General features: G+C 41.0%; 1 protein-coding gene across 1 annotated transcript; it reads right to left on the bottom strand.

Annotated features, from left to right (window-relative positions):
- Window positions 1-28,252: 28,252 nt before the first annotated feature.
- Window positions 28,253-128,041, bottom strand: LOC114489059 (transmembrane protein 237-like). The gene is made up of 6 exons (XM_036015232.1): window positions 127,982-128,041; window positions 127,685-127,844; window positions 125,455-125,583; window positions 109,071-109,189; window positions 28,943-29,194; window positions 28,253-28,889 (listed from the first exon to the last, which is right to left on the bottom strand). The coding sequence occupies exons 1-6, from the start codon at window positions 128,039-128,041 to the stop codon at window positions 28,464-28,466; spliced, it is 1,146 nt and encodes a 381-aa protein (XP_035871125.1). The 3' UTR covers window positions 28,253-28,463.
- Between the last annotated feature and the right edge of the window lie 16,138 nt (window positions 128,042-144,179).

The following is a 144,179-nucleotide window of genomic DNA, read 5'->3' as shown; positions in this document are numbered from 1 at the left end:
TAAATGGGATGATGATTCATTAGCAGCAAGAGTTAGGAATGTCAGTAATCCTTTTCTGATATCTGTGGAACAGTAGCCTGGATTATCCAAAGAGATACTTACTTTTGGTTTTGAAAAAAATGTCATAACTACATAACACTGAGGAAAGAAATCAAGGAAGACACAAATGGAAACATATACCGTGTTCATGGATTGGAAGAATTAATATCATCAAAATTTCCATACTACCAGAAGCAATTTACACATTCAATGCAATACCTATTAAAGTACCAATAGCTTATTTCACAGACATAGAACAAACACTTCAAAAATTTATATGGAATCATAAACAACCCTGAATAGCTGCTGTAATTTTGAGAAAGAAGAGTAAAATAAGAAGGATCACAATACCTGACACTAAACTATACTACAAGGCCACTGTAATCAAAACAGCCTGGTACTGGCATAAACACAGGCACATAGACCAATGGAACAGAACAGAGAGCCCAGAAATAAACCAAAGTCTCTACGGTCTTTAATATTTGACAAAGGAGTCAGCAACATAAAATGGGATAAAAATAGCCTCTTCAACAAATGGTGTTGGGAGAACTAGACAGCCACGTGCAAAAAAATGAAACTCGAGCAGCACCTTACGCTGTATACAAAAATAAATTCAAGGTGGATAAAAGACTTAAATATAAACCGTGACACTATTAAAGTCCTAGAAGAGAACGTAGGTAGGAAAATCTCAAATATTTCACGCAGAAACTTTTTTACTGACTTGTCCCCTAGAACAAGGGACATAAAGGAAAGAATAAACAAATGGGACCTCATCAAAATTAAAAGCTTTTGCACAGCTAAAGAAAACAGTATCAAAATAAAAAGAGAACCAACTGTATGGGAAAACATATTTGCCAATGATACCTCAGACAAGGGTTTAATCTCCAAAATATATAAAGAACTTACACGACTCCACTCTAAGAAGACAAGTAACCCAATTAAAACATGGGCAAAGGACTTGAACAGACACTTCTCCAAGGAGGACATACAGAAAATCCAAAGACACATGAAACGATGTTGAATATCGCCAGCTATCAGAGAGATGCAGATTAAAACCACAATGAAATACCACTTCACACCAGTCAGAATGGCCATCATAAACAAAGCAACAAACAACAAGTGTTGGAGAGGTTGTGGAGAAAAGGGGTCCCTAGTGCACTGTTGGTGGGACTGCAGACTGGTACAACCACTATGGAAAGCAGTATGGAACTTCCTCAGAAAACTAAAAATGGATCTGCCTTTTGACCCTGCAATTCCACTGCTGGGACTCTATCCTAAGAACACTAAACCACCAATACAAAAGAACCTTTGCACCCTGATGTTCATAGCAGCACTATTTACAATAGCTAGGTGCTGGAAGCAACCTAGATGCCCATCAGTAAATGAATGGATCAAAAAACTATGGTACATTTACACAATGGAATTCTATGCAGCAGAAAGAAAGAAGGAGCTCCTACCCTTTGCAACAGCATGGATGGAGCTGGAAAGCATTATGCTAAGCGAAACAAGCCAGGCAGTGAAAGACTAATGCCATATGATCTCACCTTTAACAGGAACCTAAACAACAAAACAAAGAAATAAACAAAATATAACCAAAGACACTGAAACAGGGGACAGACTGACAGTGACCAGAGGGGAGAGAAGAGGGAATTTCAGGGGAGAATGGGAAGGGTTTACAGGAACAAATTTAAAGGACACATGGACAAAAACTAGGGGGAGGGTGGTAATGGGAGGGAAGTGGGGAGGGAAGAGGGGCTGGAACGGGAGTAAAAGGGAGAAAACTGTATTTGAACAACGATTAAAATAAAATTAAAAAAAAGAAAAAAAGAAAAAATGTCATGATATTTATTTTCGTAGTAGATAAATTTTTCAACTGAACTTGTTAGTTTGATTAAAAATATTTTATTAGTGAGGAACATATGACTGTTATAACTTTTTTTTATTCAACAAATATTGAGTATCCACTTTGTGCCAGGCACTGGGCTAGGAGCTGGAAATACAACACTACACTAGTTAGACATGGTCCCTGTCCTGGACAAAGACATCAAACAAACTCATAAGGAATCATTTAATTAATTTACCTCAATGAAGGACACATGTAGAGTGGTAAATATGTGTATAATTTAGTTGGCCTTCCCAGAGTGTGAGAATTATGAAAGACCTTTGAAAACTGTGTAGTGCTAACTAAAAGATGAAGTAATTTCCTACTCCATACTTAGTCTGGATTCATGGTTAGTCTCTCGATAGGCACAGGTTGCTCCTGCCTGAAGTCTGGGCCACTGTTTCTGCTGGAGCTTTCTCTCTCTCTCTCTTTTTTTCCTTGTCCTTAGGGACTTCTTTTTTTTTTTAATTTTATTTTAATCATTGTTCAAGTACAGTTTTCTCCCCCCTACTCCCATTCCAGCTCACCCACCCAACCCTCCCCCCTTCCCCCCCATTACCCCCCACCCCTAGTTTTTGTCCATGTGTCCTCCAAATTTGTTCCTGTAAACCCTACCCATTCTCCCCTGAAATTCCCTCTTCTCTCCCCTCTCGTCACTGTCAGACTATCCCCTATTTCAGTGTCTTTGGTTATATTTTGCTAGTTTTTTTGTTTTGTTGTTTAGATTCCTGTTAAAGGTGATATCATGTGGTATTTGTCTTTCACTGCCTGGCTTGTTTCACTTAGCATAATGCTTTCCAGCTCCATCCATGCTGTTGCAAAGGGTAGGAGCTCCTTCTTTCTTTCTGCTGCATAGAATTCCATTGTGTAAATGTACCATAGTTTTTTGATCCATTCATTTACTGATGGGCATCTAGGTTGCTTCCAGCACCTAGCTATTGTAAATAGTGCTGCTATGAACATCAGGGTGCAAAGGTTCTTTTGTATTGGTGTTTTAGTGTTCTTAGGATAGAGTCCCAGCAGTGGAATTGCAGGGTCAAAAGGCAGATCCATTTTTAGTTTTCTGAGGAAGTTCCATACTGCTTTCCATAGTGGTTGTACCAGTCTGCAGTCCCACCAACAGTGCACTAGGGTCCCCTTTTCTCCACAACCTCTCCAACACTTGTTGTTTGTTGCTTTGTTTATGATGGCCATTCTGACTGGTGTGAAGTGGTATTTCATTGTGGTTTTAATCTGCATCTCTCTGATAGCTGGCGATATTCAACATCGTTTCATGTGTCTTTGGATTTTCTGTATGTCCTCCTTGGAGAAGTGTCTGTTCAAGTCCTTTGCCCATGTTTTAATTGGGTTACTTGTCTTCTTAGAGTGGAGTCGTGTAAGTTCTTTATATATTTTGGAGATTAAACCCTTGTCTGAGGTATCATTGGCAAATATGTTTTCCCATACAGTTGGTTCTCTTTTTATTTTGATACTGTTTTCTTTAGCTGTGCAAAAGCTTTTAATTTTGATGAGGTCCCATTTGTTTATTCTTTCCTTTATGTCCCTTGTTCTAGGGGACAAGTCAGTAAAAAAGTTTCTGCGTGAAATATTTGAGATTTTCCTACCTACGTTCTCTTCTAGGACTTTAATAGTGTCTCGGTTTATATTTAAGTCTTTTATCCACCTTGAATCTATTTTTGTATAGGGTGTAAGTTGGTGCTTGAGTTTCATTTTTTTGCACGTGGCTGTCCAGTTCTCCCAACACCATTTGTTGAAGAGGCTATTTTTATTCCACTTTATGTTGCTGCTTCCTTTGTCAAATATTAGTTGACCATAGAGGCTTGGGTTTATTTGGAACTTTCTCTCTTGAAGGAGGCTGTGTTGCAGACTCTCAAGGCCTGGCAGGTCCACTTTAGATTCAGGGAGATGGAAGAAAATGTGCAGAACCATAGGGATGCTTGACATGCCTTTATTCATGGGTGGGTGAGCCACTCATGCTGCAAGCTGCATGTTTTCCTGCATGTGTCTGCATGACACACTGCATGCCACCTATCTCTTTGTGTGGCACATGTTGTGGCACCCAGTAGGGAGTATCTACCTGCTTAAGTACTAGAGGCAAACAAAGCCAGAAGGGTACCAACAGATCTTATGCAACAGAGCTTCATACTATGCATGTGAGCCCCCTCAATGCTATGGGAACATTTTATCAGACCTTGTCTCAAGGTTATGAGAGCACTATTTAACAGGCCCATCCAAGGTTATGGGAACACTGCTTCCCTTAGTTACCCAGACACCAGGGTGAAGAAGCCAACCTGCCTCCATTTACCACACAATCCACCTCTCCTGAGTTCCTCATTGCACAATCTACATGATGATATATTCTGCAAGTTTTCCTTGGTGAGGAAGGAAGGGCTCTGCACTCATAAACCACAACACTGTATAGGCTAGAGCAACAAGCAAGCAAAACACAAGTGTGGCCACAGCAGCAGTACAAACTGCAACAACACATAGTCAAAACACAGGCAATCAGGCTACCTCTAGGTACAGTGGCCAGTCCAATATCCCATAAGGTAAGGCCACACACCCAGAGGACCCCTGTGGGAACAGCAGCCCATGTACTATTCCGTGCCTCTCAGAAATACCCAAGAATATGGGTCTGACACAGACATGTCAAGAGTCCAGCCCATGCAGGCTTGTCCTTGAGGCTTTTAACACAGAGGGAGGGATGGTCCAGCCAATCCTATAGTCCCAGCTGTGAGTCAACCCTGAGCCATCCCATACACAGTAGCCATTTAATGGCTAGGGTAGGTATACTGCTGCTTTGCTCCAGCATAGATGTCACTCCAGGTAGCATTCCACAAGGTATGTTCACTGTTCCACTGGTTCTGAAGCCAAGTCCAATTTGAGATAGGAGCAGGAGTGATGGGCCATAGGAGGCTGGCCAATGTGCTCAAGGGGAGTTCAGTGCAGACCCAGCATGCTGATTGGTTAGCCAATGAGGCATAAGTTTTAGTGTAAGTCTTAGTTTAAGTCTTAGTGGACTAGGTTGAGGTATGAACCTAGTCCACTAAGGTGTTACCTTGCATGCTAAGGCTGAAAAGACAGAGTAGTTATAGGCACCAGTAAAGGCAAGTCACGACTTTCAGGCAATATAGAAGCAAGTTTCTGGTCAGGCAATAAGACAGTGGCTGCCAGAGGGGGTCTTCCAGGGCATGACTACCAGACCTTTCATGCCTCAACTGCGGGTTCAGCATCTTCTTGCAATAATAGGGGAGAAGTCATAATGGGTCATAAGGAAATCACAAAGGTGCCATGAAGAAGCATTTAGTGGTCTGCTGGCACTGGATATGTCACCTTTAAGACTGGGGGCCATGTCCCAATCACCCAGGGCACTATTTATAAGTTTCTCTCTACTCCTTGGCCCCAAGGGGCAACAAGAGCCACTTAACACATGTGAGGGGCCTTTATTTCCCAAGGCCACATCCAAGTGTCTGTTTGCCCTCTACCCAGGCCCTTTGGAGCCATCAGAGAATATTCCTCTGATTTCCCTATGCCTGGTTTCAGCAAAGCATCCTAGTCTGTATCTTCAACTGAATTGGAGCTGTAGTTCAGTGGAGTAGTGCTTCCACCAGAGCTGGGAGTCCAGACTCCCCTCTGACTCCAGAGGACAGTTCATAATGGTTTCATCCAACCCTTCAGCATAGTGGTGGCAGCTGCAGCTTTTAGGCCCTGCTTTAAGAGACCATTGTACTGTTCTATCATTCTAGCAGCTTGGGGATGATAGGCCACATGGAATTTCCAGTCAATCTGCAAGTCTTGAGCCCATTGTTGTACCAAGGCCCCAGTAAAATGTGTCACCTGATCACTTTCAATGATTAAGGGTCACCCATAAGCAGCACATAACTACTCTAGTACAGCAATCATTGCTTTCTGATCTGGGTGCCATACAGGATAAGCAGCTGAAAGTCTTGTGGCCATGTTCACGCCTGTAATAGCATTCTTACATCCCTCTGAACCAGGTAGGGGCCTGATTATATCCACCTGCCACTGGGTGAGTGGTACCGGCCCCCACACCACTGATTAGGTAACACAGGTCTCACAAGCTTCTTGTGCCTCTGCTAAAGTAACAGGTAACCCCCAAGTTTTGATGGTAGACCACATGGTCTTTTGCCCAGTATGTAAGAGGTGACATTGCAGCCACTGTGGCACTTCCTGTCCTGAGGGACTGGCAGGTACAGTTTCTAGCCACTGCACCTTGGCTAGAGTATCAGCCTCATCATTCCCAGGGGAAGCAAGAGCAGCATGTCCAGTAACATGATACACAGTGATTTGTTTCTGGTGGTCTAACTCACATAAGTCTTGTCATAAAGCCTGTCCCCACAGTGGTCTATGCATAATCATCCATTTATTTGTATGCCATGTAGAGATCCACAATGTTAGCCCCTGGTACACTGCCCAATTATCTGTGCAAAGAGTCAGGGGTGGGGCTTCATTGGCTGCTGAGAGCCATATGGTTCAGAGTTTTTCCCACTGGCTGCTCTGCCCCACACCAGTGTCAAAGCAGGTTGTGTCTGTCTCTGGTTGAATTGCTAAGGCAGTTCAGATGGCAGGCTGGCCCCTGATGGGACCCATCAGTATACCATGCATATGAGGGAATAGGTGTTTGCCCTTTGTGGGAGGGGCTAGCTTCCATTTCTTCTATAGAGACAGAAGCAATAGATTTCTCATCCACATACATAAATAACAGGACCTAACACTTCCTGTAGCTCAGCCCACAAAAGGCTAGTGGACAGAGTACTCCTTTATTGCAAAAAAGCTCCCCACTTAGCCAATGTGAGCATCTGGGCTGTCCCATCAGAAGGCTTGGCCTTTTAGTCCTGGACCCACTCTGCAATGGGATACATGGTCTTAACTGTCATGGGGACAGATCCTGTTATAGTCTCTGTGACCAACAGGGGAGCATATACTGCAGCTGATTGCTTTTCAATTAAGGAGTACCATGCCTCTGCTCCCTTCCATAGTTGGGGCCAGAAACCCAAGAATTGGTATAGCCATTGTGATCAATGCCACAAACCCCATCCAAAGCCTTCTGGTGTTACATGCACATCTAGGTCACAGGGTCTAGCAGGATCCAGAGCATGCAAGGCCTGGGCGTGCTTAATGATGCACTTAACTCTTTGGAATGCTTGATTTGAGGTTAAGGTCCAGTCTCAGTTCTCTCCCTTTTTTACAAAAAAATACAAGGTGTGAATGACCTGGGCTAGATGGAGCACAAATGCTCTTTAGTACCCCAATATCTGGAGTTGTTTAATTTCCGTCACCCTCTATGGGGATGGTGACTGAACAGGGGAGATGCTCAGCATATCCCTGCAAAGAGCCTTAACAGGTCCCTACAAGGGGCACAGAATGCACTCAGTAATGGGGGACACCTAAACAGTCACCCTACATTTCTGCAACTCTGGTGACTCCAGCTGCCTGAGTCTCCCGGGCTCCAGCCACTGCCGTCACTGCTGTCTCTGGGTACTGTCATCTGCTCTGGCCATTGCCTCCTTCTTCTGGGGCCATGCTGACAGGTGCAGTGCTTGTCTGTGCTCTGTGGAGCCCACCACAGCCACTGCTGCTGCTCTTTGGCCGCCTCCCTATCAGCATGCTTTCCTTTCTGGGTACCAGTGCCTGCTTCCCCATCTCGTGCCAGGTCCTGCCTGCTTTCTCATAGCCTCCCTGGTTGGCATAGCCAGCTTTAACAGTTCCCATGGCAGCCCCACCTTCTGGAAGGCCACTGCAAAGCTCTGCTTCATGTGTAGGGCCTTGGTGCACAGGCACAGCAGGGCATGATACTTGCCTGCAGGGGTTTCTGCCTCTTCCGATCAGCATGCTCTGAGCAAAGTTTTCCTAGCAGGGGCCACAGTCCTAAGGCAACTGTGTTCCACGTCTGTGTGGGGTAGTGGAGGAAATCCCAGGCTGCCTAAATTCTAACTCCCCCTAGGCACCATCGGCTACTGCCTTCAGGGAAATCAGTTCCTTTCACTCCCACCCTTTTCCTCTGAATTGTTCACTATGAGTTTGGACAGGAAGTGCCAGCAGCTCTACTGCTTGGAGGCTTTTCACTAGGGCTCAGATTCAAGGCATCAAGGATGTTTTTTTTTTTTTTGCCTTGGTGCTCAAGTAACTTCACTGCATCATGAAGTGCAGTCTTCGCTTCAGCTCCCAAAGCTGAAACACCCAGCCCATGGCCCCCCATGGCAGTATAGGGCACTGGGTTTTTCTAGGGTCTTCCCCACTACCCATAGGGCTTTCTCTACTGTATCGGGTGTACCGCTAACATTGGGCCAGTCCTGGGGTGGGAGGCCAAGCTGCCAGGATCCTGGGCCATCAAATACTACCTGCCTGTGATTGGCCACTCCAAGCCTCCCTTAAGGGGTGATCAGTGACAAATCCTGACACCTATGCCAATTGTGTTGCAGCCTGTCAAGGTGTGGCAGCTCCACTCTAGATTCAGGGAGATGAAAGAAAATGAGTGGAGCTATAGGGATGCTTCACATGTCTTTATTCATGGGTGTGTGAGCCACTCATGCTGCAAGCTGCATGTTTTCCTGCATGTCTCTGCATTACACACTGCATGTCACCTGTCCCCTTGCATGGCACATCATGGCACCCAGCAGGGAGTCCCTACCTGCTTAAGTACTAGAGGCAAACAAAGCCAGAAGGGCACCAACAGATCTTATGCAACAGAGCTTCATACTATGCATGTGAGTCCCCTCAATGCTATGGGAACATTTTATCAGACCTAGTCTCAAGGTTATGAGAACACTACTTAACAGGCCCATCTAAGGTTATGGGAACACTGCTTCCCTTAGTTACCCAGACATCTGGGTGAGGAAGCCAGACTGCCTCCATTTATCCCAGAGGTGAACTTCCTTTTTCAAACTACATGGTGAGTGGAAAGGTCCCCACAGTAAGAAATAGGTTGAGAAAAGGTTCTGTCAATTACTGGACAGAGAGGTTGATTTAGCTCTATTAATTCATTATCCATTTTTGTTGGAAATCTGACAAAAAATAAGAAGGCACAACAATTTCTTTTTTTTTAGATTTTATTTATTTATTTTTAGAGAGGGAAGGGAGGGAGACAGAGAGAGAGAAACATCAATGTACGGTTGCTGGGGGTCACGGCCTGCAACCCAGGCATGTACCCTGACTGGGAATCGAACCTGCGACACTTTGGTTCGCAGCCCGTGCTCAATCCACTAAGCTACGCTAGTCAGGGCCTAATTTCTTAATTAAAACTATGAGTAGAAAGTTCTGCTACTGTCCATCACTCATGCTATTAGGAATTGACACAAGGTAGTTCTTATTAACCAATTATATTCTAAGAGTTAAACACATGTGGATGTGTTATTATGAGAAATGAAATTTTTTTCCTAAAAGTCTTTTTTCCTTAATAGTTAACACTTATTAAATACATATTATATGACTTATACCTTTATATATATAATTTCATTTATTCATCACATAAGTCTGGTAAAGTAGCTTTTTTATTTCCATTTTAAAGATGGAGAAATAAAGTTAATCATGTTAATTCACTTGTAAAATGTCAAAGTACTAAGAACAGACAGAATCAGGATTTATATTCAGGCTTGCTGAACTTGAGAGCTTGTGTTTTATCCCATTATTGTATCAAACAGGTATTGGTCTTTTGAGGAATGTAGAGATAGAGATAGCAGGTGGAATTCAAGACTCTGATAATATTAGCTTTTTTTCCTCATGACAAAGGAACAAGGAAGGGAAAGGAGGAAAGAGTCTACAACTGAGCTTTAACCTGGGATTAGTGGAAATGGGTCTTGCATCATTTTAAGTTCAGTATGTTTTATTGGGTGGGAGTGAACAGTTAAGAAATAAGATGTGTGCTTTGAGATGTGGATGGAAGATCCTGTACTTTCAAGCACCCATAATCAGTCAGGAAAGGGCATGGATAAAAGAAATTGAGACACATAACTGGCAAATATAAAAGAGCATAAAAGGGGCCAAGACCCAGAGGATCACAGAAAAGGGGACACATAGCTCATCACCAAGCTGGAGTTATTTTTGTTTTAGAGACACCACAGTTCTTCCCTAGCTCTTCTTCCTTAGTCTCGGTAATGTGAAGCTCTGGAAGTCATTCATGCTAACTTCATTCCCTTTATGGCTCCCTGTGTTATTCAATTCAACCTTTTAAGAAAGAAGGCCCTGGCAGAAATGTCTCATGGTTTATGCATAACCCACTTCCTTTCATGTTTCCTGCCATAAATTTTTGCTTGTAAGTTGCATTTTTGAAACCCTATTGTAACTATTCCTGGGGATGGAAAATTCTTTTATAATGAGACCAGTTGACTTTGGCTAACTGCTAAAATAAGTTGGAAGAAGAGGCAGTAGAAGAATTGTGCAGAGGGAGCAAGGTAAGAACATTGAGAAGATTAGTGTTCCAAGATTTTTGGTCTCCAGCCCTCCTTCATCTCATACTATCTATCCATAAGCAATCAATCTTGGACAGCTTTTTCTGAGTGTTCCTCAGCTGCCTTATAAAATGTTTAAACTTCCAATTGTATGACTTGCCTGTTCTCTTTTCTTTGATCCTTGGAAATAAAAAAGCTATGGTCCAAAGGGATCTTTTTTCTCTGTCATGTTAGTTTTAAGTTTAATGATTTTCATAACTTTTTAAACTGGTCTTTTCTTTCCACTAGCACAGTCAAATAAAGTAGTATTTATATCTGCTTAGGAGTTAATTAGCTTAGTTTAAGAATGGACATAACATAGCTAACTTTAAGAACAACTGAAATAGTGACCACAATAATGATAACACTGAATATAACCAATGAAAGTAAATTGTATTGCAGTGTGGGATGGTGGTTGATCCATTTGCAGTATTTATTTCAATACACTCATCTGCTGGTCTGACATTGATCTAAAACACATCATTCTTGACAACCTGTTCAAAGTTTCAAAATGTTTACAATGAAGATCATCACAGTAGTCCCTTGAAAAACAAGAAGAAAGAGACACAGCTAATTGTCCTCTATCATGGAGTTTATTAAATTGTATAATAATTAGCCATGACTGGTATAGCTCAGTGGATTAAGTGTCATCCTGCAAACTGAAAGGCCTCTGGTTCAATTCTGAATTGTGACACATGCCTGTATTGTGGGCCAGGTCCCTGGTTGGGGGAACACAGGAGGCAACTGATGTGTTTTTCTCTTGCACATCTATGTTCCTCTCTCTCCCTTTCTCCCTCCCTTACCCTCTCTCTAAAAATAAGTAAATAAAATCTTAAAAAATAAATTGTAATAATTGTTGATTAACTTGGATGGCTCCTCCCATAAAGTATAAGTTTTTTGAAGGACTATTAATTAAAATTAATATTAATAAAAGTTTCCTGATCCTTGATTAACTAGTGTCCAAGAATTACTACTAGTGAATGAGGGGTCAAACTCATTAGGAGTTCTCATTCACATTTACCACCACATGACTGTTTTGGTAACCCCTGGTAGAAGTTATTTGTTCTAGCTTAAATATTGATGGTGACACTTCTGGATCTTATTGAAATTTCCAGGATAAGAGCAGTGATTCTACATTAGAATCTCCTGGTTAGTGGTACCCATATGTTGGCCCAATTCAAGTAGCTAGGTTCAGGAGATACTGCAGATGCTGGATTTGACCTTCCCCTCTCTTCTCCCAAGGGCAAATTTGTCTATTATTTCCCTAATTTCCTACAATCCTACCTTCTCCTCCCTGTCACATTCTCTTTCTTTCCTTCAAATAATAAGACATTTATAATGCTCCTTTGGAGAATGACTGTTGGATAGATGACAGGAACTAATATCCAATTGTTTTAATTCTAATTCATTGCTATTGCAGGAGTTTTACTATATTAGATACTCAAAAAGTGTTTGTTGAATTAATAAATATGATTTTTATCAAGGAGGCAAGAATATACAATGGGGTAAAGATAGTCTATTTAATAAATGGTGTTGGGGAAATTGGACAGATATGAGGTCAGTCCAGAAAAAGTCCAGCCATTGTTAATATAAGAATGGTTTTTGTGGTATTGATGTAACCTGGCAGCCAAGAAGAGTAGACTGGAATGTGCCTGTGTGAACAATGATGACTTCACTGTACTAGTCAGTGGGGGTGGTAGATGTCATTGAGTGATTGTGTGTACTGTGTGGCTATCACATTCAAAATGACTGAGCAAGTAGAACAATGGATCTGTATCAAATTTTGTATTAAGCTTGAACATTCTTCTATAGAAATTATTCTGATGATTCTGAAGGCCGCAGCTATGGGCAAGTAGTGATTGGTAGCTTCATCATGGCAATGCACCCATTCATGCATCACATCTCGTGCAGAAATTTTTTGTGAAACATCAAATCACCCAGGTGACTCAGCCACTCTACAGCCCAGATTTGGCACCCTGCAACTTCTGGCTTTTCCCAAAACTAAAATCACCTTTTAAATAGAAGAGAATTGAGACTATTGATGAGATTGGGAAAATACGAAGATGTAGCTGATGGCAACATGAGAAAATTGTGGGGTCCCAAGGTGTCTACTTTGAAGGGGACTGAGGTGTCTGATTATAAGAGACATTGTCTTGTGTACAATGTTTCTTGTATCTTCTTTAGTAAAAATCTATTTTTCATATTACATGGCTGGATACTGTCTAGAGAGACCTTATGTGCAAAAAAAAAAAAAAAAAAAGGAAGAAAAAGAAAGAAAGTAGACCACTTCCTTAAACTGTATAGAAATGAATTGAAAATGGATTAAAGACTTAAATGTAAAACCTGACACCATAAAACATCTAAAAAAATAGGCGGTAAAATCTCTGATATTGCTCATAGTAATATTTTCCTGAAATATATACTGAAACAGGTAAACAAAAGAAAATTAAACAAGTGGAAGAAGGCAGCAAGATAGGTGGGAGCAGAGTCCACTTCAACCTGAGCAGAGGTGAAACACCTAGCTGATCTTCTGAGGAACAGAGTGAACAGCCAATGGTATCTCAGCATATATGAAAATTGGAGACAAAAACTGTAGAAAACATTGAAAGATCAGATGGTAAGGAGAGTACTTCAGGAAAACAAGGTCCCTGGGACCAGCACAGGGAACAGGGCAGCTGCAGCCCTGGGCTCAGCACTCACAGGGTCTGCCGCAGGATTCTTGGGAGAGAGCCAGGTCAATAGCTCCCTCCCCTGACAAACAAAGTTTGAGCAGCACCAGGAGGGACCTGAATGGTTGAAGTCATGGCTGCGGGGGGGAGTGGTAAGGATGAGGTGGCAAACACACAGGGGTGGTGTGAACTCACCGAGACTGTGGATGCCAGCTGGGAAGAGTTGGGCAGTGACAGATCCTGACCTGGGTAGTACCTAGTCTGGTTGGAACGTTGAGCTGTGTGAGAGGCCAGGCACTTCTCTGGAGTGGCAGACTTGTCTTGGAGTGGAAGAGTCTCACAGACAACAGGAAGACAAAGAAACAATCCCCAAATGAAAGGAAAGGAGGAAGCATCAGAAAGAATGCTAAATGAAATAGAGTCAAGTCACTATCAGATACTGAGTTTGAAGCAATGGTTATCAGGAAGTTCAATGAACTCACATAAAATTACCAAAAACTATAGGAAAACTACAAGGAACTCACTGCAAACTACATCAACAAGAAAAAGGAAATAGGAACTATCAACAAGGGCAAAGAAGAAATGAAGAATATAATTTCTGAATTGAAGGTCACAATAGAATGAATCAAAAGCAGACTAGAGGAAGCAGAGGATCGGAACAGTGAGCTGGAGGACAAGGTAGAAAGAAACACCCAGAATGAGCAAGACAAGGAAAAGAGAGTCAGAAAGAAGAAAGAGAAGTTAAGGGAAATGCAGGACAACATGAAATGTAATAATATCCGTATAATAAGGATACCAGAAGGAGAAGAAAAAGAGCAAGGGATAGAAAATCTGTTTGAAAAAGTAGAAATGGAAAACTTCCCTAATTTGATGAGAGGAAAAGTCACACAAATCCAGGAAACACAGAGAGTCCCAATCAAGAGGAACCCAAAGAGGCCCACTTCAAGACACATCATAATTAAAATGGCAACATTCCAAGACAAATAGAGAATCGTGAAAGCAGCAAGGGAGAAACAGAGTAACATTCAAGGGAGCCCTGATAAGACTAACAGCTGACTTCTCAATGGAAATCCTCCAGGCCACAAGAAAATGGCAAGAAATATTCCAAGTAATGAAAACCAGAGGCCTGCAACCAAGGCTACTTTACCCTGCAAGGCTTTCAGTTAAGATGGAAGGCCAAATAAAGAGCTTCCCAGACAAAAGAAGTCTAAAAGAATACACCACCGCCAAACCAGCTCTGCAAGAGATGCTGAAGGCACTGCTTTAAGAAAACAAGGAAAAGAGTGAGAGAGAAAGGAACACAGGTATAAAAAAATGGCAATGAATACATACCTATCAATAATGACCTTAAACATAAATGGATTAAATGCTCCAATCAAAAGACACAGAATAGCTGACTGGATAAGAAAGCATGATCCACATATATGTTGCCTACAAGAGACCCACCTCAGGACAAAAAACCTACACAGACTGAAAGTAAAGGGCTGGAAACAAATTTTCCAAGCAAATGAACAGGAAAATAAAAAAGCTGGGGTAGCAACACTCATATCAGACAAAATAGACTTAAAAAAGAACCATAAAAAGAGACCCAGTAAGTCATTCATAATACTCAAGGGAAGAATCCATCAAGAAGACATAAACATAGTAAATATATATGCACCCAACATAGGAGCACACAAATACATAAAGAAAATATTGGGGGACTTCAAGAAAGGTATTGACAGCAACACAATTAGAGTAGGAGATTTTAACACCCCACTGTCAAAAATGGACAGATCTTCCAAACAAAATATCAACAAAGATATTTTGGCATCAAACAGTGTCTTAGATCAAATGGAGTTAACTGATATATATATAGGGCCCTTTATCCCAAAGAAGCAAAATACACATTCTTTTCCAATGCACATGGAACATTTTTGAAGATAGACCACATAATGGGACACAAAACAAGCCTCAATAAATTCAAGAAAATTGAAATCATATCAAGCATTTTCTCTGACCACAAGGGACTGAAGCTAGAGACCAACTTGAAGGAACCCCCCCCCCCCCACAAAAAACACAAAAACTCATGGAGATTGAATAACATGTTATTAAACAATGAATGGATCAAGAATGAGATACAGGAAGAAATAAAAAAAATTCCTGAAGCAAACTAAAATCAACTCACAACAATCCAAAACTTATGGGACACAGCAAAGACAGTCCTGTGAGGGAAGTTTGTAGTGATACAGGCCTATGTAAAAAAGATACAAACATTTGAAATAAACAACCTACCCCTATACCTACAAGAACTTGAGGAACAACAACAAGGACAACCCAGAGCAAGTAGAAGGAAGGAAATAACCAAGGTCAGAGCAGAATTAAATGACATAGAGACTAAAAGCACAATTCTAAGGATCAATGAATCTAGGAGCTCATTCTTTGAAAAGATAAGCAAAATCCACAAGCCTTTAAGCAGACAAATCAAGCAAAAAAGAGAGAGGACCCAAATAAAAACAAATGAAAGAGGAGAGATTACAACTGATACCACAGAAATACAAAGGATTGTAAGAAATTACTATAAAGAACTATATGCCGAGAAGTTTGATATCCTAGGTGAAATGGACAAATTTCCAGAAAAATATACTCTTCCAAAACGCAATAAAGAATCAGAAAGCCTGAACAGACCAATAACACCTGATGAAATTGAAGCAGTAATTAAAAAGCTTCTGACACACAAAACCCCTGGACCAGATGCTTTCACAGGAGAAATTTACAAAGCATTTAAGAGAGAGCTAACCCCCATCCTCCACAGATTATTTCAAAAAATCCAAGAAGATGGAAAACTCCCAAACTCTTTTTATGAAGCCAGCATCATCCTAATCCCAAAACCAGATGAAGACACAACAAAGAAAGAAAACTTCAGGCCAATATCATTGATGAACATAGATGCTAAATCCTCAACAAAATATTGGCAAACTGCATCCAGCAATACGTTAAGAAGATCATACACCATGATCAAGTGGGATTCATCTTAGGGATGCAAGGATGGTACAACATTCGCAAATCAAGAAACACAATACACCACATAAACAAAATGAAAGACAAAAATCACATGATCATATCAATAATTGTGGAAAAAGCATTTGATAAGGTACAGCACCCATTTGTGATAAAAACACTCAGCAAAGTGGGAGTAGAGGGTACATTCCTCAACATAATAAAGTTCATGTATGAGAGACCTACAGCCAACATCAAACTCAATGGACAAAAGCTTAGAGCTTTCCCACTAAGATCAGGAAAAAGACAAGAATGCCCACTTTCACCACTCCTATTCGATATAGTACTGGAAGTCCTAGTCACAGCAATCAGACAAGAAAAAAAATAAAAGGCATCCAAATTGGAAAGGAGTAAACAAAACTGTCACTGTTTGCAGGTAACACCATAGTGTACACAGAAAATCCTATAGACTCCACCAAAAAACTATTCAACCTAATAAATGAATTTGGCAAAAGAGCCAGATACAAAGTCAATACTCAGAAATCAAAGGCATTTTTGTACACTAACAATGAAACATCAGAAACAGAAATCAGGAAAAAAGTCCCATTTGATATAGCAACAAGAAAAGTAAAATACCTAGGAATAAGCCTAATCAAGGAGGTAAAAGACCTGTATTCAGTGTACACAACACTGAAGAAAGAAATTAAGAAGACACAAACAAATGGAAGCATGTACCATGCTCATGAAATAATTATCATCATCAAAATGGCCATACTACCCAAAGTAATTTATAGATTCAATGTAATCTCTATTAAAGTACCCATGACATATTTCACAGATATAGTACAAACATTTCAGAAATTTATATGGAACCATAAACGACCTTTAATAGCTGCAGCAATTTTGAAAAAGTAGAACAAAGCAAGAGGGATCACAATACCTGATATCAAACTGTATTACAAGGTCACTGTAATTAAAATGCCTGGTACTAGCATAAAGACAGACACATAGACCAATGGGACAGAACAGAGAGCCCAGAAATAAACCCAAATCTCTATGGTCAATTAATACTTGACAAAGCGGGAAGAAGCATAAAATGTAGCAAAAATAACCTCTTCAACAAATGGTGTTGGGAGATCTGGACAGCTACATACAAAAAATTGAAACTCGATCACCAACTTATACCATACACAAAAATAAATTCAACATAGATAAAAGATTTAAATATAAGTCACAACACCATAAAAGCCCTAGAGGAAAACAGCTGCAGGAAAATCTCAGACATTCCATGCAGCAAAATCTTCACGGGTATGTCCCCTAAAGTAAGGGACATAAAGGAAAGAATTAACTAATGAGATCTCATCAAATTAAAAAGCTTCTGCATGGCTAAGGAAAACAGCATTAAAATGAAAAGAGAACCAATATATGGGAAAACATATTTGCCAATGACACCTCAGACAAGGGTTTAATCTCCAAAATATATAAAGAACTCACACGACTCCATTCCAGGAAAACAAAAAACCCAATTATAAATGGGCAAAAGACTTGAATAGACACCTGTCCAAGGAGGATATACAAAGGGCCCAGAGACACATGAAAAGATGTTCAGCATCATTAGCCATCAGAGAGATGCAAATTAAAACCACAATATGATACCACCTCACACCACTGAGAATGGCCATCATAAACAAAGCGATGAACAAGTGTTGGAGAGGTTGTGGAGAAAAGGGAACCTTAGTGTACTGTTGGTGGGATTGCAGACTAGTGCCGCCTCTGTGGAAAAGAATATGGAATTTCCTCAAAAAACTAAAAGTGGAACTGCTTTTGACCCAGCAATTCTGCTGCTGGGATTATACCCTAAGATCCCTGAAACACCAATCCAAAAGAACCTATGCACCCCAATGTTCATAGTAGCACAATTTACAATGGCTAAGTGCTGGACGCAACCTAAGTGCCCATCAATAAATGATGGATCAAAAAACCATGGTGCATTTACAGAATTGAATTCTATGCAGCAGAGAGAAAGAAGGAGCTTATACCCTTTACTACAGCATGGATGGAACTTGAGAGCATTATGCTAAGTGAAATAAGCCAGATGGTGAGGTATACATACCATATGATCTCTCCTTTAACTGGAACATAATTAACAAAAGAAAAAAGCAAACAAAATATAATCAGAGTCACTGAAATTAAGAACACTCTAACAATAGCCAGAGTGGAGAGGGGTGAGGACAGTGCGAAGAAGGGTTTTCAGGAAATACTATAAAAGTCACATGGACAAAACTTAGGGGAAGGGTGGAAGCAAGGGAGGGAGGTGGGTTTGGAGGGTGTCCATCTCTACAATCTAAAAGTGCATTCAATTTTCTCCTTATTAAAAAGAAAAAGAAAAAAATTGTGACATATCCATTGTAATTCTATTTAGTGATAAGAATGAACAGATACGACACAAATGAATTTCAAAAACACTATCCTAAGCTAAAGAAGCCAGACATAAAGAACCATGATTGTATGATTTCATATACATGAAAAACCAGAAAAGGCGAAATTATAGTGAAGGAAATAAGATCCATGGTTTCCAAGGGACAGAGAGTGGGGAGGTGAAGGGTATTGACTGTAAAGAGGGTGAAGGGACCTTTAGGAGTGAGAGAAATGTTCTATATCTCGATTGCAGTAGTGATTACATGACTGAATACCCTTGTGGTAACAGTGAACTGTGTACCTTTAAAGGATGAACTTTATTGTAAATAAATTATACCTCATTAAAGATTATTTAATAATACAACCTTATGAAGGAAGGCATTATTGTCTACACTACAGATGGGAAAATTGAGATCAGAGAGGTAATATTAGCTTGCGTAATCATACAGCAGGTAAGTGGCAGAGTCAAAGTTTGAACCACTATATGTTTTTGATGCAAAAAAAAACATGTTTTTTTCTGTTACACAAAGAACTTAAAAATGATGTGTGTGGCCCTGGCTGGTGTAGCTCAATGGATTGAGTGCAGGCTGTGAACCAAAGGGTCACTATTTTGACTTCCCAGTCAGGGCACATTACTGGGTTGCTGGCCAGGTCCTCAGTGGGGGCCACACAAGAGGCAACCACACATTGATATTTCTCTTCCTCTCTTTCTTTCTCTCTTCCCCTCTCTCTAAAGAAATAATAAAACCTTTTAAAAAAGCAATGTGTGTGTGTTTATTTATACATGCAAGCATGTTCTGTTTTTTTTTCAACTAGCTCTTCAAAGGCAAGTGTTTTCATATATACCTTTTATCTAGTTCTCACTTACAGTGTGCTCTGTAACAGGGTCAGGCAGTCTATAGACCTAAGGTTGTCTGCCATTCCTGTGTGCAGTGACTTTGAATGGATTACAGGCATGTCTGAGGTATTGAACTGCTCTCCCCACCCCAATCCAATTCTACGAGTATCCGGAGTTCCTGGGCTAGTTGCCCTGGTTGAGATCAGTTCCATGTGTTTATCTCAGGGATCTGTACAAATATAATTTTTAATTCCACAAATAAGATTAGGAAGCATTGACTTAGACAGGAAGCACTGTTGGAATTTAAATGTGAGAGAGAAATTCTGGTTGAGATGTTCTGAGTCAAGGACCCATGAGAAAGGACTTATTAATAAGAGAGAAAGGGAAGGCAGTATGTATTTAGAAGTGGAAGTATGTAGAAAGGATTGGAGTGAGACTGGGATTGACACATGTATGGGACCCTAAGCTGGAGGTGGGCTTATGGAGATATGTTTGAGAGGGATATGGATGCTTTTCTGGTGAGGGCCTCACATTGGGGTTAAGTAGAGTTGGAGTGATCTCTGCAGGACAAAGGTGCCTGTTCAGGATTTAATGTATGTTTGTAGGAGAGGGTAGGGAAAGAAAAGAGAAGTGTGTGTTTAAGAATAACATGCAGTTCCTTGATTTTGAAGCTGAGGGTCTCACTGGACACTGGGAAGGGCCAGCCTCTCAAAGTGGAGCCTCTGGTGAAGTCTGGCTCTCTTTTTTACACAGAATTTGTTCCTAGCCCCTGGTTATCTCCCCCTGTGTGTGTGTGTGTGTGTGTGTGTTTGTGTGTGTGTACTGGGTGGGCAGGGGGTGGGAAACATCTGTGGGGACAATTCCTGTTTCCCTGCCTTTGCAGACCCTGGCCTTCCTGAACATGATATGATTGTTTCTCTGGGCACTGTGTAAAGATGCCAGTGGAGAACGGAAGTATCTCATACCTCAACAATTTTTTTAAGGCAAAAAAGAAAAGGCTATTGAACTTGGGAACCCTAGACCTGGAGTCCTCTCTTCCTGGTGTGGTAGTGGAGATATTGTACAGGCCTATGAATCAGCCCATGGGCCAAATATCCAACATGGGAAAAATTTACTCCCATCGATCAGCTAAGAAGTGACAATAACACTAAATTCCTTCTAGCCCTCAAACTGCCATGTTTATGCTGTTCTCCTTGGTGATTTTGGGACTTGGAAGTAGAGGGCTTTTATCCTCTGCTGCCTCTTCCTCTTTTTCCACATCCTCATTTCCTTTTAGTATTTTTTCATTCATTCACTTATTTACTCACTTGTTCAACAAATATTCATGCAGTGTCTGTTATGTGTACATTGTAATAAATATTGAAAATACAGCATGGTTGAGGAGAGACCCCATTGTTGGCCTCATTTACTTATAGACTAATGAAAAAGATGTTCCATTGTGTGTAGGTATTGTTGTATGAGGCATGGAAAAACAGAAAATACAGGAAAAGAGAAATGACAACACAAAGGAGTATGTTAAACACCACTATCCTGACAGGGTCTTTTCTGACCAGATCTAGAGTAGATGTACTTTGGAGTCCTAGGAATCCCCGAGCAGGAGCAGGAGCAGGAGCAGGGGCGGGGGCAGGGGCAGGTACAGGGGCATATCTCTTCTACCTCTCCCCACCATGCCCCTGCTGGTATCAATTCTGCGGTTTGCAAACTAGCAGGCTGAGTTCTTTGAGGGTAGAATTATGTCTTAGTGAAGTTTTTAATTTCTTTTGGCCCTAGTAGTTTACGAAACACAGTAAGTCATCAAACATTTGTTGAATTGCAAACAATTGCGAAGCCTGAGAGCTCAGGTTCTGTGCAGACTGAATGCTGTTAAGGGGAGTGACAGGGGAAAGAACCCCTGTGGTTCTCAAATAGCCCTGTGTGACTGATTTATAGAGAAACAGCTGCCTTGCTATGACTCCAGGGATTAGTTGGGAACTGAGAGGGTCTGCAGGACTGTGAGCTGCAAGGGAGCAGAAGCCAGTGATATCTGGTATCTGTCCAGGAACTTAAGAAGACCAGAGTCAGGGTGTCTCATTCTGATTATTCCATTTAAAGAAATTCATGATGACCTCAGTAGCTAGACATCAAAGGGGAAGGAAACATATTTATTTTACCTATGAACTTTGCTAGTATTTACTACTAAGAAAATGCCCTATAAAGTGGTTATTAAAGATTAAAGAATTCATAGGGGAAACATAAAAAAATTCATAGGGGAAAAGTCACTAGGTGGAATTTAGTAAATAGCAATTCAAATTCAAGTGCAAAGCCTGCTCTCCATTATAGCCACTCAATCCTGCCATTATTTATTGAGCACCTAATATGTACAAATCTCTATGCTAGAGTATTAAAAATTTAAAAAAGTATAGGGCATAGATCTTATATTTCAAGAGGCTATCACCTAGAGTTGAGTTTGTGGTCAGTGAGTTGATTGGTGCAGGATAACAGAATTAATTTCAAGACAGTGAACAGTCCTATACAGACATACACACATGTATACATACACACATTTGTTTGTATATGAAAATATCATGAACATATGATTAGTTGCAGTGGGAAAGACAGGGGAAAGTTTCCTAGAGGAGACAGACATTAAAGAGAAAGTAAAATTCTGAGTTTAAGAAGGAAATAGTATATTTCTTCTTATCCCTACCCATGTCTCATTGTTTAATTCTGGGCAAAGTACACACCATTGACGTTCTTAGGTATGACAAGAATTAGAATATAGCTATATTTGGCAATATACATGAATTCAGATTTAATTAAATGTACATCAGGATATATTGAGTCCGTAACCAAAAGGACAATTGATAGCAAATTTTTATCTAGCACATTAGACTCGCTAAAGCTAACTTCCTAAGTGATTAAATGGGACACATTGCTCTGTGAACAGCAAAAGACTGTTCATATGTAAAATACCAAAAGAAGAGTCAAGCAATACTCCTGTATTATCATTTTTGCTGCTGTACAATTAATTTTGTGAATGTAAATATAGGACTTTGCATTTATCTTGACTTTATTTCATCTCATTCACCCAGGAAATCTTTTAATGTTTTTTTTCCTGTCAATCTTCTTATTTTCTTATGTTTCTTATTCTTAGCTTCATTTGTACTGAACATTGATAAATATGTTCCTGTGTTTCCATCCAATTTATTGTTAAAAATGTTGCATAGAACAGGGTTGAGGCCAGAGGGCAGAGGCAGGCAGTAGTGGATTTGTAATATTTGGGCACAGCCATCTTCTACAGCACCTAGTAGTGTTTCACAAGGACATGTCCAGTCAGCTCAGTGACAGTATTAGTAACAAACTCAGCTCTTTCCACTCAGAGTGGTCAGGGCAAACCTAAACAACCACTTTGAAACATTGTATAAAGATTCTGAAACAATAAAAACCATGTCTCTGAGTATTCTAATTGTTTTCACATTGATTATTTGAATTGGGCTTCACAAGAATCTCATGAAAAAGGGTGTGCAGATGTTGCCATACTGATTTTCAGAGGATGCTGATGAAATGAAGGCTGTCAGAAGTTAAGTAACTTCTTGAGGCTCATATAGCAGTAAGTAGGAGAGCTGGGTCTCAGGTATTTTGACCCCCAGACCTGTGACTTTGGTACTTGTCTAAAAAAATAGCCATTTTCGTTGAAAGTTAAAACAGTTATTTTTCTTATTGTCACTGTCCACACTTATGAGGACTGGCTAGTTGTATCTCCCCACTAGACACCATGATCCTTGAGGTCAGGGACCATGTTGTCCTATTTACTGCTTCATCCTCTGTGTCTGTATGATGGCCAGCACAGTGTATGTGCTCAATGAATGTATGTTGAATAAATAAATGATTAAACGAAGTTATTATCTATAGTGTAATTGTCAATAATAACAATTATTTTTATTTAGCAGGGCTAAGGTTTAAAATTTCCCTTCCACCAAGCACTGCATAAATATAGCAATATGGCTATCCACTTTCTCCTAATAATGAACTCAAGGCATTGCCTCAGTATACTCTGTTTATTCTCATATGCTTTTGACAATAGGTAGGGGTTAGAGGTGCCATCATCATATCATCCACAAGAGTAGAGAGATTCTTTATCTCACTCAAGACTGCACAAACGTTTTCAGGAGCAACTGTCAATAGATTTTATGTTTCTTTATATTCAGTCCATTGCTGAAGCTGCTAAATCCTACTAAAGCATCAGAGCCATTTACTGCTTTTCAAGGGTCTACAGTGTCCCCAGAGTTAATTCATGGAAAGAGCTGTAGGATTGTGGAAAAACAGCTTGTTACCTTCCAACAGAATTTGTTATAAACAGTTTAGTCACTTGCTAAGAGAAGTCAGGAAATCTCATGCAAAAGTCAGCAACATTCCTCATATTATAATGGCAAGTAAATCTATTTCTGAGGAGACTTAGGTCAGACCTGGTAGGTTTAGGAAGATTCGGAGGTGGACAGAGACCTGTAGTCTAAAGAATGTGAGAGATTTAGAGGCAGGCCTGGCTTTGAATTTCTGACTCTGTTACAGATGGAGTACATATTTTGAGAATGGTGAGAATGATTCACCAGTGAAGTTAAGGCAGAAATGTGGACAGACAGAAAACCTTGAGCCCCACTCAGGCACCTGCTGTTCTGCTAACAGCAGCTCTTTTCCATATCCTGACATTGGCTACAAACTATTGCTTTCCATTCCCACAGGTGGGAGGTGGCCTGCAAGGCAGAGGTGGGGGAATATCCTGTCCAAGGGGAGTCAGACCATAGTCTATATTTTAAGATAGTATGCTTTTTTGAATTATTATTTTTGTATTGTGTTCATATAGTATAATTTTTAATTAAATATTTTTGAAAAGAATTACAAAGCTCCACAGAATGCTACAAGTACTATAGAAGTATCTCTCCTTAACTATTTAAGAATAGGTTGTCAACCCAATTCTCTATTACCCTGAAAACTTTGGTGTGTATTCTTACAAATTTCTTATATTTTTCTATATTTCAATAATACAAGCAACAAAATCTGAAAATTAATCTCAATACATTACTGCCATAAGGCTCCATTTGAAGTTTGCTAAGTGTTGCAATAATATTCTTCATAGCAAAAGAATCCATTTCAAATTCACACATGTCAAGCCTCTGGTAACTTCAATTTTAAACTTTCTTTGACTTCATGTCATTGTCACTTTTGAAGATTACTGGCCTGTTTTTTTTTGTAGCATCTCTTCATTTAGGCTTTGTCTGGTGTTTCCTCAGATTAGATTCAGGTTATTCATCTTTCAAAGAAATAACACAAAAATGATATATTCTTCTCAGTGCAACATACCTGGTGGTACAAAATTTCAATTTTTCCTATTACTGGCGATAACATTGGCTACTTTATTAAGATGATATCTTTAGGCTTCTCTAGTCTCCAGTTACTTCTTTTCTCTTTGTAATTAATACATATTTTGCATGAAAAATAGAAACCATGTAACTCTCCCATTCCTCAACAAACTTTCAATTATTAATATATTGTTTTATATCTATAAGGATATATGTTCTGTCCTATTTTATTCAATGAATTATAATCTTTTACTATCATTATTTCTTTTGATACTCAAAGTATCCCCAATTCAGCCACTGGAAACGTCTTCAGGCTGGTGTTCTGTGCTTTTGATATATCCTTATTATTCTTTCAGTATTTCCTTGCCTTTGGCAAGAAACATTATTGTAGAACCATCTTATACTTTCCTTGCCCAGCCTTGAACTGGAATATTTTTTAAAGGAGCCCTAGTTCCTTTAAGTGGTGAATGGTATTTAGAAGCCAGGAGCTGGGCAATAGCTGTGCTTATTGCTATTGGGGTGTTACTGCTCCCAAGATGTCTCATTGGACCAAACTTACATCTATATTTGTTTCTTTTTGCTATTTATTTATTTATTTATTTATTTATCTTGTTTATTCTATTACAATTGTCTCCAATTTTTCCCCTTTTCCCTCCTCTGCCCATCCCTAGCTCTCACAGTCCATCCCCACACCATTGTCCATGCCCATGGGTAATTCATATATGTTCTTTGAATAATCCCTTCCCCTTCTTTCCACCACTCACCCTTATCACTTTTCTCTAGCAGTTGTCAGTCTGTTCTGTTTCCACGTCTCTGGTTCTGTTTTGCCTGTTAGTTTATTTTGTTCATTAGATCACTTTTATAAGTGAGATCATATGGTATTTTTCTTCTACCAATTGGCTTATTTCACTTAGCATAATAGTCTCCAGTTCCATCCATGCTGTTGTGAAGGGTAGGAGTTCCCTCTTCTTTCTTTTTGCTGTATAGTATTCCATTGTGTAAATGTACCAAGTTTTTTAATCCATTCATCTGCTGATGGGCACTTAGGCTATTTCCAACACTTGGCTATTGTAAATAGTGATGCTGTGAACATTGGGATGCATAAGTTCTTTTGCATTGGTGTTTTGGGGTTCTTAGTATATAGTCCCAGCAGTAGTATCACTAGGTCAAAAGGCAGTTTCATTGAGAATTTTTTGAGGAAATTCCATAGTTTTTTTACAGTGGCTGTGCCAGTCAACATGCCCACCAACAGCACACCAAGATTCCCTTTACTCCACATCCTCACCAGCACTTAATGTCTGTTGGTTTACTAATGATAGCTATTCTGTCAGGTGTGAGGTGGTATCTCACTGTAGTTTTAATTTGCATCTCTCTGATGGCTAGTGATGTTGAACATCTTTTCATATACCTATTGGGCCTCTGTATGTCTTCCTTGGAGAAGTGTCTATTCAGGTCCTTAGCCCATTTTTTAATTAGGTTGTCTGTCTTCCTGGCATTGAGTCATATGAGTTTTTAATATATTTTGGAGATTGAACTCTTGTCCAATGTATCATTGGCAACATGTTCTCACATACAGTCAATTCCCTTTTCATTTTGATGCTGGTTTGTCTAGCCATGCAGAAGTTTTTACATTTGAAATAATCCCATTTGTATATTTTTTTCTTTATTTGTCTTGTCTTAGGAGATATATCAGCAAAAATATTGCTGTGTGGAATATATGTTTTACTGCCTATTTTTTCCACTAAGATTTTTATGGTATCATGACTTATATTTAAGTCTTTTATCCCTTTTGAGTTTACTCTAGTGAATGGTGTAATTGGTGGTTTAGTTTCATTTTTTGCATGTACCGGTATAGTTCTCCCAACACATTTTTTTGCATGTACCAGTACAGTAGCTATTGAAGAAGCTATTTTTACTCCATTGTGTGCTTGTTCCCCCTTTATCAAATATTAATTGACCAAAAAGACATGAGTTTATTTCTGGGCTCTCTATTCTGTTCCATTGGTCTCTGTGTCTGTTCTTATGTCAGTACCAGTCTGTTTTGATTTCAGTGACCTTGTAGTAGTATAGTTTGATATCAGGTATTGTGATCCCTCCTACTTTGTTTTTCTTTCTCAGAATTGCTGCAGCTATTCAAGGTTGTTCATGGTTCCATATACATTTTTGAAATGTTTGTTCTATGTCTGTGAAATATGTCATTGGTATTTTAATAGGGATTGCATTGAATCTATAAATCGCTTTGGGTAGTATGGCCATTTTGATGATGTTAATTCTTCCAATCCATGAACAGGGTATATGCTTCCGTTTATTTGTATAAATAAATAAATTCTTCAGTTTCTCTCTCCAGTGTTCTATAGTTTTCCAAGTACAGGTCTTTTATCTCCTTGGTTAAATTTATTCCCAGGTACTTTATGTTTTTGCTACTGTGGTAAATGGGATGGTTTTCTTAGTTTCTCTTTATGATAATTCATTGTTGATCTACGAAAATACCATTGATTTCTGAATATTGACTTTGTATCCTGCTACTTTGCTGAATTCACTTATTAGGTCAATTAGGTTTTTTTGGACAGCCTATAGGGTTTTCTAAATACGTGTTGTCTACAAAAGATGACAGTTTTACTTCCTCCTTTCCAATTTGGATGCCTTTTATTTTTTTCTTCTTGTCTGATTGCTGTGGCTAGGACCTTCAGTACTATATTGAATAAGGGTGGTGAAAGCAGACACCTTTGTCTTGTTCCTGATCTTACGGGAAACATTTTTAGTTTTTTTTTCCATTGAATATGATGTTGGCAGTAAGTTTATTGTATATGACTTTTATTATGTTTAGGTATGCACCCACCATTCCCACTTTGCTGGGAGTTTTTATCATAAAGAGGTGATGAATTGTATCAAATGTTTTTTTCTGCATCTATTGATATGATCATATGAGTTTTGTCTTTCATTTTGTTTATGTGATGTATCACATTTATTGATTTGCAAATATTGTACCATCCTTACATCCCCAGAATAAATCCCACTTGATCTTGGTGTATGATCTTTTTTTTAATTGTTGTTCATGTAATGATCTTTTTAATGTATTGTTGGATTCATTTTGCTAATGTTTTGTTGAGGATTTTAGCAATTATGTTCATCAGAGATATTGGCCTATAATTCTCTTTCTTTTTGTGTCTTTACCTGGTTTTGGGATTAGGATAACATTGGCCTCATAGAAAGTGTTTGAGAGTCTTCTTGAATTTTTTGAAATAGTTTGAGAAGTATAGGTGTTAGTTCTTGTTTGAAGATTTGTTAAAATTCTCCTGTGAAACCATCTTACCTGGGCTTTTGTGTGTCAGTAGTTGCGCGCCCGCCCACACACACACCTTTTTATTACTGCTTCAGTTTTTCTAGATGTTATTGGTCTATTCAGGTTTTCTGCTTCTTCCTGATTCAGTTTTGGAAGATTGCATGTTTCTGGAAATTTATCCACTTCACCCAGGTTGTCCAATTTCTTGGTATATAGCTGTTTATAGTAATTTCTTACAATCCTTTGTATTCCTGCGGTATCAATTTTTACTTCTCTTGTTTCATTTCTGACTTTACTTATTTGGGTCCTCTCTCTTTTTTCTTGATGAGTCTGGTTAAAGGTTTGTCAATTTTTTTTTTTCTGAATGGAAAAGGGTTTTATTATTATACATGAATTACTGAAGTAAAAAGCTAAAATATTTTAAGATTTTACTCCTATGAGTAAAATTCACCATTTCACAAAAACCAAAAACATGCTTTCTACTGTCTTCTTTTTACTACACGGAAGGTAGATTATTAACCAGTGTTGAACAATCAACACTTTAAATTAAAAAAAAATATGGAATATTTGTTTTAAGAAAAGTCCAGCAAAAGCAGCCACCTGAAAGCCCGGTGCACTGAGAGTGCAACGTCTCTGGTCGTCCAGGAAGGCTTCGCGTCCAGGGTCACGTCTATGTTTTCTGTGGTCTTGATCAACTCTGAACGGTCGGTGGCCTGGAATCGCCGGCTTTTTTCCATGAACACTTTGCCTACAGGCTGGCTAATGCCAGTGGGTGCAGTGAACGCAGACTGCTGTTCTGGACTACTCTGTTCATCAGTAATTATGTCTTCATCTTCCACTCCCAGCTCATTGGCATACTGCAATTCTGCTGGCTGTGTTTTCTTCGTCTTCCTGCGAGGTTTTTGAATGACTGGCTCCTCAGCTGGCTCCCCATCGATACCATTTTCATTTCGTAATAAAGGTGGACTAGATGTCTTTTGGGTGAAGGCAGTCTCCAATTCTGGTTCGCAGCCCGCACTCAATCCACTGAGCTACGCCAGCCAGGGCTGGTTTCAAGAGGTAGCCTCGTCTTCTTCTGTCTTCTTGGAACAGGAGCTTCTACATGCTCTTTGGGTTCTTTACGTGGTGGCTCACTGCTCTCAGACGGCCTATGAACAGCAGTCTGAACAAGGCCTTCCAAAGAAGCACTTGCTAGCGGGGTTTTTGTTCTTGGCTTCTTTTTCTTAGGACGACCAAGTGGAATATCATCTTGGCACAGGTGGAAGGGCTCATGGAGGACGCACCTGCTTCTTTCCCATTCTTTCTAAACTCCCCCAATTTTTTAATATTTTTTCAAAGAAACAGCTCCTGGATTTATTGAACCTTAGAATTGCTGTTGTTGTGTGTGTTTTGTTTTCTTTTGTTTTAGTCTCTATATCATTTAATTCAGCTGTGATCTTGATTATGCTCTTCTTTTTGCTTGCTCTGGGCTTTGTTTGTTTTTGTTTTTCTAGTTCTTTTAGATGTATGGCTAGGTAGTTTATTTGAGATTTTTTTATCTTCTTTAGGAAGTCCTGGTTGCTACAGACTTCCCTCTCAGGACTACTTTTACACTGTCCCATAGATTTTGGGTTGGTGTGTATTCATTTCTTTTGTTTCCATATGCTTGTTGATTTCTTTCTTGTTCTCATTGTTAACCCACTCATTATTTAATAACATGTTAATCAGCCTCCATGTATTTGAATGTTGTTGACTTTGTTTCTTGAGGTTGGTCTCTAGTTTCAAGCCACTGTGATCCAAGAAGATGCTTGGTATGATTTAAATTTTCTTGAATTTGTTAAGGATTGTTTTGTGTCCTATGTGATCTATCTTTGAGGATGATCCATGTGCATTTGAGAAGAATGTGCATTTTTCTTCTTTGGTGTGAAATGTTCTGTAGATATCAATTAAGTCCATTTGATATAGAGTGTCATTCAATTCTTCAATATTTATGTTGATTTTTGTTTGGAAGATCTATCTATTGTTTACAGTGTGGTGTTAAAATCCTCTACAATGACTGTATTGCTGTCTCTTTCTTAAAGTCCTCCAATATTTTCTTTACACATTTAGGTGCACCTTTATTGGGTGTGTATATATTTACAGAGTTATATATTCTTGTTCAACCACTCCTTTATGTATTATGTAAAGATCTTCTTTGTATCTTGTTATGGCCTTTGTTTTGAAGATTACTTTTTCTGATATAAGTATCACTACCTCTGCTTTTTTTCATGTCTGTTTGCATGAAATATTTTTTTTCCATTTCTTCACTTTCAGCCTGTACATATCGCTTGTTCTGAAGTGGGTCTCTTGTAGACAGCATATACGCAGGTTTTGTTTTCTTACCCATTCAGCAACCCAATGTCTTTTGATTGGAGCATTTAATCCATTTACATTTAGGGTCATTATTGATAGGCACTTATTTATTGTCATTTTCCCCTTTGTACCTGTATTCCCCCCCCTTCTTTGTCTTAAAACAGCCCCTTTAGCACCTCTTGCAATGCTGGCTTGGTGGAGATGTACTCTTTTAGCATTTTGTCTGGGAAGCTCTTCATTTAACCTTCCATTTTATTTTTAATATACTTTATTGATTATGCTATTACAGTTGTCCCAATTTTCCCTCTTTGCCCCCATCCACCTGTTATTCCCATTCCCTCCAGCAATCCTCCCCTTAGTTCATGTCCATGGGTCATGCATATGGTTCCTTTACTATTTCCTATACTGATGAGGACATCAGCCCGCAGTGTCCTTGGTGTTATGGATGAGATGAAATAAATTCACATGGACTACCAAGTCCTGTGGAGGAAAAGGGATGGCACGACTTCTCTCTCAAGGGGAGAGCAAGCCTCAGAGTGTCTCAGCCACTCTCTCAAGAGGAGAGCACCCTGACTCTTGCCTTGAGAGGCTTTTATTGGATTCAATTTGCATAGGAATACAGGGTGTATGTGTAAAACTCATTAATCATTATCAGGCAGTAAGGATCAAACAATAGATAACATACCAAGAACTCTGAGAGCCTATTTTGAGTCAGGGTCAGATAGTTAAATGGCCATAAAACTTTGGGGAACAAACTCACTTCCCACTTGGACTCTTATCATTTAATTGAGAGCATCCTAAACAAAACAGGTTTCACAGGATTTTACAGATTCTTTCTTGGGCCTAATAGCCCTAGGGAACCCGCCCTTTCCAGCTCAAGGCTGCGCCCGCCACCAGCATTGTTTCAGTCTTAAGGCATTGTTTCAGGCTTCAGTCAGGCAGGGGAAGTAAGGCAGCCAAGGGATTAGGAGACTTCTGGCAGACAGAATGAGGACTCAGGCTATGTCAAAGCCAAGGGGCGAGGACCCATAACCCCTTTTCTGTAGCCCCCAAGTCCTTCCCTGGGGGACCCCATGATCATGCCTGCCTTAGGTCATCCCTCCCTTGAGGAATCTCACCTGTCATTGGCTAACTGATCAAGCATTGGGGGCCAGGCAGGGTGAAGTAAAAGGAGCAGAGGTGGAGCCCCTGCCAGGGAGATAAGCTTTGTCTCCTTAGTGGCTTCTGCTCTGAAGGTCACTCACTCAGTCTTAGCCATGAGGGGGTTACAGCTCCTGAAACCAGGCAGGGCAGTTCCCAACACTATACTGTCCTTAACATTGCTCTATATTGTACCTACCAATTTTGCTTTTTAATCCCTGACCTGCCCCCCTATTCCCTCCTTCCCTCTTCCAGGTGGTAACCCTACAAATGATCACCCTATTTATGATTCTGTTCCTGTTCTGGTTGTTTACTTAGTTTGTTTTTTTCAGATTCAGTTGTTGATAGTTGTGAATTTGTTGCCATTTTAATATTCATAGTTTTGATCTTTTTCTTAAATAAATCCCTTCAACATTTCATGCAATAATGGCTTGATGATGATGAACTTTAGCTTTACCTCATCTGGGAAACACTTTATCTGCCCTTCCATTCTAAATGATAGCTTGAGGAGAGAGTAATCTAGGCAGGGGCCTAGGTTGTAGGTCATTGCTTTTCATCACTTCAAATACTTCTTTTTATTAGAGTATATTTATTGATTATGCTATTACAGTTGTCCCAATTTTATTGGGTCCCTCTGCTTAATACCCCCCTTCTCTTCAGCAATACACTTTTCCCTTTGTTCATGTTCACGGGACATGCATGTAAGTTCTTTGGCTTCTCCCTTTCCTATACTATTCTTAACATCCCCTGGTCTATTTTGTACCTATTAATTATGCTTCTTAATCCCTGGACATTTTCCCCCATTCTCCCCCTTCCCCCTCCCTACTGATAACCCTCTACGTGATCTCCATTTCTATGATTGTGTTCCTATTCTAGTTGTTTGCTTAGTTTTTTTTTTTGATTCAATTTTGATAGTTGTGTTTGTTGTCATTATACTGTTCATAGTTTTGATTTCCTACTTATTCTTTAACATTTCATATAATAGGGCTTGGTGATGATGAACTCCTTTAGCTTTACCTTATCTGGGAAGCACTTTATCTGCCCTTCCATTCTAAATGATAGCTTTGCTGGACAGAGTAATCTAGGTTGTCACCCTTGCTTTTCATCACTTTGAATACTTCTTGCCTACAAAGTTTCTTTTGAGAAATCAGCTGACAGTCTTAGGGGAACTCCTTTGTGGGTAACTCTCTCCTTTCCTCTTGCTGCTTTTAAGATTTTCTCTTTATCTTTAACCTTTGGCATTTTAATTATGATGTGTCTTGGTGTGATCCAACTTGTTGGGGACTCTCTATGCTTCCTGGACTTATGTCTATTTCCTTCACCATAGGGAAGTTTATGTCATTATTTTTTCAAATAAGTTTTCAATTTCTTGCTCTTCCTCTTCTCCTTCTGGCATCCCTTTGATTTGGAAGTTGACACATATGGAGATATCCCAGAGGTATCTTATACTATACTCATTTTTTAAAATTCTATTTTTTTCCTGTTGTTCCGGTTAAATTCTTATGTTTTTCCCTCTGTTTCAAATCATTGATTTGAATCCCATCTTCATCCTGTCATCTGCTGGTTCCCTGTAATTTTTCTCTATTTCACTTAATGTAACCTTCATTTAACTTGAGTCTTTTATATTTTGTTGCCATGTTCAATGAGTTCTTTGAGCATCCTGATTACCTGTGTTTTGAACTCTGCATCTGATAGGTTGGTTATCCCCATTTCGTTTAGTTCTTTCTCTATGGTTTTTTTTCTGTTCTTTCATTTGGACCATATTTCTTTGTCTCCTCAATTTGGCAACTTTCCTGTGTTTGTTTCTGTGTGTTAGGTAGAAGTGCTTTGACTCCCTTTGTTAGTAGTGTGACCTGTTGTAGAAGAGCAGACCTGTAAATTGTGTGGGGCAGAGCCATAGGTATTTGCCAGCATGGGGCAACCTGTCCCACCACTTTGTGACTCTGTGTGGGGGAGGGTTCAAAGCAGGGACAGTGCTGCTGCCTTGTTTCTGGAGGTTTGCCTGGCACTTGCCCTGTGTGATTGATGCCCTTCCAGCTGTTAACCTGGTGCTGAATACCAAAAGGTGTGGGTGTGTGTATGTGTTAAGTCTATAAGGGCCCTTTAAGCAGATTCTCCTGAAAATCTGGCAGATTCTTCTGCTGCCCCAACCCCCACTTCTTTTTACAGCTAGAGGTTATGGGGATTTATCTCCTGGCACTGGAACCCTGGGCTATGCAGTCTGGCCTGATACTGGGATTGGTCATTCCCAAGGTATCCCTCCCAATTTTTATTTGTCACATGTGAATGTGGGAACACCCATTTCTCTGCTGCTCCCTCTCTGTGCCACACTGCATCTTTGTGTCTCTCTGCCCATCTCTGCATCTCCACCCCTCCTATATTTCTGGATGAATGTGGCTTTTTAAAAATCCTTGGTTGCTGGATTTCCATACAGCTAGATTTTCTAATGGTTCTGGGTGTTATTTGTTTTGAGTTCTAATTGTAATTCTTTCTGTGGTTACGTGAGGAAGTGAAGCATGTTTACCTATGCCACCATCTTGACCAGAAGTCCTCACCTTCTATTTTAAATGAGAGCCTTGCTGGATAGTGTAGTTGTGGTTGTAGTTTCTTGTTTTTCATTATTTGAAATGTTTCATGCCAGACCCTTCTGGCTTGTAGTGTTTCTGTTGAGAAATCATCTGACAGCCTTATCAGAATGCCTTTTTATGTTACTAGCTGTCTTTCCCTTGCTGCCTTTAGGATTCTCTCTTTGTCTTTTAATTTTACTATTTTGATTGCATTGTGTCTTGGAGTGGACCTTTTGGTTCATCTTAATTGGGATCCTCTGTGCCTCCTGGCCTTGGGTGACATTTTCCCTCACCAAGTTAGGGAAGTTTTGTCACTATTTTTTCAAACAAGTTTTTAATCCCTTGCTCCTTTTCTTCCCCTTCTGGTATGACTATAATGCAAATATTGGTAAGCTTTACACTTTTCAAAGCTCCCTGAAACTATCCTCATTCTTTTTGAGTCTTTTTTCATTTTGTTGCTCTGCCTGGGTATTTTTTTCTACCTTGTCTTTCAGCTCACTGCTTCGATCCTCTGCTTTGTTTAGCCTGCTTATAACTCATTCTGTTGTGTTCTTCATTTCAGATATTACATTCTTCATTTCCATCTGCTTGTTTTTCAAGGTTTCTATGTCCTTTTTCATGTTGATATAGGTCCCACTAAGTTCCTTATAGTTCTCACTATAAGTTCCTCATAAGGATACTTGAGTATTCTTATAAACATTACTTTGAACTCTATGTGTGATAAATTGCTTGCCTCAATTTCACTTAGCTCTTTTTCTGGAGATTCTTGCTTTTCTTTCATTTGGGGGTTCTTTGCCTCCCCATTTTAGTTGTCTCTTTGTGTTTGTTTTTATGTATTAGGTTAATCTGTTTTGACCCTCTCTCTTGTTGAGTGGTCTTGTGTGTTAGGAATCCTGTGGGCTCCAGTGGTGCAGATTCCTTAATCTGTGCATTCTAGGAATGTTTTCTGTGTGGGTTATGTGGACTACCCTGTTGTATTTGGGTCTTGATTGCTATTGGCTTGTTTGTTGGTGGTAACTCCCCTCTGTCTGTCTGGCTAAGAGGCTCAATCTCTACTATGTGTTGTATCCTATTGTAGAGGTACTGGCAGAACAAAGCAAAGTAACACCAAAACAACCCACTCCTCCCTCATCACCACAGCAATATTAACAAGAAGAGAGCAAGAAATATTAAAAGTAGAAAGAGAAATAGAGTAGTAGAGAAAGGAGGATGGGAAAGGGAATATGAGAAGAACAAAGAAAAGAAAAGTGATTATGAGATGAGAAAGGGAAAGGGAACTACTACTTGTAATGGATTGAAAGAAGAAAATAGGAAAAAAGAACACAGGAAATTTAACAAAAATAACAAAAGGAGAGAAGAAAGGAGTAGTGGAGTAATCAAAGATAAAAATAGAATAGGAAAAACGAAAGAAAAATTAGAATACCAAAAATAAAAGAAAAAAATATATTAAAAAGGTAAATAAAAAGGCCATGAAAAAGAAAATTAGCTAAGACAAAGAAAAAAGAGCAAAGTGTATTTGTCTCAACGTAGTTTAGATCTTGCCTTCTGGATTCTCCCTTTGGATACTGCTCTGATGTCTGAGTCTGGTATAAGCCAATGACAGGTGCTGTTCAAGTCTGGCCCTCTTGCCACCTTTTAGAAGCTACTGGCAATCCATAGTTTGTGTCTAATTCTTCTGGGCATGGCTACTCCCAGGGTGGGCTAAACTACTCTGCAAAGCTGTCTTTTATCAGCACTGGGTCCAGGGGTGTGCCAGCAAATGTCCCAGATCACCACAGGAACTGCCTATGCCTGTCTCTGCCTGCTGGCTTGCTGCTAATCTTATACTAATCACAGACCTGACTATTTCTGAAAGGGCTTCTGGCAGCAACAGGGGGCTGTGATCCCTGGATCTCCTGTGGCAGGTACATTTCAGATTGGGGAAGATGGTGGGGTTTCCTCCTTCTCTGAGCCACTAGTCTGAGTCTGTGTAAGATTATTTTTCTGTGCTTGGCAGTGTGGGGTCCCCAGTATGCTTCCAGGGCCCAGATTTTACATCTGTTGGACACTGGAATGGTGTTTCTGTGCCTCTTCTGTGAGGGGAAAGTACTAGTCTGTTTCCCAGGATAGTGTATGGATTGGCTGAATCCTGCCATTAGTCTCTGATGGCTCGTGAGTCTGTTTACATTACTGTCTCCTCAGCAAGGGTTAAGATGCAGGGCCGAAGAAAAGAAAACAAACAGAACAGAACACCACAACAGAATAAAACTGAAAAAAGAACAAAAAAATTGCTAAGTGGAGCAAACAGGATTTTAGAAGTTTTGGGGAGGGGATTTTCAGAGGGTGTGGGGAGTGGTATCCCACAGGGTAAGGTCATTGATTTTCCCTTGAGAAGGGCTAGCTTTTCTCAAGAAAGATGGCTGCTTGTAGCCCAGGTATATCCAGGCACCAAAAATCCCACAGCAGCTCCCTTAAGACCCCCCTTTGTGCTTCCCACACAAGTCCTCTCACATGACTCCAGTCTATACCATTGTCCCTTCTCTGGGGTCTGAGGTGGGTAGCCACAAACGTACAACCTATGCTTTGCTTCTCTAAAGAAAAAAAAATGATGATGAGTTTATCTCCAGTGGTTTTTGTCTCTCCCCAGAGCAGAGAGCCCCCACAGTGCAGACTCCTTGAACTGCTGATCTGGGTGCTCTAGGAATGTCCTTTGTGTGGGTTATGTGGACTCTCCTGTTTTATTTGGGGCCTGATTTTTCATTGGTCTGTTCATTGGTGGGAACTTCCCACCATATGGCTGATTAAGGGGCTCAATCCCTACCACATCCACCTCTGCCTTCGAGGGCTTCTAGGTGAGGGTTGGATACCCAGCTGGGGCACGTACAGGAGGCCACCTATCAACTCCTCTCTCATACGGATGGATGTCTCTCCTCCCTCCTAAATCAAAAGAATGTATCCTATGTGCATCATCTTCTTTTAAGTCTCATATCACCCTGATGGGGTGGGGGAGGGAAAAAAAGAGTCCAGCAGCAAAACTGTAACACAGTATGGTGGTGGGGGTGCTCACTCCCTCCCTCCAGTGAGTCTCAGACTTGGACTCCTGTCACTGCATTCCTGCTGCTGCACTCCTGCCACAGTCTCTGCCACAAGCACTGCCCCAGATGCCTCTCTCCACGTCCAGTATTCCAGGCTCCTCTTCTGATCCACAGCCTCCTCTGTTAGACTCTGTCCCATTCACAATTACAGTGGTGCCCAGGTCCAGTGAGGCTATAGCTCCCTCTGCGGCAAGTTCCGCATTATCCTGGATCCTTGCTCCCAGCAACAGTATGTTGTGTGGCCCAGCCTGGTAGGCTAGGAGATCACAGAGGCAAATCCAAGCACCAAGTTTAACTGCTCTGGTGGCTTCTTCAGGAGGAAGACATTGCAAATTCTACAAAATGGTTCCCACTTCAAATCTGCACAGCCAGAAGTGCCGTGCTGGCTAGTGACTGTGGTGGCAGTGGCAGCAGCTCCACCAGGATCCTCATAAACACCTGATTTTAGATGATGAGACCACTTGCTCCCAAGTGCTCTCACAGGTGGACAGGCACTAGCACACTCACTTGCACACCTGCACACTCATCCATGTACATGCTCACTCACATATGCTGTCACTCACACTCAGCTGGATTTGCAAGTTGATTGCTCTGTGGTTTAACTGCAAGACTGGTTTGGGTCAGGAAGCAAGTGGATGGAGTTTCCAGCTACTCTGCAGCCATCTTGGAACTGTAAATTGGGGATATTTTATATTTATTTGTATTTATCTAGCTATATGTACATTGCATACTTACACCTCCAGTTCCCATCTAACATCACAGAGCTCATTCTAATTTTCTGTTTTTCCACATTTGTAATTCCATTTTCTGATGTTGAGAAACCTGACTCCTGCTATCTAGATTATATTTAATTCCTTGATCAATAACCCTATGTGAAACCAATCTCTCCTCAACGTGGTCATCCCAACCCCCATCCCCTCACTTTACTCTAGCTCTAGCTCCCATATCAGGATTAAAAGAGGATCCTGAGGTCCTGGTAAGAGTCTGGAAAAACTGCTCAGCTGAAAACATGGGTTACCTTTTGTGAAGAAGGAAAAAGGACTCAGAAGGCAGAACACAGAGTCCTGAAGCTGAAGAGGTATTAGAGCATTTATTCCATGCCTTGAAATCTAATCAAGGGAGTCTAATATTTGTCTGGCTGAATGTCAGAAATTTGACACCCCATTTCCCCCATTTTTGAAGCAGAATGTCTAAGCTATTACCCTAAGGGTATTCCATTATTATATGTTGGATATGTTATCTCTTTAGTTTCACAGGTCCTTAAAAGGAAAGGAATTGTTCCTTAGGAGCTGTACTTAATAGATTACACTCAGGATCCTCATAAACACCTGATTTTAGATGATGAGATTTTGGACTTTGAAATGATGAGATTTATATAGAGATGATATTTGCTGATGATGTAATGGAGTGAGAGTCATGAGATGGTCTATTAGTAAACCAGAGCTGCCAGAGCAAATTGTCACAGACTGGGTGGCTTAAACGATATAAATGAATTTTCTCACAATTGTGGAACTTAGAAGTCCAAAATCATGATTCAGTAGGGTTGGTTTCTCCTGAAGGCCTTTCTCCTTGACTTGTAGATGGCTGTTTTCTCTGTGTCTTCACATGGTATTCCCTCTGTATATTAGAAGCCCAGCAGGGGATTCCCTGCTGGGCTCAAGTTTCATCTTCTTAGAAGAGTAGTAATCATATTGGATTAGAACCTATTCTAATGACCTCATTTAACTTTTTAAAAAAGTGCTATTTATTTATTTTTAGAGGGGATGGGAGGGAGAGAGACAGGGAGAAAAACTTCGATGTGCAAGAGATTCATTAATTGGTTGCCTCTCACATACCCCCAAATGGGTACCTGGCCCACAACCCAGGCATGTGCCCTGAGTGGGAATTGAACTGGCAACCTCTTGGTTCATAGGCCAGCACACAGTCCACTGAACCACACCAGCCAGGGCAACATAGTTACCTCTTTAAATACCTTATTTCCAAATACAGTTAGGATTTCAACATAAGAGTTTTTGGAGAGACAGTTTAGCTCATAACAGGTGGGTGTGAGTGTATTTTGCATGTGGGAGGGACGTGAATCATTGGGGGCCAGAGTTTGTCTGTGGTAAGCAGAATTCTAGGATGGTTTCTAAGATTCCTGTCCCCAGTATATATACCCTGTAAAATCCCCTTGAGTGTGAGTGGGACCTGTATCTATGATGAGATATTTACTCTTGTGATCACCTTCTATTTTATAAGACTCCATTTAATCAGACTGGAGAGAGTGAGCTTCTCCTGCTGGCCTTGAAGAAGTAAGTGGCCAAGTTGTGAGAGGGTCACATGGCAGGGAACTGTGGGGGTCCTCAGTGGAGAGAAGCTCTACTGAATGCCAGAAAGAAAGCACGGAACTGAGGCACATGGAACTAAGTGCTGCCAACAACCATGTGAACTTGAAAGAAAAGCACAAACTCCAGAAAAGAGTGCAGCCCAACTGATACTTTAATTGCAGCTTTATGAAACCTGAGCAGAGGACCCAGCTAATCCATGCTTGAACTCCTGGTTCACAGTAACTAATGATAAAGATACGTTGTTTTGAGCTAAGTTTGTGGTAATGTGTTACACATCAATGTAAAACTAATACCATTCAAAGTTGCTAGCTCTTGTCTGCTCTAGGCTGCCATTCCCTGCACCTGCTCCCCACCCCTCACTTCAAAATCTAACCAATTTTGGGCTTTCTGCCAACCAACACACAAACACCTTTTTTTTTCAATATGTATTTGGATTCATTAAACTCACTTTTGCACTTGGGAATTTCCAGGGTTAGTTTTCACAGAAGCACCCAGCTCACTGTCCCCTGCTACCAGATGCTGGTCATCAAGTTTCTCATAGTGTAACTACTTACTGGGTGCTTAAAGTGATCTTGAGTGGATAAGAGTAAATTTCAAATGGCTTTTTAGAAGGGAAGCAAGAACAAATTAGATATTAGGAGAGTAGCTGGCTGTTAATTTTTTTTTTAAAAACAAGTCCATCAAAATGAGAGATCAGCCATCCTTTGATTTCTAACTCATCCTTGAGTTCCATTTAAGCAACACAAACTTTTCTGAAATCCTCTTCTCAAACTCTTCTGCTTCCCAGAACCCTTTACATAGATCACACACATACATACATATCACCCTCAGCCCTCCCACTATCTGTTCTCCCATGAGTGCAGGATAAGTAGAGCAAGTGGTCAAGTTAGCAGAGATTTATCTCTGGTGTTTTCTAACAATTCTCTCCCTCCCACTTTGCATTCCCCAAATCTATCTTCAGTCTTCACCTTCCCCCACCAGGAACAAGGTAGGGACTCCTTCCCACACACACTTGGAAAGTTGTCAAAAAATTTAAGTCCAGGTGTTTGCTGATAACAAAGGTACTGTGGCTGATAAGGGAAGCATTAGCAAATAGGCTTAACACCCCAGAAGTATTTGCATTTTCATAGGGGCCTTCTATAGAAGGAGGCCTCAATGAAAGAAGTAACTAGTTGAAATGGCTTTGGGGGATTGAAATTTGATCTCAGACCATGCTAATCTTTAGTAGAAGTTTCCTACTTATCTGCTTTTTTTCTCTTTTTTTTCTTTTAGTTATCTAACTGCTACTAGATGGGTAGACTCAGCCCCAACAAGTCCAGCTAGATAGACACCTGTCCTGCCCTTTCATCCTACTTTCTGGTCTCTCTGGGAGCTGTGAGAAGAATGGCAAGGGTGGAAGATGGGAAGTGCTTGTTTCATTCCAAATTGGGAGAGGTAGTATTGGAATATATATATGTATTTTTTCTGCGTATATATGTTAGAAACATTTTCTGTAAAGACTATGATTGGAAATGAGCTACTTAAACAATTTGGACTATCAAACTCTACTTTTTATTGAACCATTGAATATAATCAGCCATCCTTTGATTTCTAGCTCATCCTTGAGTTCCATTTAAGCAACACAAACTGTCTTGAAATCCTCTTCTCAAACTCTTCTGCTTCCCAGGACCCTTTACATAGATCACACACATACATACATACCACCCTCAGCCCTCCCTGGCCTTGAAGGCATTGAATATAATCTGCACACCGGCAAACAATGACATACAATTTAGTATCATACAATAAAAATTGATCTTGTATTATCTTTCTGTATTTTGTTGCTAGAGGTTTTAAATAAACTTTCATGGGCAGAACTTATTTTTATTCTGAGATTCTTTCTTATCTTTCTTTTTTTTCCTTTTTTATTTTAATCATTGTTCAAGTACAGTCTTCTCCTTTTACTCCCTCTTTCTTGTCTTTCAAAACATCCTTCTTTCCTGTGTTTGGTATATTTCCCAGGTTTGATATTATCACTTCTAATCATTTTTCTTATGTTTTATATTATTATTATTATTTTAAATATATTTTATTGATTATGCTATTACAGTTGTCCCATTATCCCCTCTTGATTCCCCTCCACCCTGCACACCCTCTCCCACCCACATTCCACCCCCTTAAGTTCATGTCCATGGGTCGTAAGTTCTTTAGCTTCTACATTTCCCATACTATTTTTGCCCTCCCCCTATTTTCTACCTACCATCTATGGTACTTATTCTCTGTACCTTTTCCCCCCTCTCTCCTTCTCCCACTCCCCTGTTGATAACCCTCCATGTGATCTCCATTTCTGTGGTTCTTTTCCCATTCTAGTTGTTTGCTTAGTTTCTTTTCATTTTTGTTTTAGGTATGGTTGTTAATAATTGTGAGTTTGCTGTCATTTTACTATACATGGTTTTTATCTTCTTTTTTCTTAGATAAGTCCCTTTAATATCTCATAAAATAAGGGCTTGGTGATGATGAACTCCTTTAACTTGACCTTATCTGAGAAGCACTTTATCTGTCCTTCCATTCTAATGAAAGCTTTGCCAAATAGAACAATCTTGGATGTAGGTCCTTTCCTTTCATGACTTGGAATACTTCTTTCCAGGTTGGCTATCTCTTAGTCGCTTAGTTGTATTTGCTGTGCAGCTTTGATCTGTACTTCTGTTTGGGCCATTTTTTTTTTCTTGTTGCGCCTGTTATGTATGAGGGGTGGAACCTTAGGTGTTCACCTGGGTGGGGCCACCCAGTCGCTGTGTTGTGATGCTATATGTGGGGGCGGGGTCCAAGAGGGAACAATGGCACTTGCTCCACTCTCTGCTGGCTTTCAGTCACTTCCCCTGCTTCCCACAAGAAAATTGGGCCCTTCTGGTGCTGATTCTCATGTGGGTTGATTTGTGCACGTTCTAGGACCCTGTGGGTCTCTCCAACGAACTCTCTCGTGAGGCTGGGAGTATCTCTCTGCACCTCAACCTCTACAGGTGTTTTCAATCAGTGCCCCGAGGCTCTATTTCCTGGCTCTGGGACCCTGGATTGTGCACAGTGCCTTGCTTCACAATCACCCTGCACCCGAGGTCTGGCAGCCACCACCTGGCACCCAGGGTCTGCCTGCTGTGGTCTTACATGCCTGGCATGCCTTATGCACCTGGTCCCACTGCTCTTTGTTCCGCCACCCCTCTCTGCCTGGTTGCCTGACTTCACCCCTCCTACCAGTCTGGATGAACATGTCTATTTTAACTCCTTGGTTGTCCGACTTCCATACAGTTAAATTTTCTGTCAGTTCTGGTTGTTATTCTGTTTCTAAATTGTTGTTGTCGTCCCCATCTTGGTTGTGCGAGGAGGCACAGTGTGTCTACCTACACCTCTATCTTGGCTGGAAGTTCCAGATCTTTGTTTGATATGCTGGCCCCAGAAGGTGGTTAAGGCATGGTTCATGAGATTAGGAGTTCACTCCCTTATGCTTTGAACTTAAAAATCTGGTTTATATCAACAGGGCTATACAAAGCAAAACAAGCTTCAAAGGATACAATGTATTCTTTAGGCCTGATTTCCCATGGGAACCCTCAGTGTTAGTATCCAGTGTGCGACCTGCATTCCTGGTGTTCTGGTCAAGACCTACAGGCAAGGCCTTGCTCTCGTGGCACTGCAGTTTCCGATACCACACAAAGTGGTCCCCAACACTGTATTCTGTTCCTTTGATCTACATGGACATTTTTATGTCAGTACCATGCTGTTTGGATTACTATGGCATTATAGTACATTTTGATATTATGTAGCATGATTCCTCCAGCTTTGTTCTTCTCTCTCTCTCTCTCAAGATTGCTGTTGCTATTCAGGGCCTTTTGTGGTTCCATATAAATTTCTGAAATATGTGTTTTACTTTATTAGTATCTAGATAGAAATTGTGTTGAATATATTGTTTTGGGTACTGTAGACATTTTAATGATGTTAAGTCTTATCCATGAACACCATATAGGCTTCCAACTTATTTGTGCCTTCTTCAATTTCTTTCTTCATTGTTGTATATTTTCTAAGTTTAAATCTTTTATTTCTAGGTTAAATTTATTCCTAGGCATTTTGTTCTTTTTGAAGCAATTGTGAATGAGGTTGTTTTCTTAATTTCCCTTTCTGATAGTTCATTATTGGTATATCAAAATACAACTGATTTCTGAATATTAATTTTGTATCTGGCTACGTACTGAGTCCATTTATCTGTTCTAGGAGTTTCTTGGTGAAATCTTTAGGGTTCTCTACATACAGTATCATGTCATATTCAAATATAGACAGTTTTACTTCTTCTTTTCCAATTTTAATGCCTTTTAGTTTTTCTTTTTGTCTGATTGTTATGGCTAGGACTTCCAGTACTATGTTGAATGAGAAGTGAAAGCACACATTCCTGTCCTGTTTCCAATCATAAGGGAAACATTTGTAGTTTTTGCTTGTTGAGTATGATGCTGGCAGTGGGTTTGTCAAATATGGCCTTTATTATGTTTAGGTATGTTCACTTTATCCCCACTTTGCTGAGAGTTTTTATCATAAATGGGTGCTGATTTTATCACATGCTTTTTCTGTATCTATTAGATGATCATGTGGTTTTATCCTTCATTTTCTTTATGTGGTGTATGACATTTACTGATTTGTGAATACTGTGCCAACATTGAATCCTCAGAATAAACCTCACTGGATCATTGTGTATGATCTTTTTGATGTACTGCTGTATTCAGTTTGTAATATGTTGAGGGTTTTAGCATCTGTGTTCATCAGGGACATTGGTCTATAATTTTCTTTCTTTGTAGTGTCTTTTGGAATTAGGATAAGTCTGGCTTTATAAAATGAGTTTAGGAGTCTTCCCTTCTCTTAAACTTTTTGGAATAGTTTGAGAACAAATTTGTTAGTTCTTCTCAGAATGTTTAGTAAAATTCAACTGTGAAGCCATCTGGTCCAGGGCTTTTGTTTGTTGGGAGTGTTTTGATTACTACTTCAGTTTTACTAGGCATAATGTGTCTATTCAGATTCTCTGATTCTTCTTGATTTAGTTTTGGAAAATTGTGTGTTCCTAGGAATTTACCCACTTTTCCCAGGTTCTTCAATTTGTTGGCATATAGTTGTTCATAATATTTTCTTACAATCCTTTGTACATTTTTGGTCAGTTATTATTTCTCCTCTTTCATTTCTGATTTTATTTATATGGATTCTCTCTCCCTTTTTCTTGATGAGTCTGGTTAAAGATTTGTCAATCTTGTTTATTATTTCAGAGAACAAGCTCTTGGATTCATTGACATTTGTATCATTTTTTTTTCTCCCAATGACATTTGTATCATTTTTATACTGTTTTTTATTTTTGCTCTGATCTTTATTATTTCCTTCCTTCTACTCGCTTGGGGCTCTGTTTGTTCTTTTTCAAGTTCATTAAGTGTAAAGTTAGATTGTTTATTTGAGCTTTTTCTTGTTTCTTGAGAAAGACATATACTCCTATGAATTTTCCCTTAAGGACTGCTTTCCCTGTGCCCCATAGATTTTGAGTTGCTGTGTTCTCATTTTCATTTTTTAAAAGTATCTTTCAATTTTTCCCCTTGATTTCTTGTTGACTCATTCATTGTTTAATAACATGTTATTAGTTTTTGTGTCTTTGTGTACTTTTCAGTTTTCTTGTGATTGATTTCTATTTTTATAGCATTATGATCAAAGGTGATGCTTGATATGATCTCAGCCTTCTTAAATTTACTGAAATTTATTTTGTATCCTCCTAACATGTGGTCTGTCCTAGAAAATGTTTCATGTGCCCTTGAAAAGAATGTATATTCTGCTGCTTTGGGATGAAATGCTCTGTAGATATCACTGAAACCCATTTGATCTAGTGCCATATGATATTTAAGGCCACTGTCTCCTTGTTGACTATTTTGCCTGGAGTTCTATCCACTGAAGTGAATGGAGTGTTAAAATCCCCTACTATGACTGTATTTCTGTCAGCTTCTTCCTTTATGTCCACCAAGGTATGCTTTACATATTTAGGTGATCCTATGTTGTGTGCATAAATGTTTATTAGCATTATATCCTCTTTTTGGATTGTTTGCTTTATCATTACATTGTGTCCTTCTTTGTCTCTTACTATAGCCTTGGTTTTAAAGTCTATTTTCTCAGATATAAGTATTGTTACCCCAGCTTTTTTTCCTTTCCATTTACATGAAATGTATTTTTCATCCATTTACTTTTAGTCAGTGTTCTTCTTTCATTCTGAGGTGGGTCTCTTGGAAACTGCACATGTATGGACCTTGTTTTATGATCTGTTTAGCTACCCTATGTCTTTTGATTGGAGCATTTAAGACATTCATATTTGAAGTGATGGATAGATACATATTTATTGCCATTTTATTTTTTAGCTATTTTCCATTGTGTTTTTTCCTTTCTGTCTTCTTCTTAAAGCAAGACTTTTAACATTTGTTGCAATACCAGTTTGGTAGTAACAAACTCCGTTAGATTTTTCTGTCTAGGAAGCTCTTATTTCTCCTTAAATTTTAAAGATAGCCTTGCTGGGTAAATTAGCCTTGGTTGTAGGTCCTTACTTTTCATCACTCTGATTATTTCATGCCAACCTCTTCTGGTCTAAAATATTTCTGTTGAGAAATCAGATGACAGTCTAATGGGAACTTCCATGTAGGTAACTAACTGTTTTTATATTGCAGTTTTTAAGCTTTCCCCCTTGTCTTTAAGACTTGCCATTTTAATTATGATGTGTCTTGTACTGGGCTTCTTTGGTTTCATCTTGTTTGAGCCTCTTTGATTCCATCTCTGTGCTTCCTGCTGGTATGTCTCTTTCCTTCAACTGTTAGGAAAGTTTTTAGTCATTATTTCTCCAAATAGTTTCTCGATCCATTGTTCATTCTCTTCTTTTTCTCCTAGTCCCACTATTGGATGTTGTCATACTTTATATTGTTCCAAATGTTTCTTAAACTCTCCTCGTTTTTAAAAAATTCTTTTTTTTTCTGCTCTGCTTGGGTGATTTTTTCTACATTGTCTTCCAAATTCCTGTTTTGATCCTCTGCTTTATCTAACCTACTGTTTATTCCTTCCATTGTATTATTTATTTCAGATACTGCATTCTTTATTTCTTACTTGTCCTTTTTTTGGTGGTTTCTATGTCTTTTATCAGGCTGTTGAGTATTCTTATAATCATTACTCTAATCTCTATATCTGATAAATTGCCTCCATTTAATTTAGTTCTTCTTTTTTTTTTTGTCCTTTCATTTGGGGTCTATTACTTGTCTGCCCATTTTGGCTACCTCTTTGTGTTTGTTTTTATGTATTAGGTAGATCCACAAAGACTCTGTTGCAGACCTAAGTGAGATGCTGCCTGTGACTGGCCCTGGGCAACCTGTTTGGAGCTATCAGCAATCCACAGTTTGTGGTTCCCGCTGTTGGGCTAAGGTTAACTCAATAGACCTGTTCACCTCCCCAAACTGTTCTTGTCTACATTGTGCTGCTACATAGTAGGGAGAACACATCTATTTGTCTGTTTTAGCAGGACATTTGGAGATAGAACACTCTTTATCACTTCCCTTGGTGAAATGAAGGTAAGTAATTCATTCAGTCTATGACCTAAGTCTTTTCATACTTGGAGTGCTAGAGAACAGGCTCAACCACTTACTAGCTATATGACTTTGGGTAAATTATGTACCTTCTTTGAACTTCAGCTTCCCCCCTGTACATTGGGAATAGTTACTCCTGCTTCTCTGTCTAGGTTGTTGTATGTGAAGGTGCCTTGTAAACTGCTATATACATTTGAAGTATTATTGCTGTTAGTGGGCCTTTCATTGATCAGTTTTATTAATTAAAGTGTTCTTTGTAAGTCTTCTATGAATACACACACACACACACACACTCCCCAAAAGATATGTTTATTGATTTTAGAGAAAGGAAGGGAGAAAGAAAGAGGGAGAAACACTGATGTGAGAAAGAAACATTGATTGGTTGCTTCTTATACACATTCTGACTGGGAATAGTACCCACAACCTAGGTATGTGCTCTGACTGGGAATTGAACCCACAACATTTTGGTGTATGGGATGTTTTGGTGCTGGCCCCTGCAAACTGAGCCAACCCATCCAGAGCTCTTCCTTTTATATTTTTAATTGCCTGGTTTCCACTTTACTCCTAATCATCAACTTTTTCAACTTTCCCTTTCTTTTCCCCTTTTGGGCTGTCTTTCTAATAGACTCTGCTGATCAGTCAGGGAACAGGAGTTTTTCAACTGCCTGGTATTTTGGTCTGTTTCAGGCTCCCATCCATCCATGGGCTTTCAGTCAGGTGTGCTTAAGCATTTTAAAACTCTGCCTTCTAGTTTTTCCTTCTTAATACTCTCTGTTTTGCTACAGTTATTTTTTCTGTCAGGACAAATGATTGAACTACACTAATTTTGGGAAACAGTGACTCATGACCTTGAAAGGTGCTGTGTTGGAATAGGTGGTGTCGATAGTGTCAGACATGTCTCAATATTAGGTGTGCTTCAGTCCAGCTTTTAAATAGGTTTCAGTGTTGTAAATCTGCACTTGGAATAAAAAAACATGGAAACATGCTCTCCTCAAAATGATCAACCTTATTCTAAGTATTAAAGAAGTTCTTGAGCCTCCCCTCTTCAGTGGGGAGTAGCTATATGCCAGTTCGTAGGTTAGGCACTGAGTGGATGTCAACAAGAATGAGACAGTCACTGACTAGAGGGCTGTGGGGATAACAGACTCCTAGAAAACAGCAGTAAGGAGAGGGGTTAATCCTCACTACGGCTTCTTCTCACCCCCTAAAAAGAGTCAGTGGCAACCTGTGTGTTCTCAGTCTGTACAAACCCCAGGCTTCTAGAGACCTCATGAAAATAAAAATGAGTTCCTCCTTTTCCTCCTCAAAAAAAGTCACAAAACAACACTTCAAGGGTTTTATCTGTAACCTACAACATACATTGAGAATAGAGTGAGCCTGGCATTCTGGAGCCCCAATCACAGATGGACATTTGCCCCAGAGAGACCCATTGCATGCATACATTTACATATGCTTGCCTCAGCTATGTTAGCTCAGGAACTGTGCTTGCCTCACATTCCTGAACCCTGTCCCCAGTGTGTCCTGGGGAGTCAAACTTGATGAGGAAAGCAGTTGCTCCATGAATTCCTGAATTCCTGAAAGGAAGGAAGATTTTTCCCATTTGATTTCTTCTAAGTTCCAGCCCAAGTATTGTCCTGACTATATTGTCTCCACCAGCCAGCACCTGGCTTGAGTCAGAAGCCTTTCTCTGCAGAGGCTGCATGGTCTGAGACACACATCTTTTATTTCATGAGAAGGTCAAGGCCCCTGTATTAGTTTTCTATGGGATCCATAACAAAGTACCACAAACTGGGTAGCTAAAACAACAAAAATTTATTCTCTCACATTTCAGGAAGCCAGAAGTCCAAGATGAAGATATTGGCAGAGTTGGTTCCTTCTGAGGGTATGAGGAAGAATTTATTCCATGCCTCTCTCCTAGCTTCTGGTCATTCTCTGGCATGGTATTCCTTGGTTTGTAGACATATCACCCCAATCTCTGGTGTATGTTCACATGGTGTTCTCTCTGTATCGGTCTCTGTGTTCAATTTTCCCTCTTAAGAGGATAGCTATATTGGATTAGGGCCCATCCTACTGCTCATCTTAACTTGATCATCTACAAAGATTCTATTTTCAAATAAGGTCACATTCACTGGTGTTGAGAGTTAGGGCTTCAATACCTTTGTGGGAGGACACAATTCAACCCATAATGACCACTTATACTGGTTCCCTCAGCTTCTCCTCAAATTCTTTGGTATTTGCACTTTCTTATTCTCCCTTGGTTCCTGAGAAGTCTCTCTTCCTTGCTCAGGCTAACTCCTTCCCAAGGCCTCCTAATTCCATTCCTTCCAATTTCCACCTGTGCCTTCCTATATTAGTTAGTCTGTCCTGGGCTCCTCTTCAGGATCTCTGAAGCTTATAAATTTGTTTAGGTTTTATTCTCTTGGCCCTGCCATTACTGTGTTCAGTTCCTTTTTTTTTCTTTCACATGTTGTTATATTTACTTCCCCATCATGCACTTCCCTCCCAAAACTTGCTCTGTCAAACAGTCCTTGCAGGTGTAATAGAGCCTGATGGCAGAGTTCAGGCTTTAGGTTTAGACTACCTGGGTTCAAGTCCTTGCTCACTTATCTCTTTAACCCTCAGTTTTGTTCATCTGTAAATGTGGATAATGACACCCACCATATGGGTATTGTGAAGATTAAATGAGATAGTGCCTGTATTACTTTAGCACAGCTCCTGGCACACAGTGAGGTCTCAACTATGTGTGAGCATTTTAATTTTTGGTGATTTCAATTACTCCTCTTGCTAAATATATATCTCTATATATTTAGTTACAATTTATTTACTTTCCAACTTTCAACTACCTGCTAAAGAGTTTATTTAGATAAGTTATTAACATTTACAAAATTTTATTGATTGATTTGAGAGAGAGAGAAAGAGAGAGACAGAGACAGAGAGAGGAAGAAAGTGCTCATGAGAGTCTGATTTGTTGTTCCACTTATTTATGCATTCATTGGTTGATTCTTGTATATGCTCTGATCAGGGATCAAACCTGTGACCTTGGTATATTGGGATGATGCTCTAACCAACTGAGCTACCTGGCTAGGGTCAGCTATTAACATTTTAATACATCCCTAAACTAAGCCTTCTCCTTTGCTTCCTGCTCCTCTCCCTACCCTCTCAAGCTTCCGATTTTTCTATTTCTGTTAATGGCATCATTATGCTTCTATTAGATCTGGGCACAAACCTTAGAGTCACTACTTCCTTTCTTGTGCCAACTATATTCGATCAATAGCTAAGTTCTCTAAGTTTTATTGATGAAACATTAAAAAATATATGTATCTATATCTATCCCCTCCTTCCATTTCCATTGCCCCTAGCCTAGTTCAGGCTATTACTCATCCCTGAATGCCCCACAGACTATTTCAGTAGCCATCTAACTGGACTCCTATCTCCAGTCCCTTACCATCATGATTATTTATACATTGCTGCCAGATTACTATTCTTGAAATGCAACTTGATCATGGAACTCTCCTGTAGGAAAATAGTTACTGGCTCCCCATTGCTTACCAAATAAAGCTCAAACTCTGGCATCTGAGTGCCTTTATAATATGGTTATTCTTCCTTCTAGCATCATCTCCTTGCAGCCAGTCCCCCAAGGTTTGACTACACAGAACCAATTGCTTCAAAAGTCCTCAGTGCTTTTCCACTTGTAGGTGTTGGTTTAAGATGATTCTTTCTAAGTAGAATACTTAGTCCCACTCCCTATCTTTTAGTGCTCTTCTTAATTATGCTTTCCTTTTGGTAGGCTTCCCTGATCACTTTAACTGCGATTTCTCCTACCTTTGCTGGCCCTCAATATCTTATTTAATATCTAAACCTCCCATGGCCCTTAACAGAATCTATCCTTTATTTCTTGGTAGGTGAGATGACAGAGACATTCTTTTCATTTTTCTGTGGGGGAGCTTTGTCCGCAGGGCACCCCCTCCTCGGCCACCATGGATGAGAATATGTCTACCAAGACATGATCTGCTTGGGGAGGAAAGGTGGCTGATCTCTCAAAGGAGAAGGGCCAAGAGTCTTTTCCTCAATGACCTTTTATTGGGTTCATTTACACAAGAATTCAGGTGAAGCTCATTAATCATTGCCAGGCAGTAAGGATCAAACAATGGATAACAAAGAACTCTGAGGGCCTATTTTGAGTCAGGATAAGATAGCTAAAGAGCTATAAAACTTTGAGGAACAAACTTACTTCTTGCTTGGACCCTTATCATTTAACTGAGAGCATTCTAAACAAAGCAGGTTTCACAGGATTTTACATATTCTTTCTTAGGCTTGATTACCCGGGGAACCTGCCCTTCCCAGCTCAGGTCTGCACCACCCTCTGTCATTGTTTCAGGCTTAGGTGGAGCAAGGGAAGTAAGGCAGCCAGGAGATTAGGAGGTTTTCTCGAAGACAATGAGGACTCAGGCTATGTCAAAGCCGAGGGGCGAGGGTCCATCACCCCCTTTTGCTGTAGCCCCCAAAGTTGTTCCTTGGGGGCCTCCCACGTGATCATGCCTGTCTTAGATTTCCCCCCCTTGGGGAATCTTACCTGTCATTAGCTAACCGACCAAGTATTGGGGGCCAGGCAGGGTGAAGTAAAAGAAGCAGAAGTGGTGCTCTTGCCAGGAGATAAGCTTTTGTCTCCTTGGTGGCTTACGGTTCAGGGTCGCTCCCTCAGCCTTAGCCTTGGTGGGGGTTACAGCTTCTGAAACCAGGCAGGGAGGTTCCCAACATTTTTCTATCTCCTGAAACTTCTAAAATAGTACCTTATATATGTCGATGCACATTATTGTTGAGACTCTTGACTGGACTTGAAGAGTACCCAACTTTCCACATCAAGTTTCTTTTTCAAAAGGACCCCAGCAGGCTAAGAGTGGAAGGCCAATGTAAATGAATGCTGCAGTGAAGTGTAAAGGCAGAGCTTTATCTCTTAGACCACAAGAATCTCCCTCTGCATACCTCTCCATACTGAATGTCTTTGATGGCTTCTCCTTGCTTGTTATCCACACTGGGGCAAATTCATGGTTTTGTGTGCAAGTATGAACAGAAGATTTTATGATGTAGCTCCTTCCTCAGCTTTCACACTCCTTTCTCTTCCTAATCCTGGCTGTTTTTCAACTTTTCCTTTTTATTCAGATTCTTTTTTCTCTACATTTCGTTTCCATTTTCCTCTTCGCTTTGCCATTCACATCACCACAGAGTGGTATAAATAACTCTGATACTGGGTCTTTTGTGGGTGGGGTGGGGGGTGGCAGTTATACTGATGAGAAGCAGAGAGAATCAGTCACTTTCAGCTGGGGAAAGGCTAGACCACTGGGCTGAGTCATGGCCACCTCAGGCTTCCTCCTTCCCCCAAAGCACCAAGGTTCAGACTTATTCCCTCACTGCCTTCCTTACTAACTGGGAACTCTCACACATAGCAACCTCTTTGTGTCCTGTTAGTATGAGTTAATCAAGAACGAGCCCTATGGAATGCAAAGTACTTTCTTTTTTTTATTTATAGAACAGCTGAGAGTCAGGAATTTTTCTCCCCACAAAACCCTGCTAGCCACCCCTTCTGTCTCCCTGGCTTCTCACCTCTAGATCCCTCTGCCCCACAAGTATGCTATCATATGACTGCAGGCATTCCAAGGGAGCTGCAATTTAATCTTCAATCTGTTTCTTCAAGAAGATTGCTTTTCTGGAGTACATTTTTGGGAGAGAATAAATGTTTTAGATCTGATCATCAGCATTTCCTGTTCTGCCTGTAGCCAGCTCCTCTATTAACACATCCCTTTGTCTTCATTAGCAATCTCTTTGTAAGCCTGTTTTGTTATCCCTAGTTGCACCAGTAATCTTTCCCTCACTATCATGATTCCTCAAACCCAATTACCCCCAATCACCCATGTGTTTAGAGACCACTACATTGGGCATGACTATGGCTCACTTGGGCATGTGCAGGTGTAGAGCCAGCACTTGTCTGCCATGGAAATATTCCATGCACTTCAAATACTCTTAAACCAAGTCCTTTAACGGCTTGTGAGGTTTAATTCTGTTTCTGGTGCAAGCATTTTGAGGAACTAAAAGGATACTTTTAATAGTATTTTAAGCTCATGGGAAAAATACACATGTCATTCTAAGGTATTCTTTATATCCTTATCACTACTATTATTGCTCAGATTCATTTGGTTTTAGCAGGTTATAACAGAAAGGCGTATTACTCTAGTGCACTAGATAGAACTAACTATGGTTGGGTACAAATTTCTTGTGAATGTAACAAATGTCTGTAGATTTTGCTTTCTGAGCTCACCTCAGTATGTGATGTCAGTAACTTTCAAGGCCTCTGGGGACAGCCAGGTAGTGCAATAGCGATCTTTGCAAAGTGGTTGGTCAAATATAACCATACCTAACAATATAAATGAATTTCACAAAGAGAATGTTGAAGAAAAAAAGCTAGCCATAAAAGATAAACTACTATATGATGCCATGTTTTAAAGTTCACAAAGAAGTATATCATGCTAGATATCAGGATAGTAGTTACCTTGGGGAGGTAGTAATTGACACAAGATGGAGTGAGGCACCTAGGGTGCTGGTAATATTTCTTGAGCAGGTTCAAAAATGTTCATTTTGTAAAAGTTCATAGTACTATACATTTGTGATTTGTGTACTTTTTCTGTATGTGTTATATCCTAATAAAAAGTTTAAAAATGTGGTTTATCAAGATTCTGTTGTGTTTGGGAATAGTGTGATGAGGTAAAAGCATTAGTTACTATAGTACTAAATTATCTATGTCAATAACTCTTGAAGATGGGGAGTTCATTCCAGTCTCCACTAATGACTCTAGAATGGGCAGGCCTGAACAAATTCTCAGTGAAATTACATGGTAAAACTTAAGGAGCTCTAGGAATTATAATGAACATTCCTCATGCTCTTGGAGGCTTTACTTCTGAATCCTAAAATAAGGGGGGAAAGTGAGAAAACAACTCTTGAATCAGGAAAGCCACAAAGGGGAAGGTGGTCTTCTTCCTGCTCCTTGGCACTGGGGGGTGGCTAGGTGGCCCATGCTCTGCCAATGGATGCTTTGGTGCTGGTTTTGAATCTTTGGGGCATTTGAAAATGTTTAAGGCAACAGAGGAAGAGATTCAGGTGCCTAGGGATGATTCAATGTTGAGTATCCAGTAGAATCAAGAGTCTATCAGCAGTGGAGCCTGATACAGCTTTCCAGACAGCCCTGTTTTTGTTGTGTGATCTAAATGAGTTTTCTCAGCTGCCTACCCTTTCTTGGGTCTATCTGACTTTCAAGCCACTTTACAGCTCTGAAGACAATACCTGATACCCATTTTAAATCCTTTTTCTGATTTAGGTAATCACAGTTACTTTCTGTTATTTGAATTCAAGAACCTTGACTAGTACTGAAATCTGAAAAGTGGTGTTCATGTTGGTTGTTACTACCAGAACTAATAAGTAGAAACAAGAATTGAATCTTTATGGGTGCTTTATTCAGGTGCTGGCAATCTGAGAAGATGGCAGGTTATGTACCCTAAAAACTCTCTTAACATCTCATGTCAAGCTGACCTTTTTAGAAGGAGAAGAAAGGTAGATAAAAGTTTTGGAAAAAAGGTTAATCAGATAAGTGTTGCAGTCCTGTAGTGATTTTCCTAGTACTTCTTTATGCTGATCAACAATTCTTTATCTGCATCACAGATGCTCCTTCCCTGGAATACAAGAGCTCAGATACCATCCCCAATACTTACAGACCCTTGTTGAGCTCCTGGAGTCACTTAGGTCAGTATTCCAGGTCCCAGAACAAAAACAGCTTTCCACTTGTATTAATCACTTAAACCTATGAACTATAACTACAACTAAAATCTTTAACTCTTGAGTTGCCCTGTCTGTGAAACTACCCTCCCCCATTGCCACCTCCACTCTTGTACCACCGCCCCCCGCCCCCACAAAAGAGATGACCACTTCTGCTTGCAATTCTTAACCCAGATTTTTATCACGTGGCTTCTAATTCACTAACTAGAGATTAGTTGGGGTTACCTATGCTTCTGTTTCAAAAGTACCAACATTCTTGCTGAGCAAGTAATCATGCATATTTTGTGTGAATTTTTTCAATTCAGTTGCCTTTTCCCTTATATCTACCTGAGATCGGTACTTTAAGAAACTCAGATGGAGGAGGAAGGGATTCAGGAAGAGCTCATTTTGGAGCTTGTGGCATTTCAAAGAGGGCAGGAATGAGAGAGTACCAAGATGGAGAGCCTTGGGAGGTCATAGGAGCTCATGAGGTTATAGGGTTCATATGGGGTAGGGAAAAGAGGATATGATGAAATAGGGAAGGGGTCAGAGTGAGGGTCAGAGAAGCGAAAAAAATTTTTTTTAATTTACATTTAGGCTGGTCTTTTGCATTAAAGTATTTTTGTTTTGTGTTAGTGTAGGTAATTGTGAGCTCTAGTCTGTTAGATTTCTGGGAGTGATTACAGGTGATTTATCATGTTATTGCAATTCCCAGCTTATGTTCAGGCACCATCAGGAGAAGCACTGTGGGTTCAGAATCCACCCTACCAGACTAATAGTTATAACAAGAGCTCACTCGTTATACCAGACTAACCAGTTATGCTAGACTAAACTCATTTCCTTTGTTGATATGGTTTATCAGCCTGGTAGGTATCAGCAGAATAGAGACCTGTGAGGCCAGTACAGTTAAGTGGATTTGTAATTGGTTGAACAGTTATGTGCAAGGACTGATGATTAATGAATCTGTGTCAACTTTAAGGGAGGTCTCTAGTCATTTGCTGTAGAGTCTTGGTCAATATTTTTAGTAATGACTTGGATGAATTTACAGAACTGATCAAATGTGGTAAGGGGGTTGGACAAGATCTGGATTTAGAAAGTTCTCAGCAGACTAAAGTGATGTCTCAGATATAACAAGAAGGGACTTAACAGGGAGAAATGGGGAAGTCTCCTTGTTGGTCCTAAAAAGCCAACTGTGTGTAGAGGCTGGAGGTGACTTGGCATAATATGAGCACAATTGAGGGTGACTTACCCTGAAGCAGGAACATGATGTTCCTATGGGAGCAAGAGTTCTGCCTGGCTCCCTGCTTCATGGGCAATACCTGAAGAGTGTGGCTTGTTCTGGGCACTGTCCTTGAAGAGCAACTGGGACAAAGTGAAACGTGTCCAGAGGTAGGAACCAGGCCATGAGGGGACCTGAAGCTATTTTGCAGTAGAGAAGACAGCTGAAGGATACCTAGCCTGGAAATGAGAGGGCCTAAAGTCAGGCCAGCTTGTTTTAATAATTTTCAGACTGGTAAGGTAGAAGGTGAGTTAGATATGTTTTGGTGGTTTCAAAGGATAAAATGAAATGGTGGGTGGAAGTTTCAGCTCCCACCTAAATTATAAAATTTAGGAACCCTTTCAACAATGAAGAAAGCAGGAATGCTTAGCTGTAAGACCATAGGCTTAGGAGTTTGCCTTGGTTTCAAACTCAGATATGTCACTGATCAGCTGGGCTTTTGGGCAAGTTTACCTTTTACTCTTTTATCTTCATGGGGTAACTGAGATACTAAAGCACCTAGCTTATGGTCTACTACACATAGAAAATCAGTAAATGAGAGCTAATTTTATGATGTTTGTTATAGTTTCTTAAAAGTTTAAACAGTGGCCTCAGGTGGAAGTGAGTTTGAGCATACCTGAAATAACAAAGAAGGGATTGTATGTGTCTCTTGTGGTGGTGATGATGGAGGGGAGGTTGGTCAGTAGGACCTGGTATTTGATGTTTTTTAGACAAAATGAAGTGTGTGCCCCAGCAGATGAAAGAATAAGGAGTATACCTCATATCTCTATTTTCTTTCAGATTTGTTCCCAGAACAGCTCAGTTTTGTGATTTATAGTGACAAAGTGTTTTTCCCCTCAAACTATGTACATTTAAAACTTGACCTATGACCAGTTATAAAGTATAATTCATAACCTTAATAATGGCTTCTTTTTATTGAGTTCAGATTATAGGCCAGGCAGAGTGCTAATTATCTTTCATATATCTTTTTAACTTTTTAATATAATGATATAGGAATATTATATAATAAATATTATGTATCATTTTAATATAACATCAGATATTATAAAATAAATCTCATGTCACAGGAACATTGAGAATGAAATAATTAATTTTAACTGGAGGATTAAGAAAGGCTTGTTGGAGAAAGTGGCATTTGAGTTGAGTTTTAAAGGATAAGTAAGATTTTAATTGATGGGAGTTAGTAGGGGTAAGGCCTTCCAGGCTGGGAAATGGCTTAAAGAAAAGCACGGAAGTATTAGTGGAGGTGATGAGCCATCTTCACAGAGTAGATTCTGCTTTTTTTCTTATGGACACCATCATCCTTGTCATCATTGATGATTGTTTTGTAATATGAAATTATAGGAACAAATTTGTTGTCAATTAATTGTTACCATTGACCCCATGCTGAAGTGATTTTTATTTGTTAATTTTATTATTAAAGTAGGTAGAATGCCTAAAATGTGTGCAGAGCCCTAAGGTCTGAGGCAGGTTATTCAGGTTGATTGGGGTGAGAGCTTCAAGCAGTAAAAGCTACACAGCAGGAAAAAAAGGTCTCTAATTTCACACTAAATGTAGGCCTTTTCCATCTGCCCAGGAGGTGCTTTCATGGCTTTGAGGTCATTTCAGGTTGATTTAAGCCCACCATCATGAAGGAGTTCTGTGAATGGGAATCTACTGATGATTAAGTGTAGAGGTCCTTCACCATTATTTTCACACATTCTTTTATCTGGGGGACAAGGCCTAGGAAGATGAGAATGACCAGAGGCCAATGACAGGTTATAGGGGAGCAAAACTCAAAACCAGGTGGTTTTCCCATGGATGGATGGAAAAAAACCACTTCTTCCATACACCGTAGTCTATTTGCTCTCAGCAAACTAGGCCTTTTTGGATCAAATGCATCTAGCTTCCAGACCAACCTTAGGTAGGGCAGGATGGTGCTTAGGGAGCAGCCCTAGCCCAAATTTACTATAGTTGATCTATCAGTGACAAAGGGCTGGATTTATGATGATTCCAGAATTTTCAGATTGATGGTACTCAGGAACAGAAGTCAAATTGAGGGAGGTATTAGGGTTCTTGCCTTGAAGCTGCCTTTGCATAGCAAGTACTCTAATTTTATTTAGAGTGTATAGCATAAACAAAGCAATGCTTTTAAAATAAGTTTTTATAAAATGACCATTTATAAAATGACCATTGTACATATCAATGGGAGATGTGCTGATGCAGATTAACGAGAATGAACTTTAAGCCACCCTTTAACAGATGGACCATGCAGAATCTGGGGCAGAGAACGAATGTCCGGGATTATTTTTGGAATTAGCTTAAACCTGAAATGGGATTTAGGGGTTGAAATCCAGTGTACTCAGTTGGAGAAAATGTTTAGTCTTCTCTGGAGAACTGGAGAACTAAAAAAATTCAATCAGAAGTCCAACTGAAGAGGAGCTGCAATTTAGGAAAGAATTCAGGGGCCCAGGACTCAGCCTCACTATTCCCTGTCTAAGTCAGAGTATTGGGCCCATGTCTTCTCTCAGAATTTACTCCTTGTTAATTTACTCCTTGAGCATCTACTTCTTAGACATGGGGAACTATATTGGTGCTAGAAACAGACACATTAAGATCCTGTTCTCAAAGAGCTGTAGGTTCAGGAGAGAGTGTCACAACCAAGTAGCAAATTGAGGTGGGAGTTAAGAACTGGGTATGCAAGAGCAAGAAGGTAAAATTGCTTAAATCAAGAGTAATAACAACAGTCACCATTTATTGAGCACTTATCCTGTTTCAGGTCCAGTACTAAAACCTTTGGACATATTATCTTGCTTACTCTTGACAATGATCCCAAGAGGTAGCTATTTTGTACCCATTTTACTGACAGACTCTGTAACTTGTTCAAAGTGACATAGCTAGACTCCAGTGCCTGTATTTGGAACCACCAGACTAACAGCCTTGGATTGGATCTAGGAAATAGGGCAGGGTTAAGAATGAAGGGAGAATGGTTACTTAGTGGGCTGGACTATAATAGGTAGAGAGGCAGGAGCTGACCTCCCCTTTCAGATGAACTGATGCTTACTGATGCATATTTATCCACTATAGTTTTTCTTTAAAAAATTTTTTTATTGTTGTTGAATTACAGTTGTCTGCATTTTCACTCACCACTCCCCCCAAGCCCAGCCAGCCAAACTACCCCCTTGGTTTTGTCCATGTTTCCTTTATAGTAGTTCCTGAAAACCCTTCCCCCCATTCTCCGCTCCCCCCTCTCATCTGGCTATTGTTAGAGTGTTCTTAATTTTAGTGCCTCTGGTTTTATTTTGTTTGATTTTTTCTTTTGTTGATTATGTTCCAGTTAAAGGTGAGATCATATGGTATTTGTCCCTCACCAGCTGGCTTATTTCACATAGCATAATGCTCTCTAGTCCCATCCATGCTGTCCCAAAGGGTAGGAGCTCCTTCTTTCTTTCTGCTGCATAGTATTGCATTGCGTAAATGTACCACTGTTTTTTGATCCACTCATTTACTGATGGGCCCTTAGGTTTCTTCCAGCACGTGGCTATTGTAAATTGTGCTGCTATGAACACTGGGGTGCATAGGTTCTTCTGGATTGGTGTTTCAGGGTTCTTAGGATATAATCCCAGCAGTGGAATTGCTGGGTCAAAAGGCAGTTCCATTTTTAGTTTTCTGGTGAAATTCCATACTATTTTCCACAATGCTGCACCAGTCTGTATTTCCACCAACAGTGCATTACGGTTCCCTTTTCTCCACATTCTCTCCAACACGTGTTTGTTGCTTTGTTTATGATGGCCATTCTCACTGGCGTGAAGTGGTATTTCATGGTGGTTTTAATTTACATCCCTCTGATGGCTAGGGATGCTGAGCATCTTTTCAGGTGTCTCTGGACCCTTTGTATGTCCTCCTTGGAGAAGTGTCTGTTCAAGTCCTTTGCCCATTTTTTCTTTTTTCTTCTTTTTGGTCTTCCTGGATTAGAGTCCTGTGAGTTCTTTATGTATTTGGAGATTAAACCTTTGTCCAAGGTATCACTGCAATATGTTTTCCCATAAAGTTGGCTCTCTTTTCATATTACTGCTGTTTTCTTTAGGTGTGCAGACGCTTTTTATTTTGACAAGATCCCATTTGTTTATTCTTTCCTTCATGTCCCTTGTTTTAGGGGGCATATCAGTGAAGATGTTGCTGCATGGAATGTCTGAGATTTCCCTGCAGGTGTTTTCCTCTAGGGCTTTTGTGGTGTCATGACTTATATTTAAATCTTTTGTCCACATTGAATTTATTTTTGTGTATGGTGTAAGTTGGTGAACAAGTTTCATTTTTTTGCATGCAGCTGTCCTCATCTCCCAACACCATTTGTTGAAAAGGTTATTTTTATTTCATTTTATGCTTCTGCCCTCTTTGTCAAATATTAACTGACCACATAGACTTGAGTTTATTTCTGGGCTCTCTGTTCTGTTCCATTGGTCTGTGTGTCTGTTCTTATGCCAGTACTAGGCTGTTTTGATTGCAGTGGCCTTGTAATACAGTTTGATATCAGGTATTGTGATCCCTCTTGCTTTGTTCTTATTTCTCAAAATTGCTGCAGCTATTCAGAGTCGTTTATGGTTCTATATAAATTTCTGAAGTGTTTGTTCTATAACTGTGAAATATGTCATTGGTACTTTAATAGGGGTTGCACTGAATCTATAAATTACTTTAGGTAGTATGAACATTTTTGATCATGTTAATTCTTCCAATCCATGAACATGGTACATGCTTCCATTTGTTTGTGTCTTCCTTAATTTCTTTCTTCAGTGTTGCGTAGTTTTCCGAGTATAGGTCTTTTACTTCTTTGGTTAGGTTTATTCCTAGGTATTTTACTTTTCTTGTTGCTATATCAAATGGGATTTTTTTCCTGATTTCTGCTTCTGATATTTCATTGTTGGAGTATAAAAATGCCTGTGATTTCTGAATATTGACTTTGTATCCCCCTGTTTTGCCAAAGTTATTTATTAGACTGAGTAGTTTTTTTGGTGGAGTCTACAGGCTTTTCTATGTACATTATCATGTCATCCACCAACAGTGACAGCTTTGCTTCCTCCCTTCCAATTTTGATGCCCTTTATTTCCTTTTGTTGTCTGATTGCTGTTGTGGGACTTCCAATACTATGTTGAATAGGAGTGGTGAAAATCAGCATCCTTGTGTTGTTCCAGATCTTAGTGGAAAAGTTTTTAGTTTTTGCCCATTGAGTATGATGTTGGCTGTAGATCTCTCATATATGGCATTTATTATTTTGAGGAGTTCTCCCTCTATTCCCATGTTGTGAAGTATTTTTTATCATAAATGGGTGTGTACCTCATCATACGCTTTTTCCACATCTATTGATATGATCATGTGATTTTTGTCTTTTGTTTTGTTTATGTAATATATTATATTTATTGATGTGCAAATATTGTACCGTCTTTGCATCCTTGGGATGAATCCCACTTGATCATGGTGTATGATCTTTTTAACATATTGCTGGGTGTGTTTGCCAATATTTTGTTGATGATTTTAGCATGTATGTTCATCAGCAATATTGGCCTGAAGTTTTCTTTCTTTGTTATGTCTTTATCTGGTTTTGGGATTAGGATGATGCTGGCTTCATAAAAAGAGTTTCGGAGTCTTCCATTGTTTTGGATTTTTTGGAATAGTTTGTGAGTAATAGGGGTTAGCTCTTCCTTAAATGCTTTGTAGAATTCTCCTGTGAAACCATGTGGTCCAGGGCTTCTGTGTGTTGGGAGCTTTTTCATAACCACTTCAATTTCATCAGGTGTTATTGGTCTGTTCAGGCTCTCTGCTTCTTCTTCATTGAGTTTTGGAAGATTATATTTTTCTAGAAATTTGTCCATTTCATCTAGGATTTCAAACTTGTCATATAGTTCATCATAGTAATTTCTTACAATCCTTTGTATTTCTGTGGTATCAGTTTTAATCTCTCCTCTTTCATTTCTGATTGTGTTTATTTGGGTCCTCTCTCTTTTTCTTGATTTGTCTGCTTAAAGGCTTGTCAATTTTCTTTATCTTTACAATGAACCAGCTCCAGATCCTTAATATTGTGCTTTTAGTCTCTATGTCATTTAATTCTGCTCTAATCTTGGTTATTTCCTTCCTTCTACTTTTCTTGTTGGGAACCGCACTGCCTGGTTTCAAAAGCTGTAACCCCCTCATGGTTAAGGCTGAGTGAGTGACCCTCGGACCAGAAGCCACTGAGGAGACAAAGCTTATCTCCCTGGCAGGGGCACTGCTTCTGCTCCTTTACTTCACCCTGCCTGGCCCCCAGTGCTTGATTGGTTAGCCAATGATGGGTAAAATTCCCCAAGGGGGAACAACCTAAGACAGGCACAAACATGAGGAGACCCCAGTGAAGGACTTGGGGGGCTATAGCAAAAGGCGGTGATGGGCCCTCGCCCCTTGGCTTTGAGTTCTCATTCTGTCTGTGAGAAGTGTCCTAATCTCTTGGCTGTCTTACTTCCCCAGCCTGACTGAAGCCTGAAACAATGCCTTAAGCCTCAAACAATGCTGGTGGTGGGTGCAGCCCTGTGCTGGAAAGGGCAGGTTCCCTAGGACTATCAGTCCTAAGAAAGAATATGTAAAACGCTGTGAAACCTACTTTGTTTAGGATGCCTTCAATTAAATAATGAGGGTCCAAGCAGGAAATACGTTTGTTCCCTAAAGTTTTGTAGCCCTGTAGCTAACAGACCCTGACTCAGAATAAGCCCTCCTACTTCTTTGTATCCTATCTATTGTTTGATCCTTACTACCTGATAATGATTAATGAGGTTTACCTGTATTCCTGTGCAAAATGAACCCAATAAAAGCACATTAAGGAAAAGGCTCTGGGCCCTTCTCCTCTGAGAGATTGGCCACCTTTCCTCCCCAAGCAGATCATGTGTTAATAGACTTGTTCTCCTTTGTGGTGGCTGGGGGTCCTGCAGGCAGAGCCCCCCCACACTTGTTCTGGTCTATCTTTGTTGTTGTTCCTCAGGTTCTTGTAGGTGCAGGGCTAGGTTGTTTATTTGAAATGTTTCTATCTTTTTTAGGTAGGCCCGTATCACTATGAACTTCCCTCTAAGGACTACCTTTGCTGCGTCCTGTAAATTTTGGATTGTTGTGAGTTTATTTTCATTTGTTTCCAGAAACTTTTTTATTTCTTCCTTGATCTCATTCTTGACCCATTCATCATTTAATAGCATGCTATTCAATCTCCATGAGTTTGAGTGTTTGGGGATTTTCCCCTTGAGGTTGGTTTCTAGTTTCAGTCCCTTGTGGTTGGAGAAAATGCTTGATTTCAATTTTCTTGAATTTGTTGAAGCTTGTTTTGTGTCCTATCATGTGGTCTATCTTGGAAAATATTCCATGTGCATTGGAAAAGAATGTGTATTTGGCTTCTTTGGGATGAAAGTCTCTATATATATCAGTTCAGTCCATTTGATCTAGGCCATTGTTCAATGGTACAATACCCTTGTTAATATTTTGTTTGGCAGATCTGTCCATTTCTGGCAGTGGGGTGTTGAAATCTCCAAGTATACTTATGTTGCTGTCAATATGTTTCTTGAAATCCTCCAACATTTTCTTTATGTATTTGTGTGCTCCTATGTTGGGTGCATATATATTTACATTGCTTATGTCTTCTTTTTTTAAAAAATTTTAATCATTGTTCAAATACAGTTTTCTCCCCGCTACTCCCATTCCAGCCCACCCACCCAACCCTCCACCCTTCCCTTTCATTACCCCCCACCCCTAGTTTTTGTCCATGTGTCCTCCAAATTTGTTCCTGTAAACCCTACCCATTCCCCCCTGAAATTCCCTCTTCTCTCCCCTCTGGTCACTGTCAGACTATCCCCTATTTCAGTGTCTTTGGTGATATTTTGCTAGTTTTTTTTGTTTTGTTGTTTAGATTCCTGTTAAAGGTGATATCATGTGGTATTTGTCTTTCACTGCCTGGCTTGTTTCGCTTAGCATAATGCTTTCCAGCTCCATCCATGCTGTTGCAAAGGGTAGGAGCTCCTTCTTTCTTTCTGCTGCATAGAATTCCATTGTGTAAATGTACCATAGTTTTTTGATCCATTCATTTACTGATGGGCATCTAGGTTGCTTCCAGCACCTAGCTATTGTAAATAGTGCTGCTATGAACATCAGGGTGCAAAGGTTCTTTTGTATTGGTGGTTTAGTATTCTTAGGATAGAGTCCCAGCAGTGGAATTGCAGGGTCAAAAGGCAGATCCATTTTTAGTTTTCTGAGGAAGTTCCATACTGCTTTCCACAGTGGTTGTACCAGTCTGCAGTCCCACCAACAGTGCACTAGGGACCCCCTTTCTCCACAGCCTCTCCAACACTTGTTGTTTGTTGCTTTGTTTATGATGGCCATTCTGACTGGTGTGTAGTGGTATCTCATTGTGGTTTTAATCTGCATCTCTCTGATGGCTAGCGATATTGAGCATCGTTTCATGTGTCTTTGGATTTTCTGTATGTCCTCCTTGGAGAAGTGTCTGTTCAAGTCCTTTGCCCATGTTTTAATTGGGTTACTTGTCTTCTTAGAGTGGAGTCGTGTAAGTTCTTTATATATTTTGGAGATTAAACCCTTGTCTGAGGTATTATTGGCAAATATGTTTTCCCATACAGTTGGTTCTCTTTTTATTTTGATACTGTTTTCTTTAGCTGTGCAAAAGCTTTTAATTTTGATGAGGTCCCATTTGTTTATTCTTTCCTTTATGTCCCTTGCTCTAGGACACAAGTCAGTAAAAAAGTTTCTGCGTGAAATATCTGAGATTTTCCTACCTACGTTCTCTCCTAGGACTTTAAGGGTGTCATGCTTTATATTTAAGTCTTTTATCCACCTTGAATCTATTTTTGTATAAGGTGTAAGTTGGTGCTCGAGTTTCATTTTTTTTCACGTAGCCCTCCAGTTCTCCAAAAACCATTTGTTGAAGAGGCTATTTTTATTCCATTTTATGTTGCTGCTTCCTTTGTCAAATATTAATTGACCGTAGAGGCTTGGGTTTATTTCTGGGCTCTCTGTTCTGTTCCATTGGTCCAAGTGCCTGTTTTTATGCCAGTATCAGGCTGTTTTGATTACAGTGGCCTTGTAGTATAGTTTAGTGTCAGGTATTGTGATCCCTCCTACTTTAGTCTTTCTCAAAATTGCAGCAGCTATTTGGGGTTGTTTATGGTTCCATATAAATTGTTGAAGTGTTTGTTCTATGTCTGTAAAATATGCCATTGGTACTTTAATAAGTATTGCATTGAATGTGTAAATTGCTTTTGGTAGTATGGACATTTTGATGATATTAATTCTTCCAATCCATGAACACGGTATATGTTTCCATTTATTTGTGTCTTCCTTGATTTCTCTCCTCAGTGTTATGTAGTTTTCTGAATACAGGTCTTTTACCTCTTTGGTTAGGTTTATTCCTAGGTATTTTATTTTTCTTTTTGGTATTTCAAATGGGATTTTTTTCTTGATTTCTGCTTCTGTTGTTTCATTGTTGGTTTACAGAAATGCCTTTGATTTCTGGATATTGACTTTGTATCTGGCTCTTTTGCCAAATTCATTTATTAGGTTGAATAGTTTTTTGGTGGAGTCGATAGGATTTTCTATGTACACTGTCATGTCATCTGCAAACAGTGACAGTTTTGTTTCCTCCTTTCCGATTTGGATTCCTTTTATTTTTTTTTCTTGTCTGATTGCTGTGGCTAGAACTTCCAGTACTATATTGAATAGAAGTGGTGAAAGTGGACATCCTTGTCTTGTTCCTATTCTTAGTGGAAAAGATTTTAGTTTTTGCCCATTGAGTATAATGTTGGCTGTAGGTTTCTCATATATGACCTTTATTATGTTGAGGAATGCTCCCTCTATTCCCACTTTACTGAGTGTCTTTATCATAAATGGGTGCTGTACCTTATCAAATGCTTTTTCTGCATCTATTGATATGATCATGTGGTTTTTGTCTTTGCTTTTGTTTATGTGATGTATTACATTTACTGATGTGCGAATATTGTACCATCCTTGCATCCCTGGAATGAATCCCACTTGGTCATGGTGTATGATCTTCTTAATGTACTATTGGATGCGGTTTGCCAGTATCTTGTTGAGGATTTTAGCGTCAATGTTCATCAGTGAAATTGGCCTGTAGTTTTCTTTCTTTGTTGTGTCTTTATCTGGTTTTGGAATTAGGATGATTTTGGCCTCATAAAAAGAGTTTGGGAGTCTCCCATCTTTTCGGATTTTTTGGAACAGTCTGTGAAGGATAGGGGTTAGTTCTTCCTTAAATGCTTTGTAGAATTCTCCTGTGAAACCATCTCATCCCGGGCTTTAGAGTGTTGGGAGTTTTTTGATTACTGCTTCAATTTTGTCAGCTCTTATTGGTTTGTTCAGGCTTTCTGTTTCTTTTTCATTGAGTTTTGGAAGATTATATTTTTCTAGAAATTTGTCCATTTCACCTAGGTTTTCAAATTTCTTGGCATACAGTTCTTTGTAGTAATTTCTTACAATCCTTTGTATTTCTGTGGTATCTGTTGTAATCTCTCCTCTTTCATCTCTGATTGTGTTTATTTGGGTTTTCTGTCTTTTTTTCTTGATGAGTCTGCTTAAAGGCTTGTTGATTTTGTTTATCTTTTCAAAGAACCAAGTCTTGGATTCATTGATCTTTAGAATTGTGCTTTTAGTCTCTATGGCATTTAATTCTGCTCTGATCTTGGTTATTTCCTTCCTTCTGCTTGCTCTGGGCTGTCTTTGTTGTTGTTCCTTGAGTTCTTGTAGGCGTAGGTCTAGGTTGTTTGTTTGAAATGTTTCTAACTTTTCTAGGTGGGCCTGTATTGCTATGAACTTCCCTCTCAGGACTGCCTTGGCTGCGTCCCATAAGTTTTGGGTTGTTGTGAGTTCGTTTTCATTTGTTTCCAGAAACCTTTTGATTTCTTCCCTAATATCATTCTTGACCCATTCATTGTTTAATAGCATGGTGTGTAATCTCCATGAATTTGAGTGTTTTGGGTTTTTTTCCTTGGGGTTGGTTTCTAGTTTCAGTCCCTTGTGATCTGAGAAATTGCTTGGTATGATTTCAATTTTTTTGAAACTGTTGAGGCTTGTTTTGTGTCCTATCATGTGGTCAATCTTTGAAAATGTTCCATGTACATTTGAAAAAAATGTGTATTTAGCTTCTTTGGGATGGAGGGTTCTGTAAATATCAGTAAAGCCCATTTTGTCTAGGTTATTGTTCAATGCCACAATATCTTTGTGGATATTTTGTTGGGATGATCTGTCCATTTTTGATAGTGGGGTGTTAAAATCCCCCACAATAATTGTGTTGCTGTCCATATCTTTCTTGAAGTCCTCTAAGATTTTCTTTATGTATTTGGGTGGTCCTATGTTGGGTGCATATATATTTACAATATTTATGTCTTCTTGGTGAATTATTCCCTTGAGTATTATGAAATGACCCTCTGGGTCTCTCTTTATCGTCCTTTTTTGGAAGTCTATTTTGTCAGATATGAGTATCGCTACCCCGGCTTTTTTTCCTGTCCATTTGCTTGGAAAATTTGTTTCCAGCCCTTCACTTTCAACCTGTGCAGATCTTTTATCCTGAGGTGGGTCTCTTGTAGACAGCATATGTGTGGGTCATGTTTTCTTATCCAATCAGCTATTCTATGTCTTTTGATTGGAGCATTTAATCCATTTACCTTTAAGGTTATTATTGATAGGTTCTTATTCATTGCCTTTTATGTACGTGTGATCCTCTCTCTCTCTCTCTCTCTCTTTTCCTTCCCTTCCTTAAAGCAGTCCCTTTAGAATCTCTTGCAGAGCTGGTTTGGTGGAGGTGTATTCTTTTAGACTTCTTTTGTCTGAGAAGCTTCTTATTTGGCCTTCTATCTTAATTGAGAGCCTTGCTGGGTAAAGTAGTCATGGTTGCAGGCCTCTGGTTCTCATTACTTGGATTATTTCTTGCCAATCTCTTCTGGCTTGGAGTGTTTCCATTGAGAAGCCAGCTGTTATCCTTATTGGGGCCCCCTTGTATGTTACTTCCTGTTTCTCCCTTGCTGCCTTTAAGATTCTCTCTTTGTCTTGAAATTTTGCCATTTTAATTATGATGTGTCTTAGGTGGGCCTCTTTGGGTTCCTCTTGATTGGGACTCTCTGTGTTTTCTGGATTTGTGTGACTTTTTGTCTCATCAAATTAGGGAAGTTTTCCATCATCACTTGGTCAACTAGGTTTTCTATCCCTTGTTCTTCTTGTCCTTCTGGTATCCCTATTATACGGATATTATTACATTTCATATTGTCTTGAACTTCTCTTAATCCCTCTTCATTTTTTCTGAGCCTCTTTTCCTTTTCTTGCTCTTTCTGGGTGTTTTCTTCTACTTTGTCCTCTAGCTCGCTGATCCGATCTTCTGTTTCATCGATCCTGCTTTTCATTCCTTCTACTGTGCTCTTCAGTTCAGAAATTGTATTCTTCATTTCCTCTTGGCCCTTGTTGAGAGTTTCTATTTCCTTTTTTATGCTGATGTAGTTTTCATTGAGTTCATTGTAGCTTCCCTGTAGTTTCTCGTAGCTCATTGTGAGCTCATTGAGCTTCCTGACAATCAGTGCTTTGAATTCAATATCTGATAGTTGAATTGCCTCTATTTCATTTAGCATTCTTTTTGGGGCTTCCTCCTTTCCTTTCATTTGGGGATTATTTCTTTGTCTTCCCATTGTTTGTGAGACTCTTCTTGTTCACCTCAGCTTCTTATATTGATCTGTTCTGGCTCCCTGGGTTTATGTTGTGAACTTCTTTAGTAGAATAGCAGTGAGTTTCAGTGGTGCTGTTTCCTTGATCTCCCAAGCTCACTGGTCTTGGGCTGTCGTTTAAGTTGGCTTTGTGTTTGTCTTTGGGTTTTGATTGTTGTTGAGTGTTTCTTTGGTGGTTCCTTCCCGCCAGCTGGTTAAATGTGGGTCACTCTGTCCACCACCTTCTGTATTTTGTTGTGCTGGTGAGGGCAGGTTGTGTTGAAGCTGGTTCTTCTGTGTGTACAAGGTTTAAAGAAATCTTGTTCAGTTGTTTGTATTGGGTACTGACTCTACTGTTTAGTTGTATTTCCAGATAAGTCCTGGATTGAGGTTTGTGTGGTTACTACTCCCTCCTTCACCTTCTTCTGCTGTTATCTGTTGGTGGTTCCTTTGTTGTTGGGTTTCCTCTTCCAGTGGGTATCCTGGTGTTCACCTCCTCCACCTATTCTTTTTTGTCATCAGTTGGAGGGGGAAGGCAAAATGGTTTAAGACAGCAACAGAGAATTCTATGCTATTTACAGTAGTAGCAAGTAGGGAAGCTATAGGAGATCTTTTCACTATGTATAGCGTTAACCGTGGTCTTCCACCCAGCTAGCTGATTTTTAGAAAGGATGGAAAGAAGATAAGACCCTTGTTGGGGGAGGAAGGATTGTGAGTTGGATCTATAAAGCAGGGAGGTTGTGGGCGGTCAGATTCTGGGGTAAGGTGAGAGTAAAGGATAGTAAATAGGTGTAGTGTGTGAGAGAATAGAGTTAACCACTACAGTAATAGAGTTCAGGAAACTTTGAAATGGCCTAAGATCTGGGGGGGGGGGGGGGGTGTTGTGAAGTAATTACAATTGCATGGAACAGCAGTTATTTACAATAATATTATGGCAACATTCATATGACAGAGCCTATGAGATCTAGGTAACAAGAATAGGGAGTACAGAGCATCGAGTAGTGTGCTAATGGGACACAGGTGAGTTAATGGACAGTAGATTAGTAATACCGTATAGAAAGAGATATCAGGGGAAAGCTGTCAGGTCATACAATATATCCAGCCTAGCAAAGCAGGCTATACAAAAAGAAGAGGGATATAAAAATACTGTTAAAAAAAGATGTAGGAACACTGGAAAAATAATAATAATACAAATATGCAATAACTTGCAGGTTCTCTGTAATAGCAGAGTGACATTTATCTCACTGTCCCAGCTGTTGTGATGCCCCTTCTTTGGGTTCAACTTTGGTCTTTTCACAGATCCAGGATTTTGTCTCACTTGTGGGTATTTAGGAAAACATTTAAAAAAGTAAAAAATAGAAAAGGCAGACGAAGGCAGGAAGAAGAGATAAAATTGGAGGACAGGAAGGAGGAAGGAATAAAACAAGAAATCAGGTAAGAGAGGAAAAAGAAATCAAAAGAGAATAAAAACAATAAAACTTAAAAAATTAAAAATTGTTAAAAAAATAGAATCAAATTAAAAAGTCTCTTGATTTCAAAGTGGCCAAACCGGTTTTTCTGCTCTTGCTGATTGAGGCAGGCTGAAGGATGATTTGTTTGGCTTTTCTTCCTTGGCCCGTGGGGTTGCACTGGCTCCTCAGTTTTGGGCCCTGGGTGTGGGAATCAGGTCTTTCCCCAGGGTTACTGCTGTGGGCTGGTGTGCGGGGATGCTCTCCTTGCAGGCGCGCCCCTGCGCCGGTGCAATGGTGGGCCCGTCCGCTGGTGGGCCGGTGGGCTGGTGTGCAGGTGGGCTGGTGCACCCATGCCTGCTCACCCACAGCTGAGGAGCAGACAGGCTGGAGCCACTGATCACTTTAGGAGAATTCCCCAAACAGTGTCTGTGTCTATTCACTCCTTCCTCTTGAGAAATTCCTCCCGTTCAAGCCCGCCGCTCCCCACAGTGGCCTGGCTTCTCCCACCGCCAAAGCTCCAGCCAGACTGGTGACCGTGGGAGTCCGGGTCCGCTGCGCGACTCGGCCCCTCTGGTGTCCACCGCCTCCAAAGCTGGTCACTGCCCCCGAGTGTTTGCCAGCACCTGGATTCCTCCCAGAGCCACTCAGACTTTGCTCGGCTGGGGAGGGAGCAGTTGACCTGGCTCTCTCCCAAGAACCCTATGGTATACCTAGCAGCGGCCCCAGGCCTGGGGCTGCAGCCCCGGGACCACATGCTTGTCCTGGGACCCTACCTTGTTGCAGCACTCCCCTTAGGATCCGTTCTTCGTTCTTTCGGTTCTGCCACAATCCTTGGTCCTCTGTTTTCAAAAATGCTGAAATATGTTGGTTGCTTGCCTTTCTACTCCATAGATCGGTCAGGATTTTCTCCCCTGAGCAGAGGAAAGCCGAATCTGCTCCTTCCTACTCTGACGCCATCTTCAAAACTCTGCTTATGTCTTCTTGATGGATTCTTCCCTTGAGCCTTATGAAGTGACCTTCTGGGTCTCTTTTTATGGCTCTTTTTTTGAAGTCAATTTTCTCTGATATGAGTATTGCTACCCTGGTTTTTTTTTTTTTCCCTGTCCATTTGCTTGGAATATTTGTTTCCAGCCCTTTACTTTCAGTCTGTGTAGGTCTTTTGTTCTGAGGTAGGTCTCTTTAAGGCAGCGTATGTGTGGGTCATGATTTCTTTTCCATTCAGCTATTTTATGTCTTTTGATTCAGGCATTTAATCCACTTACATTTAAGGTTATTATTGGTAGGTACTTATTCATTGCCATTTTTTTTTGTACCTGTGTTCTTCTCTCACTGTTTTTCTTCCTGTATTTTTTAAAATTTTAATTTAATTTTTATTTTAATTGTTGTTCAAGTACAGTTTTCTGCCTTTTACCCCTTCTTCCTGTTCTTAAAGCAGACTCTTTCACATCTCTTGCAGAGCTCGTTTGGAGGAGGTGTATTCTTTGAGGCTTCTTATGTCTGGGGAGCTCCTTATTTGGCCTTCCATTTTAATTGAGAGCCATGCTGGATAAAGTAGTCTTGGTTGCAGGCCTCTGGTTTTCTCTTACTTGAAATATTCTTGCCATCTCTTGTGGCTTGAAGCATTTCCATTGAGAATTTAGCTGCTAGTCTTATCAGGCTTCCTTGTATGTTACTTTCTGTTTCTCCCTTGCTGCCTTTAAGATTCTCTATTTGTCTTGGAATGTTGCCATTTTAGTTATGATGTGTCTTGAAGTGGGCCTCTTTGGGTCCCTCTTGATTGGGACTCTGTGTTTTCTGGATTTGTGTGACTTTTTCTCTCATCAAGTTAGGGATGTTTTCCATCATTACTTTTTCAAACAGATTTTCTATCTCTTGTTCTTTTTCTTCTCCTTTTGGTGTCCCTATTGTATGGATTTTATTACATTTCATGTTGTCCTGAATTTCTCTTAACCTCTCTTCATTCTTTCTGAGCCTCATTTCCTTTTCTGGCTCTTTTTGGATGTCCTTTTTTCTATCTTGTCCTCCAGCTCACTGATCCAATCCTCTGTTTCCTCTAGCCTGCTTTTGACTCGTTCTACTGTGTTCTTCAGTTCAGAAATTATATTCTTCACTTCCTCTTTGCCCTTGTTGATAATTCCTATTTCCTTTTTGTTGTTGATATAGTTTGCAGTGAGTTCATTATAATTTCCCTATAGTCTTTGGTAATTTTCTGTGAGTTCATTGAGCTTCCTGATAACCACTGCTTTGAACTCAGTATCTGATAGTGACTTGCCTCTATTTCAGTTAGCATTCTTTCTGAGGCTTCCTCCTTTCCTTTCATTTGGGTATTGCTTCTTTGTCTTCCCATTGTTTATGAGAGTCTTCTTTTTAGTGTCTGCTTCTTAAATTGATCTGTTCTGACTTTCTGGATTTGTGGTGTGAACCTCTGTGGTTGAAGACCTGTGAGATTCAGTGGTGCAGTCTCCTTGATTTCTTGAGCTGGCTGGTCTTGGACTGTCATTTATGTTGGCTCTCTGTATGTTTTTGGGTTTTGATTGTTGGGTCTTTCTTTGGTGGGTCCTTTCCAACAGCTGGTTAGCTGAGGGTCACTCCATCCACCATGTCTTGTATTCTGTAATGTAGGTGTGGACAGGTTGTGTTGAAGCTGATTCTTCTGTCTGTATGAGGTTTTGAGGCTTCTCTCTCACTATTGTTCAGTTGTTTGTTCTGGGTAATTTCTCCACCATTTAGTTGTATTTCCAGTTGGTCCTGGGTTGAGGTTAGTGTGGCTTCCACTCCTTCTGTCACCTTCTTCTGTTGTTATCTGTTGGTGGTTTCTTTGTTGATGGGTTTCCTCTTCCAGCAGGTATACTGGTGGTCGGTTCCCACCTACTCTTTTTTGTGATCTGTTGGAGGGAAAAGGCAAAATGGTTTAAGACAGTAGCAGTGTATTCTATGGTATTTAAAGTACCAACCCATAGAAAAGAAATAAGATATCCTTTGTGTATGTATAGTGTTAACTATGATCTTTCACCCCAACTAGGCACTTTTTAGAAAGGGTGGATAAAAGATAAGACTCTTGTTAGGGGCAGAGAAGGGTTCTGAATTGAATCTAGAAAGCAGTGAGCTTGTGGGAGGTCAGATTATGAGGTAAAATGAGAGTAAGGGATACAAAATAGGTATAATATGCAGGATAATAGAATTAACTACAACAGTAATAAAGTTTAGGAAACAGTGAAGTGAGCTAAGATCTGGGAGGGGTGCTATGTAGTATTTACAATTGCATGGAACAGCAATTGTTTACAATCATAATGGAGCAACCATCATATGACAGAATCTATGTCATCTGAATAACAATAGGAAGTACAGAGCTTAGAGTAGTGTGCTATTGGAACAGAAGTGAAGTGAAAGACAGAAAATTAAAAATACACTATGAGTGAGAGAACAAGGGGAACCAGTCAAACAATGCAATTAAACAAACCAAGTGAAGAAGACTAAACAGAAAGAGGAGAAATACAATAATACTAATAAAATAAAAGATGTAAGAATAATGAAAATAATAATATACAAATATACAATAATTTTCCAGTTCTCTGTAGTAGCAAAGTGAAATTTTTCTGTCTCAGTTGTTGGGATGACCCCTTTTTGTGTCTAACGCTGGTCCTTTCACAGTTCCAAGTTTTATTGTCTTAGTTGTGGGAATTTAAAAAGAAAAAGAAAAGAAGAAGAAGAAGAAGGTATAAAAAAAGAAAGGGAGTAAGGAAGAAGGAATAAAAAAAGAAAGAAGGAAGAAAGAAGGGATTTTTTAAAAAGTCCACAAAAAAGAGCCTCTGCTGGCTTCAAACTGGCCAAGCCATTTCTGCTGGTCTTCCTGGCTGCAGCTGGCTGAGGGGGATTGCTTTCGATTTTCTTCCTTTCTGAGCCATACCCTTTGCAGTTGCCCAGCCTCCAACCCAGTTCCTCAGTTTGTTGCAGGGCTTCCAGTGCCCTTCTGTGCCCAGCCTACACCTTCAGTCCACCAGTTGCACTGTCCTTGTGGTGCACCAATTAGGGGCAACCCACACACCACCTTCTCACTCTTTGCTGTCCTAGATGCTAGGGACTGTCAGAGTCCCTTCAGGGTAGTTCAGCCCCACCTCACCCCCGAGTTAGGTCTTTCTGGGGATTGCTGACTCCCTGATCCCTGCGGTTTTTCCTCTGTGGGGATGTCTCTGCCTTCCTCTTAGAGAGCAAGTGGGCCCTGCAGGGTGGGTGTGCCACTGCGGCTGCCGCTGTGGGTGTGGGTGTGGGTGTGCACCTCCTCTGCTGCTGACCCCGGGGCGCAGGGGTTGGACACAAAGTGCCTCTGGGTGGCAGGGTCAGGCATGCACTGTCCCTGGAGCTGTGGGTCCAGTGCACATCCTCTGCTGTCACAGCACAGCAGATGGGTGGGGGTGGGGACTCAGGGGGCAGAGGAGGCTGTTGCAGGAGAATTCCCGAAACAACTGCTGAGTGCTTCTTTTTTCTCTTTTTCTTTTTAAGAAATTCCTCCTATTCAAGTCTGCCACTCCAGAGAAGCTCCTGGCCTCTCACACAGCCCAACTCTCCAACCAGACTGGGGACTATCTGGGTCAGGGTCTGTCACTGCCCAATTCTTCTCACATGGCATCCACAGTCTCAGTGGGTGCATACTGTCCCTATGTGTTTGTCACTTTGTCCTTATTCCCCTCCCCCTTCAACTTCAAGCATCTGGGTCCCTCCTGATGATGCTTAAACTTTGTTTGGCAGGGAAGGGAGCCATTGACCTGGCTCTCTCCCAAGAATCCTGTGGCAGAGCAGGCGGGTGCCAGGCCTGGGGCTGCAGCTGCCCTGGTCCCTGCGCTGGTCCCAGGAACCTTTTTTTCCAGAAGCACTCTCCTTACCATCTGATTTTTCAATGCCCTCTACAATTTGTGGACTCCAATCTTCATATATGCTGGGATACCATTGGCTGTTCACTCTGGTCCTCAGAAGATCAGCTAAGTGTTTCACCTGTGTGCAGAGGGAAGTGGACTCCACTCCCACCTATCTTGCCGCTATCTTCCCATATCCACTATAATTTTTAGCTCCCCAAGAGTTTATTCTGATAAGGAGAGGTAAGATCTTGGGCACTGGTAGAGGTGGAAGATGAGGGCAACCAGTGACACTGAGGAAATGATATAGGGGGAAAAAGAATTTGAGACACATTTTGCAGCTTATATAATTTTCCCTCTACTGAGGGCTGCCCCTGGGTAGATAAGACTTGCCAAGCAACTAGAAATAATTGAAGAATTGAACCAGCTGAGATGGAAGCCATTGTGCTTCTTAGTCTAGTCAAGCTGCCATTCTACCTGAGGAAGAGCAAGCAGCTGTAGGGAATTCTTTGTGGATTTGAGGATTAGCTCTATGAAGGATGATGATAACCAAAGGGAATCAACCACACAGGTAACCCAGCTGAACTTCAAGGTCAAATTTATTAGGGCCCTGACTGGTGTGGCTCAGTTGGGTGTCATCCTGCAAAGCAAAGGGTCACTGGCTGGATTCCCAGTCAGGGTAACTGATTGATATTTTTCTCCCACATCAGTGTTTCTTTCCCTCTCTTCCTCCTTCACTTCCTCTTGCTCTAAAAAATAAATAAATAAAAATCTTTAAAAAAATTATTAGTTAGGTAATTATGTCTTTCACTGAATGAGTATCTTCCTAGTTGAGTTGTTTCTTGAAAGGCACAGTCCTTGCCTTCAAGCACTTTATCTCTGAGATAGTAGAAAGGGTAGGGAAATGCCTGGTCTTTCTGCCTTGGACAAGGAATGTAAGAAGTAAGACAAAAATAAGTGATAGCATTATATCACCAAAGCAAAATAGTAATAAAGCAATTTGACTTATTTCTCAACCTTACATCTATGTTTCTGTTTTTAGAGAATTTCCCCCTTCATTCCCATTAGTTGAACACTAAGCATTTTCCAGGTGTCTTGGCTCAATAACACACAGAGTACATGTTATAATGTCTGTAGGTCTGAGGAAATGGCAGCACACACAGCCAAGGACCAAAATGTTCCAGGCTGCTTGGCAAAGCAAGGTCAACCCATGGACAGTGATGAGGATATAGTAGTATTCATTGCTGGCAACCAACTCTAACAGTTCTTAGTGATTGGTAAATAAGGAAGGTATATCTGTGATGACTATGCTGTCTCATACAGTTCCAATGTCAGTCAAAGACTTCTCTATTTTTGCTGAATTTTCTTTTGATGTAATTTAATTCTTCAAAAAGATAGTTCTTTGAATATACAACTGAATGTGGGTTAATTATTTTGCTTTTGAAAGCCTTTTCACATAAATAAGTCAGTACATGTGAAGGGAAAAAAAGACCCCCAATCATCCATAGTATGAAGCTGTGTGTTCCAATCTTCGGTTTTTTTTAAAATATGGTTATGGGACAGTTAGGAATCAAACAATTTTTTTTTCACCTATAAGAGGCAGTTTCTTGCCAGAAATGGATTTTAAACCAGACTACGAGAAGTCAGGAACATAATCTACAAGTTTTGGCATGCTAGCTCCCCAAAGAAAGATTTGGGGTTACAGTCAGTTGAGAGAAGTTGGGAAGAGAACTAATATCCATGGAGCATCTCCCTTGTGCATGGCTCTGGCCAAGTGCTCCCCACACAACCTCATCTAATTTTCATAACTGTTCTCTGAGGTAAGCATCATTAACCCAATCTGTAGGTAAACACCCTGAGGCCCACCACCATTAGTGTCCCTTAAAAAGACCAAACAGTGAATTTTTTAAGTTCATTTTTTTACAAGGTATACCTATGAAGAGACACTTTCCTAGCAGAAGAAAAAAAGTAAGGGAAAGATTTGTTTGCTTAGAAGGAGGAAGACCTTCTTCTCAGCTCTGTTCCATTAAATCTACAGGTAATGAGTCATTTGGTCTGATGACAGCCTTGAAAATGACCTTATACTTACACCTTATTCACAGCAGAAAGGGAGCTTTGAATCTCCTCCAGGGCTTCCATATCTTAAGTGTGAGCTATTTGAGGTACCTGTGGACCTAGAATGATAAATCTTTCCTGAAAGCTTCTGCTTTAACTCAACAGAAACTAAATAAAAGCTTCCAGAGTGCCATTGTGTACTATCTACACCGTTTCAAAGGAATCCCAAGTGGAGGATGCAATATACTGTTTTAATTACAAAGGAATAATAGCCTAGAATAAAGAAGTTTTACCAAAGAAGAAAGGAGTCTCACAAAATGAGCAATTGTTATTATTGGTTTTATTCAGGGCCAGACCTCAGTAAGACTTGGACAGAGGCCAACTTGTACTTGAATACCATTCTTCTCTATCCCATACATTTTCTTCTTCTCTGGGCATTGTTTCTTTCCTTCTTTTTTCATAATTCTCCCTAGAGGAATCCAGTCCTTCCTACTAACAGGAAAGCCTGGGTTAAATGCATTTATACAAAAGTAATAGGGATGTAATGTGTTACTTCTCCCAGAGGTATTTGCATTTTAAAACTTTGGCCCAGAGAGGACAATACTGAATGTAAAGGAACAAGTCATCGGGGTGGAATTGCAGGCCTTCAAAGGGAGAATTTCAAGAGAAACTTTTAGAGACAAGGATACCAAGGAATAAGAGGAGGAACAATAATATTTTCTTACTTATTTTCATTACACAAGGAAAATGGTCTAAAATAAGGTAGTAAGATGAATTTTTCTGATTTCCCCATATCATGTACATGAAAGTACCTGTTGACCTTGCTTCTATATAAGGATTGCCCTGGTTTTATTTATTGCTTCCTAAAATCAAAATGATTCATTTAAGAAGTGGCTTAACTCAACTCAAGTAATTTCAGCTGGTGGGGATATACATTCACCATAGTGTGGTGCTACAAAGGAATAAAACATGGTCTTTACCTCCAGGGAGTTTTTAAACCCCCTGGGATATGGAGAGGATTTTCCTCCATGACACAGTGGAATAATATTGCATTATTGAAAGCCATCTGAAACTTTAAAGAAATCTTCTATCTATTCCCTTGGCCTTTTTGCAGCAAGATTGCCATCTCTAATATACTATATAACATATTTGAGCCTCTACTTATTGTTACTAATTTGCTGAGAGACAAATGCTTTTACTAAGTTTATGGTGTTCCTTTCTCTGCAACAAATCAATTTAATACCATCAACAGTTCTCTTTATTCTATGGTGTAATATTGTGGTTTGTAACAAGAAATATATATTTAGTCCTTTTATTTTCAACCCAGAGATTCTAAAATCCCTGGGATTCCCTAAGTAATAAGAGCTATAAAGTTGTCTTATTATTCATAATAAGCCCCTTTTCAACCACACCAAAATTTATGTTAATAAAGTTACTTTTGGAAAATCCATAAAGATGGGGTTGGGGAACCAAACAGGTGATGAGAGGGTTGGGACTTTCACTCCCACTCTGTTACCTCAGGAGAGGAGAGAGAGACTGGAGATTGAATCAATCACTAATGGCCAATGATTTAGTTAATCATGCCTACATTAAGAATGGGGTACAGAGAGCTTCCCTGATGGTGAATATGTGGATATATGGGGCAGTTGGAGTGCCTCAAGAGAGCATAGAAGTCTCTGCCTCTTTCCACATATCTTGCCCTATACCTTTGTTAAAAGATAAACTGAGGCATATTCAAATTTTTAAGAGTTCATTTGAGCAAACATTGATTTGAATCAGGCAGCAGCAAGCCAGAAGTGGTTAGGAGCACACCAGTGGTTAGGTTGGTTTTAGGCAATAGGAGCAAGCTTTTTATACAGAAGCCCTAAGGTAGATGGTGTCAGAATCTTAAAAATATATATATTTATTGATGAAATGGGGGGAAGAGGGGGGAGGGAGGGAGGGAGAGAGAGAGAGAGAGAGAGGGAGAGAGATTTGTTGTTCTGATGGTGTCAGGATTGAGTTAAATTATAAGATACCCAAGAGGTATCACAGAATTGCTTGGTATGGGGAATATCTTACCCCCCACATTTGGTGACCAGCAGTGTTGGAAGTAAAATATTAAGAATAGAAGAGTCACATAAGAAGAGTATTTCCTCAAACACATACAAAGTCACAGACTCCCCTAAAAGGAAGAGTGACTGTATTCACTCTGTGTGTTCTTTTGATTCAAGTTGTAGCCCTTTTGCTTAGTCTTTCTGAACTACTGTGGATTACAGTTTCATTGGACTATCTATGAGTGTCAGGCCCTCATTTACCCCTAAATGCTGATTTTCATCCTCATTTACTCGACATTTTCAGCTGCAGCTGCCTCTGTTCCCTCGCCCAGTTCAAGCTCTACGAGGACAATTCAAGTGAGAACCCAAGGCTTCTGTTTACTTAGGAAGGGAAATGAGACATTGTGACCCTACTTAGCAAGAATAGCAGCAACAGCAGCCACTGTTCTTTGAGGTTATTTAGATCAGTTCATAGGGACTGAGTGATTGATGAGCCTCTGGAGAGTGCTGAGATTCTAAAATAACTTTAATACCATCCAGTTTCTCCATGAGGTACTGTGGAGGTCAGGAAATCCTCCCACATCAACCTGGAGGGGTAAAGTGGAGAATATTTATTTATATATAACCAAGATTTTGACCTAAGCTCCTAAAACATTAAGCAATCATAAATAATTTCTTAAAAAAGAAATTCTTAAGTGTAGAGGATGTGTTGAGCTTTGTACAAAGGCAAAACTGACAGTAAGAACAAATAAGAACTATGCATTTGAGGCATCCACCTGAATCAGTTGAGGTCATTGATCTCATGGAAATAGGATATTCACCATACAGCTGGGATGTTTGCTATCATTTTAGAGCTGAGTTTCTCAAAATATGATTCATATCCCACCTGTATCAGATCATCTGGCAAGCTAGTTAAAAATGTAGCTTCCTGGATTGAGGCCCAGTTAGGTTGCTTTCAGCTGCAAATACATAAGAGAAAACACAACTGCTTAATTCAGAGGCTCAATAACTTCTTCAAAGAACTCATTTCTGTTTTTCTTTCTCTATGTCAGCCTTGTCCTCAGGTTAGTTTCACTCATGCTAGGAAGATGGCTTCTAAGTGCAGTCATAGGATATCCAGCAGAAAGAATGATTCTTTAAATGAGTCATTCTAGCAGTCTCCCTGCCAGGGTTGGTTTCATGGGCATGATAGCTGTGCAGTCACATAGGGCCCTGTGCTCAGAAAGGCCTTGTACTTGGTTTAATATTTGTTTAAGAATGTCACCATCTTGGAATTCTTAGTAATTTTACCTTTGAATTTGTGTTTTGTAAGTAAAGTCTGATGGGACAAAGGCACCTGCATATGAGCAGAGGAGATATGTGTCTCTGCCCTTCCTTGACATTCTGTTCTCATAAAACATTTACAATGTCCTGTGGGCACAAATGGGTGGGAGTTCAGAGTTTATAAAAGTCCAAAGCTAGTACAAGGTAAGAATGTTGGGAAAATCATCAGCTTTAACACTGTTCGTAGAATATATGCACATCAAAAACTAAAATAGCCCTGACAGAGTAGCTCATTTGGTTAGAGCATCATCCCAATAGCCAAGTCTGTGGTTTTGATCCCTAGTCAGGGCACATACAAGAATCAACAAGTGAATGCATAGATAAGTGCAACAACAAACTGATGTTTTTCTCTTTCTCGCTTTCTCTCTCTCTAAAAAATTTAATAAAAATTTAAAAAATGTAAAATAGTTGAATTTTGTACAGCATTTCTACTGTTCTGGTAAGAACAAAATACATATGTGTTACATAATACAAATTGTGTGGTTTTTGTGATTGTGCATATAAGTTATATTTGCATTTAAAGCTACAATATAAAGATAAACAATAAACTTCATGCTAATAATTTAAAATTAAAAAATTAAAATAATTTTTTTTTTGCTTTCTGAACAAGGAGTTCTGTATTTCCACTTTTCATTGGGACTCACAAATTACATAGCCAAAACTGCTTCCAGCAGACTTTCTATGTTTCGTTGACCATAATTATTACTGGAAAGGGGGATGGGTTTACTATGATTGGCATAGTGAATGAAGAAATTTGCGATGGGGAGGAGGATTATTAGAACAAAATCAGGATTCTGTTACGAAGGAGGAAACGAAATGCATGATTGTTGGGTAGTGCAATGGGCTGAGTGTTTCCCCCACCCCAAGTTTCTATGTTGAGACCCTAATCCTAATGTAATGATTTTTATGGGCATCTGGGAGGTGATTAGGTCACAAAGCTGGAGCCCTCATCAATGGGATTAGTGCCCTTCTAAGATGACTGAGAGCTAACTACTCTTTCTGCCACTTGAGGATGCAAAGACAAGTAAGCTGTCTGTAACCTGGAAGAGGACTCTCACCAGAACCTAAGCATGCTTGCACTGTAGTCTCTGACTTTCAGCCTCCAGAACTCTAAGAAATAAATTCCTGTTGCTGAGAAGCCACCTAGTTCATGGTATTTTGTTATAGCAGCTACAACTAAGACAGATGGGCAACCAACAGTGTATGCTTCACCTGAGTATTTACAATTTTAAAGCACTGAAGGAAATTCCCAAAAAGGTGAAAACGTTTCCACATCCTGTTTAGCTGAGAAAGAGCTAAATGGTAGATGGTGCTTCTTTAGCACATTTGATTTAAGGGTTTCTCTTTGATTTCTGAGCATCTTTGGGACTAACTGAAAACACTTTGAAAAAAACTTCTCCCTTAGAGGTTAGGATTATCAAGACTAACAATTCAGTGGATGGATTTTTGCCTTTTAGACACTACATCTAAAGTTGAGGTAAGTGGCGCTAGAATAATAGGCCTTATTTGTACAGTGTGGGCCAACCAACCAGGCTTTCCAGATGTGGAGAGCTGAGCCTGAGAACATTTAGACTGTGTTTCTGTGAGGATTTATCTCCTTCTGTTAAAATACACTTCTGTTAGAAAAACTGCAGATTTTACCTAATGTGCCAGTCAACTGGTCTAACTTCTTCAGTTCTACACGTTGTGTTACAGAACGACAAGGGCAGGGGTGCCTAGAGGTGATATACTATTACCGAAAGGAACCCCAGGTTCATTATGTCCGCCACCTATAGGAAAGACGTCTCTCAATGCCAGAGATTCGTGAAAAGGAAAGGAAATGTTTATTTCATGCTATACAAACTTAAAGTAGTGACCTAATATTTTCATCAAAATCCCAAAGTCCCTTAAAACACTCACAAACATGCACAGTCCTTCCTTCCCCCTTTGCCCAGTCTGGAGTACTGCATCTCAGGAAAAGAAATAGAAGTACCTGGCTCAGGCAGCCCCCAGTACTTTGCAGTAATCTGTCTCAGCTGGTAGGCTTCTCTCAGTTCCTGGCACCACCAGCTGTGTCGCCAGGATCTCTGCTAAGGCTGGGTGGTGGTTCCCCCTACTAATGCTATGGGGGTCCCCACTCTAGCAAAGTCATGAGGTTCTCTCTCCACTGCTCCAGCCACATGGTCTTCTCTCCCCAAGGGCCACAGGAGTCCCCACTCAGCCCAAATCATATGGTTCTCTCTGCACAATGGCCGTGTCTGGGTTTTAAATCCCTGTGCCAGCCATCCTCTGCAGCCCCATTTCTGACTCCTCCCACACTCGGCCACACTTGCCATCAATCTCACATCCTTCCAGCTTTATTGGGCTGCCATTGTGGGTCTGGGCAGGTGTGGCCCCATGTCATGGAGCCAATCTTCTCTGAGCTCCCACGCAGGCACTGTAACTCAGGGGACCTGCCCTCCAGTCACATCTTGATGGGGGGAGTCCCTTTCCATCCTCCAGCCCAGAGCATGGCCACAGCTATTTAGCATATCTAAGTGACCAGCCAAAGGCTATAGGTATGTTAAATGGCCATGCCATGGATTAGCTGTGAAACTGTTGCTGTACAAAACAGCCCTGCATGTTCTTGCTCCATGTGTCCCTTCCCCCAACTTACACCTGTCGGGGAAGGGGTAAAGACACCTTATATGTCTTTCTAATATTTCCTGGACACCTTGAGTTCTGGGCCCCATTTCAAATGCCTATTTGGGGTCCCCCCTTTTGGCTGCACCCTGTAACAATTGTCATTAATTTTAATATCCCTACTGCCCTAATTTCACAATTATTGAATTCTTGCCTATGACACCTTCTGCTGCTAATAAGTCTCCAAAACCAAACTGCAAACAATTTAAGGTCTGATTGTATACTTTATGGGAAAGTCGACTAGGGATTTCTAGTCAACTTTCTTACTGTGCAGATAAAGCAACTGAAGCCCTGATCAGGAAATGATCTAAATAGGGTAATACTGCAAATTAGGAGAAGAATTCAGGTGTCTTATGTTACTTTTTGGCTGTCTTCTCCAATCTCTTTCTGCCAGCCTCAGTGCTGAATCTCTCAGAACCAACTCAGAAAACACCAATAAGGACAATGTGACTGGGTTGGATTTCCTTAACCTCTTTCTCTTCCTTCCTGGGCAATGTATTCAACCTCAAAAATCATTCTCTTTCTTTCACTCATCCTCTGCATTCAGTTCCCCCATCTCCTAGCCTGTCACTTAATTCCTGTTGGGAGGAAACTGTTGTCTGTTTTTAAAAATCCCTTGATAGACTTGGGGGTAGAAGGCTAGATCCTAGGGTTAGCAGGAAACAAGGAAACCACAGAGATGCTAATCTGCTCTGCATAGAAAATGAATGGGGAACCAGGCATGGGGGAGGAGTAGGGGAAGGGAAGGGAGGCTGAAGGAGGGGTTACACAATTTAGATGAAAAAGACCTAAGTTGCTGGAAAATTGCAGAAGAGCTTTAAAATTTTTTTTTGTCCTTGTTCAGCTACAGTTGTCCCCATCCCCCACCCCATTACTCTCCCCTGCCCCAACCAACACCTGCTCCCAAAGACAGATACACCCCATTGTCCTTATCCATGGGTCCTTTGTGCATGTTCTCCTTCCTTCCCCCATTATCACCCTGCTCCCTTTCCTCTGGTCGCTATCAGTTCTTTATTTCCATGTCTCTGGTTCTTCTCTACTCATTTGTTTTGTTAATTAGGTTCCACTTATAAGTGAGATCTTATTCACTGCCTGATTTATTTCACTTAGCATAATGCTTTCCAGTTCCATCCATGGTGTTCAAAAGGGTAGGAGCTCCTTTTTTCTGCTGTGTAGTATCCATTCCACTGTGTAAATGTATCAGTTTTTTTATTTAGTTATTTACTGATGAACACTTAGGCTGGTTCTAGCACTTGACTATTATAAATAATTCTACTATGAACATAGAGGTTCATAGGTTCTTTTGAATTGACATTTCAGGATTCTTGAAGTATAATCCCAGAAGTGGAATCATTGGGTCAAAAGGCAGTGCCATTTTAGTTTTTTGAGGAAACTCCATACTGTTTTTAACAGTGGCTGTACCAGCCTGCATTCTCACTAAGAGTGCACTATGGTTCCCTTTTCTCTATAACCTTGCCGGCACTTGTTGTTTGTTGATTTGTTGACAACCATTCTGAATGGTGAGACCAGTGGTATCTCATTGTGTGTGTGTGTGTGTGTTTTTCCAGAAAATGAATACTTTTCTCTTTATTTTTATTTTTGCCTTAAATAAATTACTTTACTTTCTCAATATTCACATTTGGTGAGAACAATTTGCATGGGACTACAACTAGTAGAATATGGAAGAAATGAAGGAGTCACTTAAAAATATATAAATACATGGAGATTGATGCTCTGTTTTTTTTTTTACAGAGATTGCTCAGGTTATATCATTATCACATTTGCTGCTAGAAGTTTACTGAGTATCAAGAAATAATATCCTCAATTTTTTTCATTTTTTAAATTTTATTGTTCAACTACAGTTTTCTGCCTTTACCCCCTACCATTCCCTCCACCCAGGCTATCTCCACCTCTCTCCCCTGATTCCAACCTCCTTGGTTTTGTCCATGTGTCCTTTATAGTTGTTCCTGAAAACCCTTCACCCTTTTCCTCCCATTATCCCCTCCTATCTCCCCTGTGGTTACTGTCATTTTGTTCTTAATTTCCATGTCTCTGGTTATATTTTGCTTGCTTGTTCATTTTGTTGATTAGGTTCCTGTTAAAGGTGAGATCATATGGTATTTGTCCCTCACTGCCTGACTTATTTCACTTATCATAATGCTCTGCAGTCCCATCCATGCTGTCCCAAAAGGTAGGAGCTCCTTCTTTCTTTCTGCTGCATAGTATTACATTGTGTAAATGTACCACTGTTTTTTGATCCACTCATTTACTTTTGGGCACTTAAGTTTCTTCCAGCACTTGGCTATTGTAAATTGTGCTGCTATGAACACTGGTGTGCATAGGTTCTTCTGGATTGGTGTTTCAGGGTTCTTAGGGTATAATCCTAGCAGGGGAACTTCCAGATCATAAGGCAGCTCCATTTTTAGTTTTCTGGTGAAATTCCATACTATTTTCCACAATGCTGCACCAGTCTGCATTCCCACCAACAGTGCACTAGAGTTCCCTTTTCTCCACAACCTTGCCAGCACTTGTTTGCTGATTTGTTTATGATGGCCATTCTCACTGGCGTGAAGTGGTATTTCATGGTGGTTTTAATTTACATCCCTCTGATGGCTAGGGATGCTGAGCATCTTTTCAGATGTCTCTGGACCCTTTGTATGTCCTCCTTGGAGAAGTGTCTGTTCAAGTCCTTTGCCCATTTTTTTCTTTTTTCTTCTTTTTGGTCTTCCTGGATTAGAGTCCTGTGAGTTCTTTATGTATTTGAAGATTAAACCTTTGTCCAAGGTATCACTGCAATATGTTTTCCCATAAAGTTGGTTCTCTTTTCATATTACTGCTGTTTTCTTTAGGTGTGCAGACGCTTTTTATTTTGACGAGATCCCATTTGTTTATTCTTTCCTTCATGTCCCTTGCTTTAGGGGGCATATCAGTGAAGATGTTGTTGCATGGAATGTCTGAGATTTCCCTGCAGGTGTTTTCCTCTAGGGCTTTTGTGGTGTCATGACTTATATTTAAATCTTTTGTCCACATTGAATTTATTTTTGTGTATGGTGTAAGTTGGTGAACAAGTTTCATTTTTTTTGCATGCAGCTGTTCAGATCTTTCAAGACCATTTGTTGAAGAGGCTATTTTTACTCCATTTTATGCTTCTGCCCCCTTGGTCAAATATTAATTGACCAAAGAGACTTGTGTTTATTTCTGGGCTCTCTGTTCTGTTCCATTGGTTTGTGTGTCTGTTCTTATGCCAGCACCAGGCTGTTTTGATTGCAGTGGCCTTGTAATACAGTTTGATATCAGGTATTGTGATCCCTCCTACTTTGCTCTTCTTTCTCAGAATTGCTGCAGCTATTCAGGGTTGTTTATGAGTCCATAAAAATTTTTAAAGTGGTTGTTCTATATATGCCATGTGAAATATGCCTTCGATACTTTAATAGGTATTGCATTGAATCTGTAAATTGCTTTGGGTTGTATGGACATTTTGATGATGTTAATTCTTCCAATCCATGAACATGTTATAGGCTTCCATTTGTTTGTGTCTTCCTTAATATCTTTCTTTAGTGTTGTGTATTTTTCTGAGTACAGGTCTTTAACCTGTACCTACCTCCTTGGTTAGGTTTATTACTAGGTATTTTACTTTTCTCATTGCTATATCAAGTGGGATTTTTTTTCCTGATTTCTGCCTCTGATATTTCATTGTTGGTATACAAAAATTCCCCTGATTTCTGAATATTGACTTTGTATCCCACTGTTTTGCCAAATTCATTTATTAGGTTGGGCAGCTTTTTGGTGAAGTCTGTAGGATTTTCTGGGTACATTATCATGTCATCTGTAAACAATGACAGTTTTGCTTCCTCCTTTCCAATATGTATGCCTTTTATTTCTTTTTCTTGTCTGATTGCTGTGGTAGGACTTCCAACACTATGCTGAAAAGGAGTGATGAAAGTGGATATCCTTGTGTTGTTCCACATCTTAGTGGAAAAGCTTTTAGTTTTTGCCCATTGAGTATGATGTTGGCTGTAGGTCTCTCATATATAGTCTTTATCATGTTGAGTAATGCTCCCTCTATTCCCACTTTGCTGAGTGTTTTAATCATAAATGGGTGTGTACCTTATCAAATGTTTTTTCCATATCTATTGATATGATCATGTTATTTTTGTCTTTTGTTTTGTTTATGTGATGTATTACGTTTATTGATTTGTGAATATTGTACCTTCCTTCCATCCCTGGGATGATTCCCACCTGATCATGGGGTATGATCTATTTAATGTATTGCTGGTGCAGTTCACCTATATTTTGTTGATGATTTTAGCATGTATGTTCATCAGCAATATTGGCCTATAGATTTATTTCTTGTTGTATCTTTATTTGGTTTTGGAATAAGGATGAGCCAATCTCATAAAAAGAGTTTGGGAGGTTTTGCAGAAAGACCTTTTAAAGACACAGACTTTTTAATATTAAATTTTAATTTGTTTGTGCTCCTGCAAGGTAAACCCATCCTCCATTTTGTTGAAAATATCAGCAAAAGCCTTGCCAGACTTTTGGGGGTTGTAACTAATTAAGGAAGGGATTTCATTTCTCGGTTAGAAAAATTGCACTGAAAGGTGAGTTGATTAACTGAAGTAATTCCAGAACCAGAGGAGACCTCCCAAAATTTAATTGCTCAAAGAAAGTACAGACATTTTGGGGAGAGCACTGAAATTTCCACAGGATATGTTTAGAGATTCAAACCAATGTTTTCGGGATCTCATGTGGCATGGTGCCTGCTGCAGGTATTTTGGGGTTATGTTAGATTTTTATTGTATTTATACATAATATCAAATCCACTTTCTCAGCCTTCTAATTTTGCATCATCTATAAAACCAGCCTCTACACAGAATCCTCCTGCTGAAGTTAGGGTATTATTGGTGTAGTCTTAGGAATAGGTAATTCCTAAGGGCATCACATTTTCCCAGAACCTCAAATGATTTTCTGACCCACTATTCAAACTCAGACTCTCTCAGGGCCTTGCTCAATCTCCTCTGTGAAGGTTTGGCCCCCTCCAATGTACACACTCTCTTTGTTTCTGGATGCTTGTTGCTCTTACTCTTCAAACCCATGAGGTCTCCTTTTGTTTTTGTTTTTAATAGACTTAAATTTTTCAGAGCAGTTTTAGGTTTACAGCAAAATTAAGAGGAAGGTACAGATATTTGTCACATACCTCCTGTTCCCAAACATGCATTTGTTACAGTTGATGAACCTACATCAACATGTCATTGTCGCCCAAAGTCCATAGTTTACAATAGGATTCATTCTTAGAATTGTACCTTCTATGGAATTGGACAAATGTATAATGGCATGTATTTTTTTTTCACAGCTCTAATTTTATTTTCCAGGTTTGTTTCTTTAAGTCAATGGTAAGAATTGCTTTTTAAAGAAATATATTTTATTGATTATGCTATTATAGTTATCCTGTTTCCCCCCTTCACTCCCCTCCACCTTGCACACCCCCTCCCACCCACATTCTCCCCCTTTAGTTCATGTCCATGGGTCGTGCATATAGACTCTTTGCCTTCTACATTTACTATACTATTCTCACCCTCCCCATCTATTTTCTACCTACCATCTATGCTACTTATTCTCTGTACCTTTTCCTCCTCTCTCTCCCTTCCACTCCCCTGTTGATAATCCTCCATGTGATCTCCATTTCTGTAGTTCTGTTCCTATTCTAGTTGTTTGCTTGGTTTCTTTTTTTGTTTTAGGTGTGGCTGTTAATAATTGTGAGTTTGCTGTCATTTTACTGTACATGCTTTTTATCTTCTTTTTCTTAGATAAGTCCCTTTAACATTTCATGTAATAAGGGCTTGGTAATGATGAAATCCTTTAACTTGACCTTATCTGAGAAGCACTTTATCTGTCCTTCCATTCTAAATGAAAGCTTTGCTGGATAGAGCAATCTTGGATGTAGGTCCTTGCCTTTCATGACTTGGAATACTTCTTTCCAGCCCCTTCTTGCCTGCAAGGTCTCTTTTGAGAAATCAGCTGACAGTCTATGGGCACTCCTTTGTAGGTAACTCTCTCCTTTTCTCTTGCTGCTTTTAAGAGTCTCTCCTTATTTTTAATCTTGGGTAATGTAATATGATGTGCTTTAGTGTGTTCCTCCTTAGGTCCAACTTCTTTGGGACTCTCTGGGCTTCCTGGACTTCCTAGAAGTCTATTTTCTTTGCCAGGCTGGGGAAGTTCTTCTTCATTATTTGTTCAAATAAGTATTCAATTTATTGCTCTTCCTCTTCTCCTTCTGGTACCCCTATAATTTGGATGTTGGAACCCTGAAAGATGTCTGGGAGGTTCCTAAGCCTCTCCTCATCTTTTTGAATTCCTGTTTCTTCATTCTTTTCTGGTTGGATGTTTCTTTCTCCCTTCTGGTCCACTCCATTGATTTGAGTCCCAGTTTCCTTCCCATCACTATTGGTTCCCTGTACATTTTCCTTTATTTCACTTAGCATAGCCTTCATTTTTTTCATCTAATTTGTGACCAAATTCAACCAAATCTGTGAGTATCCTGATTACCAGTGCTTTGAACTGTGCATCTGATAGGTTGGCTATCTCACTGTCACTTAGTATTTTTTCTGGAGCTTTGATCTGTTCTTTCATTTGGGCCATTTTTTTTTGTCTTGATGTGCCTGTTATGTAGTGAGGGGTGGAGCCTTAGATATTTAACCAGAGGGGTAACCCATGTGGCTTTGTTGTGACACTGTATGTGGGGAAGGGGTTCAAGAGGGAACAATGGCACTTGCTCCGCTCTCTGCTGGCTTTCAGTCACTTCCTCTGCTTCCTACAAGCAAATTGGGCCCTTCTGGTGCTGATTCTCAGGTGGGTTGGCTTGTGTACATTCTAGGACACTGTGGGTCTCTCCAATGAACTCTCTTGTGAGGCTAAGAGTTTCTCCTGCTGCCACCTTAACCCCCACAGGTGTTTTCAATTAGTGGTTTGAGGCTTTATTTCCCTGAGCTGGAGCTCTGGGTTGGGTGGTTTGTCTTTCTCCCCATTTGTTCCTCCCAGTTTATCTGTGCTCAAATGTGGGACTGCTTGCTCCACCAGCTGCCACTGTAGCCTTGCCGGCCAGCTGCAACCCTGTGTACCTTGCTCCACAATCTGGTGCTGGGTCCATCAGCCTCTGCCTTGCCTGCCCCGGTCCTTGAGCCACTGCCTTTCCACAAGTCGTCTCTGCATGCCCGTCTCCACCCCTCCTACCGATCTGGATGAGTGTGTCTTCTTTAACTCCTTGGTTGTTAGACTTCCATGCAGTTCAATTTTCTGTCAGTTCTGGTAGTTTTCTGTTTTTAAATTGTTGTTGTCCTTCTTTTGGTTGTGCAAGGAGGCACAGTGTGTTTACCTATGCCTCCATCTTGGCCGGAAGTCCTAATGGCATGTATTCATCAGTATAGTATCATACAAAGTAGTTTCACTGATCTAAAAATGCTCTCTGCTCCACCTAGTCATCTTGTCTTCCCCTACCAAGCAGTGACCTTTTTTTCATCATCTTCATAGTTTTGCCTTTTCCAGAATGTTATATATTGAATAGTTGGAACCATACAGTATGTGGCCTTTTCAGATTCACTTCTTTTAATTAGTAATATGCATTTGTTTCCTCTATCTCTTTTCATGGCTTGATAGCTCATTTGTTTTTAGTGCTGAATATTATTACATTATCTGGATAGACCACAGTTTATTTATCCATTTGCCCACTGAGGGATATATTTGTTGCTGGGTCTCTCAATTAACATACCGTTTTGTACATGTTGTCCATTACTGTTCAGATCTGGTTAACTTCCCACCCTGTTGTGCTGTGTGTTCATTAAGGTCAGAAACTTCTTGTCCCTAAGATGCCCTACAGTGCCTAGCCAGGTGCTATGTATTAACACTGTGTGCTGACAGCCTCACTAACACCTTCCTCTTTGAGGCAGTCTGTAAACCAGATTCTTTGCTTGTTTTGCTGCCTTTAACTTCTCAGTTTTGTCTCTACACTCAGCAGCAAGAACCCTCCTCTTTTGGACTGTTCAAAATCCTCTCCAAGCTCTCTCTCAAATCAAATTTCTCTGAAGACGTACTCATATCCCTGAGCTTAGGTGGCAGGCAGCCCTCTATAGAGCCCACATCCCCCAATTCATGAACCCCCAGCTTGCCCTTATTGATGGGATGGGACCAGACCCTGCTGTGAAAAGCCCACTGTCACAGCCTGAAGCAGGTACTGCTCTTTGATGGAGAGACTATTTTAGGGTTAATGCTGGACATGGCCCCTCTACCACCTGTGACAAAAGGCTGGCCAGAGGGCCCCTAGCCAGAAGGAATGTGTATTATCTTGAGGAATGGAATGTAGCTCCCTTCTTATCTCCTCTGGGGATCAGTTTCTTGACTGGTGACTGCTTCTTGCCCTTTCCGTCCTGCATGTACACACTGATATAATGTGGCTCCAGGCTATATGCAGGTCTGTGAGACTTGGACCTATGACACCTTTGTCTGGAGCCCTTTATAATGAGCTTTGGATGAGGGGAGCTGTGGTTCTGGTTAACCAAATTGCTGCCATTGGTGGTCTCTGTAATATGAGTAATAAAGGCTGTGTGTGCTCCATCAGATCCTCCTCATGGTTTTTTTGATGTATCCAAATGAGTAGTTGTCCTGCAGCTGTTCAAGGCTGAGCAGGTTCACATGGGATTCGGGCAGGTGGAAGAAAATTCATGGAGCCGTCAGGATGTCTGATGTGCCTTTATTCCAGGTTGGGGTGATCCACATGTGCCGCAAGTCAGGAGTCTCACCACAGGAACCCTTATATACTAAGTGCACACAAAGCCAACAAGGTGCCACTACTGACCTTCTAGTTATATAATAGGGCTTCATTACACACATGTGGGCCCCTACTCAAGGCCACATGAATGCTGCCAAGACACAGTCGCACAGACATCTGGGTGAGGGAGTCTGACTGACTCTACTGTCCCTACATTTCACTCCTTCAGGGTTCCTCACCATAAAATGTATGCGAGGGTGTCTTCTGTGAGGGTCCCTTGGAGAGGTGGGCAGAGCCCTGCACCCAAATGCCACAGCAGCAGTTCAAATTGCAACACCAAGCAACCAAAACACAAGCACTGCCACTGAAGACAGCAAGGATCCACTGCCATTCAGTAGTTAAGGATGCCCATCATTCCTCAGGGGATCACCTGTTAGGTGTTTGATAGCATGGTTCTCAGTAGCGAATGCCTGTAGGGCTTGGCTAACATTGTGATGGACATCTGGAATGTACATACAACATTCGTCCCTCACTAGAGCACATACCCCACCTTGGGATGCAGTGAGCATGTCTAAGGCCATGCAATTTTGTAGGGCAACTTTTCTCAATTGATACACTTCCTCATTTAATGAATTTAAGAGGCTCAAGGAATCATGTGTTGCATTTAATGCACGAGCAGTGTGCAAAGCTAAAGCAGTTGTTTCAGCCTCAGTGACTATAGAAACAGCTTGAGGAGAAAAAATGGCTAATGGGTAGTACACCAGTGGTATGCTTTACCTGTGTCATTCCTTAAGTACTTCCCAATGGACTGGCTGGTTCTTAAGGGTTTTCTGAACTCAGGCAGACAGATAAGGCCACACCCAAGTACAACAGCCAGTCCAATTCCCAGGCAAGTAGGGCTCCATCCATATGAGCCGCACACCCAGAGGACCCCTGTGGGAACTGCAGCCCACACATTATTCCATGTCTCCCAGTAATGCTTGAGAGTATGCTTTTGACAGACCTGTTGGAGTCTAGCCCACTTGGGCTTGTCCTTTCGGGTTCTCAGTACATAGGGGGCTAGTCCAGTCAATTCCACAGACTCAGCGGTGAGCCACCGCAAGTTATCCCATATGGAGTAGCCAACTAATGGCCAGGGCTGGTCATACTGCTGCTCTGCCCCAACATAGATGTCAGTTTAGGTTGAATTCCACAAGGACTGTGTACTGTCCACTGGTATTGTAACCAGGTCCAATTGGAAATGGAAGCTGGAGAGATGCACTATGGGAGGTCCACAGCTGTGCTAAGGGGGATTTCAGTGCAGACCCAGCACACTGATTGGTTAACCACTGAGGCATAGATATGTACCCAGTCAACTAGGGTGTTAGTTTGTACCCTAGCAGCAAAAAACCAAAGCAGTTATTGGAACTAACAATGGCAAATCACAGGCCTCAGGCAAAATACAAGCAAGTTTCTGGTCACATGGTACACAGTCGATAAGACAGTGGCTGGCAGAGGAGGTCTTCCTGGGTGTCGTAGCTTTCACACTTCAACTGGGGCTTCACCATCTATGTGCAGTAAGAGTGGAGAACTCATAATGGGTCATAAGAATATCACAGTGGAGCCTTGGAGCAGTGTTTCATGGTCTTCTGGCCCTGAGTATGTTATCTTTAACATTGGGGGTCATGTTGCAATCACCCAGGGCACTATTTGAAAGTTTCTCTCCATCCCTTGCCCCAGTGGGCAACAAGAGCCACCCAACACATGTGGGGGGCCTTTATCTCCCAAGGCCACATCCAAGTGGCCATTTGGCTACTCTCCAGGCCCTCAGATGCAAGCAACAGAATTTTTCTTTCCTTGTTTCCCTGTGCCTGGTTTTAGCAAAACATCCCTTGTCTGTACTTATAGCTGGATTGGAGCTGCAGTCCAGTGGAATAATACCTCTACTGGAGCTGGATGCCCCCTCTACTCCTCTTGTTTAGAGTTCAGAAGACAGTCCATAAGTATTTCGTCCAGCCCCCCAGTGTAGTGGTGGCAGCCATGGCTCATAGGCCCTGCTTTAAAAGACCATTCTATCATTCTATCATTACAGCAGCTTAGGGGTGATAGGCCAGATGGAATTTCCAGTCACTTTGCATGTCCTTAGCCCATTGTTGTGCCAAGGCCCCTGTAAAATGTGTCCCATGCTCACTGCCAATGATTTAAGGTTCACCTATAGGCAGTGCATAAGTGCTCCAGCATAACAATAACCACTTTTTGATCTGGGTGGTATGCAGGGTATGTAGCCAAAGAGTATGGTGGTCATGTCCACACATGTGATTGCATACTGATACCCATCTGAACAAGGTAGGGGTCCTATCACATCAACCTGCCACCAGGTCAGTGGTACCCATCTCTGCCCCACCTGCTCTGTAGTTCTCTCAGGCCTCCAGGTATGCTCTCACAAGCAGACAACACATGTCTCACGGGCTTCCTGTACCTCTGCTAAGGTGACAGGTAAACCCCAAGCTTTTATATTAGACCACATGATCTTCTATCCAGCATATAAGAGGTGATGGTGTAGCCACTGGGCTACTTCTTATCCTGATGGGTTGACAGGCCACCATTTCCAGCCATCGCACCTTGGCTAGAGTATCAGCCTCATCGTTCCTGTGGGAGGCTAGAGGTGAATGCCTGGTCATGTGATATACAGCCATTTGCTGCTAGTGGCCTAATTCCCATAGGTCTTGCCACAAAACCTGCCTCCATAATGGCCTATGCATAACCATTCATTTATTTGCATGCCATGTAGAGGTCCATAACATTAGTCCCTGGTACACTGCCCAACTATCTGTGCGAATAGTCAGGGGCGGTGCTTCATTTGCAACCATGAGCCACACAACCTACATTCTGCCACTGGCTACTCTGACTGACTCCAGTGTCAAACTAGATTGTATCTGTTGCTGCAGTCCATGTGGCAGGGTGGTCCCTGCCTTACCCATCAGTATACCACACATCTGAGGGGATAGATGCCTATCCTTCACAGAAGGGTTCAGTTTCCTCTTTTATTGTGGCAGAAGCAGTAGAGTTTTCATCTACATAAGTAACAGGGCCCAACACTTCCTGCTACTTTGCCCATAGGGTGCTAGTCAAAAGAGTACTTTTTTGTTGTAGATATGCTACCCAGTTAGTTAATGTGGATGTCCGGGCTGTCCACTGTAAGGCTCGGGCATCCAGTCCCAAACTTGCCCTGCAATGGGATAAGTGGTCCTTACTGTCATGGGGGCAGTTCCTGTTATAACCTCCATAGCCAACAGGGCAGCATACACCACCGCCAGGCGCTTTGCATTTAGGAAGTACTATACCACCACTCCCTTCCATAGGTGGGACCAGAATCCCAGTGGTTGACATAGCTGTACTGATTGCTGCCAAAGATCCCACCCAAAGCCTTCTCGTGTCACATGTGCATCTAGCTCACAAGGTCTGGCAGGGTCCAAAGCATGCAAAGCCTGAGTGCATTTAATGATTCACTTTGCTCCCTGGAATGCTTGTTTCAAGGCCAGGGTCCAGTCACAGCTTGCTCCCCTTTTTACCAAAACATACAAGAGGCAAACAACTTGAGCAACGTGGGGCACGAACACTCTCCTGTACCCTAGTATGCCCAAAAATGTCTGGAGCTGTGTCACCTGAAACAGGTAGGGGTAGGATACACCTGAATTTTATCTATCACTGCATCAGGGATGACTTCTGTCTTACCTGACCAGAAAAACCCTAAGAATTTGACAGATAATCCAGGCCCTTGCAGTCTGGTTTTGTTGACAGCCCAGCCTCATGATTTCAGGTGTGATAACACTTGTGGCACTGCCTTCTCTAACTCTGTAAGAGAATCCCTGGTTAGTAAAATATCATCAGTGTAGTGAAAAAGGCACACTGTTGCAGGCTGTGGCTACTTAGTCAGGTCTTCCACTAGAATTCTGTGACAGATGGGTGGGTTGTGCAAATACCCTTCAGGGAGCATTGTAAAAGTCCATTGTCAGCCTTCCCGTGTGAAAGCAAACTGATCTTGAATCTACAGAGTAATATCAATGAAGACAAAGACATTTGCTAGATCAACCACAAAGTTACGTTCCCAGCTCATTAGTTAATTGGTCCATCAAGTCCATCACAGAGGGGACCACTGCATGTACTCAGGGAATGACCTTATTCAGCTCCTGGTAATCTACCATCATTCTCCACATGCCATCCGGCTTTCACATCTGGCCACACAGGAGAGTTGAAAGGACTGTGGGTGGCTCTAATTATTCCCACCTTTTCTAACTATCCTATAGTTTCTGTGACCTCCTCTTGGCCCCCAGGCAACCAGTACTGCTTCACTACTGTTACCTGTCATGATGATGGCAACTGAGTAGGGGGATGCTCAGGATGCTCCTACACAATGGCTTTTACCACTTGCACTCTCAGGTGGAACTCTCCCACAGTGCTTTGCAGCCACAATCCTTGGAACACATCAGTGCCCAGGATATACTCAGGAATGGGGGACATCTACACAGTGGAGGGGCAATCACCCAATACTCAGGAAAAGCCACATGGCCTTCACCTTTACACTGTAACCCCCATAACCATCAATAGAGGCCTCGGGCTCTGGGAACTTGTCAGGGTTTCCATACAAGATAGTACATTCTGCCCCTGTGTGTACTACAGCCAGTAGTAGGAGATTTATAGGAGACCAGTGGATAGCCAATTCCACATGCGGCCTCTGGTCCCCATCTGTCCTCTGCAGACAGGTTCCTTAGCCCTCCCTCTATTCAAATTGCCAAAGGATATCTCCTCCCTCTTCTCAGGAGTTTGGCATAGCCAGGTGGTTTTCCAGCTAGACAGGTTGGGCCTCTTGGGTCACATCCCTGGATTTTCCGTTTGCCTTCTTTTTCTGGCCCTTCAGGAAACATTGGTCAGCTCACAGCTGTTTCCACAGTTCTAATAAGTAAGCATTTGGCTTCCCATTAATTTTATTTTGATCTACTCTAGCCCCTGAAAGATCCACCCACATCTGAGTCCTAATCACCTGCATGGGGTTGCTTTTTGCCTGAGAGACTGAGAGGGCTTGAGACACTGTCTGAATTCCTTTCTGCTGCTGCTGATTTTCTGTTTCTCCCAGACCTGCCACCATTGTGATGATGTCATTAATAACGGTACCTGATATGGGTCAAAATAGCCATGAGGGAATCAAAAGAAGCAGAGGGGGTGTGCTGCAGCACCAGATCCCTCATTCCTGCTGTAAAGCATTCATCATTAGGGCCATGAGCATTAAGATTAAACATGGCCTGGTGCATGCCCAAGTACTGTAGAATCTTCACTAAGTCCGCATAGGACTGCCATTTACTCACAGTATCTGGCATGTCTCCTGCATCTACACAGACCATGCAAATAGTGGCCATGACCCATTTCAACAAAGAATGAGATCTCTGCTCCTTCTCATTGCGTGGGCTATTTTCTGGCTGCTGGTGCAGGGAGGAGTGAGAGGTGACGGAAGCCAACTTTACCATTTCATTGTCAGTGCACATGATACTATGCACTGCTAAATCCTAAAGGTGGAGAAGCCACACTGCCAAAGGGCTCCCTGGGCTGCTGCCAAAACTGCTTCGCCTGATCAATTCATTGGGCATGTGTACATGGATAGTATGTTGTGTGCTCAACCATCTGAGCAGGGCCAGCCGGATTCCCCCCAGGCACCATAAGCTGTTGGGATTTCATCTTCTGTATCCCCACTGGGTAAGCCCACAGGGAACTCGGCTCCTCTTCCCCCTCCTCCAAATCATCCACTGTGATGAGGATGGGGACAGTCACAACTCCACTCTTCAGAGGTCTTCCTCTAGGGCATGGTCCTGAGCCTCCAAGGCTCTGCTGCCTCTCGGAGCTCTTAAAACTTCACTGGACTGCAAAGTGAAGTCTCTATCAAAGCTGTGATAGAGCTTTGTTTCTTACTTGCAAAGCTGTAAGAAACACCCAGTCCATGGACCCCATAGCCTTCCAGGCACTTGGCTTCTTCAGGGTCTCCCCTACCACCCGCAGGGTTTTCTCTACCATGTCTGGTGCACCACTAACATTGGGCCAGTCCTGGTGGGGAGCCCAAGCTGCAAGGAGCCCTGCCATGGAAAACCACATACTGGTGGCAGGCCACCCCTCTAATCCCTACTCTGGGGGTCCCTATGGCTCCATACAGTACTTCGATGAATCTTGCCAACTTCACTAATTGTCCTGCAGCTGATCAAGGCCAGACAGGTTAACACAGGATTCAGGCAGATGGAAGAAAATTCATGGAGCCATCAGGATGTCTGACATGCCTGTCTTTCAAGGTGGGGCTATCAATGTACGCCGCGAGGTGCAAGTCACACCATGGGAAGTCCCAACTTCCTTATGTATTAAAGTGCATACAAAGCCAGCAAGGTGATAATACTGACCTTCTAGTTATATAACAGAGCTTCATTCTATGTATGTGGGCCCTTACTCAAGGCCACATGAACACTGCTAAGCCACAGTTGCCTGGACATCCAGGTGAGGGAGCCTGACTGACTCCATTGTCCCTACAGCAGTCAAGATCCCCAGGCTCAACCTCCTGCATTACAACTGGCATAGGCAGCAGGGTTCGGATACTCTGAAAAATCCCTAGCTGAGTTAACTGTCTGGCATTATGCTGAGTGGGGTTTTCTCAGGGTAATCCTGGACTGGTCAGCAAATTCTATGTGGTTCAAAGTGGCAAACCTTCTTGATTCACCAGGACTGCCATGGGACTGGGAAGACACCACTGAAACTCCTGCTGGCATCCTATAGGGCTTGCAGCATGCAGGAGAGCATTAAAACCTAAGGAAAAAAAAGACCTCCACCATGTTGCCACTGCCATTGGTTGGCCAATGCTGCCAGTGCTACAGAATGTGACTGAGAAGCAGATAGAGATAGAGGTGCATAGTGAATGTTTAAAAGAGGAACTGAAACTAGAAAGGAATGTGCATCTCTTATAGGCAGACAATAAGGATGCCCTAGGGAGACAGAATAGACCAGTGAATGATTACAGGCCTAGTATGCTGTTTTACCAGGATATGGGGGTGGTAACTAGTGCCCACCTATATATGAACAATTGTGGTGCAGTCTGAGTGGAATTCCTGCAAGTGGGATTCTACTGCCAAAAGTGAAAGTGACTTGGACATAGATAATAGTGGATGAGGGATAGGGAGGATATAAAAGTGGAAGAAAGGATATTTATGTCCCAGAAGATTAAGACTCAATAGCTATGGGTGCCACAGGGTATTCAAGTGCTACCTCCCAAGCAAACTTTGCACCCCATGGTGCACCCATACACCCCTATTGAACTAATAGAGCTGGCTGCTAAGTTCAGACAGAAAGGGTCCAACTCCATCATGGGGTGGCGAGTGAGGCTATGGGATACAGGGGCTGATGACATTTTGCTTACAGGGGACTAATTGAAATATATGTCCTCTGTCACCACCCATCCCTCTTTAAGACAAAGGATTCATGAGGATAGAACTCCAACTGGTCATACAGATACACTTCTCTTGTGACCAATGGCTGGCTGCAGAGCAAGGTGACCTAAAGAGGGGGATCTACCCTCTTCTAACCTGTGCTGGACCTGTTTATTGGAGCTCCAGCAGTTCATCCAGGAACTAAGCATGAGGCATGCCATTTATAACCCACAGTCCAATGGGCCAGATAAAGAGAGGTTTGCTGCAGGGCTGAGGGATTCAGTTTGCAGACAGCACCCCTGACTTACTTTGGCACCTGATACCTATTTTGTTCATTAAGGTGGGTGGTCATGTATAGGAAGTAGCACAGACAGTTGCCAACTTAGGGAAGGTAGAATTACTGAGACAGAAAAAAGGAATAAAACCTGTAGAAAAGAAGGACAAAGAAGGAAAAAAGAGAGAAAATTTAACTGTGAAAAATAAGCAGAAAGGTCCTGTGAAGGTAATCCGCAAACAGCTATGGAATGACCTGGTAAAGGATGGGGTAGGCAAAGACAAAATAGCCAAAAAGCTCAACTGTGTCCTTCTAAGCCTGTGGCAGTAACTGAAACCTAAGCAACAGTTCCAGCCTATAGCAAGATCTGTGCAAACACTGGAATGGACCCTATAAACTGAGACAGTCCTGTCAGCGTCCCCAGAGCCAACACCCTGTTTAACTGACTTTATGGTTGATCCCTTTGTAGAGTTGCCACTGACCCAGACAGAGGATGACCCATGGGGTGGGACCTACCTGCACAGGCAGATGGCTGAGGGACCTGCTTATAGGGATCCAGTGGGGACCAGAGGCCACATGTAGAGCTTGCTGTTTATTGGTCCCCGAAGGACATACAAAGAGTGCTTGTTGCCTTTGGTTGATGCTGAATGTACACATATTTATGGTAATTCAGATAGGTTTAGGGGACCCATAACTACAACTGATAGCTATGGAGGACAATCCATTTGAGTGGGAACTGTGACATTACCCCTTGAGACAGGGCATCTACCACCATGTCCCTACAAAATATGTTTCCCCTATTCCAGAGTATATCCTAAGAATTGATATTCTAAAGATCACCGTGGTAAAGTTTTGCCTCCAGATACAGGTTGTGGAGGCCCTTTTGAGAGAGCATGCCAAACGCTCTCCTGTGTCACGCTCCATTTCCCATACACTAGTGGCCACCAAACAATACCACCTTCCAGGTGGCCATAAGGAAATTGGGGAGATCACAGAAGAGTTGGCTAGGAAGAATATCATCAGACTGGCACACAGCCCTTACAACTCATCTGTGTGGCCAGTCCAAAAACCAGATAGAGCATGACACATGACTGTAGGTTATACAGAACTAAATAAAGTAATTCCCTCTCTCTTTGGAGGCATGCCTAATATAGCTAGCCTCCTAGACCAGTTCATCCAATAGTTGGGTATATACCATTATGTATTAGATTTAGCCGGTGCATTTTTCTCAATAGACTTACACCCTGATAGCCAAGACAAGTTTGCCTTCACCTTGGAAGGCCACCAGGGGACATTTACTGTTTTGTCCAAGGGTTACTTGAACAGCCCTACTGTTTGCCACAGCCTTATGGATGAAGACTTAGCTGCATGGACTATACCACCCTCTATGAAACTGTATCATTACATTGATGGCATCATACTAACCTCTGATTCTCTTACAGAGTTAGAGCACACTGCTCTTCTGCTAAGGGCTCATCTCCAGGGCAGAGAATGGGCCGTCAATTCCAACCAAATCCAGCAACCTGTATTATCTGCCATATTCTTGGGTGTTGTTTGGTAGAGTAAGACAAAGGTGATACCTGCTGCCATTATAGATATTACTTAAGTTTTCCCCATCCTACAAAAGCCAAACCAATTACATGAATTTTTAGGGTTGTTAGGATATTGGCAGATTTTTATACCACACTTAGCACAGCCAGTGTGCCCTCTATATTGCCTAACCCACAAAAGAGCCACCTGGGATTGGAAGGAAGAGACTGACCAGGCCTTTAAGGCTGGTAAATAAGCAGTAAATATCATATAAGCACTGGGGTGTCATAGATCAATTTCAGGTATGTAATTTTGGACATCCACATCACCTCTGAGGGCTATGCGTGGGGCCTCTGGCAATGGCAAGGACCCACCAAGGTGCCAATTGGCTTCTGATCCCAGCTATGAAAGGAAGCAGAGGCTCTATATAGCCCCATAGAACAAGTGAAGGCTGTTCACCAGGCTCTCCTGGCTACTGAAACCATCATTGGGCCTGCTGCGGTTTGAGTATGTACTACCTATCCCATTGCTGGTTGGGTATAGCATCTGATAAATCAACCCAAGGACTCAGTAGCACAGATGGCCACTCTGGCAAAGTAGAGTGAATGTCTCCAGTACAGAAGCAAACTGGCAATGAGTCCTCCAAGCAAAGAATTGCAGCAGTTCTTGGGCCTGGTTACTTAGCAAGATGCAGACACAGAGGTCCCCACTCCCCTTCCCATGCCTGGACCTACTATTAAGGAGGGACAAGTCCCTGTACCTGAGGTTTCCTGGTATACTAATGGCTCTTGCCAGGGCCAGGGACTCATCTGGAGGGCAGGAGCCTATCATCCCAGTATGGAGAGCATATGGATGGAAGGTGACTTAGGACAAAGTAGCCAGTGGGCCAAGATGAGAGCCATCTGGATAGTTATAACCTGAGGACCAGGGCCAGTAGCAATTTGCACAGACAGCTGGGCAGTGTATAGAGCAGGGGTGTCAAACTCATTTTCACTGGGGGCCACATCAGCCTTACAGTTGCGTTCAAAGGGCTGAATGTAATTTTAGAACTGACTGTATAAATGTTACTACTCCTTAACTAGGGGCAAGAAGCTCAGCACTGCTGCTGGGTAGAAACAAGGTGCCAAGTTGGATAAAACAAGATGGTGGGCCAGATTCAGACTGTGGGCCTTGTGTTTGCCACCTGTGGTATAGAGGACTAACTATACGGTTGTCCATTGGCAACAAGATGACTGGCAGTAGCTTGGTAACCCTTATGGGGACAGGACCTAGGCAAAGACATTTATGAACATTGTAGTCTGGAAAAGGTAATAACTCTTTACTACGCCAATAGACAGCAACATCTCTGCAGCCCAGGCAATGCCAAGCCAACAACCTGCCATGTACCCACTGGCTAGAAGAGGTTCCAACAGAAGATATGGCTGAATGGCTCCACAGAAAGATGTGTCATGCAGAACAAAAGACTGTGGGAAGTGGTAAAGGCTTGGGGACTACCTTTCTATTACTTCAGTGTAGTTACTGCCTGTCAGCAATGTACCATCTGTGAAGAGAAGAACTCTCACCAGCTACCCCAAGATGTGGGTGGCCTATAATGGGGAGACAATTCACTGACCCACTGGCAGGTTGATTACATTGGCCCCCTACCACTACCCAAAGGCTCACGTTATGCCCTGACATGTGTGAACATGACTGCTGGCTTGCTCCAAGCATACCCATGTAAGCAAGCCACACAGTGAACCACCATCTGAGACCTAAATCGGCTATGTGCTGCCTGTGGGACTCTGGGCGTCATTGAAAATGACCAAGGCACCCATTTCATGGGACATCAAGTACAAGAGTGGGCAGATGCCCTCAATATAAGTTGGAGATTCCATTTGCCATACAACCCTACTGGAGCTGGCCTCATGGAGTGATATAACGGCTCTTGAAAGATGCTCTGAAGACTGACTCTGGCTCATTTCAGGGTTGGACAACCCATATTTCCTACTGCTTACAAGCTTTAAATGAATGGCTTAGGGTAGGACAAGCATCTTCTGTCAACCTCCCTAGACTCTGGGCGGCACCTATCTGCCTACAATTAAGCACCCAGGAGTCTCTGCTGCACTCTGGCCTGGGCAACAAAATAAGATGCTCTTGCTAGTGCCCCAAGACATGCCTCCCTGGGAAAAGCACCCTCACCTCTGGCCTTGGCAGGCACAGGGAGAGTCCCATTTGGTGTTCCTTGATGGCTCCTTGGGGAGAAGGACTTGTAACGGGGTTATGGCGAGTACCCATGGTAATAGCCTCTTTCCTTGTTTGTTATAACCAATAGCAGACCTCACTTCCTAAAGAAACTTACATAGCCTCAGTTTGGCAGGTACACACACCTTCTCTGGCCCTTGGAGTATATGAGGCCCTTAGTCTAGGTCCAGATAGAGCATGGTACCAAGGGCCAGGGTGGCATCCACTGGCTAGTGTGATGATGTTAACCAAAGACCAGACCATTGCTTTTGTGCTGCCAGACCACCAAGATCTGCCTCTATTAGTTCCTATTAAACATCTTTCTTATCACCCCTACACTCTACTCTGGAAACTTCTTTCTACAGTGGGCTGGCATGCTAGCAGCCATCAGCTATCACTCCAATTTTTGGGTCTGTGCTGTATTTCCCACTGTTGCTTCTGCTGGTCTGTCATGGTGGATGCACCCTGAGAACCAAACACACTAGGACTAGCTGCAAGGCTGGAAGACTTCTGACCCTCTCTTTAAGCAGATGCATGAAAAGGTGTTTTTGCTCATGTGAAAACAGACTAACTGCACCAAGCTATGGCTTGTATATACAGTTTGGGATGGTGTGGGGTGCCTGTCAGCATTATAAGTATAAGTACAACAGCCTGTACCCATAGGTATTGAATGCAGACATTGAATACAAATGAGACTGTTTAGCTCATGGTGTATGTGCTGGTAACCCTATGCAAGAAGATTATACCAGTGACTGCTACAAACCACTTGGGACAGTCTGCTAATGGGACGCAGGCCCATCCTATCCCATGGGGAGCCTGGTGGGCATGTGGCCAATATGGTTGGCGTTATCTCCCATTTAATTGGACTGGATGTTGCACCTGGGGAGAACCATATTTGGTACTGAATACTCTTTCAGGTCTTCCTCGGAATAGGGACTCATTTCAAGCATGCTGTTGAGTCAAGCATTCTGACTGGTGGTTCTACCCCCTAGCCCTTTTTGTGACCTCTACAGGCATTATTGTAACCCCTGAAGCCATTAAGGCCCTAGCAAATCATTGCAATAGCCCTTAATCACATCAAGCACACTGTTGCTCTTATTTCTGATAAAGTAACTCAAATGAAGAAAGTTGTGCTGCAAAAATAGAATGGTATTAAACTTCACTGCTGCCCAGGGGGGTACCGGTGACATTCTGCACACAGAGTGTTGTGTATATATACCTGATAATGTTTATAATGTATCCCGAGTGTTAACTGCATTAGGGAGCTGAAATCAATCATATATTGGCCATAGCTTCTGATGCCTTTATGACTTGGTGGAATTCTTTAGGTTCTTGGCATCATTCCCTAATCCTAGGTCTCTTTGATTTCTGTCTTACAATTTTAGTCTTGTGTTATAGCCTTTACTGTATCTGTGGTATATGGATGCAATGTGCCAACATGCTCACCACACAGGTCCCCTGTCAGAAGAATTAATGTGAAGAATGTGAAGTGGAAGAGCAATGTTGGGGTGGAGTGTGGAGTTAATGTTGGACATGGCCTTTCCACCACCTGTGACAAAATGCCAGCCACAGGGCCCTTGGCCAGAAGGAATGTGTAATGTCCTGAGGAATGGAATGTAGTTCCTTCCTTATCTCCCCTGGAGATCAGTTTCTTGACTGGCAACTGCTGCTTGCTCTTTCCCTCCTGCACATACACACTGATGTAACATAACTCCAATCTATACACAGGTTTGTGCAACTTGGATCAAAGCCACATCTGTCTGGAATCCCTTATAATGGGATTTGGACTGGAGGAGGTGTGGTCCTGCATCACTGACCTGCTGCCATTGGTACTCCCTGTAATGTGAGTAATAAAGGCTATGTCTGATTCATCAGGTCCTCATTGTGTTTTTTGTTTGTTTGTTTGTTTGCTTATCTGAATGAGCAGTTGAGACCCCCAGGCTTGACTTCATGCATTACAATCTTGTTGTAAGCACAGTAAAAGTGCATTTAATACTCAGACCAGAATATGCAACAAACACACTGCAACCAAAAGTTTTACAAAACAATATACACTCTTACTTTTTGCAGTGCATACTGATATTTTCTTTTCTGTGTTTATTTTATTAAAGATGGTAATGACAGCCCACTAAACTGATTTCATGATTCACAAATGAGTTGTGATTTGTAGTTCAAAAAACACAGTTCTACCCATGTACAAAACTTAACTTTAAGTGGATCAAAGGCCCAAATATAAGATCTGAAACAAGAAATTACACAGAAAAATGTTGGTAGCAAACTTATAGCCCTCAGACTTAGAGAACATTTTATGAATTTGACTCCACAGGCAAGGGAAGTAAAGATGAAAATAAATGAATGAGACTATATTAAATGAAGAAGCTTCTACACAGCAAAAGAAATTGCCAACAAAAGAAAAAGGCCACCAACCAAATGGGAGATATTTGCAAACAACATCTCCAAAAAAGGGGTAACATTAAAAATATGTAAAGAACTCATACAAAATCAACACCAAAGGAAAACAATATGGAATTTCCTCAATAAACTAAAAATTGAGCTGCCTTTTAACCCAGTGATTCCACTTCTGGGATTATACCTTAAGAATCCTGAAACATCAATTCAAAAGAACCTATGAAACCCTATGTTCATAGCAGCATTATTATAATAGTCAAGTGCTAGAACCAGCCTAAGTGTTCATCAGTAAATGAGTAAATAAAAAAACTGTGGTACATTTACACAATGGAACACTACACAGCAGAAAGGATGAAGGAACTCCTACCTTTCAATTACAGCATGGATAGAATTGGAGAGTATTATGTTAAGTGAAATAAGCAGGCAGCAAATGACAAATACCATAAAATCTCACTTACTAATGGAACCTAATGAACAAAACAAACAAATGAGCACAATAGAACCAGAGGCATGGAAACATGGAACAGACTGACAGTGGCCAGAGGGAAGGAGGGAAGAGAATAATGGGAAAAGAAGGGAAAAGGCCTAGTCAAAGAACATGTATGAATGATCCATGGACATGAACAACAGGGATTGACTGTGGGAGTTGGGGGGTGAGGCATGGGAGAGCAACGGGGTGTGGGGGGAATTGGGACAATTGTAATAGAACAACAGTAAAATAAAAACAAACAATTGAATTTAAAAATGGGCAGAGGATCCTAACAGACATCTCTTCTAAGAAGACATACAAATGGCCAACAGATATAAGAAAAGACATGTAACTTCACTACCTCCTAGGGTAATGCAAATCAAAACTACAATGAGATACCACCTCATATCTGTTAGAATTGCTATTATATAAAAAAAAACAGGTGATTAACAAATGTTGGAGAATTTGTGAAGAAAAAGAATTCTCATTCTCTGTTAGTGGGAATGTAAACTGATACAGCCACTATGGAAAAGAGTATGGAGTCTCAAAAACTGAAGAATAGAGGGCTTCTGGCCAAGATGGAGGCTTAGGTAGATACACTTTGCCTCCTTGCACAACCAAAACAAGGACAACAACAAATTTAAAAACAGGGGCAACTTTAAATGTTCCAACATCTGAATCATAGGGGTTCCAGAAGGAGAAGAAGAGAAAGAAATTGAACACTTATTTGAAAACATAATGAAAGAGAACTTCCCTAACATGGCAAAGGAAATAGACTTCTAGTAAGTCCAGGAAGCTTAGAGAGTCCCAAAGAAATTTGACCCAAGGAAGCACACACCAAGGCACATCACAATTACATTACCCAGGGTTAAAGATAAGGAGAGTCTTAAAAGCAGCAAGAGAAAAGGAGACAGTTACCTACAAAGGAGTTCCCATAAGACTGTCAGCTGGTTTTTCAAAAGAAACCTTACAGGCAAGAAGGAGTTGGAAAGTATTCAAAGTCCTCAAAGGCAAGGACCTATATCCAAGATTACTCTATGCAGCAAAGCTATCATTTAGAATGGAAGGGCAGATAAAGTGCTTCCCAGATAAGGTCAAGTAAAGGAGTTCATCATCACCAAGCCCTTATTATATGAAATGTTAAAGGGACTTATCTAAGAAAAAGAAAATGATCAAAACTATGAACAGTAAAATGAAAACAAACTCACAACTATCAACACTGACACTAAAAGAACAAAAACAGAAACAAAAATGAACTAAGCAAACAACTAGGGTAGGAACAGATTCATAGAAATAGAGATCACATGGAGGGTTACCACCAGGGAGAGGGAGAGGGGTGAATGGGGAAAGGTTACAGGAAATAAGAAGCATAAATGGTAGGTACAAAATAGATAAGGGGAGGTTGAGAATAGCATGGGAAATGGAGAAGCCAAAGAACTTACATGTATGACCCATGGGCATGAATTAAGGTGGGGGGAAGACGGTGGAAGGGGGTGGTTACAGGACAGAGGGGAATAAAAGGGAGAAAAAAATGGGACAACTGTAATAGCATAATCAATAAAATATATTAAATTTTTAAAAAATTAAGAATGGAGTTACCATATGACTCAGCAATCCCTCTTCTGCATATTTACCAAAAACCCCTCAAAAACATGTACATTGTGGACTAGTCAGCTGTAGGAAAAGATAAAGTGCTGTCATTTGTGACAACATGGATGGACCTTGAGAATATTATACTAAGTCAATCAGAAAAATCTAAGAGCCACATGATTTCACTCACATGTGAGTTATAAAACTGAAAATCAGACAGACACAGATATGGTGGTTACTAGAAGGAAGGGGGTGGAGGGCTAGTAAAGGGTAAAGGGGGCCAAATACATGGTGATGGAAGATGATTAGACTGTGGATGGTTAGCACACAATGCAATATACAAACCATGTGTCATAGAAGTGTACACTTGAAACACATGATCTTATTAACCCGTGTCATGGCAATAAATCTAATTTTAAAAACCCTGATGTTCTAGAGGATCAAAGGACAGTTGGCAGGGGAAGAGAGGAACACAAGCATTCTGAGGCCCTCAAAGAATGACTACCAGGAAGGGCTGTCGGTTCCGGATGATCACTCCTTCTTGGCTGTGCAAATTCGGAGAAGGTAAAGAATCCATAGGAGACAAGCTGACCTGTTGTTTATGTCTGTGTTATCTCTCTGGTCTCTGTGCATGGGCCAGGTGGGCATTTCTGAAGTCCAAGGAATGGCATGGGGTTCTTTTTCAGGGGCTGGATGCTGTGTGCCCTGTTACACTTTGAACTCTGTGGACACTTAGGACAGCGTCATGGCATCATTCAATAAATGCTTCTTGAATGAATAATTGAAGAGTGATGATCTCCTCTTGTTTATAGTTTTCTGTTTGGGGCTATTGACAAGGGAAAGACTCTGGGGAGAGGGAGGACAAGGAGCGGGGAGAAAGGAACACAAATTTATTCCACCAGTGGCAATGCATGGTGAATAAACCAGGTGCCAGTCTTGAAAAATGCAGGCACTGGTTGGGGAGTACCCCAGGCTCCCTCTGCATCCAGAAGTGTGTATTCTCAGTGAGGGTCAAGGATAAATGCAGCCTCTTCAAGGCCTTTGCCCATGGACAGCATTCTTGGGCTGAGCAGAGAAGAGGCTGTATGGGGCTGCAGGACTGAGGGGACCATGAGGAGACTACACTGGCTGTGGCATTTTATCAAAGATGCAGCACACAGGGAAGAGGTGATGAGAAAGGGTTAAATGTCAATAAGGTGCTGCTGATGTGTTCTTAGCCACCCTATTTCAGCCATCACTGCCACACAGACTAGATAGTGGGCCCCTTCCACCCACTCCACAACCCCAACTAGCTCACCTCCCCAGTGAAGGTTATTCTGTTCTCTTCCAGGCACTCATCCCTGGGGAGCAGCATAGCCAGGGCACAAGGTTCTGGTCCACAGGGTGCAGGGACCCAATCTCCACTGTTACCAGATCCTGGGAAACAGAGGAAACAACTGTTGGGTCCTAGTTGTAACCTGGGGGCCTGTCTTTCTGCATGTATGGGAATGTGGGAAGCCCTGAGATGTGTGACAGTGCATTATTTTCATTCTTTTAAATGGATCTGACCACACACACACACACGCGCGCATGCACACAAATATATATACACGTATATATTCCGATGAAGATTAAAATGAGATTAATTTATATAAAGTCCATAGCACATACCTACTAATTAATTAGTTTAACAAATATTTAATGGCTATTTGTTATGTATTACTCACTATTGTAGATATTAAGGCTATAACAGTGAACAATTGCTGCTCTCATACAGTTTATATTTTAAGAGGAGGAGATATATAACAAATAACCAACAATAAGTAATATACAGTATGTCAGAATGTGCTAAGTGGTCAATAGAGGATTGTTGGGCAAGGGATTGTCACTTTATATAGGCCAATCAGGGTCGGTATTGTGGACTAAATGTTTGTGTCTCTCCAGAATTCATATGTTGAAGCCCTGATCCCCAGTGTGATGGTATTTGAAGATGGGGCCTTAGGTAGACAATTTTGTCATGAGTATGGAGACCTGGTCTGATGGGATTAGTGCCTTTATAAGTAGAGACACCAGAGTGCTGTCCCAAACCCCCTTCTCTTTCATGTGAGGACACAATCAGAATATGGCTGTCTATAAGCCAGGAAGAGAGCTCTCACCAGAAGTGGGCTTTGCTGGTATTCTGCTTCAGCCTCTAGAACTGTGAGAAGTTACATTTCTCTTGTTCAGGCCACTCCACCTGTCTGGTATTTTGTTATGGCAGCTCAAGTATACTAATACAGAAGGTGTCTCTGACAGTGACATTTGAGTGAGCAGGGATCTGAAGAAGTTCAGAGAACAGGTCATGCAGACATTTGGGCAGAATATTCCAGAACAGTAAATGCAAAAGCTCTGAGGTGACAACATTCTTGGTTGATTCATAAACTATCAAGGAAGCCACATTGCCTGATGAGGAGTGAGGGGAGAAGTAAGAGATGAGGGAGGAAGAGATCTTAAGATACAATCATGAACTCCTTCAAATAATATTTTTTTTCACTTATTCTTCTTCTGAGCTGGAAATTTGAAATAATGGAACAGGTGTGTGGGGAGAGGGGTGGGGTAGGTGGGGTAGGAAGAGGAAGAGGTTTTGACATAGCCATGTCTTCCCTTTTGTCACCTTGGGCGTTAGATCCTCATTCTTCTCTAAGACCACTTGCATCTCTCAGCTACCTGTGAATCTTGTTTATTGACTCAAGAGAAGTGGCCAATTAAAAACTGTGTGTGGTAGATTGCTTTAGTTGTTGGTAGTTATGTGTGCTTCCATGTTTCTCTGTAGGTGACATCCTACCGATTGGCTTTGGGCTGGACCATTGGACTGCTTTGGCAAGTAGAGTATTGGCAGATGAGTCAGATGCCATGTCAGAGCTGAAGATTTAAATGTGCTGCTGCAGTTTGACTCTGTCACCTTTGGAGCATGTCCTCCACAGCAAGAGCAGCTTGCCTCAGATAGTGGCTTCCCCTTTATCATGGGCCACTGAATGAGAAGACAGTGGGAAACCAGTGGAATTCAGCAGAGCCATAGCCACTCAACAGCCCTCAAGAAAGATGCATGTGCCTGTAAACCATGGAGATTTGGGGGTTCTTTATTGTTGCAGCAAAATCTGACCAATAAAATCAGATTCTGTGCTAAGCACTTTTAAATGTTATTTCATTTAATTTTACACCAATGCTTCCCTCTGCTGTGGGTATTCTCATTCCAATTTTGTAGATGAGGAAGCTGAGGTCCTACAAAGTCAAGCAACTTGCCCGGGATTATACAACTGATAGGGGTGAAAATTCAAACATAAGCCTAGCTGAGTTCCCAACCATTTTGCTAGGGGGCACTTTGTTTCTTTCACATGGGACCCTGAGGAAGGATAATAGGCCAAGAAGTCCCATGACAACTCCAAATAACCTATGAGTAAGAATGGACTTCTCTTTTTCCCACGAATGCAAGAAACTCCTTTCTTCTCTCTTCTTCCTTTCTTCCCCAGCTCCCCTTCTACTCACTTCATCTTCATTGCTGAAAGTGCTCTTTGTCTCTCATTTTACTCCAAATGTCTGTCCAAAACTACATTTGTGTGTGTGACATCTTTTCAAAATGACAAAAGAGATAGTTTGGTCTCCCTTGTTCTTATTTCCAAACATGCATGAAAATCTCTTGGCAATTTCCTCCTCATTCTTCATCCTAAAATGCACTGATTTTTTATCTTTGCACTGTAAATATGTATACACTGCCACACTTAATGAGCACCTACTATGTGCCATCCACTGTACCAGGGCTGGGGAGTGAGAGGTGAGCAAGAACTTTCTGGAAGAGTTTAAAACCTAGTGGGAGATAAAAATGTAAATGGGTCATATTTATTAAAAGTACTATAAAATAAATAAGAATGGATTGTGGTGACACAGATGAGGGATCAGTACTCATGGGATCAATTGTTTTAAGAAGAACAATTAAGTTTTTCTGGGGAAGATGACACATGAGCTGAGTTGTGAAGGACACGTGGGAGCCTAATGAAGAGGCAAGAAAGGGAATAGCATGAACAAAGACATAGAAGCAATAACTGCAAGTTGTAACCTGGGGCCTGTCTATTCTTGGAGAATGATGAGTAGTTGAGTTTAGCTAAAGTATAAATTGTGAGATTTGTAGTGACATGTGGGAAGTGGAAGGTAGTGGCAGAAAATGGTCTGGGGGAACAAAGCAGATGTAATATAACTGAGGTCCTGGTTCAGAACTCAACAGATTAAAATGCCCAATGAAGGTAAAGGAGTAAGCCCACATGGATACCAGTATATAGTATTGCTTTAGTCAGACTAGAGCTGACCTTCTGGACAGTTTGATTTTGAATTTCCCAGTCTCCTCACACTTTTTTCCTATTGCTTTTTGTGTGTTTCCATCCTGACTATATAGCTTATCAATGCCCTTTTGATAGCCTTCCTTCACCCTAGGGGGCAAGGGTAAAGCATTCTTTTTTCCAAGCTCATCTGTCCTGCAAGGGATTAACAGAAACCACAACACTAACAAACATTTCCCAACACTTATTGTTCCAGGCTCTGTATGAAACACTGTACATGCACATATTATATCCTTATAACCACCCTGTAAGGAAGGTATTATAATTAACCATACTTTATCAATAAGGAGACAAAGTTTTAGGGAAAATCCTAGGCAGACAATAGCCAAGAGAAGATTTAAAATTTTTGCAGGGGGAGGGAGGGAACAAGCAGGATTCAAGAGGTGGGGAGAGACTTCTAGCTCCAACATCACACCATGTAAGCTGACTATTGCCATGTATTTCTGATGCCATCAGTCCTTTATAATTTCCATACTCAATATTAGAAGTGAAATTAAAAGGAGCTTCATGGTTTGATGTGCTTTGGGTAACTAATGTTTTTTTTTCAGGCACATTACTTGACCAGTGATGTATAGGGCATGTGAAAAGAGCTATATAATGGGCCTCCCTACATTTAATTTTGTTTTTTATCTTCAGAGAGTGAGAAATAAGGACTATGTCTGCACTATCTGCCTATCTCTGGCCCTCTAACACTACTTAACCCTGCGGGAACCCTATTTTTACCAGCCCAAAAAGGCCACAGCAGCCAAACTAAGTATTTGCTGAGATTACCCAGGGTCACCCTTGCCCATACCCAATTTGTCTTTGATCTGAACCCCCAATTCCCGACCTTAAACTTGACTGACTTAGCTTCCTTCTTCTTTGGGCCCAATCTTCCTCAGTTCCCCTGAGGGATTCCAACTTGCCCTAAACTCCATCACTACCCCCATCTCTTGGTTGCAGTGCTAGCTGGATCTAGTTCTACTCATGCAAACCCAGCTTCTTAAGCTCAGTTGCATGCAGACAGGAGCAGGAGTGTTGATACACTTGGGTGCCCAATAAAGCCTTCTGATGGGAGTAATGATATTAATATCTAATAGTTACTGAGCATTCCTCTGACCAACTCTCATGTGTTATGTCAGTTAATCAACAAAAATCCCCATACTGCTGAGTCATAGGGTTAGTTCTTAGGCTTTATCTTACTTAGAAACCTATACACTACATTTGACTTTCTACACTTGCATTCCAGGATACAACACACTCTGGGATTTCCTCCTTTACAGTTTCCTTGGAGAATTTCCCCTTTTCCCCCGACCTGTTTAAAAAAAAAACCATTTTACTGATTATGTTATCACATAATAAGTAAAAGTTTCCCAATTTTTTCTCCCCTTTATTCCCATCTGCCTTGCAATGCCCCTCCCACCAGCATTACCCCCACCCTTAGTTTATGTCCATAGATTATACATATAAGTTCTTTGGCTTCTCCACTTCCTATACTATTCTCAACCTCCCCTGTCTATTTTGTACCTACCATTTATGCTTCTTATTTCCTGTACTTTTCCCCACATGCTCCCTCTTCCCCCTCCCCACTGATAACCCTCCATGTGATCTCTATTTCTGTGATTCTGTTCCTGTTCTAGTTTCTTTGCTTAGTTTGTTTTCTTAGGTTGAGTTGTTAATAGTTGTGAGTTTATTGTAATTTTACTGTTCATAGTTTTGATCACTTCTTTTTCTTAGATAAGTCCCTTTAACATTTCATATAATAAGGGCTTGGTGATGAACTCCTTTACTTGACCTTATCTGGGAAGCACTTTATCTGCCCTTCCATTCTAAATGATAGCTTTGCTGCATAGAGTAATCTTGGATATAGGTCCTTGCCTTTGAGGACTTTGAATACTTTCCAACTCCTTCTTGCCTGCAAGGTTTCTTTTGAAAAACCAGCTGACAGTCTTATGGGAACTCCTTTGTAGGTAACTGTCTCCTTTTCTCTTGCTGCTTTTAAGACTCTCCTTATCTTTAACCCTGGGTAATGTAATTGTGATGTGCCTTGGTGTGTGCTTCCTTGGGTCAAATTTCTTTGGGACTCTCTAAGCTTCCTGGACTTACTAGAAGTCTATTTCCTTTGCCATGTTAGGGAAGTTCTCTTTCATTATGTTTTCAAATAAGTGTTCAATTTCTTTCTCTTCCTCTTCTCCTTCTGGCACCCCTATGATTTGGATGCTGGAATGTTTAAAGTTGTCCTGGAGGTTCCTCAGGCTCTCCTCATTTTTTTTGAATTCTTGTTTCTTCATTCTGTTCTGGTTGAATGTTTATTTCTTCCTTCTATTCCCAATCATTGATTTGAGTCTTGGTTTCCTTCCCTTCACTGTTGGTTCCCTGTATATTTTTCTTTATTTCATCTTGCATAGCCTTCACTTTTTTCCTTTATTTTGTGACCATACTGAACCATTTCTGTAAGCATCCTCTGCACCTGATAGGCTGGTGATCTCTTCATCATTTAGTTCTATTTTTGGAGCTTTGATCTGTTCTTTTATTTGGGCCATATTTTTTTGTCTTGGCTCACCCAGTACATTGTAAGGGGTGGAGCCCTAGGTATTTGCTGGGGTGGGGCAACACACATTGCTGCATTGTGGTGTTGTATGTGGGAAAGGGGTCAAAGAAGGAATAATGCTGATTACTCGGCTCTCAGTTGGCTTTCAGTCACTTCCGCTACAACCCAGAAGCAAATTGGGCCTTTCTGCTGCTGATTCCAGGGTGGGTGGGTTTGTGTACATTCTAGGGCCTTGTGGGTCTCTCCAATGAACTCTCCTATGAGACTGGGAATTTCTCCTGCCTCCACAACCCCCACAGATTTTTCCAGTCAGAGGTTTTGGGGCTTTATTCCCCACACTAGAACCCTGGGGTGCATGGTCTGTCTCGATCCCTGGTTGTTCCTCCTGGTTTATTCACATGTAAATGTGGGACTGCCCAGTCTGCCAGCCACTGCCTTCCCTGCCCAGTCATCCATCCACCACCTTGCCATACATGTGTCCTCTCTGTTCCTGCTGCCATCTCCATCCCTCCTACCAGTCTGAATGAATGCTTCTTCTTTAATTCCTTTGTTGTCAGGCTTCCATACAGTTCAATTTCCTCACAGTTCTGGTTATTTTTCACTTTTACATTTGTTGCTGTCCTGGAGCCATTTTCAAGGATGCAGCCTTGAGAGAGCCAAAGGTGTTGAGACCATCTGGACTATTTATGTGACTCAACCCCATAAAGCCTCTGGGTAAACCTGAAGATTCTGGAAGTCAGGCATGGAGACTTCCTTGCTTTGTGGCACCCAAGATGTGCTGCATTCTGTATCTGCAGATTCAACCAACTGTGGACTGAAAATATAAAAAAGTGGAAGATGGTGGCAAGGTAAGTGGGAGTGGAGCCCAGTTCTCCCAGTGCCCAGCTGGAATACCTAGCCAGTCTTCTGAGGAGCAGAGTGAACCACCAATGGAATCTCAGCTTACATGAAGTTTGGAGGCCAAAAGTTGTACAGGACACTGAAAAACAGATGGTGAGGAGATTGCACTGGGACTCTAAGGGCCCTGGGATCTGTGCAGGGACCTAGGTTGCTGTGGCCCCCTGGCCTGGAGCCTGCTGCAGGATACTGGGAGGAGAATTAGATCATCAGCTCCCTCCCCTACCAAAGCAGGGAGGGCAGCCTGGCACCAGGAGAGACCGGGATGTGTGAAGTTGCTGGGAGGAGGAGAGACAAAGTGAGAGACACGCAGAGGCAGTGTACACCTGCTGGGACTGTGGGTGCTGGCTAGGTCATTACCAAATAAATTGGGGAGGCGGGCAATGCCTGGAGAAAGGAGCAGGGTTGGGGTGTGTGGGACCCTGACCTAGATAGTCTCCAGACTTCTTAGAAAGTTTGGCTATATGAAAAGCCATGTGATTATTAATAATAGTGGGCTTCAACAAGAGGCTTTTACTAAAAAAAAAAAATGGCTCGCAGCTGCTTTGTAAGGAACTCTTACTCAGTGGCTGGCTTGCATGAGGGTGATTTGAAGTGCACACCTGCTCTTGGCTAGGGCCACTCACCTAACAGTGGATTCGAGCCACCTACCCACACTGGACTTGGGCAGTTTGCTGGGCAGCTGATTTGCCCCACTGGTTCTGAGGCTGATTCAAGCCACTTCCCTGTGCTAGACTTCCACTCCTAGCCTGCCTGAGTCACACCACTGGCCTGGAGGCTGACTGGAGATGCTCACCCTGTAGCTGGTTTTGGCTGCTCTTCACACCACTCACCCCAGGTTGATTTGAGCCCGAGCTTAACTCGAGCTCTTGCCCAGAGGCTAAGTAGCTGATCTGAGTTGCTTACCCACACTTGACTCACACTGCTCCCCCAGAGGCTGAGTGGCACCATGTACCTGGAGGCTGACTGGTGCTGCTTGCCTGGCAGTGGACTCTGGCCATGGTGGACTAGCAAAGAGCAAGGAGTAGGCACACTGCATGGACATCAGTGCAACTGGTGAATTAAAGAGGCAGGCCTGGTGCAGACTGACAGAGGGGGCCTGGCAGCTTACAGGGGACCTGGGCTGAAGGCTGGGCAACTGTGAATATTGCAGCCCAGACCTTGCTCCCATTTTCACAAAACCATAAAAAGGGTGAAAAGAGAAGCTCAGCCCCCTCCCTGTGGCATCCAGGAAGACCAGCAGAACTCGCTCAATGGGTTTAAAGTCAGCGGGAGGCTTTTTTTTCCCTCTTTTTTTTTCTTCCCCTAAGTAAGACAATAAGACCTGGAGTTGTGAAAGGTCCAGAGACAGATCCAGAGAAGGAGCACAAAGCTAACCCCCAACAACTAAGAAACTGAGACAAATTTTACTCTGCTATCCCAAAGAATTGGCATTTTATTATTTATTTGCATTATTATTATTTTGTATTATTTTTACTTCTTTTATTTTATTAGTATTTTTTAAATTTCTCTTTCTCTTTAGTTTTCTTCATTTTATTTCTCTGTTTAATTGCATTGTTTGACTGGTTTTCCTTATTCTCTCTTTATTGTATTTTAATTTTCCTTCTTTCATATCACCCATGTTCCATTAACACACATCTCTTGATTGGGTACTTTCTATTCTGGTCATCCAAATCATATATAGTTCTTGTCATATTATTCTTGTTCCTGTACTATTGTAAATAATCGTTGTTCCATACAATTGTACATTCTACACAGCGACCTTCCATGATCTTAGTACACTTTTCCTTAAATCCTGACCATTATTATTGTTGTGGTTAACTCTATTCTCTCTCACACTACGCCCACTTTCTATCCTTTATTCTCACTATATCTCATTATCTAACTTTGCACAAGCACTCTGTTTTCTGGATTCAGCTCACAATCATCCTCCCCTCTAACAAGAGTCTTATCTGTTTCACCTTTTATAAAAAGTGGCTAGTTGGGTGAAATATCATGGTTAGCGCTATACTCATCCAAAGAATCTCCTATCTCTTTTCTACTTGCTGGTATTTTAAATCCCATAAAATGCTCTCCCACTGTCTTAATCCATTTTGCCTACCCCTTGCCACTGATCACATACAAGAATAGGTGGGAGCTGTGAACATCAGTATACCTACTAGAGGAGAAAAACCACCAACAGAAGAACCACCAAAAGGTAAAAATCCAAGTACAATAAGAGAGCCCACACAAGAAGAAGAAAGGGCAAACCTATAGCATAAAGACAAGAGGATCTAAGAGACCACACCACTGAATCCCATAGAATTCCTACCATAGAAGTTCACCCTACAAAGGCAGATAGACAAGTGAAACACCAGGAAGTACAGAAACAAACAAAAAGAGCCATCTCAAATGAGGAGACAAAAAAAAAAAAAGAACCTGCAATCAAAAGGAATGGAAGACTCCCCACTAAAAGAGCTGAATGTAATGGAGGTAAACAAACTATCAGATATAGAACTCAAAATAATGATTATAAGGATGCTCAAGGAACTCACAGACAATTACAAGGAACTGAGTGGGAACTACAACAGTACAAAAAAGGAAATAGAAACTATAAACAAAAACCAGGAAGAAATGAACAATAAAATTTTAGAAATAAAAAACACACTAGAAGGACTTATAAGCAGACTGGATAGAGCAAAGGACCAAATTAGTGAGCTGGAAGATAAGGTGGAAAGAAATGCCCAGGTAGAGCAGCTGCATGAAAAAAGACTCAAAAAGTATGAAGACAGTTTAAGGGAACTCCAAGATAACATGAAATGCAACAACATTCAAATCATAGGAATACCAGAAGGAGAAGAAAAGGAACGAGGGATAGAAAACCTGTTTCAAAAAATAATGACAGAAACTTTATGAATCTGGAAGGGGAAAAAAACATGCAAGTTTAGGAAGCACAGACAGTCCGAGTCAAGAGGAACCTAAAGAGGCCAACTCCAAGACATATCATAATTAAAATGTGAAGTATTAAAGACAAAGATAGAATCTTAAAAGCAGCAAGGGAGAAAAAAGAAATAACATACAAAAGGTATCCAATAAATCTAGCAGCTGATTTCTCAACAGAAACACTCCAGTCCAGGAGAGAATGGCAAGAGATATTCCAAGTAATGAAAAACAAAGGACTACAACCAAGATTACTCTACCCAGTGAGGATCTCAAAAAATGGAAGACAAAATAAGTATTTTCCTAGACAAAAGAAATACAAGATGTTGAAAGAATGCATTTCCACCAAACCAGCACTACAAGATACACTAAAGGCACTACTATAAGAATAGAAAGGAAAAGAGTGAAAGGAAGGAATACAGGTACAGAGGGAGAAAAATGAACAAATACAATAACCTTAACTGTTAATGGATTAAATGCTCCAATGAAAAAAGACACAGAGTAGCTGAATGGATAAGAAAACATGACCCACACATATGCTGCATAAAAGAAACCCACCTCAGAAAAGAAGACCTACACATATTGAAAGTGAAGGACTGGAAGCAAATATTCCAAGCAAATGGAGAGGAAAGAAAAGTTGGGCTAGCAATACTCATATCAGAAAAATAGATGTTAAAACAAAGGCCATAAAAAGAGATACAAAAGGACACTTCATAATACTCAAGGGAAGAATCCACCAAGAAGTCATAAACATTATAAACATATGTGAGCACCCAAATATATAAGGAAAATCTTGGAGGACTTCAAGAAAGATATAGACAGCAACACTATTATAGTAGGGGACTTTAACACTCCACTGACAAAAATGAACAAATCTTCCAAACAGAATATCAACAAGGATGTTGTGGCATTGAGCAATGGCCTAGATCAAATGGGCTTAAGTAATATATATAGAAAGAGCCTTTCATCCCAAAGAAGCCAAATACACATTCTTTTCCAGTGCACATGGAATATTTTCCAAGATAGACCACATGATAGGACACAAAACAAGCCTCAACAAATTCAGGAAAATTGAAATCATATCAAGCATTTTCTCCAGCCACAAGGGACTGAAACTAGAAACCAACCTCAAGGAAAAAAACTCAAAAACACTCAAACTCTTGGAGATTGAATAGCATGCTATTAAACAATCAATGGTTCAAGAATGAGTTTAAGGAAGAAATCGAAAACTTTCTGGAAACATATGAAAATGAACTCACAACAATCCAAAACTTATGGGACACAAGAAAGGCAGTCCTGAGAGAAGTTCATAGCAATATAGGCCTACCTAAAAAAGATAGAACTATTTAAAATAAACAACCTAGCTCTACACCTACAAGAACTTGAGGAACAACAACCAGTCCAGAGCAAGCAGAGGAGAAAATAACCAATATCAGAGCAGAATTAAATTACATAGGGACTAAAAGCACAATTCTAAGGATCAATAAATCCAGGAGCTGGTTCACTGAAAACATAAACAAAATCTTTAGCAGAGAAATCAAGAAAAAAAGACAGAGAGGACCCAAATAAACACAATCAGAAATGAAAGAGGAGAAACCACAACTGATACCACAGAAATACAAAGGGTGGTAAAAAATTGCTATGAAGAACTATATGCCTGGAAATTTGAAAATCCAGGTGAAATGGACAAATTTCTAGAAAAATATAATCTTCCAAAACTCAGTGAAGAAGCAGCAGAAAGCCTGAACAGACCAATAACACCTGATGAAATTCACGTGGTAATGAAAAAGCTTCTGACACACAAAACCCCTGGACTGGATGGTTTCACAGGATAATTCTACAAAGCATTTAAGGAAGAGCTAACCCCTATCCTTCACAGACTATTCCAAAAAATCCAAGATGGAGGAAGATTCCCAAACTCTTTTTATGAAGCCAGCATCACTCTAATTCCAAAACCAGATAAAGACATAACAAAGAAAGAAAACTTCAGGCCAATATTGCTGATGAACATAGACACTAAAATCCTCAAGAGAATATTGGAAAACTGCATCCAGCAATACATTAAAAAAATCATGTACCATGATCAAGTGGAATTTACCCCAGGGATGCAAGGATGGTATAATATTTGCAAATCAATAAACATAATACATCACATAAACAAAAGCAAAGACAAAAATAACATGATCATATCAATAGATGCAGAAGCATTTGATAAGGTACAGCACCCATTTATGATAAAAACACTTTGCAAAGTGAGAAGAGAGGGAACATTCCTCAACCTAATAAATGTCATATATGAGAGACCTACAGCCAACATCATACTCAATGGGAAAAAACTAAAATCTTGCCCACAAAGATCAGGAACAAGACAAGTTTGTCCACTTTCACCACTTCTATTCAACATAGTATTGGAAGTCCTAGCCACAGCAAACAGACAAGAAAAAGAAATAAAAACCATCCAAATTGGAAAAGAGGAAACAAAACTGTCATTGTTTGCAGATGACATGATAGTGTACATAGAAAATTGTATAGATTCCACCAAAAAAATGCTCAACCTAACAAATGAATTTGGCAAAACAGCAGGATACAAAGTCAATATTCAGAAATCAGAAATTTTTGTATACCAACAATGAAATATCAGAAACAGAAATCCCATTAAATATAGCAACAAGAAAAATAAAATTGCTAGATAATGTAGGAATAATAAAACCTAGGAATAAACCTAACCAAGGAAGTAAAAGACCTATACTCAGAAAACTACACAACACTGAAGAAAGAAATTAAAGAAGGCACAAACAAGTGAAAGCATGTCCCACGCTCATGGATTGGAAGAATTAACATCATCAAAAAGTCCATACTTCCCAAAACAATTCATAGATTCAGTGAAAACCTATTAAAGTACCCATGATATATTTCAGAGATATGGAACAAACACTTCAAAAATTTATATGGAACCATAAACAACCCTGAATATCTGCAGCAATTTTGAGAAAGAAGAACAAAGTAGGAAGGATCACATACCTAATATCAAACTGTATTACAAGGCCACTGTAATCAAAACAACCTGGTACTGGCATAAAAATGGACACATAGACCAATGGATCAGAATAGAGAGTCCAGAAATATATCCAAGTCTCTATGGTCAATAATATAGGGAACCAATCCGCATGGCAGTGGTGAATGTAGCTCAGTCCTGGTTTAGAAAACTGACAGGCATAAGGTGGCACACAGGAGCTAGGCTCACAGATCGGCTTTCCCATGAGGAATCAGGCCTGCATTGTACCTAGGCTGCTTTGAGCCTTGCTTTTGCTAAAACTCCCTCACCCTGAATTGAAGCAGCAAATGTTTATTGCATATATTTAAAGTGACTTCCTAAAGTCTCTGCTAATCCTCCCAAGGACTGAGTGTAAACAGTTTGACTGCTTTTCCCTTTGCATTTGCAACATCCTTTTCTTTGAAGTAATCAGCAACATCCTTTCCTTTGTTACCTGTAAAAGGTAATCATCTAAAGCAAACCTGTGCATAGTAAATGAGGACCATCCTCAATGTAACATGCCCAGAAAAGTAATAAAAGTTTGTCCAGACAAGGCTCGAGGTGCTCTCTCACTCAGAGACTGGCCATGACATCCCATTTTCTCCACAGGACTTCTGTAGTCCATGTGAATTTGTTCGTTGCATCCACAACACTATGGACGCCGCTGGTCTGAGTCTGCATCAAATTAATATTTTCAAAGGGGGCAGCAGCATAAAATGGAGTAAAAATCGCTTCTTCAACAAATGGTGTTGGGAGATCTGGACAGCTACATGCAAAAAAATGAAACTTGATCACTAACTTACACCATTCAAAAATAAATTCAAGGTGTATAAAATATTTAAATATAAGTTGTGATACATAAAAGTCCTAGAGGAGAACATAGGCAGGAAAATCTCAGATATTCCATGCAGCAATATTTTCCTTGATATGTTCCCTAGAGCAAGGGACATAAAGAAAAGAATAAACAAATGGGATCTCATCAAAATAAAAAGCTTTTGCACTTCTGCACAGCTAAAGAAAACAGCATTAAAATGAAAAGAGAGCCAACTGTATGGGAAAACATATTTGCCAATGATACCTCAGACAAGGGTTTGATCTCCAAAATATATAAAGAACTCACACAACTCTGCTATAGGAAGAAAAAATAACTAATTAAAAATGGGCAAAAAATTTGAACAGACACTTCTCAAAGGAGGACATAAAAAGGGTTCAGCGATATATGAAAAGATGCTGAGCATCACTAGCTATCAGAAGGATGCATATTAAAACCACAGTGAGATACCACTTCACTCCAGTGAGAATGACCATCATAAATTAACACACAACAAGTGTTGCAGAGGATGTGGGGAAAAGGAACCCTAGTGCACTGTTGGTAGGAATGCAGATGGGTGCAGCCACTGTGGAAAACAGTATGGAATTTCCTCAGAAAACTAAAAATGGAACTGTGTTGGACCCAGCAATTCCCCTGCTAGAATTATATCCTAAGAACCCTGAAACACCAATCCAAAAGAACCTATGCACCCCAGTGTTCATAGCAGCACAATTTACAATGGCCAACAGTGCTGGAAGCAACCTAAGTGCCCATCAGTAAATGAATGGATAAAAAAAAATATGGTACATTTACACAGTGGAATACTATGCAGCAGAAAGAAAGGAGGAGCTTCTACCCTTTGCAGCAACATGGATGGAACTGGAGAGCATTATGCTAAGTGAAGTAATCCAGGCAGTGAGAGACAAATACCATATGGCCTCACCTTTAAGTGGAACCTAATCAGCAAAACAAACAAGCAAGCAAAATATAAGCAGGGATGTTGAAATTAAGAACAAATGGACAGTAACCAGAGGGGAGATGGGAGCACATAATGGGGGAAAAGGGTGAACAGTTTTCAGGAACACCTATAAAGGACACATGAACAAAACCAAAGGGGGGTTGTTGAATCAGGGGAGGGAGGTGGGGATGGCTGGCATTGGGGGGATAGGTGGGTGGAAAAGGCAGAAAACTGTACTTGAACAACAATAAAATTTAAAAAATTTGTTGTTGTCCTTTTTTTTTGGTTGTGGGAGGAGGCAAAGTGTGTCTACCTATTCTTGATCTTTGATCCTCTTTTCTGTTTATAGTCACTTTCTTGAGGATCTCATCCACTCCCATGACTTTAAAACCTTTGTCCTGAACTTGTATATCCAACTACATACTGAACATATCCACATCTAATAAGTTTCTTAAACTCACATCATCTGATCACATCTGTTTGCTCCCCAGTCTTCCGCAACTCAATTGGTGACAACTATATATTTCTGTGGAGTCATTCCTCCACCTATCTTTATACTTCACATCAAATACTTCAGCAAATTCTGTTGCCTCTACTTTCAAAACATGTCTGGAATCTCACTACTTCTCACCACCCTACTGCTACTTCCTTTGTTATCTCTTGTTTGTATTGTCGTAACAACTTCCTAACTGATCTTTTTTTTATTCCATTCTTTGCCTGTATATTATCAAGGTAGTAGCCAAATATATGTTTTTAGAGAGTATAAATCATTCTTAAGTCAACTTCTTTGAGTTTTCACCTCTTTTTCTGTGGGACTCCATGTACACATAAAAATCAAATTAAAATACTAATGTCAAATAAAATTTGTTTGCCTCTTATCCTCTTAATCTGTTATTTATCAGTCTAATTTGTAGTGCCCCAGATACTGAACATAAGAGGACAGAGGAAAGTTTTTTTCCACTGATTATTACTCAAACATGCCCACCTTACGGCTCTTTTACTGGCTGATCTTTCTACTATAATATTCTTTCCTTCGATATAGGTTTGACTCACCCTCCCTTGCCTCCCTCAATTCTCTGTTCAGAGTTCAGATGTCACTTTCTTAACGAGGCCTACCTTAACCATCATGCTAAAGATTGCAACCAGCTTCTGAGACTCACAATCTTGCTTTCTCTGCTCTATTTTTTTTCCTGTAGCACTTGTCCCTTTCTACCATATTAAATAGTTTACTTATTTATATTTACCCCTCCCCTGTTATAGTGTAAATTTCAAACAGGAATGCAGTACCTAGAAAAAATAGCTAATATTTATACAGTGCAGGCCCTATTCTAAGCATTTTACATATAGTAAGAAATTTAACATTTGTACCAACCCTATGATGTAGGCACTATTGTTATGCCCATTTTATGGATGAGATGACTGAAGTATACAGAGATTAAATGACTTGCCTCAAGTCACACAGCTAGAAAGTGTTGGATCTTAGACCAAGATATTCTGGCTCTGGTATTCATGCTTTGAACCAAAAAAGTATGCTGGCTTTTGTTGTACAGCAAATAGGAGGTGCTCATAAATGTTTGTGGAATAAAAAATGAATGAAAACAATTAGAAATCAAATAATGCTGTTGCTCAAGGGAAACAAGAAAAAATAAACAAATGGGACTACATCAAATGAAAAAGCTTTTGCATAGTAAAGAAAACCATCAACAAAACAAAAAGAAAACATATTGGGTGCAAGAAAATGCTCATCAATGATACATCTGATAAAGGGTTAATATCCAAAATTTATTTATTTATTTACATTTGAGAGAATTTAATGAACTCCGCTTCATATGGCTTCAAACTACCAGCACACAAGCCCCACCAACACACTTAATCTTATTCTCAAAGCTTTCTGCTGAAGACTTTGTCCTTCAAAATGACAGGTTGCTTTAGGAGCTTTCCCTCCCCCAGATCTTTGTAGTAGCTGGATTATACCACATCAACGATGGGGGCAGCTCCAGTCTTGTTTTTGGCAGCATTTATCCATCTGCTTACTGATCAAGGTCCAGATTTTATCAAGGTTGATAGTAGAGCAGAGCTCTGCTTCCTCTTTAAGTGATAATGCCTCATGCCAACTTTCCCAAAGTAACGTGGGTGATATTTGTTGAAGTCGATCCTGTGATGGTGTAAGCCACCAGCATTACCTTGGCTGCCCAGGTGCTTTCTCAGCTTGCGGATGCAGCCATAGCCATGGCTCATGTGGACCCAAAGTTTCTGGGTCTTCCTCAGTCTGGATGGCACGTTGGTGGCCGAGATGCAAAAAACCATATTATCTAAAATTTATAAAGAACTCACATAACTACACCAAACAATCCAATTAAAAAATGGGCACAGTACCTGAATAGACACTTCTTTTAAGAGGGCATACAGATAGTCAATAGACATATTAAAAATTCTTGACTTCACTAATCATCAGAGAAATGCAAATTAAAGCCACAATGAGATATTGTCTCACAACCATCAGAATGGGTATCATTAATAAATCAACAAACAACAAGTGTTGGTGAGGATGTGAAAAAAAAATGAAACTCTTATGCACTGTTGGTGGGAATATAGAATGGTACAGCCACTATGGAAAACAATATGAAGGGTCCTCAAAAAATTAAAAATGAAACTGCCTTATGACCCAGTGATTCCAGTTTCCCAAAGTTTCTTCTGGGTATATACCCAAAGAAACTCAAAACACTAGTTTGAAGAATATTTGTACCCCTATGTTCATTGCAGTGTTATTTACAACAGTCAAGCTATGGAAGCAATCCAAGTGCCCATCAGCAGACAAGTGGATAAAAAGTGGTAGTACATATATATGATGGAATATTACTTGGCCATTAAAAGAATAAAGTCTTACCATTTGTGACATAGAGGGTATTATACTCATTGAAATAAATGAGTATAGAATTGAGTCTATTAAAATAAATGAAACTTTTTCAGTCAGAAAAACACAAATACCATATGATTTCATTTATATGTGGACTCTAGAGAACAAAATAAATGAACAAAAACAATAGAAACAGACTCAGACACAGAGAACAGAATGATGGTTCCCAGAGCACAGGGCACTTGGGGAAATGTGTGAAAAAGGTGAAGGGATTAAGAGATACAAATTTTTGAATTCCAGCCAAGATAGAGGCATAGATTTGCTTCCTTGCACAACCAAAAGAGAGACAACAACCAATTTTAAAACAAAAACAACCAGAACTGCCAGAAAATTGAACTAGATGGGAGTCCAACAGTCAAGGAGTTAAAAGAGAAACATAAATCCAGATTGGTAGGAGAGGCGGAGATGGGCAGCTTGGGTGAAGAAGACAAGTGGCAAAACACTGGCTGGCGTACCAAGCAGGTAAGGTGGCAGTAGTGGACTGTGTGGTTCCACATTCACATGTGAATAAACTGGGAGGAACAACTGGCGAGCAAAAGAGGGCACAAAACCTGGGGTTCCAGCAAAGGGAAATAAGCCTTAAAATCTCTGGCTGTAAAAATCTGTGGGAGTTGCAGTAGCAGGAGAAACTCCCAGTCTCACAGAAGAGTTTGTTAGAGGGATGCAATGTACAACCCACCTACCTGGGAATCAGCAACAGAAGGTTGCAATTTGCTTGAGGGTATCAGGGGAAGTGAGAAAGCCAGTGGAGAGCTGAGCAAGCGGCATTGTTCCCTCTCTGATCCCTCCTCCACATACAGTTCCACAATGCAGCAAAGTGGGATCCACCCTGATGAATACCCAAGGCTCCACCTCTTACAACATAACAGGTGTACTGCTGAGACAAAAAAAATATGGCTCAGAAACTGGTGGCAAGACAGGTGGGAGTGGACTCCATTTCCCCCTGTGCACAGGTGGAACACCTAGCAGATCTTCTGAGGAACAGAGTGAACAGTCAATGGTATCCCAGCATATATGAAGATTGGAGGCCAAAAGTGTAAAGGACATTGAAAAACCAGATGGTAAAGAGAGAGATTTAGGACAATAAGGTCCCTAGGACCAGTGCAAGGACCAGGGCAGCCACAGCCCCAGCACCTGCCAGCTCTGCTACAGGATTCTTGGGAGACAGCCAGGTCAACAGCTCCCTCCCCTGCCAAAAAAGTTTTGAGCAGCACCAGGAGAGACCTGGATGCTTTAAGTTGCTAGGGGAAATAAGGATGAAGTGGCAGACACACAGGGGCAGTGTGCACCTGCTGAGACTGTGGATGCCAGCTGGGAAGAGTTGGGCCATGATGGACCCTCCCAGATAGTTCCCACTCTGGTTGGAGGGTTGGGCTATGTAAGAAGCAAGGTGCTTGTTTGGAGTGGCAGGCTTGAGTAGGAGGAATTTTTCAAAAAGAAAAAGAGGCACTCAGTGGCTGTTTACGGAACTCTCCTGCAGCAGCCGCCCACCTCACCTGGTGTGTGCAGCCTCCACAGCCTCAGCAGTGGGTCCACCTCTCTTGCCACCACCACGACTGTGGCCCTAGTCCAGGCCACATTGGCAGAGGGTGCCTGAACCCGCTGCCCCAGCTGCCAGGACAGCAGAGGCGGAGGTGGCGCACTCACACTGAAGCCCTGGGGAGGGCATGCACCTGAAATGGCAGCCCAGGGGCTGCTAACTCCACCCCAGCAGCCCAGGCTGAGTACTCATGCCTGCAGGCCCAGAACGGAGTGCGTCAGACCCCCACCACTCAGAAGCACCTCACACCCACCCCACTGCCTTGGCTGCAGCTGCAGAGGATGTATGTGCCACCATCAACCGCAGCAGCCATGGTGGCGCCCCTGCCCTGCAGGGCCCACTGGTTCTCTAAGAGGAAGACAGAGATGCCCTTGCAGAGGAAAGAAGCAGGGATCAGGGAGTCAGCAAACCCCAGAAAGACTTAACTCAGTGGGGAGGGCTGAAATACCCTGAAGAGACTCTGAGAGTCCCTAGCATCTAGAACTGCAAAGAGTGAGAAGGTGGTGTGTGAATTGCCCCTAAATGGTGCACCTCAAGGACAGCACTGGTGGACTGAAGGCATAGGCCAGGCGCAGAAGGGCACTGGGGGCCCAACAGTGAACAGAGGACCTGGGTTGGAGGCTAGGCAACCACGAAGAGTGTGGCTCAGACCTGATCCCTGTCCCCACAAAATCACAGGAAGGGAGAAAAGCGAATCCAGTCCCCCCCTCAGCCTGCTACAGCCAGGAAGACCAGCAGAACAGGCTTGGCTTGTTTAAAGCCAGTAGGGGGCCACTTTTTATTTTTTATTTTTATTACTTCTCCTCTTCTTTCCTTTCTTTGTTTTTCTTATTACTTATTCCTTCCCTCCTTTTAAAAAAAATTCCTACAAGTGGGACAGTAAAACAGGGAACTGTGAAAGGACCAGAGTTAGACCCAAAGAGGGGAGGGACAACTGAGACAACAACTGAGAGAGTGAGAAAAATTTCACTTTGCCACTCCCAAGAACTTGCAGGTTATTGTATATTTGTATTATTACTATTTTTATTATTTTTACATCTTTTATTTTACTAGTATTTTTTATTTCTCTTCTTTCTGTCTAGTCTTCTTTTCTTGGTTTGTTAAATTGCATTGTTTGACTGGTTGCCTTTATTCTCTCTTTCATGGTGTACTTTTAATTTTCCATCTTTCACTTCACTTGTGTCCCAATAGCACAGCCTACTCTAGGTCTTGTACTTCCTATTGTTGTTATTCAGATAAAATAGATTATGCTCCACTACTACTGTAAATAATTGCTTTTCCATACAATTGTAAATACTACACAGCATCTCTCCCAGATCTTAGCTCACTTCACTGTTTCCTAAACTTTATTACCATTGTGGTTACTGCTATTCTCTCATACACTACACCTATTTTCTATATTTTACTCTCACTTTACTTCATAACCTGACCACCCACAAGCTCACTGCTTTCTACATCCAACTCACCAGCCTTGCCCCCACAACAACAGTCTTACCTTTTATCCACCCTTTCTAAAAAGTGCCTAGTTGGGGTGAAATATCATAATTAACACTATACATACACAAAGGATATCTTATCTCTTTTCTATGGGTTGGTACTTTAAATACCATAGAATACACTGCCACTGTCTTAAACCATTTTGCCTTTTCCCTCCAACAGATCACAAAAAAGAGTAGGTGGGAACTGACCACCAGTATACCTGCTGGAAGAGGAAACCCATCAACAAAGAAACCACCAACAGATAACAACAGAAGAAGGTGACAGAAGGAGTGGAAGCCACACTAACCTCAACCCAGGACCAACTGGAAATACAACTAAATGGTGGAGAAATTACCCAGAACAAACAACTGAACAATAGTGAGAGAGAAGCCTCAAAACCTCATACAGACAGAAGAATCAGCTTCAACACAACCTGTCCACACCTACATTACAGAATACAAGACATGGTGGATGGAGTGACCCTCACCAGCTAACCAGCTGGTGGGAAGGACCCACCAAAAAAAGACCCAACAACAATCAAAACCCAAAGACATACAGAGAGCCAACATAAATGACAGCCCAAGACCAGTGAGCTCAGGAGATCAAGGAGACTGTACCACTGAATCTCACAGGTCTTCAACCACAGAGGTTCACACCACAAACCCAGGGAGTCAGAAAAGATCAATTGAAGAAGCAGAGACTAACAAGAGGAGTCTAACAAACAATGGGAAGACAAAGAAACAATCCCCAAATGAAAGGAAAGGAGGAAGCCTCAGAAAGAATGCTAAATGAAATAGAGGCAAGTCACTATCAGATACTGAGTTCAAAGCAATGGTTATCAGGAAGCTCAATGAACTCACAGAGAATTACCAAAGACTATAGGGAAACTACAATTAACTCACTGCAAACTATATCAACAAGAAAAAGGAAATAGAAACTATCAACAAGGGCAAAGAGGAAGTGAAGAATATAATTTCTGAACTGAAGAACACAGTAGAATGGATCAAAAGCAGGCTAGAGGAAGCAGAGGATGAGATCAGTGAGCTGGAGGACAAGGTAGAAAAAAAGACACCCAGAATGAGCAAGAAAAGGAAAAAAGAGTCAAGAAAGAAGAAAGAGAGGTTAAGGGAAATGCAGGACAGCACAAAATAATAATAATAATAATAATAATAATAATAATAATATCCATATAATATGGATACCAGAAAAAGAAGATGACCGAGGGATAGAAAATCTGTTTGAAAAAGTAATGATGAAAACTTCCCTAATTTGATGAAATAGTCACACAAATCCAGGAAACACAGAGAATCCCAATCAAGAGGAACCCAGAGAGGCCCACTTCAAGACACATCATAATTAAAATGGCAACATTCCAGGACAAACAGAGAATCTTAAAGGCAGCAAGGGAGAAACAGAGAGTAACATTCAAGGGAGCCCCGATAAGACTAGCAGCTGACTTCTCAATGGAAATGCTCCAAGCCAGATGGGAATGGCAAGAAATATTCCAAATAATGAAACCAGAGGCCTACAACTGAGACGACTCTATCCAGCAAGGCTCTCAATTAAAAAGGAAGGACAAATAAGGAGCTGCCAGACAAAAGAAGTCTCAAAGAACACACCTTCTGCAAACCAGCTGTGCAAGAGATGCTAAAGGGTGTGCTTTAAGAACAGGAAGAAATACAGTGAGAGAGAGAGGAACACAGGTACAAAAAATGGCAATGAATAAGTATCTATCAATAATAACTGCTATGACAACCACAGAGTGAGAGTTGCTGAGTGGGGGTGATGGGAGACTGAGAAAAACACAATGCAGATCATTTAAAGAAAAGTGGACACCAGGTGGGACGTTGTCCTCTGATGGAGAGACAATGAGCCCTGATCGTGGTCTCCGCATTTATTATATAGGGGTTGGTTATATAGAGCTTAAGGACATTTTGCAAATTTAGAGAAATGCTGCAGGCACAGATTGTTTCATTCCCAGGCTATTTAACTGATACATATGTCTTCTGCAAAAGTTACAGTTGCTTTCAGCTGAATCTTGCAGTTAACTATCCCTTCACTCAATCCCTGTGGAATAGGGCTGCCATCAATTACTAGCCTGCTCTGCTTTGCAGATACAAACGATCAAGCGTGGTTTTGCCAGCACTTAATCTGAGCTTTGACATCAGCCTTCATTGTCCTCCACAAGTAACTTTAAACATAAATGGATTAAATGCCCAAATCAAAGGACATAGAATTGCTGAATAGATAAGAAATCATGACGAAACATATGCTGCATACAGGAGACCCATCTCAGAACAAAAGACCTACATGGACTGAAAGTGAAGGGATAGAAACAAATATTCCAAGCAAGTGGATAGGAAAAAAAAACCAAACGAACCAGGGTAACAATACTCATGTCAGACAAAATAGACTTCAAAAAAGAGCCATCAAAAGGAACCCAAAAATTCACTTCATAATACCCAAGGGAAGAATCCACCAAGAAGTCATAAACATTGTAAATATACATGCACCCAACATAGGAGCAAATACACAAATACCCCAAATACACAAAGAAAATATTGGAGGACTTCAAGAAAGATATTGATAGCAACACAATTATACTAGGGGATTTTAACACCCCACTGTCAAAAACGGACAGATCTTCCAAATAAAATATCAACAAAGATATTTTGGAGTTGAACAATGGCCTAGATCAAATGGACTGAACTGATATATATATAGAGCCTTTCATCCCAAAGAAGACAAATATACATTCTTTTCCAATGCACATGGAACATTTTCCAAGAGAGGACACAAAACATGATAGGACACAAAACAAGCCTCAACAGATTTAAGAAAATTGAAGTCATATCAAGCATTTCCTCCAACCACAAGGGAGTGAAACTAGAAACCACCCTCAAGGGAAAAAACCCCAAACACTCAAACATGGAGATTCAATAGAATGTTATTAAAGAATGAATGGGTCAAGAATGAGATCAAAGAAGAAATCAAAAAGTTTCTGAAAACATATGAAAATGAAGTCACAATAATCCAAAACTTATGGGACACAGCAAAGGCAGTTCTGAGAGGGAAGTTCATAGCAATATAGGCCTACATAAAAAAGATAGAATCATTTCAAATAAACAACCTAACCCTACACCTACAAGAACTTGAGGAACAACAGCAAAGACAGCCCAGAGCAAGTAGAAGGTAGGAAAGAACCAAGATCAGACCAGAATTAAATGACATAGAAACTAAAACTACAATTCTAAAGATCAGTGAAAGTAGGAGCTGGTTTAAAAAAAAGAAACAAAATCAACAAACTTTTAAGCAGACTCATCAAGAAAAAAAAGAGAGAGGACTCAAGTAAACACAATCAGAAATGAGAGAGGAGAGATTACAAGTGATACCACAGAAATAAAAAGGATTGTAAGAAATTACTATGAAGAACTATATGCCAAGACATTTGATAACCTTCGTGAAATGGACATTTCTAGAAAAATATAATCTTCCAAACCTCAATGAAGAAGCAGAAAGCCTGAACAGACCAATAACACCTGATGAAATTGAAACAGTAATTAAAAAGCTTCTGACACACAAAACCCCTCGACCAGATGGTTTCACAGGAGAAATTTACAAAGCATTTAAGGAAGAGCTAACCCCTATCCTTCACAGATTATTCCAAAAAATCCAAGAAGGAGGAAGACTCCCAAACTCTTTTTATGAAGCCAGCATCATCCTAATCTCAAAAACATAAAGACATAACAAAGAAAGTGTAAGGTTTTCTTAGACCCCGCCAAGGAAATAAGCAGCCAATTAGCCATGAAAACAGGCAGATGAGCTTTATTTTGGAAGTTTGTGCTCCCAGGAGAGATTTCGTCTACCCATGCACAGAAAGGGCCGAGGAAAGTCCAAGGGGAGAAGGGAAAGGGTGGGAGTTTTATATGGCTTGACTTCACGCAGGAGCCAAGGATTGGTTCTTGGTGAACAAAGAAGCACCATATCATTGGTGGTTCCTGGTCTGACATCAGCCACCTCTTCCGGGTCAGAGTTCAGTCGCCATATTACTTATAGTCCAAACAGTGGCCATATTTGTAGTACAAAAGCTACAATTGTAATTAAGTTCCCAATTGTCCTACCCCACCCATCCTGACAGAAAGAAAACCTCAGGACAATACTGCTGATGAACATAGACGCTAAAATCCTAAAGAAAACTATTGGCAAACCACCTCCAACAATATGTTAAAAAGATCATACACCATGATCGAGTGGGATTCATCCTAGGGACGCAAGGATGGTATAATATTCACAAATGAATAAACATAATACATCACATGAACAAATGGAAAGACAAAAATCACATGATCATATCAATAGATGCAGGAAAAACATTTGATAAGGTATAGCACCCATTTATGGTAAAAACACTTAACAAAATGACAATAGAAGGAGTGTTCCTCAACATAATAAAGGCCATATATGAGAGACCTACAGCCAACATCATACTTAATGGGCAGAAACCGAGAGCTTTCCCACTAAGATCAGGAACAAGACAAGGATTCCTGCTTTCACCACTCCTATTCAACATAGTATTTGAAGTCCTACCACAGAAATCAGAGAAGAAAAAGAAATAAAAGGCATCCAAATTGGAAAGGAGGAAGCAAAACTGTCATTGTTGGCAGATGACATGATAGTGTACATAGAAAAGTCTATAGACTCCACCAAAAAACTACTCAATCTAATAAGTGACTTTGGCAAAACAGTGGAATACTATCTCAGACCCACATGCGTGGGGTCCACAGCGTTGTAGCTGAAACAAAAGAAATTCACACAGACTACCAAATCCTGTGGAAGAAAGGAGCCAGAGGCTTCTCTCTGAAGGGGAGCAAAAGCCTTGGCCCTTGCTCCAATGAGCTTTTATTGTCTTACTGGGAACATTACAAGAAGAACCTCATTACCTACACACAGGCTTGCTTTAGGTGGTTACTTTATACAGAAAACAAAGGAGAGGATGCTGGTAATCACATCAAAGAAGAGGGATATTTGCAAATGAAAAGGCACAAGCGGTTGAATCAGTTACACTAGTTCTTGGAAGGTTTAGCATGGTCTTTGGGAAGTTCCTTTGCAGTAAATGTTTGCCACTGGGGGCTGGGCCCATACCACACAGGATGGTCTACTACAGAATACAAAGTCAATATTCAGAAATCAAAGGCAATTTTGTACGGTAACAATGAAATGTTAGAAATCAGGAAAAAAAAATCCCATTTGATATAGCAACAAGAAAAATAAAAGACCTAGGAATAAACCTAACCAAGGAGGTAAAAGACCTGTATTCTGAAAACTACACAACGCTGAAGAAAGAAATTAAGGAAGATACAAGCAAATGGAAGCATGTATCATGTTCATGGACTGGAAGAATTAACATGATCAAAATGTCCATACTACCCAAAGTAATTTATAGATTCAGTGCAATCCCTATTAAATTAGCAATGACATATTTCACAGATATAGAACAAACACTTCACAATTTTTAAGTATATTTTATTTATTATGTTATTACAGTTGTCCCATTTTCCCCCTTCACTCCCCTTCACTCTGCACACCCTCTCCCACCAACATTCCCCCCTTTAGTTCATGTCCATGTGTCATACTTATCAGTTCTTGGCTTCTACATTTCCCATACTATTCTTACCCTCCCTTTGTCTATTTTCTACCTACCATCTATGCTACTTATTCTCTGTACCTTTTCCTCCTCTCTCCCCCTTCCACTCCCCGGTTGATAACCCTCTATGTGTTCTCCATTTCTGTGGTTCTATTCCTGTTCCAGTTGTTTGCTTAGTTTCTTTTCATTTTTGTTTTAGGTGTGGTTGTTAATAATTGTGAGTTTGCTATCCTTTTACTATACATGTTTTTTATCTTCTTTTTCCTAAGATAAGTCCCTTTAATATTTCATATAATAAGGGCTTGGTGATGATGAACTCCTTTAACTTGACCTTATCTGAGAAGCACTTGATCTGCCCTTCCATTCTAAATGAAAGCTTTGCTGGATACAGCAATCTTGGATGTAGGTCCTTGCCTTTCATGACTTGGAATACTTCTTTCCAGCCCCTTCTTGCCTGTAAGGTCTCTTTTGAGAAATCAGCTAATAGTCTTATAGGAATTCCTTTGTAGGTAACTCTCTCCTTTTCTCTTGCTGCTTCTAGGATTCTCTCCTTCTCTTTAATCTTGGCTAAGGTAATTATGATGTGCCTTGGTGTGTTCCTCCTTGGGTCCAACTTCTCTGGGACTCTCTGAGCTTCCTGGACTTTCTAGAAGTAAATTTTCTTTGCCAGAATGGGGAAGTTCTCCTTTATTACTTGTTTAAATAAGTTTTCCACTTGTTGCTCTTCCTCTTCTCTTTCAGGTACCCTTATGATTCAGATGTTGAAAGGTTTAAAGATGTTCTGGAGGTTCCTAAGCCTCTCCTCATTTTTTTGAATTCTTGTTTCTCCATTCTTTTCTGATTGAATGTTTCTTTCTCCCTTCTGGTCCACTCCATTGATTTGAGTCCTAGTTTCCTTCCCATCACTATTGGTTCCCTGTACATTTTCCTTGATTTCACTTAGCGTAGCTGTCATTTTTTCATCTAAGACCAAATTCAACCAATTCTGTGAGCATCCTGATTACCAGTGCTGTGAACTGTGCATCTGATAGGTTGGCTATCTCTTCATTGCTTAGTGGTATTTTTTCTGGAGCTTTGACCTGTTCTTTCATTTGGGCCACTTTTTTTTTGTCTTGATGTGCCTGTTACATAGTGAGGGGTGTAGCCTTAGGTGTTCATTAGGGTGGGGCAACTCAGTTGCTGGGTTGTGACACTGTATGTGAGGCAGGGGTCCAAGAGGGAACAATGGCACTTGCTCCGCTCTCTGCTGGATGTCAGTCACTTCCCCCACTTCCCACAAGCAAATTGGGCCCTTCTGGTGCTGATTCCCAGGTGTGTGGTTTGCATACATTCTAGAACCCCATGGGTCTCTCCAATGAACTCTCCAGTGAGGCTGGGAGTTTCTCCCAGCACCTCAACCCCCACAGGTGTTTTCAATTGGTGTTTTAAGGCTGTATTTCCCCACACTGGGGCCCTGAGTTGGGTGATCTGTCTTGCTCCCTAGTTCCACTTGGTTTATCTGCATATGCATGTGGGTCCACTAGCTGCCATCTTGCATGCCCAGGATCTGCCCACTGCCACTTGTGCACCTGGGCTCCACCAGCCGCCCTGCTGTGAGCCCTCTCTGTCCTGGCTCCCTGACTCCGCCTCTCCTACTGGTCTGGATGAATGTGTCTACTTTAACTCCTTGGTTGTTGGACTTCCATACAGTTCAATTTTCTGTCAGTTCTGGTTTTTTTTTTTAATTGTTGTTTTCCTTATTTTGATTGTGCAAGGAGGCTGGAAGTACACCTCCATCTTGGCCAGAAGTTCCAGAAATTTATATAGAACCAAAAATGACCCCGAATAGCTGCAGCAATTTTGAGAAAGAAGAGCAAAGTAGGAGGGATCACAATACCTGATATCAAAGTGTATTACAATGTACTGTAATCAAAACAGCCTGGTAGTGGCACAAGAACAGACACATAGACCAATGGAACAGAACAGAGAGCCCAGAAATAAACCCAAGTCTCTATGGTCAATTAATATTTGATAAAGGGGAAAGAAGCATAAAATGGAGTACAAATAGCCCCTTCAACTAATGGTGTTGGGAGACCTGGACAGCTAGATGCAAAAAAAAGAAACTCGATCACCAACTTACACCATACACAAAAATAAACTCAACATGGATAAAAGACTTAAACATAAGTTGTGACACCATAAAAGTCCTAGAGGAAAACATCAGCAGGAAAACTCAGACATTCTACGCAGGAACATCTTCACAGATATGTCCTCTAATGCAAGGGACATAAAAGAAAGAATAAACTAGTGGGACCTCATCAAATTAAAAAGCTTCTACACACCTAAGGAAAACAGCATTAACCTGGTTCGGGTGTGTGCCCTCACAGGGCCTGGGTGTGAGGCTATGGCCTCCTCTGTGCTCCTGCGGAAGTCAGGTCAGTGGGGTCAGGTGTGCTCCACCCCCAGGGCTGTGGGCATGAGTGCTTGCTTCTGCTGCTGCAGCACGAGCACAATCGCTGGGTGGAGGTGTTTGGCACTTGCTGGCCTCCACTCCTATGGTGGCAGCCGAAGCAAGGTGTGGGGCGGCTGGGTCCGTGGCTGACCACTGGTGTCATAAGTGCAGTTGGGTGCCCTCACCCACTGTGGCCAGGGGTACAGGCACAGTTGTAGTCCTGGAAGCAATGGTGGGCCCATGGCTGAGGCTGCAGAGGCTGCGGAGGCTGCAGAAGCGCAGCCAGGGGAGGCGGGGACGGCTTCTGTGAATTTCTTAAACAGCTGCTGAGTGCCTTTTTTTTTTTCTTTTTCTTTTTGAGAAATTCCTCTTACTCAAGCCTGCTGCTCCAGATAAGTACCTGGTTTCTCACACAGCCCAACTCTCCAACCAGACTGGGGACTATCCAGGTCAGGGTTTGTCAAGGCCCAACTCTTCCCAGCTGGCATCCACATTCTCAGCGGGTACACATTGCCCCTGTGTGTTTGCTACTTTGCCCTTATCCCCCCAGTGACTTAAAGCATCCAGGTCAATCCTGGTGCTGCTAAAGCCTTGTTTGGCAGGGGAGGGAGCCATTGACCTGTCTCTCTCCCAAGAATCCTGTGGCAGACCCGATCGACACCTGGCCTAAGGCTGCAGCCTCTCTGGTCCCTGTGCTGGTCCCAGGGACCTTATTGTCCTGAAGCACTCTACTTACCGTCTGATTTTTCAATGTCCTTTACACTTTTGGCCTCCAATCTTCACATATGCTGGGATACCGTTGGCTGTTCACTCTGTTCCTCAGAAGATTGGCTAGGTATTCCACCTGTGCTCAGGGCTAAGTGGCCTCTACTTCCACTGATTTTTTTTTGAATTCTTGTTTCTTTGTTCTGTTCTGGTTGAATGTTTATTTTTTCCTTCTGTTCCAAATCATTGATTTGAGTTCTGGTTTCCTTCCCTTTATTGTTGGTTCCCTGTATATTTCCCTTTGTTTCACTTTGTGTAGCCTTCATTTCTTTATTTTGTGAGCAAACTCAATAATTTCTGTGAGCATCCTGATTACCAGTGTTTTGAGCTCTGCATCTGATAAGTTGTCTGTCTCCTCATTGCTTAGTTCTTTTACTGGAGTTTTGATCTGCTCTTTCATTGGGGGCCATATTATTTTGTCTTGGTGCACCTCTTATGTTGTAAGGGTGAAGGCATTAAGTATTCGCCATGGTGGGGCAATCCTCTTTGTTGCATTTTGGCACTGTGTGTGAGGGAGACATCAGAGAAGGAACAATGTGGTTTGCTGAGCTCTCAGCCTGGCTTTCAGTCATTTCCCCTGCTACCCACAAGAAAATTGGGCCCTTCTGATGCTGATTCCCAGGGGGGGGGGGTTTGCTTACATTCTAGAACCCCGTGGCTCTCTCCAGTGAACTCTCCTATGAGGCTAGGAGTTTCTCCCACTGTTGCAACCCACACAGATTTTTACAGCCAGAGATTTTGAGGCTTTCTTTTCCTGTGCTGGAACCCTGGGCTGTGTGGTCTGTCTCATTCCCCAATTATTCCTCCCAGTTTTCCTGCACACAAATGTGGGACTGCCCCATCCTCCAGCTGCCACCTTGTTGCTTGTCCTCTCTGCCCCAGCTGCCCATTGCTGCCCCTTCTACTAGTCTGAATGAATGTTTCTTCTATTCCTTACTTTTCAGACTTCCAGAAAGTTCAATTTTCTGACAGTTCTGGTTGCTTTTTGTTGTCGTCGTTCTTTTGATTTTGCAAGGAGGCAAAGTGTATCTACCTCTGCCTCCATCTTGGCTGGAAGTTCCCTGATTCCTTCTCAGCTTGGTCTCTGCAACTTCTCTTGCCTCATCCCTCCTCAAGCCTGTACCAAGTCCATGGCCCAGTAATGTAAGCTATTAGAGGTGCTGGGTCACTCACTTATATTTGCACCAGGTACTTCTACTTCTGGGAAGGCCTTTATGTCCACCCCTATCTTGCCCCAATGTGGCTGCCTGTAATCATTACTTCCCCTGTCAAGCCTTCCCTGATGCCCAAATCCCACTCCATGCACAGTTGGTCACTGTATTCTGGTGCTGACAAACACTTTATACCAGTTCTTTTCAACTATTTTTTCTTTGAATTAAAAAGACAGGTTCATCTGTTCATTTATTTTACTAGACCCTGGACTCCTTGAAGACTGGATGTGTCTTATCAGTTTTGACAAACCCTCCCTGACACTGTAGTTGCTCAATAAATGTGCTGTGGAGCATTGTTTCTCAAGTGTAATTGATAAGCATCTTCTGAGGATAATAAAGAAAATGGTTCTTTTAAATTATACATTTTAAAACTGTGGTACATGCCACAAGCAGCTTCTAACTCCTGTAAGTCCTAAAAAGCTCTTTTGTCCATCTGTAATTTCATCCCTGAGCCTGACAATTTCTCAAGAATTGAGATGTAAATATGTGTCAAATGAGAATGCATGCAGATAAGAATAATACCTACAATTGTAGGGTTGTGTATCAAATAATTCAGGCTACAGTCTTTATACTTGAGGGTGTATATTCTTGCCCCTTTGGGGATGGAATGAAAACCCATGCCCCAATATGGCAAGAATGCACCACTTGGAGCCCTGAATCCATATAACTGGGCAGACCTCTGGGTGTTGCAGCATTTCACTTTCTGTAGGCCTTGACCACTGGGAAAACATACAGAGTATGTGGCCTTTGTAACCCGAACACATAAGTCTTCATGGAAAGTTACCATTCTCAGACATCAGGCATGTCAATGAGCTCAGTCCCCAGGGTGACTCTGGGACAGAAATATCCCAATTTAAAAATATTCTCCAAGTGGCTTATAAAATGTGCACAAGTTCAATTACTCTCAGCCCCCATGTGCTGTGGCAGCTGGCTTGTCTGTTTTTACCTGTTTCTCCGACTTGTGATTATTCAGACGGACTGCATTTGCCTTACTCTCTCTCCTCTGTGAGAGGCAGGGAGCCCCTTAGGCTAGAGGTCAGCAACCTGTGGTCAAGTAAGTGGTGGGCCTGGGGGGATGGGAGACATTTATACTCCAGGGATGAAGATCAAAGGAGTGCTGATCTTCCTGAGTAGGCTGGGGTGGTTTGGGCAGCAATGGGCAGTGCTGGGTATCATCTGGGTGGCAGTGTGGTCACCAAAGGAGATCAGTGTGTTTGTGTTTTTTCCACTGGCCATAGAAACTACACCTAGTGCCATCTTGATTCTACTTACTATAGATGGACAGTCCTGCCTTGGTTGTGTCCTCAGAGATGGAGTGGAGGGAATCTAACAAGGAATAGTGTCAGAGGAGAGTTGGCAAAGATTACAAATGATTTACACAGTAGAACCCACAGAGTCAGAAACAAAAGGGCTCTCTCTGAATTCCCTTTGGTTGGCCTAGCTAGTGGGCCAGGGCTGGAGGTGGGAATTCCTTACCTAAGGTTTTAGGGGTATGTCAGCCAGAGAAGACATGCAAATAGACTAGATGAAATGTAGCCTGGTCTCCATTCCTCAGTCACCCCGTGACCTCAACAGTCCATGAGAGTCTAACTGACCTGAAGTGGTCCTGTGACTCCCTGTGACTGTAGCTACCTCAAGTGCCCATGGAGGGACAAAGGGGCCATATTTGAAAGCCTGTCTAGATTGCTGCAGTTCTCAAATGATTCCCTGCTTCATGTCTCTTCTCTTACTCTTGGTATGGTCCTTGAATTGAGCTTTCTGACTTTGGATTTCAGCTTTCAATGTTGGTGCTATAGACATCCTACCTTCTGTTAGTTTGATTTCCTCCTTACCTTCAAATGGTTCGTTACTATTTGTAAAGTCTTTCACATTTCTAATCTCATTTAATTAACATAACCCTGAGAGGTAGGTAGAATTACTAGCCCATTTTGTGAATGAGAAAAACGAGGCTCAGGGAAGTGAAGTGACTTGTGCAAGGTTCCTCAGCTAGTGAGCAGTAGAGTCAGAACCTGAACCCAGGCATCTGACTCTATTTCTGTTTGACATGTCAGTTAAGTCTGTAAATCACTGATAGTTTGAATGTGTATGTTTGTTAATATTTAGTAAAAAGCATGTATGTTTAACTATCTATAAATTATAAAATGTATGATGGTATTAATGTATTAAGTACATTATACAACATATAAACACATTTTAAAAGGCTGAAAGAAGATAAGTGATTTATTTTAAAAACATGGGCCAGTATTTGTTGGTAGGAGGTGGGTACATGGGTATTTGTTCTATTATTCTGACTAATTTTGCGTATGTTTGAGATCTTCTGTAATAAAACATTAGAAAAAACAAACAAAAAATAAGAAAGGGTCCAATAAACAGTTATGGAAGCTTTGGCCAGGAGTCTTAGACTGAGGCAGGGCCAGTAGGGAGAAGGTTCAGAAGTTGTCTGTGCAATCATTTGGCTTCTAGGTGGTAACTCTCATTGAGACAATGGTGTGACAAAGACAGAGGCTTGATTAATTCTGTTTCTGTGATTTCAGCAATGTCACTATAATTTGTCTGATCTCCTCTCTCTGTGAGAGGTTCTATAGGGTAGTGGTCAAGAGGCTGGACTCTAGAGTTGGACTGCTGGCTTCATAATCAGGATTCTGTCACTCACTAATTCTAAAATCCTAGGAAATTACTTAACTTCTGTGTGTCTTAGTTTCCTGATCTGTAAAGAGGGGATAATAATAGTGACTACTTCATTGGGCCATTGTGAGGATTGGGCAGTGTTTGAAACATAGTAAGGGCTGCATGTACTTGCTATTGTTGTAACTATTATTCCCTCTACTCTTACATTTTTATTTTTTCTTTCCTCTACCCTTATATTTTTAGACACAAAGGGATCTGAATTCTCAAAGACCCTGTTTCCCCTATTTCTGCCTCTGAGTCAATCTCTGAAAATATCTGAGTTAAAAAAGGTGCTAGACTTTCCCGGGCAAGAGTAAGTTGGAAAAAGGGAAACAGTTTTGCCATTTGCTACACATAATAGAATACAAAATCTGATGGAAAGAGGTAGGATGATGATTCAGGAAACATATCTTAGTATAAGTCTAGCCACACTAGACATGTTCACTTCATGGGGCTCCAGTTTCATCATCTCTAAAAGGAGTGATTTTGAGCAGGTGGTCTTAGAGTTTCCTTTCAGAGTTGACATTTTTGACTGTGGTCTGACATACTTTGAACTGTGATTAGTGGTAGGATTTTGAATTTTAAACACTCTTCTAGATTTAAGATATAATCATGAGATCTCCTGATCTTAGATTCTAACATATACCATGTAACCATGTGCCTTGTGACTTATGCTAGATTAATCTTTAAAATATCAAATCACAAATTATGTATTAAATTTAAAAAATGTGTCATATTCTTTATTATATGTACATGATGATTAATGGGTTGATAATGTAGAAATTCATACCAGAATGTCAAATAAAAATACATAGGTCATATAAGCTGATCTCTATTTATGCAATTTTATATAGATAAATCTTTATCTATCTTTATAATATAGAGAGCTTTATCTACCTACAGATATTTTCTAATACATTTACCTAGTTATATATAGGTAGATAAATCTGAGATACATTATCACCTATCCACTTAGTTCCTGGATCCTTGTGTCATGATTACATAGAGCACTGTTAAAAAATGTTCATAATTTTATAAAAATATTAAGAAAAATGCACTGGCTGGTAGCTCAGTGAATTGAGTGCTGACCTGTGAACCAAGGGATTGCTGGTTTGATTCCCAGTCAGGGCACATACCTGGGTTGCAGGCCAGGTCCCCAGTGGGGGTGCACAAGAGACCACCACACATTGATGGTTCTCTCCCTCTCTTTCTCCCTCCCTTCCCCTCTCCAAAGAACAAATAAATAAAAATCTTTAAAAAATGTTCATAATTTTTAAAATTCACAAGTTTTATGAAGTCCATATGTGTCTATATATCTATACAGACAGATATTAATGTATATAGTTTATATAAACATAATTACTGAATGTTAATGGTGATTATTTCAGAGTGATAGCATTTCAGGTGATTTTAAATTTTTATCCTATGGTTTATGTATGTGGATTTTTTTTACATTGAATATTATTTATACAATCAGAAGAAAAAAACCCTTTTTGTGGCAAAGAGTATTTAAAAGTCACTAATTCAGAGAGTCGTATAAAGATAAAAAATTTAAAAGGAAAAATTAACAAACTGATGTAATAACTAAACTTTATAAGAATTCCAAATCTTCTAGTATATTTCATGTATTTAGGTTTATTACCTCTAACACATGTTTTTAAATGCAGTGCTTAAGATATTTTTGTTCCATGATTGAGTTTGAGGGCTTCTTGGATGTCTCAGGGGAGTGACTACAACTAGGAAAGGCAAGAAAATGTTCAGAGTTGGGACAGTTGAGCCTTTTGAGGACAATTAAGTACTTCAACACTCAGGTAACACATTTCTTTGTGTAGACTATTAATTTTCTTTAGTTTTACAAAACTATTCATCATCGCATATTTATTGGGTATTTAAAATGTTAGTACTGGGGAACCCTTAGACTGGCCTCTCATCTCAGCCTGACCCACCCAACACACAGTCCTCAGTTCTCATATGAAAGAGCCCCTTTCCAACTGCAGTCCTGCCCCTTTGTTGGACCAGGTATCTAGGCAGCATTTCCCACAGCCAGGCTACAAGGAGGGTGGTGAGTGCTAAACAATACTGGAGGAAGCTGGAGCAATGCTCTGAGCTGATAGTTTCACAGACAGCATTCAAGGCAGGTGAGAGACCTGGACGCACTTCCTCCACATTGATGCTTGTTTCCTCTGCTGTGGATGAGGCCCTTCTTGGCAACAAAGAGTCTTACTGAGCAAAGCATCTCTGTTGCCACTGCTGC

Source organism: Phyllostomus discolor, chromosome 14 (assembly GCF_004126475.2).
Source record: "Phyllostomus discolor isolate MPI-MPIP mPhyDis1 chromosome 14, mPhyDis1.pri.v3, whole genome shotgun sequence".
Classification (NCBI taxonomy): Eukaryota; Metazoa; Chordata; class Mammalia; order Chiroptera; family Phyllostomidae; genus Phyllostomus; species Phyllostomus discolor.
Note: the sequence above shows the minus strand (reverse complement) of the source record. Positions and strands in the feature narration are given on the sequence as shown.

What these genes read in the sequence shown, in the direction of transcription:
- LOC114489059 (XM_036015232.1), bottom strand. Translation starts at nt 128,041, where the DNA reads ATGGCTGCTGCGGTTGATGGTGGCACATACATCCTCTGCAGCTGCAGC. An exon ending in GTGGAGGCTGCACACACCAG is followed by an intron (nt 125,584 to 127,684) that starts GTGAGGTGGGCG and finishes TATAAATTTTAG; the next exon opens with ATAATATGGTTTTTTGCATC. An exon ending in AAAGCACCTGGGCAGCCAAG is followed by an intron (nt 109,190 to 125,454) that starts GTAATGCTGGTG and finishes TCTGTTTCCCAG; the next exon opens with GATCTGGTAACAGTGGAGAT.